Consider the following 110407-nt stretch of genomic DNA (forward strand, 5'->3'; position numbering starts at 1 on the left):
ACCTCATTTAACCGTGTCAGGGAATGGGCTAGCCGGTTTTCACTCAAGGGGGTGTTTTAACGCCTGCCTATTAACGAACTGATAGCCCGTTCGATTAAAGAAAAGAAAGAGATTCGAATCTATGGTAATCAAATTTTGAACACTTAGAAAGTACACACTTCTTTCTATTACACATACTAGTAGTATGGTCAGATTGAGGGTATTAGTGTTTGGAGCAGGAGTGGCTTTGTAAAAGAGGCGTGTTCCACAAAGTAATGTAGGCTACCTTCAACTGCCTTCATGTGTAATCCCGCCCATGACTTCACGGGCAAAGTGAGCTCGTGGAGTGAAGCCCACTGCAGTTTTCTATACTTAGACCCCTTTTTACATTATGCATGTTCGCCAGGGATTCCGCGAACCTTTCCCGACTACGCGCACATTAGCGGCTAGGAACCCACCTACCGAAAGTAGGGGATAATCGATTTGAATGAAGCTGCCGCGCGCTTGAAAATTGATAGAGTATCAGTGTTGGCTTATTACATTCAGGCGTGCAACTTTCTACCTAACTTGGACAAACATGCATGTGCTCTTTCGGGCTGCTGGTTTTCTATTACTCCCAATCTTATTGAATGTAGCAGCATCAACAGGGAGACTGCGATTAGGATCAAGAAAAGGTAAGACAAACGTTTTTACTTTTCTTCACTTGTTTCTGTCTTTCCCTCGCATGCTCTGTTATTCGGTAACCGGAGTGCAGAGAATGAATGACTTTTTCGAGGATCAGGGGAGCACATGATTATCAATATATTTTTGAGAGGGGACAGGACCAGTAACTTTAATATTTTGATCTACCTAGTTTTTCAAGGGTCATCGTGACATGATACAGAATCTGATATTCTTCTTCTTCCTCTTCTTCTTCTTCTTCTTATTTTCATTATTATTATTACTATGTATTATATGTGTCATGTTGTTGTGATTGCTGTTTCTGATTCTGTCCTCAGCCAAACTGCCTGAACAGCTTGGTGCTTATGAGATTGTAACTCCGTCAAGAGTGAATGAAGCCGGTGACAAACTGCCGACGAGCGTGCACTTCAAAAGGAAAAAACGGAGTATTGATGCAGCCGGCAACGTTTCCGATCACTGGGCCTCGGAGCGCATTCATTATAGAATATATGCCTTTGGGCAGCTCTATCACCTTAACCTCACGCTCGAGTCGGGATTTATAGCGCCACTTTACACTGTCACGATACTTGGAGTACCCAACAGAGGTAATCTAACGGATTTTTCACAAGAGGGGGAGGAGGAAGATACAGACTACCAGCACTGCTTCTATAAAGGACATGTGAATGCTAAAACGGAGCACACAGCAGTCATCAGCCTTTGCTCCGGTTTGGTGAGTTTGTGCATATTTCAATAAAATGATTTATAACGCGACAAGTTTGACAAGTCGTGTTTGACTTTGAAAAACACAGTTCAAACAGCATCCTTTATTTACGTATGATTTTGTAATATTAGATTTGCCGAAATGCGAAAGGCAACTCTAAAAATCACTGATATAATCTCGATTTATGAAACTATCGCTTTCTGATAGATAGAATAAACTACTGTAGGGTCTAAAAGTGCTTCTCCTTGTCACTTGTTCCCTCATTATTTAGAATGCTGAGCTTGTAGAAAACAAATGGGATTTTGTGCGTGTTCATGAATCAGTAGCAGAAAATTAATCCATGGTGACTTGCAATTCCCAATCATTCAAATTTACATTTCGATAGTGATCTTAGTGACGTCCTACGCACATCAGTGCTGAGGTAGCTCTAGCCGTGGTGACGTAAACGTCATTCCATATTTGGAGGCTTAACGTACTCCATTGACAAGTAAATAATAACTCACAAAAAAGGGGACATTCTCACGGTGACACATTGCAGATTCAAAAAAAAAAAAAAGATAAAGAAGAAAAAAAGCCTTTACATGTTTGTTGCTCTAACTATTTACGCATATTAAAAATACGTGACACTAATCGAACCAAGTTATCTTTGTAAACGTTTCATGCAAGTATAGGCTAATGTTATAGATGAGAGTCACACTACTGTCGTGTGAAGTCGCTGTGAAGGAGCATGATTGCTCTTCACTGACTTCTCTGGTAAATGTATAAATTATGTATGTTCTGATTCCTTACTGTATCTGCACGAGTGTTTACTTTAAGTCTGCGTTGGGATTCCAATGCTTAGGCGTCTCCCATCTCTCAGGTAAATGGTATCACCTCTCCACTTTTTTTGGCAGCCTAAGACCCTTAGGACTAGTAATCACACCTATGGGTGGAGTCATAGTGTTTACTGTGATAGATACTGGATGTTTTATGAATCAGTCGCATGAACATGCAGGACGTTTTAGATCATAGACTATGCTTCAAGAATTATTGGTCACTGAATGCAGGAAGCCTCAGAGACTGTGACTTTCCGTTGGGGGCCACATTTAGTGGATTAATGGATTATACATTCCAGTCAGGATGTCTTGTGTATTGTGCAGATCTTTGATTATCAGAAACATGAGGAACAATGTGCTGTTTTGTTTAATTGAACTAAAATCAAAGCACGTGTTAGAGCCACAATACGGACTGCTTCCAGTTGTTTTTCTGTTACTATGAGATCAGAGCCAAGGCTCTTTTTTTTTCAATGAATGCTGACCCTACATCTCTTAATGTGTGGCTTTTAACACTGTATTACACAACTAAATCAAACCTCTGCACGGTATTATTGGCTGATAAACATCTTTGGCATGAGTCTCTTTCCTCTCGAAGTCAGTAAATGCACTAGTAAGCATGCAAACACATGTTTATATCACCATATCATTATCAATCAAGCAAGGATCTGAGCCTGAATGTGTCTATCTATCTTAAAACCACACTCTGTTTCAACTTGAAAGCTTCTTAATAATTTTTTTTTTTTTTGTTCTGTTTTTTGGGGGGGGTTCTTCAGCTTGGCACTTTCAGGTCACCAGAGGGGGAATATTTTGTGGAGCCCCTGCACAGCTACAATGGTGAGCATTATGAAGAAGAACACAACAAACCTCATATTGTCTACAAAAAGGACACCCTAAAGAAGGCTGAGGGAGAGCAGACATCATGTGACACTTCAGGTAAAAGAATAAAATGCTTTCTAAACATCACCTTCACAGAGGCTGCAAAGCACAGCTATGTCTGATTCTGAATTGATGCAAACATTCCTTCATCTTAGTATCATGAGTAGGATGGAGCCAATTGGAATACTGTTGCAAGATATGACACCTTGTTCTGAAAATCAACTTGACTCCTCAGTGTTACTGCTAGAGCTGAAGAATGGAGGTTTTTTTTTCAGAATGAGGCAGTGCGTAGAATAAAATTGTCACCATTTCTTCAGATAAAGTCTTCCATCATTTATGAATTGTCAGAAGAGGGCATCATGCACTATGCCTTTTTAATATGAAAGTATGATGTCTTTCCATTCAAAGTTCATGAGTTGGTGAGTCACATCCAATAGCGTCAAGATACAGGAAAGTTTTAGTGTGTCACTTACTTTTGCTGTCTTCATACTGATGGGTAAAAAGATGATAAGCAACAATGGATGGAAAGGCTGAACCTGTAGAATTTATGTAACATTTATATGGCGTAAAATTTAAGAAGGAAACTATAAGGCCATATATACATGTATAGCCTTATGGAATATATGTGCTAAGTTTACAATAACTGCCCAAAAGAAAATCAAATCAGGTAAAGTAAGTGAAACTGCTGAAAAATTGTTTCGGTTCTTAGAGTCGTGTGGTGATTCAAAAAAAAGGGATGAACAAGCAAATAGAGACCCCATATACGCCCCTGATTCTTTGGGTTTCAACGTTGCAATCTCACAATTAACCACAAGGTGAAAGTAAAGCAATTAGATCAATTCTAAACTAAATTTACCATTAATTCTGTCATCCTGCAGAAAGATTTTCTTAATGAGTATGAGAGGACTGAATCCTCTTTTATGTCTCCATTTAACAGGGTCAAGATTAAGTTTGCACTTTCTTTTTTTGAGGAAGAAAATGAATGAATGAATAGTTTCATATTTCTATTTTTATCATAGTTTAAGCTCTAGTATCTGCTATTTTCAGGAATTTTCATGTATGTCAGTCAGGGGGAAAAGGCATTTTGTGCAGCAGAACAGGAAGAGCATTTTAAAACTCCTGCTTTGATATCTCAGCATCTTAGTTTATTGCCACAAAATCCTGTTGACTCTTGCACTTCCTGTACCCTCTAGATAAGGAAATGTGATAGGACCAGTACCATGAAGACATGCTGCAATTCGCATTGTGGCGAAGTGATGCCAAGTTCAAACATTTAGAAATTCATGACCATGAAAATAAATTTGGATCGTGTTAACATAACGTAAAAAGACTCATGTCACTGTTTATGCATGAAGCTCAACAGTGTCTTTGTGTTCCTCACTATATTTCTGATATCATAATGTGTAAAGGAAATATCTACCCCCCCCCCCCTCAAAAATGCCCCAGGCAAGGAAGACTGTGGGATATCTTATAAAAGGGCTTTTTGTAATCTTCTGTAAAAGTAGGGGAATAGGTTTCATCACAATTGCCATCACATGCAGTCAGCACAGTATCGTTTTCTTACTCAGACTGTTTTTTATTGTGAAGATAGTGTTGTTTTTACAGTGATTTGTAGAGTTTTAGTCTTTCTTGACTTAGTGATACAATTATGTTGCATCTGGGTTATCAACCCATAATCGAGATCATGCAATAGGCGTCTTGCCTTTTTTTGGAGTGCTTGAGTGTGTTAGCGTTAAGTCCCGAGATGTGAGGAGTTTGCTCCATCTTTGGTTAATGGTAAAATGCCAAGCTTACCTAACTTGAACCCCTCTTAACCCAACCCCCCTCCCTGTGGACCCGATGCTACTCACAGAGAGAGAGAGGCCTGCAACAATTCATTTTTCGACTCATTCCAGTAACAATAATAAACATTTGCGGTTCTATGGTCCATTGTTTGCCCTCAAAATAATTCTCTGGTTGTCATTGCAACATGATACTTTGCAGCGTTGGAGAGGATAGATTATGCTATCTTTGATTTTTTTTTTTTTTTTTTAATCCTGCGTCTCTGGCATATTAGGTCGTTGACAACTTAATTAATCACAATAGGCAAAGTTGAATTGTCTGCGTGTGATCGTGCATGTGCGCAGCATTAATCTGTGGTTCTCTCTCTAGGACATAATCAGAGACACGGGAGACACAGGGACAAGGCGAAGCAGAAGGCGTCTGCCGGCATGCTGGCTGACCTGGAAACTCTGAGCAGAGGGATCTCTGCAAATCTCTCCCCTTCCACAGAAAACAAGCATGCAGCTAATGACAGCAGCGGTGACTCAGGACCTCACAGGAGATCAAAGCGCTTCCTTTCCTATCCCCGCTTTGTAGAAGTCATGGTTGTTGCAGACAGCAAAATGGTGGAACATCACGGGAACAATCTCCAGCACTACATTCTCACGTTGATGTCCATTGTAAGTTCTGCCCAGTTAACCTCGGGCCTCTTTCATGGTTCTCGGTGCTTTTGGCCAACACAAGCTTAGCTTTGAACGAACAGGAATTTCAATCCTTCAGGATAATGACAGCATGAGGTAGACTTTCCTGACAGTTTTGATGAATGTGAAAAAATAACATCGGGTATGTCGCATAAATGGCATACCGAAGACATTTGTGTTTGGCCATGTGGGGAGGGCAGATGACCTATATTTTGGTCCTGGCAAAGGTTACGTTCTCTGCAGGAACTGGAACCATAATCAACTCCTCGACAGCCAAGGAACATTTTGGAGCAGCTGAAGCTAACTCCATTATAAATAGTCCAGCTGTGAGGGACTGTCTTAATAAGCCCTGCTTGACAAGATTACAGTGTTTGCTGTTGTCTGTGCACTTAAAACTCTCAGGTTGAGGAAATGATATATTATGTATGAGGTGTAATATAACTACGCCTCAGATAGAATCTCATTCATTTTCACACTGATTATATGAAACATCTGTGGACTTGCTTATACTAGCAGCATGTTTGGTTTATGTGCTGATTTGATTTTTGTGTAATTATCGTGTAAAAGATACCCATCCAAAGTTGTTTTTTTTTTAATTTCGAGATCCAAATGATTTAATGTACTTTACTTTTCTTTTAGGTTTCCTCCATCTACAAAGATCCCAGCATTGGCAACCTTATAAATATCGTCATTGTGAAATTAGTCATGATAAGTAATGAGCTGGTAAGTCTGCATTGCTCCAGCTTTATCCAAGAAGGGTTAAGTCAAGGGCAACTGGACTTGGTTGTAGATTCTTGAAGACGTTTCACCTCTCATCCAAGAGGCTTGCTGCCCTCGACTTAACCCTTCTTGGACAACTATGACCTGGATAACTGAGAATCTTCACGGACATTGCTCCAGCTTCTTTATAATTTACTTGTGAATAAAAGTTACACAGTTGTAATGACCCAGTTCTGTATTCTTACCACTCCACAGGATGGTCCCGCAATCTCTTTCAATGCACAGGCCACTTTAAAGAACTTTTGCATTTGGCAGCAGGGTCAGAATCATCCAGATGACAACCACCACTCCCACCATGACACGGCTATCCTTATCACCAGGTGAGAGCAGGCACTGGAGATCTCTATGTCATCCGGCATCCTTATTCATATTTGCGGAGACCCAATAGTGGGATGCTAATGATGGTTCCGCCAGCACATTGTCTTTTTCCAAACCCACAGGTAACGATTTAGGAATTGAATGTGCCTTTTGTATGAATAATATACATTTGTGTCTCTTTTCTAGGCAGGACATCTGTCGAGCACGGGACAAGTGCGACACGTTAGGTGAGTTTGCATCAAACAGTGTGTGCATGGACGGATTTAACCTCTAAGTGGTTGAATAGACTTAGTCATTAAGACAAACAGGCAATTCACAATAATGTGAAAGTGGAGGATGTTTTTTAAAACTGATTGTATTCGTAGGACTTGCTGAGCTGGGTACAGTGTGTGACCCGTACAGAAGCTGTAGCATCAGTGAAGACAATGGGCTCAGCACCGCGTTCACCATCGCCCACGAGCTTGGTCACGTGTGAGTGTTTCCTACCCTCGCTTTTTTCATGTACTCTGCCATTTTCTGCCAAAAGTGCGTTTGTTTATTTTAATTTTTTTTTTCTGAGAAATCGCGTGTTGGAACCACTTTATTATTTTAGTGTTAGTCTGTAAATGATGCAAAATATCACACTCAGTATCTCACTGAACTGCACTGTGCTTTTATCTGAGAGCAATAAACTCTGTCATGGCCCACTGTTCTGGATTTCCTGTACACAGTGTGACACACACAAGCACACACACACACACACACACACACACACACACACACACACACAACTACATGATAATTCGCTCACTGTGGTCTTTCCAAGGTCTCCTTGTCCTCAAATTATGTCCTGCAATGCACCTTATCTACTAATTTTTGTTTAAAAATCTAAATGTATTAGTCTCTGTGAAGCTTTAGTCTGTGCAGATGTTACGGTTAGACGGTACATCCTCTGTAATATGATAAGACATTTAAACTTTGTCTGTCTTTACTTTAGAAGAACGAGTTTAATGTCTAACTGTAGCTTTTGCTGAGGTGAACCACGTGCACCCCAAGGAGTAGAAGGAGCAGTCAGCTGTTGGCTGTGGTTGGTGCAGTGGGTTATTAAGATTAATCGTCTGGGCTGTGTGTTGAAGTGAATGGTCCGAGAGAATTCCGTTGGACCAGCTGATAAAGAACGGTCCAATCACAGCCAGACTTCCCCGCATTATTCCCGCTCCTAATGTCAGTGTGAAAGACTAAGAGGCTATAAGCCAGTTTCTGCGTGTACAGGCAGCTTTTCCATAGAATCCACAATCTCTGCACGGTACAGGGTGGTTGCCAGGCATGGTGCTCTGCAAAATCGGTCTGTTAAACAAATTCTCTTTTTTTTTTTTTTTTTGTGCCATATACACAAAATGGGATTTTTGAATTCCGCTCTTATCCGTGTTAATAGGTGACATCACTGCCACGGTCTTCTAAGTATTTGAGCCGCCGTGAAATACAGTGCAATGCTGTGCATACCTCACCTCTCTACCAGTGTCAGCCTCTACTCTGATCCATTCTGGTTCTCTTATTCCTGAGCAGTCTACTGGGTCACTCTTTAACACAGTACAATACACACACACACACACGCATGCACACACACACGCATGCACACACACACACACACACACATGTTGGCCCCTTTTAAGCGATGAGAAATTAGCAGAGTGATAGCATCAGGTTTGAATGAACTTGGCTGATCTTTTCTGTGGATTTGTTTGTTTGTTTGTTTTTTAGGTTCAACATGCCACATGATGACAGTAACAAATGCAAAGAGGATGGTGTTAAAAATCAACAGCACGTGATGGCCCCCACCCTGAATTACTACACCAACCCTTGGATGTGGTCCAAATGTAGCCGGAAATACATCACAGAGTTTCTCGAGTACGCAGCAACTGTTTTCCTTATAAAAATGCAGTGAACGATTGTATGGGTTTGTGTTGCAGTAGCATTGTTTAGGTTTTGGTAGGTAACTGATTGGGAGTTCTGTTGCTCCACACTTAAATTCCTCATACTGAAGGTGTTTTTATTGTCTTGTTTGTCTTTGTTTTTTTGTTTTTTCTTTAAGTCATTTTTTTTATTATTTCTTATTAGCACAGGGTATGGTGAATGTTTACTCGATGAGCCAGTATCTAGACCATACAGTCTATCTCAGCAGCTGCCCGGAAGGATATACAATGTCAATAAACAGTGTGAATTAATATTTGGGCCTGGAACACAGGTGTGCCCATATATGGTAAGGAAACACTCTACACGGAATCAAACGGTTAAGCTTTCATGTTGCTCTGTCAAAAACAAGTAATCCCTCACTCGTATAGAGAGCTCAGTATGAAGTCTAACATTCATTATGAACTCTTTTTTTTCCCCCCTCAAAAACTTGAAAGTTATCTATTTAAGTTGCAAAGATGAGTTTTCGTTACGTAACGTTCTTGAGTTTTGTGTAGCATACCTTTCGCAGCTGCTCTCTAAGTATTCAAAGGTTTTGTTTGAAAGACATGTCTTGTGAAGTACTGATGAGTGTGTATTGCTTGCTTGGAGAGTTTCAGAGAGTAACAGTGTGTTTGTGGATGATTTCCAGACGCAGTGTCGGAGGCTGTGGTGTACCAGCCCAGAAGGCGCCCAGAGAGGCTGTCGGACCCAGCACATGCCGTGGGCGGATGGAACCGAGTGCTCTCCTGGAAAGGTAAGTCCAGCAGATGCACACTAAAGTCCTTTCACACAAAGACATGCATAGACTCCTTCACTTATATAAACAGGCACTCCAGCCATCCGAGCATGAAGGCCAAGAGGATAACTTTCTCGTGACAGAAAAACTGTAGCTTTGAACTCTTGTTTGTTCAGCAGTAATCTGCAGAATGGCATTGAACAAACATGATAAACAGCTTTTCAAAACCAATTGCAACGCTGCCTGAAAAAGAAAATATTCATCCAAGAATCCGTAATATAACCCAAATGATGCATATGGCATGCTGTGCAAATCCCTTCATTTTTAAAGACAGATTTTGAATGATTTGAAGGAGAGACTGGTTTGTTCCAAGGCCTGTATTATTATGAAGCAATAATAGGCTTAAGCAGAGCTGTGAATGGAGACTTGCAGAGATTTCCCTATCCATTACTGGTTTAGTGTAGCTTTTAATTAGCCTAGCTTCCACTTCCTGCTCACTTGTCTGACTTAAAAGGGGGGGTTGGAGGTATACCGGCTTCGGAGGTCTCAGGGCACACATGCTGAAGCTTCACGTTGTTTACAAATTGTTTTAGTGCACCAAAACACTATGGTCTTACATGGGGAGCATCAGTCCAGTTATTTAAAAAAATGTCTTCACTGAACATGACAGCAGCCCCTTTGCTATATACCTGGAACGCATCTTGCCTGTTTTTTCCAGTCGAGTCACTTCCTCTTAGAAAGACACGTTTGCAATTAATGTGGGTTTTTTTTTTACTCACTCAGTCTGAAAGAAAGCCTCTGAGACTGGCTTCAAAAAAGGCTTGACTCAGACTTGGCTTGACAATAGATATATTCTCATCCTTTGACATTTTTGTTCCTGATTCTCCTCTCAATAGCATTGCAAACACGGCGTGTGCATTACCAAAGAGAATGACGCTGTACCAGAAGAGGGGGCCTGGGGTGTGTGGAGTCCGTTTGGGACATGCTCACGAAGCTGTGGGGGGGGCATCAAGATTGCCGTCCGCGAGTGCAACCGACCTGTGTAAGCCAAGGCTTTGCATTTCAACTTTTTCGGACTTCCTGTGAAATACACCCAGAGTGTCGCTGTTCTTTCGCAAAAAACCCAAACTGTCCTCAAAATACACCCACCTCATCCCCGCTTGGTTCGTGCATTGGACGTAGTTGGTCACGCATTGTAGTGTTGTACAGTAGTAGTCGGGTTGGCCGCAGAGAGCGGACAAAAATCATGACGGGTAGTATCACAACCCAGCGGTGATATTGTGTCTCTCTCTTTGTCCCCCAAGGCCCAAAAACGGGGGGAGATACTGTGTGGGACGCAGGATGAAATTTCGTTCCTGCAATTCCGAGCCATGCTCCAAGCAGAAGAAGGATTTCAGGGAGGAGCAGTGCGCCTCCTTCGACGGCCGCCACTTCAACATCAACGGTCTACCTCCAAACGTGCGCTGGGTACCAAAGTACAGTGGAAGTAAGTCACCACGCCTCCCTGCTAAAACAGCAAAAACACACGTCCCGACCATTACATACGATACCTTACTCGTCTGACTCAGCCTCATGTATTTGTTAATCTAGTCCGACTGAGATATGAAGATACAAAATCAAATTGTGAGATTTTGATAAAGTGTGATAGGACAGTGTTAGTTAACTGTGTGTTTTGTTTTTTTTCCCCCGGTCTGTTTTGTTCCGTAGTTCTGATGAAGGATCGCTGCAAACTCTTTTGTAGAGTTGCAGGCAGCACAGCCTACTATCAGCTCAGGGACAGAGTGATCGACGGCACGCCGTGTGGGCCAGACACCAATGACATTTGCGTGCAAGGCCTCTGCAGGGTGAGCGTTGGTGTTAAATCACTCCACCTCTACCGCACGTTTAGATAAACCTCTTGCAAACAGTAACAACGTTTTTGTATGTCCTCCAAGGGCTTTCTGCCCCTCAGTTCAACACAGTAAAGTCTACTGCTCTTGAGGTTTTCTCTTTTTTCTTTTTTTCTTCTTCTTCTTCTTTTTTTTTTTTTTTTTGATGCTGCGGCAGCTCTCCAGCTGGAATGTCTCTTACTTAGAAAGTTACCGCCTGAAGTAAAAAAAAAAAAAAAATGTTTCACCAATAAGCCATTGCCTGGAAATAGATTTTCTCAGACTACTATGAACACTGTGTTAGAGGCCATTTTGTCTTGGTGACAGTGAATTACTATGGCATTATTCTGTTATTTCCATTCTAAGTCTGAGTGTATAGCCAAAAATAGATCACATTAACTAGCCTTACTTCTTCTGTAAGTATGTCTACAATACACCATCTAATTACTGGAATCTCAGGATTATGCATGATGATCCTATTGATGGGTGGGATTTCTTGTGCATAGCATCTTTCTTTTAGCATACATAAAACATAAAAAGTTAGTGCAATCAAACAAGGGTCCAGTTTAAACATATACCGTGTGATATCTGAACCTCAGTATGCTCTTTCACAGGTTAAGTGAGTGTCATTCAGATGTTAAACAGAAACCAAAAAGCACTCTGTCGTACTCAGCTATTTTTTTTATGTTGTTTTGTGTGCAGCAAGCGGGATGTGATCATGTGTTGAACTCCAAAGCAAGGAGAGACAAGTGTGGGGTGTGTGGAGGTGACAACTCCTCCTGTAAGACCATGGCAGGCACTTTCAACACCGTACACTACGGTAGGTCGCTGAAAGCCTGTTCTGACGGCTTCTCTAGCAGTCCACGTTTTACAGGAAAGCTATGTCAGCAGCATACTGTGCCGGGTCAAGGTATAAGGTGCAACTTTCATTTGAATGGCTTTATTTCGTTTTGGTATTCATTAATGTGCATTGTGGTTGATGAATGATTTTTTTTTTTTTTTTTACACGCCGGTTGCCAGGATACAACGTGGTGGTGAGAATCCCCAGTGGTGCTACAAACATTGACGTCCGACAACACAGCTACTCAGGGAAACCAGAGGATGATAACTACCTCGGTAAGAGAGTTTAAACTCTCAGCTTGTCTTTTTTTCTTCTTTCTCCTTATGCAACATCTCATTTGTCCCTATGATCAATAGGACATAAATATTTATGTTACAGTGTATTCAGAAATACACTTTGACTGATAGACTGATGTGATTGATATGTCATGACTGATAAAAATCTGGACTGATTGATGGTGTATTCATTTCACACTTTTACAACTGAAAGGCACACGTTTTGTATTTTTCGGTCGCAATTCAAAGTCATAGCAAAGTGTTAATGTTATGAATATTAATTTCTTTGAGTCTGAAGGTTGGTCTGTCATATTTGAGTGTACAGACTAAAGAATAGTGAACTCTGTAGTTCTGATATCTTTGAAAAACTGTGTTTAAATAGTAGTTCTGTAGTCAGTGAGAGAGAGCAGAGATTTGTGTGTTACCATTTTGAGTCTAAAGACTGGAACACACATGCTAACGTGTTAATGATCCAGAACTTGGACAGCCTTCGGGAACAGTTCCTGTCCTCAGTTTGGTGCTATGGTAGGTCATTATGCCCCGGAGATACTGCTGAAACTGCGTATGTGTGTGCATATGTATATGTGTGTGTGTGTGTGTGTGTGTGTGTGGTTTGGTGCTTTGGTAGGTCATTATGCCCTTGAGATAGCGCTGTGCATGTGTGTGAGAAAGCCAGTGTGTTTTGGGGCTGTTTAGCGGTAGGTATGTGTGCTTGAGGTCTATATGGAAAACAGGCTTGGTTCTGCAGCTACATTACCCTGATGTGTGAGATGGTGAGGAAAGTAACTCAGGAAATTAGCTACATAATCGCATTAATGTGAATTGGGCTGCAGACTGAATGCATTACAGGAAGATTCAGCCTTTTGGTGGAATGTGGGATTATTTTACCCCAATTAGATTCATTTCTCTTCTTTATTACTAAATCTTACAGTGAATGAAAACACAAACTTTTTTCCTGTCTGTGCTTTTAAACATCTGTTGAAAAAAGAGATTTGAGGTTGTACATTTGGAGTTGGCAAAAGAGGTACAGAACTGGTGAGAAGTACCACAAATGGGTACTTTGGCAACATATTGTATACTTTTTCATTTTTATAACTGCTTTATTTCTCCTGTGTATATGAATATGTGAAAGAGTTTTATTTAATAGTGTTACACTGAAAGCCTTTGGTTGCTTTGCTTTTCAGCTGTGTCGAACAGTCGCGGGGAGTATTTGCTTAACGGAGACTTTGTGGTCAGCATGTTTAAAAGGGAAATCAAAGTTGGGAACGCTATCATTGAGTACAGTGGTTCCGACCACGTGATCGAGAGACTCAACTGCACTGATCGCATTGAGGAAGAAATCGTTGTCCAGGTACTCCGTAATTTCGAGTTCGTTATCAGCTTCATTTTTGGATTGCTGTTAGTTAAATTCTAAACACTCAAACTTTGCCCAACGTGTGTCTTTTCTTTGGTCTTAGGTGCTATCTGTAGGTAACCTCTATAACCCTGACGTCAGGTACTCCTATAATATCCCTATAGAGGACAAACCTCAGCAGTTCTTCTGGGATGCTTATGGTCCATGGCAGGACTGCAGCAGACTGTGCCAAGGTAAGTTAGCAAGTTCTATGGAGCAAACATTAGGGTCACCGAGGGCATCTGAGCACATCTGCAGCTGAGTTGCTGTGGCGAGGCATTTGCAGTTTCCAACAGAATGTTGGAAGACAAGATTTCCAAAATTTGTTTATGGACCATTTCATGTTCCTCTTCTTGTTTAATAACAGATTCAATAATTACACATGAAAGGAAACAGATTACATTGCTGTTTCTTTTTTTAGACTATCCTTTGTTGGGTTTTTTTTTTTATGGTTTGGTGTGTTTTCCATCATGTCCTGATTAGGAGAGCGAAAGAGGAAGATTTTGTGTAATCGTGAGTCAGACCGCGTGGTGGTGTCCGACCAGCGGTGTCACGGCTCCCCCAGACCAGCTGTTATCACCGAGCCATGTAATATGGAGTGTGAGCTAAGGTAGTTTCAATGAGCACATCTCCACTTCTCTGCATTATTTACCACCATGTCCAGTCACTTTCCATTTCTGTGGCCATTTTTCTAATTCTCTCCCAATACTGAGTCCTTAACATTGCTCGGAAGGTTGCTGGTAGTTTTACAATCTCGGTGTGGTATTTTTGAGTGATGTCTTGCTTTTCTTTTTTTTTTTTGGTTACGAAATAGGTGGCACATCGCTCGTAAGAGTGAGTGCACTGCCACATGTGGGCTTGGCTACCGTACTCTGGAAATTTACTGTGCCAAGCACAGCCGGGTCGATGGCAAGACCCAAAAGGTAGACGACCGTTACTGCAGCAACCAGCGCAAACCAGATGACAAGGAGAGTTGCCATGGCGACTGTAATCCTGGTGGCTGGGAGTACTCCCCATGGTCAGAGGTAAGGCAAAAAAAAAAAAAAAAAATTCACGTGTAATGTTTTGATGTAGTGTCGATTCCCTTCTGTCAGTTCGTACCTTAAGCACCGCAAAAGCAGAAAGGATAGCTATCCCTCGAACTTTGCTGATAAAAGCGGGTAGATTGGTTTCTAAAATGCTGTGTGTTTTGTCTGGGATTTCGCAGTGCTCCAAAAGCTGTGGAGGGGGCACACGTCGCAGGGGGGCAGTGTGTGGGAAATCATCTGAGGCCAGCATTGATGACAGCAAGTGCAATCAGAGAGACAAGCTCACCGTTGAGTCCTGCAACGATTTCCTGTGTCCACAGTGGAAGACTGGGGAGTGGTCTGAAGTAAGGGGGTTTGCCTTTGGTTCTCTCAAACACCGCCGTTTGTGTTGTCGCCTTCGTACGCTATTCAAAGAAAGCGGGAACTCAATCACCTCTGCTTTTTGAAGGATTCCTGATCTTTGTTTTGCTCAGAGTGTAGGAATGCTTGTTAGACAGTTACATTGAATGTCTTGGCATTCGAGCAACACTGTGTTTACTTGGCCGTGGAACCATAGTCCAGAGGGAAACATAACACCAACTTAAATGGTCTGTGAAATGTATCAGATGTTCAACTGTGACATTTACAAGTGCCCCTGGATCCAGCGCATTAAATAGCACGAGCCCCGTTAAATGTATTACATTTTACTCTGAGGGGAGTCAATGATTTGACTTTTTGTACAATGAGATACTTGTAATGCTTGTGTACCTTCTCTGACCAGAATGATCTATTTTGCTTTCTTCAGTGCTTAGTGACTTGTGGTAAAGGTTACAAACATCGTCAGACCTGGTGCCAATTTGGAGAAGACAGACTGGATGATAGATTCTGTGACTCGTCAAAGCCGGAGTCTGTCCAAACCTGCCAACAACAGGAGTGTGCCTCTTGGCAAGTAGGCCCCTGGGGACAGGTGAGTCTTTACACGCAAAGGTAGAGATAGGACATAGCAAAAAGACAACCCTGAGCTGAACTGACAGAGCTGTCATGAGGCTGTAGCCTCTCAGAAGTCAATACAGCTGTGACATCTTTTTTCTCCAACACCCCCCCCCCCCCCCCCAAAAAACCCACTGCTGACTTTTAGCAATGTTTCTGAGCGTGCATTTTACACGCCTAAATTGCAAGAAAGTAGGAGATGATAGCAAACTGATACTTCAATCCAGTTCTGATTTATCAACAAAATTTTACCTAAGTTGTTCTGATGTCAGCCTTATATTGTATTTAGTGCTGATTTGTGGATTTGCCAGCATTGTTCAGTAAGTATGCAATTGTACTTACCTTCATGGGCAGCCTCACTTTCCTAAGGGAGTTTTTTTGTTGAGGAAATGCCATTGAATCTGGGTCATGTACAGTACTAAGTCCTGAATCATGTAGTAAGATAGAGGGACATAAACTATTATTGTAATGTTGGGGGAAAGTGTATTTTTTGTGGTTAAGTGATGGATTTAACTGTCAGATATGTTGATGCATCATTAGAGGGAAGTCGTTGTGCAAATACAGCTGGATGCCCAAAATAACATTTACATTATTTAGGAAATCCTGACATGTTATGAAATATTTATACATGTTTCAAAGGAGGGTCAGAGAAAGTGTGAGACAGATTTACAGTGGTCTTTGACTTCTCAGTGACAATTAGATAAGCAGTAAATATCATCCCAAACGTAATACTTTTAACTTTCATATTTCACAAATCAAATCTTTCTGTGTGCGCGGTTTGTCTGATTATGCTGGTGTAACTCCTATTTCCTCCAATCAAGTCACAGTTTAGAGGCACAAGGAACCTTGCCAACATAAGCATAAACACACACTGTATATCTGAGCCCAGCTCTGTGGTGTGTTACCATTTTCTATACATAAGCAGTTTTTTATCGGTTAGGAAAAAAAAAACAAAAAGAAAACAGAGGTCAGTTGCGCAAAAGTTTACTGGAACCAAAAAGTGGAACACTACTATCAAAATGAACACTGGGTATTATTACACCATTTGTGTGTGCAAACTCCTTGTAAGTACAAAAGTGTGATAGAGATTAGACGCTCCTATAGCGTAGAATAGGTAATCATGTTAAATATATATTTGAAGGCATTAAATGAAGCATGTGGAATTCGAGCTAGAAAGCTGCCACACAAGTTTGACCTCTTTTCATTCAAGTCAGTGAGGTAGAAAAGAGCCTGTGTGTTCTTAACCGAAAACTGAGTGGAAAAAATGCTACGGAGGGGAGATGAATGACTTGCGCTGGCCGCTCTGTAGGGCACTTACTGCTTATCGCCGTGTCCTGGACCGAGGCCATTCAGGGTACTGGGAATGAACTCGCGGACATCGTGTTATTCATTTGATGAGGATTGCTGTGTTAGTTGAGGTGAAATTTTGACTGTCCCTAACCCACCTCTCTCTCTCTCTCTCTCTCTCTATCTCTCTCTCTTTCTCTCTCTCCCCCTCTCTCTGTATATCTCTCTCTCTTTCTCTTTCAACTACTTTGTGTGTGTGCGTGCGCGTGTGTGTGTGTGTGTGTAAAAATGCAGTGCACTACCACATGTGGTCCTGGCTATCAGATGAGGGCAGTGAAATGTGTGGTGGGGTCATACGGGTCCGTCATGGACGACACTGAATGTAACGCGGCCACGCGGCCAACTGACACTCAGGTAAGAGCCCAACTCCTTCAAACACGGAAAAATTCACTTTTAAGAAACACGCTTCACAGACAAGACATTTATTGTCAATACAGAGTCTCAAGATGGTCTTGTAAACATATGGAGAGACTCTAAACACATCCTCACTGGCTCTTTCTGGGCTGACTGACATACTGCCTCGCTGAACAGTTGTTAAGGGTTCAGGTACAAATCCAAATGTGCTTTGGCTTAGAGCCATCTGGTTCAGTGGTAACAGTGAGCGCTGAGATACTGTGAACACAATGGAAGAGAGAGGGAGAGAGAGAGAGAGAAAGACTCAGGTACTCTCAGTGTGAGGCAGGAAGGAAGTCTCCATCTCCCACCCTGCCTTGTGGCCACCTGCACTCAATAAGGTTTTGTTGTCTGGACGGGGAAGTCCTGTGTGGGCTGGTTTAACCCAAAGACTGGGCCACATTACTCTAACTTCCATCTACAAAGACACATTCACACACACACTCGCGCACATACACAACCACACACACATACACACACAATTAGGGACCCCTTAAGTGAGGGGCCATCCTCGGCAGGGGGCGCACAAACGCCCCTCTCAGGAACTCAGTGAGTTTGTCAGCGTGAAGTAACGGTGACATTAGAGGCGCGCTTATGTAACACTCTGACAAAGCAATGTGGAGTAACATAACATGACTAAACTTCTAATCTGTCTGTCCATCAGTGTGGCATTCAGAATGTGTAACAGTAGCTTCTAATGACAAATGGTATCACTGTTACCTTTAATAATATTGTAATATCTGCTATTGGGCTAATAGCATTTTCTCATCTCATCATGCCATGTTCAGTAATACAGTAACACAGTCTTCCCTGTTCACGTCTGGTCAGAAGACCCTCGCGGGGAGCACAGCGAAATGACACGTTAACCTACCAGACACGGTAGTAGGATGGGTCAGTACTGGGCTTTGTCAGTCGGTTGGTCATTGTGTCCCGTGAAATTCCTTTAAAACTGTCGTTTGCCGCTCGACATTTTTCGTGCGGCTTGGGGGTTGGGAAGGTGGAGCAGCGGCGTTTCCCGTCTGCGCCGTCCCTGCAATAACAACGCTAAGAGATGGAGTGTAGGATGAGAGGCCTGAGAGTAAGGCCAGAGGGAGGCCCCCTGGTTTTAATTCCCAACTCAGCCGTGAGAGCCGTTGACCCTGAACAAGTCACTTCACCTTCGTGTGATTCCAGTCAGCCATCCGTGAAGCCGGGTGCAGGCCCGCCCGCCGTAAATGATTCCGGAGCTGGAAGAGTAGAAGAATGGAACTTATGTTTCAGTGTGTTGCAGAGAAACCCCCCTCACCTGATCCAAACGAGGGAGAAAGAGAGAGACAGAGAGAGAGAGAGAGGGAAAGAAAAAAAAACATCTAGACCTCTGTTATCAGTTTATTGAACTGCCTAGTTTTTTCCTTTTTCCTCCCTCCCTCTCTCTCTCTCCCTCTCTCTCTCTCTCTCTCTCTGTCTCTGAGACATTTTATTACATGCTTTACCACCTGTATGATGCTGTCCTCCCCTCTCAGGGGGATATGAGTTTCTCCTCTCTGAAAGGCTGAGTGTGGAATGCGCAGCATGCTGAAAGCCTTGACACCAGCACTGATTTAAACATCTCAAATCAGAGGGCACTGTTGGTACAGAAGCTACACTCTAAGGGGAGGCCTGCCATTGCTCCAGATCCAGGGCTGGCGTTGAACTCTTTGTCCTCATTTTCTCGCTCTCGACAGGACTGTGAACTGTCTCCCTGCCCTATGACCCATCCTGCATCTCCAGAGACCAAAGTTGCGCCCCATCCGAGCCACAAAACCCAGTGGCGTTTTGGATCCTGGACTCAGGTATATGTTTTTTCCTGCTACAGAATCAGACTTTTGCCCGTAGTTGTACGACACTGCACATACTGAGCCATGCGCACTGATATTTGTCACTGTTTGATATCTGATATTCGTCAGTGTAAGGCTTTAAAGGTCTTAAGTTTGAATGTCATTTCACACTGTCCCCTCTTAAAATCTGTCTATTACAGTGTAGTGCCACCTGTGGTAAAGGCACACGCATGCGTTACGTGAGTTGCCGTGACAACCAGGGTGGTGTGGCAGAAGAATCAGCTTGCGCCCACCTGCCCAAGCCACCAGCGCGAGAAGTATGCTCGGTGGTGGCCTGCGGCCAGTGGAAAGTTCTGGAATGGACACAGGTAAGCCCCGACAATCGCATAATAACATCTTTCTGCCACCATAACCTGCTATAACCTACTATTAACATACCGTTTATTAACAAAATCACGCTGGCCCTTTTTTTTTTTTTTTTTTAAACACAAAAATACTTCGTTTTGAAGCAGCCGTTTTAATCTACGACTAGCCCTTTTGTTAGCGGTGAGCAGCTGTTTCACCGCCCCTGTAGTGCTTTCTCTGTGAAATCTGAATGCCATTTCACTCTCCAAAACATGGTTTATTAACTCTCATTTTGCGCAGGAATGTGAGGGCAATTGCATATTTCACATGGAGGTTTATTTTGCTTAGGTTGGCTCTCAGCAGGTCGTATTTAATAGTCATTTTCCTTCATTAAAGATCTCTGTGGGACTGAGAAACTGATGAGCATTTGGGTGTTGTGGGAGAGGGGGGTGTTGGGGGTGTGTTGAGAGATACAGTCATGGGTTTTTTTAAGTCTTGTTTACAGATGTTTTCCATCAGAAAGAGAGCACCGTTGATACTCCCAGCTTGCTTATCACACCCATTCTCACAGACTGTGGGAGGGCCCCCCCGGGCCCCCCCCCCCCCCCCCCCCCCCACCCCACCCCACCCCACCCCACCCCACATTATTTATGTCAAAGTTACTTAGTGAACTCAAAGCAGGAAGACATTCATTCCAAGGCCACAGTATTACCTCAGACACTGGATGCCCTGTTTTTAGTGTGTGCTCTAAAATGCCCAGTTAAGTGTACGTAGTGCTCAGGAAACAGCTCTGGGGAACCTCTAACACAGTGACTACCGTGGTCATTGTTAAGAGGGACCTGAATCCTGTGATTAAAAGCCCCTTTTTTAAAGTCAAGTGGCTGATGATTTTGTGTTTTTCTGATTGAAGGGCACACTTGATTATAAATATACTTATTTCCATTCATCTGAAAGTCTTCATTCATCACCTTCATTTGAACTCGTTTGTTTGTTTGTGTGTTTGTGCGTGTGCGTGTGTGCGCGCGTCTCATGTGTCCGCGTGTGTTTTCGTGTGTGTGCGCAGTGCTCTGTGTCTTGCGGTCAAGGGAAAACCACGCGGCAGGTGGTCTGCGTAAACTTCAGTGATCAGCTGGTGGACGAGAGTGAATGCGATCCCGACGATCGACCCACCACCGAGCAGGAGTGTGCCATGCCTCAGTGCCCAAGTCGCTCCACCGATCACGGGGGCTTCCCGTCCAATCCCGATGCCCGCAAGAAGATTCTGCCCCCCGGACGTAGCGATCGCAACAGAGGGGCCCATGGCCAGCCTCACCAGTGGAGGACAGGACCGTGGGGAGCGGTTAGTGTCCAATTATAACCACTACTGATAGTGACTTCGGTTGGTTTTAAAGCTTAGCTCTTTATATATCACACCACATCCTTCATGCATCTTGATAATAATGTGTATTCATGGATTAACCTTTTAGAGCGCATTGTATATGAAGAAAATATCTTGTTCTACTTTTGGGACATCTTCCTTTTTTATCCGTGAGGATATGTGCCTAAAAATAGAACGTTATCTCTCCGATTTCCCACCGTTTTTTGTTTTTTCTTTTTAACCAACTTTGAAAGGATGTTCTTTTTTTTATGTACGTACGCATGTCTTAAGCCTTCGGCGTCGCGTTTTAGGGCGTGTGTAAGTTGTTGTTTTGGGGTTTTTTTTGTCGTTTCTCTTTTCGGATACAATGGGCCGGAGTTTCTTGTCGCGTGTTTTGTTTGTGAGGGTTAGATCTCAACATCCTGTGTGTTTTTCCTCTCGCTGATCTCAGTGCTCCAGTACGTGCGCTGGGGGCTTCCAGCGACGCGTGGTGGTGTGTCAGGATGAGAACGGCTACCCGGCTAACAGCTGTGACGAAAGCCTACAGCCCATAGAACAGCGTTCCTGTGAATCTGGACCGTGTCCTCAGTGGGTCTACGGCAGCTGGGGAGAGGTACGGGAGACGCACCCTTTACACTGCGTTAGCGTCACAGCAGTGCTAACCTACAGTATACTCTCCCATTCACCGCCACCGCTTGATAATATATCTCTGAGACTGATATTAACTTAGTCGTGGCACTTATACAACAGACAGCTCCCTATGGCCATGTGCTTGGTTTTTTATTCTGCCCATCTTGGAAGTCTTTTTGAATAAAAGCATCTGCTGAATGAATAAATATCATGTAAATAAATATCAGTCAGCTTCCGTAGTTTCAGTACCTAGACTCTATAACTTAATTTCAACATGCCCTCACGCTTCCTCTTTGGCTGCAGTTATGCCATCTGTTTTATGTCCAGTTTGTGCTAATTCTATACCGTGTGTGTGATAGTGTATGGCTTAGGGCCTGGACAATGGTAGACTAAGGAGAATAGGAATAGGTGGGGTTACAGTATTCACTATTTGTCTGGTGCTTGCCCTCACACTAGCTTTTCTCTCTTGTTTGCAGTGTACGAAGTCCTGTGGAGGAGGAATAAAGACGCGGCTGGTTGCATGTCAGCGACCCAACGGGGAACGTTTTAACGATCTGAGCTGTGAGATTCTTGACAAACCGCCCGACCGAGAGCAGTGCAATACTCATTCATGCTCTTCTAACCCCCACTGGAGCGCAGACCCATGGAGCTCGGTACGCTCATAAATATTTGTTGTTGTTGTTGTTGTCGTTGTCATCGTCGTCGTCGTTGTTGTTGTTGTTGTTGTTGTCGTCGTTGTTGTCGTTGTGTTTTTTGTTTGTTTGTTTGTTTGTTTGTTTTTTTTAAGTTAATGAAGCCTGAGGGGGTTGCTCTTCCAGGAGAGCACTGCTGCTCCCCCCATTACCCCACACCATACACCTGTGACTGGTCAAAGCTGTAGAGACTATCAAAGAATTGTATTACTGGTGCACTTAATGAAATACCAAACATACAAACAGATGAAAAGCTCCAAAGGGCATAAGGTACAATATAAACTTTGACTCGCAAGCAGACATTTTGTCCTAGTTAATCATTCAGGATCAGTGTAGTGTCTTAGATGTAAATCTAGTATGTAAAGTATTGGGTTTTTTTTTTTTCAGATAATTTATTATATAATGGGTTTTTTTTTTCTTTTCGTATGTGTATAGCATCATCTTTTTTGTTTCCATATTTCTTTATAACAGTAGCTGTGTGTGCTCAGTGCATCCATCAACAAATGCAAATGCTGCCTGATGTTTATTTTTGTTTTGTATATGTGGTGTTTTAAAAAGGTCTGCCTCCTTTTGGTGACATTTAGCAGTTCCGTCTTCTTGAAGTGTTGGCGTGTCGGGAAAAAAAAAAAAAAAAACCCAAACAACACCACCACACTAGTAACTAATGGAATGGTGCCAGCAATATGAAGATTGTAAAGATTTTTGTTTGTCCTTACTGAAGATGTATACATCTCTTAGCTTTTATATGTGTATTTGATTTTTTTATATATATATATATATATATATATATATATATATATATATATAAATATATATATATTTTACTTCATTTCTAAATTCTTTTATCAGTACAGTTCAGCTGAGAGAGAGGGGTCTTGCTAGGCATCTCTGAGCCTACCACTGCAGTACTTTGGATATTTACCAACTATGTTTCTTGCAGCTTAGGCATTCTTATACTGTAGATCGAAGGCACATTGCTTCAGAAATGGTGCTTCATATATTGATATTTTGGATAATATGTCCTGGGTTGACCACCGTAACTCAATACGGGTGAGAATATGTTACAATCAACCCTACCTCACATGAACAGTCAGACTATAATTCAGCTAGCCATTAACCTATAATACTTGTCATGGTGCTTCTTCAATACAAGGGAGATATGAAATCTGAACATTGGAGTAGTTGCTCTAATTTTGTATATTCAAGGTTAAATGTGACTGTTTTGATGTAACGTATTTTATTTTTGTGTGCAATTGTTACTAATTGCATTGTAGATCAACTGTAGTTGCAATAGTTTATGATGTTTTGTTTCATATGCTTAGAATTTATTGTCAAGCCGTTTTACAGGTTTTTTTTTTTTTTTTAGTCCCTGTCAATATTAATTCAAACTGTATTTAATTTGATACCTGTTCACTAGGTTTTGTGTGAAATTGTCCCTTTGTCACAGTTTGGGGCACCCACCAAACTTTCCAGTCCATGGAAGGTCATTTAGTTTTATTTCACTAGAAATCATTCTTTTGGCCAGTCACTTGTGTCTACCTCATTCACAATTCAAATTGCCCATTTTCCATTTTCCCACTTGGAGGGACATTTGATTGGTTAAAATTGATCATGTGGTCACCTGACCACTAAGAAAAAGATTCACCACAAGCTCCTGATCGTTAATATCAGTGGCACGTTAATATCAGTGGAGTTCTATTTTTTTTTTGTAGTAGTAGTAGTAGTAGTTACTGCATTGAAACGATTTAGAAATAATTATAAATTCCATTTATGAAGTCTTTTTTCCAGTAAGTGAAGTCCAAAGATAATTCATCGAAGGCGCTCACACATAAGTTACATTTAATTAAAAAAATTAAGAGGTTCCTTTTCAGCCAACTGCGATGATCACAAAACAAATATTCGTGACCTCGAACGTAATACTGAATGAAGCGTGACTCAAACAAAATGGCAGTATTAGTGAAGGTATGGCAGTGATATGGATGTCTGTGTATATTTATGTAATTATTTGTATTTATTTCTGCCTAAGCATAGTATAATGTCCATATGTAATTTCTATATGCATTTGCTTAATGTTGCATTACTTTACGTGAGGAAACAAAACTGAAGAAAAAAAAGACAATATAATTGCAATTTCCTTTCTTGGCAATCAATGCAAATGTGCAAGTAATTAATTGAATATACCTCATAGAAGCAAAATTGTGTATTGCGACCATATACCCAGTGCCTTTGTATGGTCTTTTAAACTCCTGTGTTAAGCTGTAAGATCAGGTATTCGTATGCAGATTTAACTTGACCACATGTTTCTAAGTGATAAATTCAAATTGTAAAAGTAGAACAAAAGTTTACACTCTAGTGTGAATCTTAGTGTGCTGTCATTGGTGATTGGTCCGTTATTAACACCATGTTTCGTTAAATGGGAAAATCTGGGGTTATACGAGTGCTCAATCTTTAAAAATATGCCCTACCACTTTGAAAAATAGTTATTAAAAATAGCTATTGAAACAGTCAGGTTTTGCCTTACTATTATTCTGCCTTTCAGATATATTTGGCTGTTATATATTTACTTAAGGCGAAAGACAGCCTATTTCATCCTCCCAAATAGCCCTCAATGAATTATGAATTCATCATTGAACATCATCTGTGTGTTTCTTTATGAGGTTTGGATGCCCTGTAATTATCGTTTTGATTTTTAGCCTCCTTTTCTCTCCACTCCTTTTTTTCCCCCCTTTCTGAGGATGTATTATCGGACAGTAAGTTCTTAATAGAGGCATGTTGAATTTCTCTTAAGAGGGTTTGGCTATGTAGGCCTCTCTGTAGTGCCCCTTCCTCTGGCTTAGTGCAGGATGCTAACATGGATTGATAGTGGTGTGACGGTGACTGTCACCCCAATGAATAGCTGTCACAATAACAATGAAGGCCGACACTGGAGGTCAGGGTGTTCCCTTTCATCTGTGGGGTGCCTCTTTCCCGCACATCTAATCAGCATGGACGCACTTCTCTGAAAAATGCTTTAATCCCTGGGTGAAAAAGAAAAAAAAAATCCCCCCCCTAAAGCCCCTGTGTCCGCACTGGCCTCAGTGACTTGGATGTCTCTGTTATTTTGATTTGAGGGGCTCGCGTTGTTTGAAGTGGAATGTAGTGTAGCACAAACTTTGTCTCTTTTTATCCTGGACTGTTTGTTTCACACACCAGAGGAGAAAAATGACGAAAAAAAAAAAAAAAGGGATTATGAATTTACGGATTTTATTTGATTTAGTTTAAGAGGGTGATTTTTTGTTTTGTTTTTGTTTGTTTGTTTTGTTTTGTTTTGTTTTTTTTAGTTAGAATCAAATAAACTTCACGCTGATGCTAAAAATTTCATTTGCCTACTCTGAGTTATGTTCAAATGCCATTCATGTGTCTGTGTTCAATAACCTGCCTGTTTTTGCTTTTCATTTCATTATACACTGTGATGTAATTTATAAACTTTAGTACATTATATCATTTGATATTTATTTGAACTATTTGTTACATAAGGATCACAGGGAATGTAGGGCAAACCTGTGAGCCCCACTTTTGATTACTAACGGCTGGTTTGTGGACTCGGAGAATTGTAAGGTAATTGACTTTGACCTAACATTGAGATAATTCTTTGGTTAATAGCCCATAATACAAACAGGGTGCAATGTGCTGGCAAACTCATTAATAAGCTACATAATGGCTTCAACACTTCTCTGATACCTGAAGTCTGGCAAATTATTATTATTATTATTACGATTATTATAATTATTATTATTATTCACAGTTTTTAACTGTATTCTGTGTTGTATGCTGTATGTAAGTCTGTCTTACTCCATTTAACTGTTGGTTCTGTTTCATAATGTGATCTGTACTATAATAATTACATAAGCAGTCCCCTCAGTATTACATAAATACACTATGGCACATTGAAAACTTGCTCAGCTGTGATGGCTGTGATTTGAGTCGGAGAGGCCTGAAGGAGAGAGAGAGGCGTAATGGCCCCGGCTCCTCAGCACTGTCTCTGTTAGTGTAAATCAAACACGCAGACTGGAGCACACATCTCCACAGACTCACTGCATGTGGGGAGCATCTGGGAGACATGTCAAAATCTTATGGGGCTCCCAGAAGGCGCTGTGGCTCATCTCACAAGCTTACTCTCACCCTCTCTTTTTCTCTCTCTCTCTCACACACACACACACACACACACAGTTTGGTATGGGAAATAACAACGATGCCAGCGAGCAAATGTGTTCGTTTATTGAGACACATGTGAAAATCGTTTAGGATTTTTATAACTACGATTTACTGAGATGGAATAATGAAGCTGATGTGAATATTGGGTCATAGTATAGCGGCTGAATTTTTTTTTTTCCATAACTGTGTGTTTTGAATTGTATTTTGTAAGATACTGTGTATAAAATGTAATGCTTATTTGTGTGTAATGGTTTGTGTTTTTGTCCATGCTGTGTATTTTATTATGAACATCGTTATTATGTTTGTGATATGGGCATTAATATGTTCATAAAATAAATAGTGACATTTTGCTAATATGAACTAACACATTAAAAAAAAATCCAAAAACAATAATGTCAGAATTGTATGTATTATTCAAATAAGTATGATTCAAAATGGCATTTCCTAAACTGAAGATAACTTTAAAGCTAGACTCATATGCTGCATTTGACTGTGTATCTCCCTGTAGAGATGGACAGTTACACATACAGTAGGACAGAAGAATTTACAGGACAGAAGACTCAGGAACCCAAGCTTCATAAAGAGGTGAAAGGTCACTCGGTTCCTGCCTGTAGTGCTTTCTGACTGCGGAGGGACCTGCTGAGCTGTGCACTCATTCAACCCAAGACCTGTCGCATCGGATCCATCCCATTACCGCGTGGCTCTTTGATTACCCGTCTTCAGCTGGAGGCCCCCGAAATCCCCCACCCTGCCCCCCTCTCCTCCAGAACAGCACTGCACTGGGCGTGCCTGTCACTGAGGGTTAAGCCTCTCTGAGCTCAGTGAACCCGGAGCTTAGGGAAGCTCCCGCTTCCAACCACATGCCCCACCTCCATTTCGGTTACTGTACCTGAACGTTAAGCAGTGCTCGCTGCAACCCCTTCTCCAAGACTCCCGGTCATGGTCCGTGACGGAAACAAGACTAAAGATGTCATAATGCGCGCGAACGCACAGTTTTATATGTCAAATGTCAAAACGATGTGAAAACGTTACGCGAAAGCTTCACTGTGATTTTAGATGTACGTGAATCCGTGCTTTCTTCTTCTGTACAAATGCGTGTGATTGTTTAGCGCATTTTCTTGTACACGTGTTTTGTTTGGCATTCCTGTGATGCACCTTTTGGAAACTCCATATGTCAGTTACAGCCAGTAATAAATAAGTTGAAAAAAAAAACAAAAAACCCCACGATATCAGTGATGAATCACCTGATTTCAAATGTAAACCGATGTCTCACACGTCTCCTAACTGAAATTCCTTACCTAGCTGAGTTCATGACTGAATGTCTGTCCGTCAATGAACAACGCGCTGCGGATTTCCTGCGAGACAGGTGTATCACTCTTCGTTCTTTCTCCCGTAGTGTTCAGCCTCCTGTGGAAGAGGATACAAATACCGTAACGTGACTTGCGTGAGCCGCTCGGGTCGTCCCATTCCCGAGGAGAACTGTCTGCACCTGGTCCGGCCGAGCAAACAGAGGCGCTGTCGAGGGGGCCGTTGTCCAAAGTGGAAGACTAGCGACTGGGGAGAGGTAAACTTTCCATTCACAATAAACCAGTTCCTTCCCATTACTACTTTTGTATTTCTGATGCGTGCATCGCTATTATGTTTTAAGCATCTGGTCAGAGTGTGTGTGTGTGTGTGTGTGTGTGTGCATGCGCATGTGTTTATGCATTCAAACAAGCATGAAACTTAGCTGGCTCGATATTGCAAACATGCATAATGTCTTATGTTAAAAGACATTTTCACGTGCACGTCACATAGGTTTTCATCTACATTGACTCAATAAAGAGGCAACTCTTTGCTCTGTCTTATTCCCTCTGGGGCTTGGGTGAGTCCCACGTCAGGAGGCTTTCTGGAGCACTGAGATGTTTTTTTTTTTTTCTTTCTTTCTTTTTTTTTTTTTTCTTTCATCTGGGCCTCTCTGAGGTTAACTCCAGTCAGCGTGAAGTATCCTCCCTGCCTCCTGTCAAAATGGGAAACATATGTCAGCCCCTTCTGTATGGCCAGCCCAAGACAGTTATATACTCACCATAGCTGGCTAGACACATTCCCCAGTACACACAGAGCCGGACATCTGCTGGGCCTGGCAGGCACCTCTGGGTCCTGGGGCCCAGAGAACAGCCACACACACACATCTGTATCCCATACTTAAATGATGTGCCATCCCAGATAGGCAGTTTGAAGCACTAGTTTTCCTCATCAGACTGTAACTTACAGCAGAAGAAGGGCCAGACCGCCAATGCAGCCCAGCAGATGTTCTGGACAAGGCTCCTATTAAGGAGTCAGTTGGGTGCACATAGAATAGCTTTAGTGCTGGCCAGATCCAAAGTGACTGCTTAGGATGTGCACCTACTGAGCAGACTTGACTTAGATGAAAGCATCGTAGACAGAAACTAGGTACAGCTGTGCCTATATATATATATAAAAACCTGGGCAGGAGTGTAGAGCTTAATATACAAAGTCACTGGGGTAGAGGCAAAGAATCATGAACCCAAATATTTGAAATTTTCAGAATGCTTTATAAAATGGCAGATTTTGTGATTCTGCTTATGTCTTGTTCTCTTGTGGAGCTTAACTTTACAAATCTTACCTCTCTTTTTCTTTCTTATTTGTGGTTTACCAGGCTCTTAATAAAGTGAATAAAATACGTCCACAACAATAACATATAGATTACAAAGACTTAGAAAGTTTTGTGTTGCCTTCCCAAGTTTGTATACAAAGGTAAGTCTGTAGATAGTGTATAAAAATGATTATGTTTCACAGTGTTGTACATTAAAATGTGTTTTGCATGTAAATAACTAGAAATACAAACATATGAATGCAGTTCCTCCATTTTCATTGAAAAAACAACAAAAAAAAAAAGAATCTTTTTCAACTAAGCCTATGAATAATGTTTCTTCATATGTTCGCTGTCTTTATAAACCAGAAAGACAAATTCACAACACACTGGAAATATTATTCAATTATGACTAATTCTAGTTTATATTTCAGCAAAACCACAAACGTGTACATATGTGTTATTATCAGATTTCTGCCCCTCACATAGCAGTTTGAGTGTGGAGCTGTGTACTGGCTTACCTCACAGGTTCCTCCGGTCCTAGATGACTGGCATTACTGCATGCGTGCGGTTAAGTTTTGTACTTTAAACACATGGCAAACAAGTTTGTGCGATAAACATGCAAACCAACTGGAAATATTTCCCTGACCAAACTGAACACAGTTTCAAAGAAATTAAAATAAAATCCTAACAAGTTGTGGGATGGGATAATAAACAGTTCTGTTATAGATCATTTTTTTTCACATGCAGTACCAGTCCTGCGATCAATAGAGACATTCCAACTGAGAGATCAAGATGCAAGATAGGCTCTTGGGTCTTTTCTCATCAACATTTGATACCATTGGTATATGAGCAATGCATCAAAATGATTCATCATATTTTTATCATTCTAAATGTTTAATAATATTTGGTTCATAAATCAGTCAGCGACTTGAGTGCAGTTCTGAAAATTCCAAGAATAATATAGTAATGTGAACTCAGAAATGATTTTCGAGTAACCTCTTGATATGAGCACATTTAATCTTGCGGTGATGAAATTGGTCACAGATGAAGAGTATCCCCTCATGTAGTTTTCACAAATGACGGCTAGTTCAGGAACTTCCTCTATCATTTGTGAAAACTAAAGTATTGTATTGTGTATGTGCAACAGAAACAAAAATTAATATACAAATTAATACACAGGTAATTGCCAAACTAAAGAAAACACCTAGGTGCATATGTTAATATACTGAAACAAGGTGCTTGCCCTCATGCTGAAAGCCCTGTATAAAAAAGCTGGTTAGTCGCCAATTATTTCAGTTACTAATTGTAGAGGGACAGATCTCAGAGACTGTGAAAGAGGGGTAACTCTGAGACAAATTTGACTGGAGGATGTTTCATGGGAACAATAGCTGAGGTGTTAAAGACATAGAGGACTAAGGGAGAGGCTTCATTGGCTAGGGTTAAGCATGGCTGTGCATTGGTTCGAGATGCAAGCCAAAAGAGACTAAGGTCTAAATCAGTTGACCACACATATCATTACAGGGCGTGAGCAGACAATTTAATCTAGAACAGTCAGTCACAGAGAGAGATGCTGTTGTCGGGCTGTACTGCGTACCTCTTATTTACACGTACAAATGCATGTTTGGACATAACGTGTGTGTAAAGAACACAGGCAGTAATCTACTGTGTAGACAAAAAAAAAGTCTCCTGGTCAAAAGATTCAACCCTCACCCTGTTCTAAACAAGTGGACGAATTCACGTGTGCCACCGTCCAAAAGAAATGTATACGCCCGGAGCACTTGTTTCGAAGTGAAGTTTTGTTGGCTCTTTTACGGCGCTGGATGTTTCCTGGCATGGTTTAAGTCCATTCAGCCCCTCAGAAAGCAAGGCAAACACCACTAAATACAAAGCTATTCTGAGTCAATAAGCATGAATAAGCACTCCTATGCTGATGACAATGGACTCTTCCAGGCTGACACTGACAATACCCCCCAATGCACGGCATACAAGTGCTCACCGAATGGTCTGATGAGTATGAAAACAATGCAGACCATATGCCACGGCCATCCCAATCAACACTGTTGGACACTGAGGAGAGACTCCCATATTTTGTTTTGTTTTTTTTTTGTAGATTGCCAGTTACTTGTACATTGCTTTCACTATAAATCAGGAGTCATCAGAAAAGGAAAGTATAATTAAATGAAAATGCCAGAGACAAGAGCAGTTGCATCAGAGAAATTTCCTCACGACCACTACTGTCCATCCAAAAATGTAAAAAAAACCCAAACAAACAGGGAGAAAAAATACAAAGTGTTTCATACGTGTACCCAAACAATGTTTCAGATATGACAAGTCAGTAAAAATAAAATATTAAAGGTTACCCCATCCTCTTGAGTTTTTTCGGTGGTCTCTGCTGAAATCTGTTCTTTATTAGTCTGGAGGGCTGAGTGCACACGTCTATGGAGAGTTCCGTTCCTCCGAGCTTTTAAATGTGGTTAAACAGAGTAAAACAGAACACCCCCAGGGACTTTCTCTTGCACACTGGACTCATTTTCCTTATGTTCTTCTTGACATTTCTGTCAGTATGTTTTGATTCATACCTAAAAGGCCTTTCAGAGGAACAGAGTCTAGGGCTTTGCAAATATGAATCCTTCTGTGAATTGATGAACTCACTTTTTACATCCACTGATTCTAGTTCCCTCTATTTACGGTACAAAGAAATTGATGCATAGACAATAATTAAAACGTATTTAAAAAGTATCACATCAGTATATCTGTCTATCTATCTATCTATCTATCTATCTATCTATCTATCTATCTATTTATCTGTCTATCTATCTGTCTATCTGTCTGTCTATCCAAATGTCTGTCTGTTTACTTGTACAGCACTTGATGCTGCCGGATCAAAACCTGTTGTCAACAATCAGTATTGTTTCATTAATATACAATAGCAATAGTTTGATACATTTCAGTAAGTGTTGTGTAAACTGTCCTATAACATGGCTGAAAACAGCTTGATTTTAATATATCTTTCTGCTTTATATGTCTTAATAAGTCAGTATTAGCAGTTCACAGACTGCTGGAAATCATCCTAAATATTCACACAAGTGCAACATACCATGATACCATGCACGCATGAAATAGTTGCAGCACCGATATTACCTGTTGAATATTTAAAGTTGCTCTGCAAATGACGTGGTATTGCCACATCTATTAGACATTTATTTCTTGCTATAAATTGCAGATTAATGTTTACTCAAAATTAAATATTATTAGAATAATACAATAAACCTCACTGCAGAAAATGTGCATTTTCCCTTTACTAGAATCCATCCCCATTCTTACTTGAATACAGGCTCAGCAGATTTTAGTAGAAATTTTAGTAGGCTAGTTCTTTTCATATTCTTTGTATTAAGCTTCACGGGGTTGAATGGCGAGGCTCTGTCGTACTTACCCTGTCTATCTCCGCAGTGTTCCTCAACTTGTGGCAGCGGAATACAACACCGAGAGGTTTTTTGTGTAATTGGAGATCGGCGCCGTGCACAAGTGTCCGAATGCGAGGGAGCCGAGCGTCCACCGTCCAGTCAGAATTGCCGGATCGCAGACTGTCCCTCGACTTACAGGTGGAGCGCGGGAGACTGGCAAGCGGTGAGTAGCTCAACGCCTGAGGCTCCCCCATAAAAAAAAAAAAGCGCTTCTTCAAACAAGTACGATTCGTGCGCAGTGGGGTGATGGAAGGAGATGTTTGCTGCTGGGCAAATGAGGTGTAAGCTGCTGTTTCTTGGAACGGTCTTTTCCCGCATTTCAGAGCCCGGTGCCAAAGAGGCTCCAGAATAGCAGCGTCTTTTCGAAGGGGAGGGAGGGAAGGGCAGTCTGTCTCTGATTAAAGTCAGATGCTTCTCCTTTCTCTTACGAATACAATTGTAGCAAATGAATGTTTAGACATTTTTATTTTAAGCAGAATGCTTGCAATGTGTTATCTCCATAGCTTCAGTTAAGAGAAGACATTGCACATATTGTGGGCTGCACATTTCAAGCACTGTTGTGTTTAAATCTAAATGACCTAAAATGTTGATTGTCATTTAGCAAGGCTAAAACAAACCCGCCAAAGCAGCATTAGAAACATTCACAAACTGCACATGCTTTTTTGGCTACCATAACCGAGAGGGCTACAACATTAAATTCAAGCTATGGGCATCATTAGAAACTTTCCCTGTTTATAAATAAAGAATAGATGAGGTCACAATGCCATGTGATGCCAAAACACCTCATTTAATTCCCTTTGAAATGTTAGTGTCAGTGCTTATATTCTCTCTGTAAGCCATTGCTTACAACTTCTTTATAATGAGCACGTTCGCTAATGACCAGCGTGTAACATAGCATTTGTAAACTTAGCTTAGGAGAGAGACTCATCTCCTGAGTTCTAAAAGAGAAAGCTGTTATGAGATGCACTCGTTGGTACCTCACGGAAAGTATTTATTAAAATACTTCTACAAGGGAAAAAAATGAACACGAGGCCATGAATCTAGGTCAACTAACAGCATGAAATCATAGTCCTCTGGAAAAAAAAAAAGTCTAATTAGTTGAGTGCAATGCTTAGAAAATACCTTTTCAGCACCCCTGTTGTGGCAGCCATGGGCAGCTGTAGGCAATTAGAGAGCAGCTTGCTCAGTTGTTGGATGCTGGAGGGGTCAAGTTGCCTCACAGAGGAGCTGTTGGAGCTCCTCGTGCTCCTCATGAATTTACTGCATGTGACAGGGTTCTTAGAATCAGGTACTTCTCCCTATTGCAATTAACCCCTATCAGAGGAGAAGTCGATTTTTATTCAGACAGAATAGGGGTTTAGTGATTTATGTTATGTTATGAGCGTTAAGTTTCTGTTTTGTTCCACAAAATGTTCTTAGAATAGGGGGAAAGCGCTCAAGAGCGATTATGGTGTCTTGTTGTATGTCATGTGAAGGTTTTTTTTTTTGTGTGTGTGTATTTTGCGTCATTTATCGTCTTCTACGTCAAGTGAGCGTAACAAGAAACCACTGATATATATGTTTTACAGTTCAGTTGTAAGAGTGTTGTGCAATTCTCTTTGGCTCAGGAATACCCTGTTCATCGGAACAATCCTAGGCATTTATGCCATTTGTTGAAGTGAATTGAATGTTCGGTCGGATAAGGACCAGCTGGAATTGTGTTAGTAATAGCTGCAGCTGTTTACAGTATGAGTGACGCAAGCCCTCTCCAGGACTCCTAAACTTGGCCAAGTTAACCAGCCCTGTGCAGTTGCTCTGTGGATTCTCAGCACTCAAAGAGAAGTTAACACCTCCAGTGCAGTGTTTTTGGTTTTCACATGGGGTCACGTGATATTTTGTTTTCATCCTTCCCTCTTCTTCTTCCCATGCTTTACATTAACGCTGCACTTGACAGCGGGTTACCTAAACAGATCCACTGTGTTTTAAATGACGTAAAAAGAAATAAAAACAGAGTGTACCATAATTACAGTGTGATTTTCAGCTAAGGCTCTAATAACACAAACAACACGGTAATGCATGTGTGTTTTCTCTCTGCTATCACAGCCACGATGACATCATCCTCAGATCTTTTGTGAGTGCCCTGAGATAACCTGGATAATGTTCCATAAACATTAGTGTATTGTAACCTTTTTTACCATTGCAGTGCAGTCAAACATGTGGCTCAGGACTCAGACGCAGAACGGTGGCGTGTCTGGATCCCAGTGGGGAGGAGGTGCACGAGATGTACTGCGTGGGCCAGAGGAAACCGACCGAATCTGAGCCCTGTAACACCCAGCCATGTGAATTCATCTGGATAACAGGAGAGTGGACAGAGGTGAGAGAAAACTCAGAAACACAGAGCAAAACAAACCGCTCTCACCACTTAAACGACTCGTAGGTTTTTAATGGGCGCAGTAAAGTCCTGGTGTCAGAAGCTTTTAGGGGCCCTTTGTTTATGGTGACTGTCAAATTCCAAAGGCTTAGTACCATGGTAGTGTTGATGTAACCCAGTCCTCTGGGGTTCTTTCCAAAAATAATTTCAGCATACAGTCTCTACAGAAAAATAATCTAGTTCTGTCAATAGTTTGAGTGATATATTTGACTTAAGTAAACCACTGACAAAAATAATAAATGCCGTAACAAAATCGTGTAAAATATGGAGCTCGAGACATTCGTTATTTAGCTGAAAGATATCTGCCGTTGGATTCTATGTGATGGTCTACGATTGCGAGTTCATGCAACTTGTCTGATTTTGCAGTGCTCAGTCACCTGTGGGCAGGGCTATCAGAGAAGATTGGTGTCCTGCAGTGAGGTGCATGCTGGGAATGATAATTATGAATATGGACATCAGTCCTTGTCAAACTGCCCTGGCAACCCGCCTGAGAGTTTCATGGTGTGCAACCTCACCCCCTGCCCTTCTTCTCAGATCTGGAGGGTTGGAATCTGGGGGCCGGTGAGTACCCTTTAACCATTGGCGATACCTTTGACTTCATACCATGAGTTTGATATTGGATTGAAGGCCTTGTGTGTTTATCGTTTCGCCTTATGTTTATGCCTCTCCAACTTCTGTGGTGAACTGATGTTATGTTAGCTAAAATCATCTGGCACTTGGATGTATCTCTCGTGCAATGTAGACGGCTTTTGAACCGACAATGATCGGCACTTGCTGGTGTATCCATTATTGGCGTATGACCTCTACAGGCTGTCTCACAGTAGTCTGGTGTTTCCTCAGTGCTCCGCAAGGTGTGGTGATGGGTGGACCGAGAGAACAGTGCAGTGTGTAAATGCTGATGGTGAAATCAGTGAAAACTGTCCCTCCTCTACCAAACCCACAGGACGGAAAGCCTGCTCAAATCATGACTGTGAGTGTGCTCTCTCTCTCTCTCTCTCTCTCTCTCTCTCTCTCTCCGTTTTACCACAGTTCATCAGTGTGGCTTACTCAACTCCTGAGTAAGATAATAAGCCTTTGTTCTTTTTCTCTCTCTCCTGTAGGCCATTTGCCCAGTAGCTGCAGGGACGTTCAGCTCCAGAATCATTTCCTGTCTGATGGTGAACAGATACTGAATATACAAGGAAAAGCACTTAAAGTAAGACTGTCCTATCATGTTTCACATTGTTGACTCAACGGTCTCCGTTTTACTTAGCGTTTTGCTTTCTTTTTTCATTTTCTTTTTTTTTATGCGGATAGTGAAACAAAGCAACGTTTGAATTCTGCTCTGGGGTGTGTTTCTTACAGTGAAAATAGGACAGTTGAAGCAGGGCCTCGTTGGCCTGTTGTCTGAGTTCGCTTTGTTGAGAGAGACCACGGTTAAGAGGAATCTTTTTCAGATGCACTCAAGTGTGCCACTTAGATTTGTCTTTGAACCTCTTGCGTTTTTGTGTTTTTTTTCTCTCCGTCCCCCACAGATTTACTGTTCAGAAATGGATACAGACAATCCGAAAGAGTACATCACACTCATGACTGGCGAAAGAGAGAATTTCTCTGAAGTTTTTGGCTTTAGGTAACATCAGATAAAATGACTTTGCTTAGACTTGGACCATAAAGGAACATATCTGACAGCGTCCAAGAGTCTTCTTTTTTTTTTTTTTTTTTTTTTGTTTGGAGTGAAAAACAGGTTGTTTATTAAAACTTTCATATTTTCAGGCTCATGGACCCCACACAGTGTCCCTCAAACCTGACCAGGAGAGAAGATTGTCACTGTAGGAGGGACTACACTGCTGCTGGACTGTCAACCTTCACTAAAGTCCGACTGGACCTGAGAAAGATGCACATTATCAGTGAGTTGTGCTTTTCTTTTTTATTAAACGCCAGCTGGAGAGCTTTTGGGGTTTTTTTTCAGAGCTGTTGTCTTAAATGTGTCTTATTACCCCGATACCAAGCCAGTTTTATGTTATTGATTATCATTGCTACAAGCCAATCAGAGCAAGGCCAATCCTTAAAGGTTTTAGCCAACACTGTCAGGCTAAGTATACAGTTAGATTGAAAGTTTGGCTCGGGTCATGTAAATGGCCTTGATATGTGTTCTGTTTATAAACTAGCATTTGCTTTGTACCGCCTATGAAAAGGGTCTTTTTCTTAGTTTAAAACAGTAAGGGTAAATCATACACAAAATGTAATACAAGTATAGCAATGCCGTATTGGCGTTTGCTGAAGGGTGAGAGAGTGTGCTGTAACCAGCACTCTCACTCCTTTAACTCAGACCCATGTGTCTGTCCTACCTGTGCACTCTCCCACACTGGAAAACAGTCCATCTCTTCCCCTCTGTGTTAACAGAGGAACACACTGGCCTCTGTGTTTGCATAGCCTTTCTTACCTGTGTGAATCTGAAACAGTTTAGTCACACACGAATACCACTCCTGCGCGTTCCGCCAGCCGGGATGCAGTCCTTTCTCATCCCCGACGGATAAAGAGATTGTCCTCTCGTAGTATAGGTCGGCAGTTAACATGCGTCGCTAAAACCAGTGTGCTCGCGTGCATGACAGTTTAGCTTTTATGATGTTAAATGAGTCTGAACTAACCTCCTTCCCCTTGGTATCAGATGATTGTGTTTGGAACGGAGCAAAATCAAAACATATGGGTGCCTTTACCAATGGCGCATGTTCCAAAACTAACAGGAAATAACAGAGATTACTTTAAAAGTGGTCAAAATTCCAACACTGCTAGGCACAGACATAGTTTTCATTCTGACAAGAAGCACGTAACATGCTATGGAGTAACACACAATCTCAGACAGTGGTTAAAGTACATGTAAAGGATTAATACGTGTCTCTGTCGGATAGCCAGAGGCCCTTGACTCACTGTGAGGCTCTTTAAGGTCAAGACGGTATGAGGAAAGAAGTCGAGGAGATTAATGACCCCCTTTCCGTCGTACGCTGAAACGAGGGGAGTCCACAGGGAAAGCCAGGTTGCTGAACCCCAGTAAAAGCTAACATTAGTGTTAATTACAGCACTGTTAAATGTCAGTGCTCTGGCTAAACACGGTCAGAGGATGAAGCATGTTGTCTTTACCCATGATGCTCATTGGGGTTTTGCTGCCATTTAATTAAGTCTAACTCTGAAGGGGTTAATGGTTTCAAGATGTATTTTTATGGCTGTAGGAAAAAAAAAAAAACACGCGATGAAAGGACAAGAGCAGATTAGCTGGAATTACCCTTAAATTTTGACACTCATTTCTGTGTTTTTACATATTTGTTAACCTCTAAATGTAAGAAGGAATATATTGGGATGTGAAAGTATATTCATTATGGAGGAAGCATGTTTATGGGCTGTCTCAGATGTTCCACACTCTTTCCTGAAGACGTTTACGGCGCTAGGGCCTTATCTGGTAATGTTAACATTGGTTAAAAATCATTGTGCATCTCTCTCATCCAGCCACAGACTGGAAGTTCGCTTTCACTCGGGAGGGTCACAAAGTTCCTTTCGCCACGGCAGGAGATTGCTACAGCGCCGCCCGCTGTCCACAGGTGAGTACTACATGTTGAAAAATGTAGAGCGGGGGAAAAAATGCATTATGGTCTTATGCTAGAGCAGATTAGGACATGGATACAATCCAAATTCTGTATCTTTAGAAAGAAGTGCTGAGATGAAACATGAACACTAATCTTTAGAGGTCAAAGGAAAACCGTGGAGTGTCTAAGAGCTGTGGAATGAATGTGAGAGAGCTGTATGGGAACAGCAGCAGTAGACAAACTACCACACATGTACTTGGCCTGGGTTGGCCTAAGCCTGCATCTGGCCAGGCTCCATAGCTTAGTCTCTATAGATCTTCTTCGTCTGAGAGAGGACGGCCAAGGAACAAGCAACCCCTGACCCCCCCTGTAGACAAGGATCTTCTCTCTCTCTCTTTTTCTATCTATCTCTTCCTCCCCCCCCCCCCCCTCTCTTTCTCTTTCTATCAGTCCGTCTCTCGCCCCAGTTATGCAACGTCTGCTTCTCCTTAGGGTTCAGACGCAAGGGAGTGTGTGTGTGCGAGGGCGGTTCCGTGCCGCCTGCTCTCCCAGCGCGACCCTGCTGGAAATATGTGGCCCATGTGAAAGGGGTCTGAGGCATGTCGCAGACAGCAGCTAACCACAAGTGAAAGCCAATAAATAAATCTCCTCTACCCATTTCATCTTTTCTTTTTTTTTTCTTTTTTTCTTTCCTTCCCAAGTCATATGAGGAGAACTGAAAGTTGCACATAGTGAACATGTTTTTCAGATGCTGTATTTTATTTCAGATGCACTCCATAGTAATGTCCACGTCCATTAGTGTGCTCTTGAGATCATTTTGTAATTCAAAATATAACGCTGAAAAGACTGGGTTTTTTGTTTTTGGTTTTTTTTGTGGAATAGCCCTGTAGCTAATTGGTTGTGCATTCTTTTGTGTTCTGCTGAGTATGTTTATAAACTCTGCTGATTCATCTGGATATGATTTTTTTTTTTTAAATAAATCTCACTAGCCTAGTGTTTGTTATTGCCACGCTAAAGAAGCTGAGACCCTGCATTTGATAGTTCTCATCCTGCCCTCTCTTGATTCAGCTCACAAGTTAGTAATTAAAGTCTTGATTAGTTAAATCCCGTGTCAGAGAGGCACCGCATTAGCTCAACAGAACACACTGAGCGTGATGATTTAATGCCTGTTCTTCTCGCCCTCTGCTGTTTGACTGAATGTGTCCTGCCACACTGAGCGTGTTGCGTTTTTCTCATGCGTCCTCACAGGGCCGGTTCAGCGTCAATTTGTCTGGGACGGGCTTTCAGGTGGCTGACAGCACCAAGTGGATATCCCAAGGCAACTACGCCGTGTCAGACATACACAAATCACAGGTAAAGCGCCGTTCCTTTACCTGAGCTCCTCTGACCGAACAGCTTTACCGAGAACCGAGTGACCGTTTATCGCTGCAGCAAGTCCTGCTGTGATTCAGGACACTCGTCTGTGACCCTCTTCCCTTCTGTGGTCTAAACCCCCCCCCCCACCCCCCACCCCAAACTTCTCTGCTACTTCTTCTTCTTCTTGGCCTGCAGTGAGGCTGCCGGGCAGTTGCCCAACTGTCTGGTTGTCCCAGGCTTCTCTGATAAGTTAAGTGTTCAGAGAGAGAGAAACAGTATTGAACAGTTGGCAAGGAAAACGAACTCTCCCCAGCTTTCTGATGGAAATGAGCAGAGGGACACTTTTTTGGCAGGAGCTGAAAAGCTTTGAGCTCAAAGTGATCCACACTCGAGAAGCTAGTTAACAGAAAATTGGTTGTTTCAGGTCAAGTGCTGTGGAGTGTGCTTTTGATGAGATCATACTTGCCTCAGAGACTTGAGACCACTCATTTGTTCTGGGTGCATGATATATATATATATATATATATACATACATGATTTTTATTCTGAATGCAACTCTTTCCCAGACTTTGTGTCTTATCAGTGTTTATTTTTGTTCAATAGAAAAAAGAGATTATATCATTAATCTTTCTTTTCAGTACAATTTTGTGTTCTTCTTTTCGCGGGGCTTTCCAGATTGTCCGAGGGGATTTGTTACTATCTGCTATACAACCAAACACTTGACGCTTGAAAGGCTTATGTATGATTATAATTCTGATATTGTTCCTTTTGCAGCAGAAGCTAACTGTTTCTCATTAGTATTACAAATGAATAGTTTCTCTGTGCTGTTCCTCTTATGTCCACAGGATGGCAGCAGAGTGACAGGAATGTGTGGCGGTTACTGTGGAAAATGCACGCCCTCAGCCAGCACTGGTCTTCTCATTCAAGTCGCATAATCAACTTACGACCTTGAGGTATGTTTTCGGAATTGTTGAATCTGACAAATATCTTTCAGCTATTCCCCGGGAATTTAGCATCTGACAATGTTAACAGAGACAGCATTCACAAATATCAATGCAACAACCTTAAACTACTCTTTTTTGCCCTAAAACTATGTTATATGCTGAAAATTTTATGAAATTGCTATTTCTATTTCTGTAAACACTGCTAGTAGAACAGTTTGGTTTTGTTGGCTGCCTTATGATTATGTATGGGCTAATATTTCTGTTTGGTCAATTTTGTTAGGTGTTCATCCAGATGAGAATGAACGGTGGTGCTACAGCAAATGAAGAAATCTCCTCATTAAAAAAAAACAACAAAATGTATATATGTAAATGACATGCCTGTATGTATTGTACATAACAATTTGAATTATTTATTATACTCTACATTTATTTTTATATTGTAAAGAATATTTAAGTGTTCATTTTACAACACTTTGTTTCCTCACTTTCCATTTGTCATATTATGAATTGTGCAGTAATCAGCAACACGTTTTACTGATATTAATGATACCTGCATGCAGCGTGTTAATGAGCCATCCGTCATTATCTCTCTCCACGCTGAAGATCTGCCAATAATCGGCTCTCTCTCTGGTCTAATTAAGCACAGACCTATTAAACAATAATGAATATGGGTTTGACGGTGAATGAAATGGAATTAGCCTGGCTTTTGGCCTGGGTCTGTGGCGGGGGGGGGGGGAGGGGGGGGGGGGGGGTACAGGAGGGTTGGTTTTGGCAGGTTTAGACTCGGGCGTGGTTTGCTCAGGCGCTCTGTGGAAGTGGATGTAGGAGGACCGGCTTTGGGAGGCGTCGCAGCTGAGACAGCTGGGCTCCTCACAGGTGTCAGGCCAGCGGAGACATGACCTCAAGGTGTTCCAGATGCTTAGAACATGTGGCTACCTTCCGGTCACAGGAGAAAGCGGACAGGGTCACTCGCGGGACACTTCACAGTGGGAGGTCAAAGGTCATGGAGAGAGGAGGAAAGCTGAAGGGGACAGGATGAGTTGAGGAGAAAACAAACAGGTTTTTTTTTTTTTTTAAGTTTGAGAGGAGTATAAAATTGAAGGTGTGAAAGGGGATAGTAGAAGAGGTTGCTGAGATTGCTGTTAAGAGGGAGATGGACTTGTGCAGTTTTATCATGTAGGAACACAATTTGGTTTTGTGTGCGTGTGCATGTGTGTGTGTGTGTGTGTGTGATTTGTTTTGCTTTTCTGAAGAAAATATTCAAAATGTAATTTCTGATGAAATGGGTTTCTGTTACTTCTGTTTAGAAATTATAGTGGTCTCACAGCAGCCATTCAGAAAAGTAGGTTACGTCCAAGTCTTCCCGGTCAAAATAGTGATACGTGTTTTTTTTTTGGTTTGTTTTTTTTTTTTTTTTCAACAAATGTCGTTTTAGCTGATATTGATAGCACTTCTGTGCTCTGAACCTTAGTGACCAATCACATGAGTGAGGTGCAGCCAGTGGAAAGAGTTAGAAAGCAAGGCAAAGGATAATCTGGAAAACGGGATGACAGCTCACAGTAAAAATGAGCCTTGCATGCCTGTTTTTGGCCTCAGACTGTGTGGATTTTAGCATTGCTCAGTCTCGCTTGTAGAAAGAAGCAGTGAAATTTCCCCTGTCTGTCCTCATGGGGACCAGAGAGAACATCTCTGCTTCTCACTCAGCTAAACATTCAACTCAGATGAGTTCACTCAAGGTGAAGAAGTTGATACTTTAAAGTCTCCAGATAGAGACCTCATAAAGCCACATGCCCCTGAAACAAAACAAAAAACGCAGCAGACTTTTATTTCTAAACATTGTCCTCAATTGCACAATACCTCAACCTTTAATGTTGTCTTTTGTCTGTTTCTGAAGGTAGTTTCTACTGCAGTTTTAACGTCCAGGTTTCTACTCCTTTTTCCGGTTATTTTGCTTTTACTAAGGACGTTTAAGTCAGTGTTTCTAATTCTTTGCTCATTTATTTAAAGTAATCAGGGTACTTGGCATTTGTATATATTTTATTTGATAGGTATGTCTACTTGTGGTGATTATTAACCTGAGACTGAATGACTTTTCTGAGTAGCAAGATACATTTAAAAAAAAAAAAAAAAAAAAAGATGAATCCACAGGTAATTCCGGAGTTTTCTGTTTTAAGTGGCAGAACATGTAGCTTACATACACTGTGACCAATCAAACAGTACACTTGGAAATCCAATCACCACACTTGTGGATATTCACATACTGTATTGTGTATGCATCAGATAATTGTTTCCAGACTTTTCTCTTTGATGCCCAACACTGATTTATGCACTGGGAGAGATATCAGCCAATCAGAGAGGTGGATGGCAGTTGTAGGGATGAAAAGCCATTCAACTGTTATTGTTTTTTTTGTTTTTGTTTTTGTTTTTTTTTTGGGGGGGGGGGGCGTGAAGGACGTAAGCCATATTTTCTGTGTTATGAAATGGTGCTATGTGTTAGACTGATTAGTATTTGATTGGATGCGTTCATACTGTGTACCTCTAAGTTTAGCTCACCATTGTAAAGGGAATTCTACACTTTTGTAAGCAGTATAGCAATCATATAGATGACCGTATATTCTGTATGTTTTTTGGGGGTTTTTTCACGCAGTGCCTTAAAAACTGTTACCGTAGTTGTAAATTTCAGTTAGTCGAAACCGCAAATTGCTCAGGTTCTTTTAAACTTATAAAAAGAATAAACAAATTTCTATTTTTTAACATTATTTCATAGTCACAAACATCTGTTCTCATTCACTGTTAAAAATAACAGAATTTTTGAACTATTAACCATTCATTAGTTTCATAAATGTGACTAAACATAAGCATTTTGGCAGTGCAAGTATTTGTTACATCCACAGATGTCCGTGCATTTTAAAAGGACATTCTGTAAATGTCCTGAAATGTGTGTCCTTTTGCTCTATTTTTGACAACTCGCAGAACGATTTTACAGTAAGCAAATATTTATTTATGTATGTGTTGCGTCTTACTTTTCAGGCAGTCAATGTACTGGTGCAGTTTAAAATGTATGATTTATGTATGAAATCAGATAAGGGAACAGTCTATTGAAATAAAATGGCCATGACATGATCTGCGTCCCCACAGTTGTCTTTTTTTTTATACATTGAGAATTTTCCTCCTGTGTGGTCTCCTGACATTAGTAGATAGACGTGAGCTGATCTGAATGTACATGAGACCCATTAAAGTGCTGTATTTGTGCGTTGATTCACCTGGTCTCCTAAATGGTTAATGTCATATATCTGCTTACTGCAGCTGTTGTTATCTTATTGTTACATTATTTCCACTTGTTTTCCATACAGATGGTTTTTATTTGATTGTTTTATGCCATATTTATCTTTATGTTATTACTGTATATGTGGCGCATAAAACTCGTTCATCACTGTTTGAAAAAAAGAAATTGACGGTTGATTCAGACAAGTACTGATAAAAGGGTGTGGTATTTGGCATCTTTTAGAATAACTTACCTTAGGTAACCCTTACAACCCTATTTTTTTTTAATTGTCAGTGTTTTATGTTTCTCAGTGTTGCCTGCCACTTGTATAATCAGATAACAGATGTTAGTATATCTTTTCCACAAGGCAATCTGAGACTAGTCCACTCCTGGGCTCCTGTTTTATGTCATAGCTAAATCATATGGAAGAGGTTTGGGGAGACTAAATTAATGTTATGACTTTCTGGCAATATGAATATTATGAGATTATGCAGCAAGCTTTGGAGCAGGCCTGTCAGAACAGGCTTTATTCTTCATAATGTATGTCTCTTGTATATTCCAGTTTTACGAGAAAAAGTTAATTAGTTTGTTTGCAGTGTCATACAGAGTCTGTATGTCGGGTTTAACCGTTCAGAGTAAAGTAGCTTTGATAGTATATCATAGCAAAATATGGACGAGGATAGGAACTTCTATGGGAGGTTTGGAGCTGTATTTGCAAAAGCAAAATCAGAACTCATTCTTTAAAGCTGTTCTCAGATACACCATGGCAGACTTGCCGCTAATCATGAAATGACACCCACTAACACACTGACCCTAATCGATCAGTCTAAGTCACAATGTCAGCAGACAATTTTTTGATCAAACTCAAGGTCAATGTCATGTAACAGTGAGGCGAATAATCGTTTGAAAGTGCGTGTTTGTCACTGAATTGTCCGTTTTACAGATAAGATCAAAGCTCGCAGATTTTCCATTCATAATGCAAAGGAATTCCCTAGAAACCTTGATTCATTCAATCCAATGGCTGAGAGATATGTGTTCCACTGCACAGAGCTGGCGCTGAGCTATTTGTCATGCTCACTGCCTGACAGTTTGTTCAAAGACCTTCCACTGTCTGATAGTTTATTCGAAGATCTTCTGTTTCTATAAATATTGTTTATGCAGTACACATATATGTGATCAACTCACTCACTCAACACTCTTCTTGCTTGATGGTATGACTGTATCATAGTTGGTATTATGGTGTGTGTGTGTGTGAGTGTTGTGTATGCTCTTCTTATCATGTCTTTGTTTTCAGTGCGTCTGATTCTTTCCGGTTGTTGTAAGTGAAATGTCACACAACAAGAACATCACAAAACAGCTGCCGTATGCCATCTCAGTCACCATAGCTCCCGTACTCAGGTCTGTTCTGTCTTAACAAGGTCTAGAAAACACCTGAAGGCTCCTGGATCGATGCAACGAAGTTGTGACATTTTATAAGATGCGTCATAAGATATGTAGCAAACGCAGTATCATGTCCTAGATTAGAACAGCTACAACAATAGCGATAATTATTTCTGAGGCACGTCATCAAATCATGTTCGGAAACGATCTGCAAGTTGAAGCAGGTTAGCATTGTTCTCTCTCTTCCTTTTATTGGGGTAATTCAGGTGAACTGTTGCCAGAGGTGAGTTTACAGAGGAAAGCGTGTCACAGCTGTACTCATCACATTCCGGAATATCTCCCATCCCTGCAGTTACTCTCTCTCACTCAAACTAACGTTATACTACACCAGTGTAGAATTTCAGTGTCTATCCCATACTCATTTTGTTTGCATGTCTTTTTCATAAGATAAACAGACACACATTTTGAGATGCAGTTTGTACGTATTAGTTTGGGCCGAACGAGTTTCCAGTACTGGCTAAACCTATGAGCTATCAAATGAGCTCAAACTAGGGTTTTACACTTATTTAATGTCTGGGAAGTTATAAAGAGTTCAGTCATTAATATTATTGGTGACTTGATTGATAAGGTGGCGTCACGAATGAAGGATTTTTGAATATGTGTATTTCTGTCTGTGTGTCCATCTATGAGCGTGTAAAATAGACATCACTCTAACCGCGCTCACACACACACACACACACACACACACACACACACACACACAACAGCTAGAGAGAGCTGCACAGATCTGAAGGGGCTTACACTGAGTGTACCCCTGATGATTCTCAAACACATTCCCAGACCTTCCCACAAAGATTAAAGTGATGACTTCAGCTTACACAGTGCTCCTGAATAGCTTTCGGATCTCATCAGGATTTTCCTCATGAGTCTCCCTCACTCTAAATGAACACAATTTATAAATTATTTTCCTTTGAAAACTTGAAAAAGTGAGTAATATGTTCATAACATCTAACGACGGATACATGTAGCCTACTATCTCACCAAGCACTCCCCTTGTTTTTAAACGAGACACACGTTGTTTAAGCTGACCATTCAAATTTAAAGATAAATCTCATTCCTCTCCTTAGATTACATGAGAATTGGTTGGAAGTTGAGTCAAAGATAATGTTCCCGTGACAGTCTGTGCATAGTTCTTACTGAGACTTTGATTCCAGTGGGTAATTAAGATAGGCTTTGAACTGGGTTTGATTTGCCTTTAAGTGCGGTATGGGCACACAAACAAGCAGCAAGTCAAGCAAGTCTCTCTCTCTCTCTCTCTCTCTCTCTCTCTCTCCCTCTGTTTCTCTCTCTCTCTCTCTCTCTCTCTCTCTCCTTTCTGGTGAAGTGGTATGGTGGTTGATGGAACAGCAGTTCAAAGCTCACAGTCAGATACTGTGAAGCAAATGGATTATGAAAGAGCAGAGATGTTTCTCCTTGTGTTCTGTTTCAGGAGAACTGTTACTACCCAGGAGTAAAATTAAACTCTTTACTCTTTACATAGTACAAGTATAGGCAAACGTATTGGATGGGGAAGAAATTACATGGGGAGATAGGAGAAGAGAAATAATCCATTATAACATCTGCCACATTTCTAAAAAAAAAAAATGTTGTGTGATTCACAATGCCTGCTGCATTGTAAAAAGAAATGACTGAGTAGCGGGTATTCTTCAAAGTATTTTCCTTGGAGACACACAAACAGTTGTATGAACATGGATCTCAGTTATAAAGCTGTCTCCTAAGATTACCCAGTATATGTTTGATAATTACTCCAGACCTTGGAGTAGCTATTCTCTATTTTGTTTTATGTGAAGAGTGTTCAAACTTGAAAATTTCAAGCCCACTCTAGACTCTGTAGAGTCTGCTCTGGTCGTCCTGAGAAATCTTTTCTCCTGTGATAAATAGCAAGTGCTCATTGGAGAGGCAATCCTGCATTACCTCACGGGAAATTGAATTCAGAGGAATCTCGACGGGGCATCAAAGCCAGGGGCACCATTAAACGGATGAAGGGTAAGCCCAGAATTAATCAGGAAAGTAAAGTTTATGCGCTATGAGTTACCTCACGGAGAACAGTAAATCAAAATATGTATATATTGAGAGTGGCCTAAATGTATTCAAATTAAGAGATTTAAGTAAAGTTAGCTCCATAAAACAGTTTTTGTTATTGGGCTACATGTTACAGACATACTCATGCTGAGTATATTGGAATTAGTTGCAAACTCTCATAAAACGAATGGTTTAGGGATTCACCGGTCCATCTCCATTCAAGCTTAACCAACTATACCAAGTTTCCAGTTGTCCAGGGCAAGGAATGTCATTGGCTATGTTGAGACAGAGTGGAGTTGGCGTATCCGGAAATAGACCGCTTTCATTCAGCACTGTAACGGGACAATTTACATCTGTGTTGATTCAAGCGCCGCGGTGAGGATTTGGCTACGAATGTGCAAACATATTCTCCAGGTGCACGTTATCGTTTATGGTCTCAGGTCGAACTGCTGAATCTGTCATGTTCAACCGCAGCGCCAAAAAGAGACAGTCCAGCCGGTCGGTGAGTACACGGAGAAGCGGCGTTTTTAACGGCTACCTGAATGCAGTTCATACAAACTGCTTTACACTTATACGGGGCACTAATTTCTCTAGAAAACAAATAATTTTACCACTCGTCGCTGCAGCGTCTAACTACGAATGCGATGTTTTGGCATTACGTGCCGAGCGTGCAAAGTTATCAAATATTCTTACTGCAACTTAATCAGAGCACTGTGAGCGCTCATTAACCTGAAGTTCAAGAAGAATGCGTCACTTAAATGTTAAATAAACTATTGATCCAGATATTCCAGCGCATGTGAGATATGCCTTTCAACTGTTTATGAATCTTGGGAGGAAATGTTAATTTATCATTTATTATCAGGGTATGCCATTAATTCTGCATGAAATGATGATACCCGTTCCTTGAGTTAGCCTAATTCAAGATTTTGTTGCTGAGTGAGCAATGTAATACACAGTAGTTTTCACATCTAATGCTACGGGGTTTTTTTCTACTATTGCGTCCACAAACTCTGGTGTGTACAGCTGGCCATCTATTTAGTACTAATGGAGTAAGATAAACCTCTTAAAGCTTTTAGACGTTATGTACATGTTTGGTCACATGACCTCCTGTAACATGTGTTTATTACAGTATTTCTGTTTCATAATTTCAAAGTTTTAAAGAGTATCAGTCACACAACGATTTAATAAGAGAATTACAGAAGTGAGACTACCAAAACGGTAATTACTGTCGTATTCTGCGTCATTCACATGCTCTGTATTTTAAAACACACGTAACATGCTGTCATGCTTTCCCTTCAGAATTTCCACAACTTATACAAAACATGGACTTTTATTTAACAGTAATCAACAGTGATTTTAGGTGAGATTTTAAAAACCTTCAGCCTTCTTTTTGTGTTTCTGCTCCCTCCAGCTCACTGCGCTAGATGACCCAGAAAGAGGACAGCCTTGCAATGTATGTGGTGAGCAGTGTCCCGGCTTCATTCTGCACAAATGGAGGTAAATCCGTTTTCCCCTCATTAAGAGTCTGTAGGTGCCTTTGCGTATATGCACTTTTGTGTAGACATTTGATAAAGAAACAGACAGGCTATGTGTTGGTAAGGAGGACTCCTGGTAAGATTACTAAAGCTATTGTGATAGAGTTCTTTCAGAGGATTCAGCAGGGCATGTCTGAGCTGTGCTGGCATTGTGCTGGACCAGTGTGCTCAAAGATAACAGTTTACATTGAACAAGCTATTCAAGCTATTCTGGAGATTCAAGCTACATTCTTGCTCCAGTAATTTCAAGGCCTGTCCACATTCTGATGTGGAGTTGATTTAGCAGAATGAGGGTTGCCCGGTGAGATGTGCCGAGATGCCCTGTAAAGGAGATGAGATTGTTTGTTTAGAACATTCTAGAGTGCTATACATTTAACTTGCTGAGGGTTTTAGTTCATCTCTCTGTACTAATAATACTGCAGTACCTTTCTGAACTTAAATCAGATTGTGCCCAAGATATTCCCATGTGAAAACCACGGCCCCTCAAGAAAACTTTTTGAGGTAACTTGAGCTTGAACTCATCTTATAGGCTTTAGGTTGTGGCTGTCAAATGTCTAAATTTCTTTTTACTGTGTTACACAGAGAAAAGAAAACTCTATGAATAATCTTACGCAGTGAGAGATGGCCACATGCCTTGGAGGCTATAGAAGCTTTATTGGAAGTGTGTTGACTTTACAAGGAAACCAATGGATGGTTCACAATAAAGAGGGGAAGGGAGGGCGGGGGGGGTGAAGACTCATCAACCCTCCCATCGCTGTAAACTATTACAGGGCAACAGTCAGCCCAGGAATGCGCCCTTAATTGCCCATCTTTGCAGCACCACAATAAAAGTCGAACTTTTTCCCCTGCAAACTTACAGCAGACATTTCTTCTCAGAGCCATGGAGACTTGTCTTTGTGTGTGGAGTGCCATGAGGTGGTTTTATGGTGACGTTAAATGTAACAGAAAAAAAAAAGAATTTAGCTGGACAGGGAACGGGACGTTCTTCTCATGCGGAGTGGTTGAGATTTTACCTGCCTGGTGATACGTATTAGTTTAATGAAAGTTACGAAGTGACCCCAGACACAGGGAGATAAGGAAAACTAGGCACGCAGGTGTGTACATATGACATCACCTAAATGTTTATGAGGGAATGACAGTTACAAAGCAAACAAAGGAAAACTCAGGCAGACGTAACAAGGTGAAGATGGTTTGATTTTCCTAGTGCTGTTCTTTGCCTTTTTTCCCCCATTCATTTAGATGTATTGTTGCAGGTCTTAACATTCATCTTTGTCCATCTAATCACCTGGGATCTAGACTAAAGCTCTTAAGTGCAGTGTAGGCTATATGGTGTGTGATTGTCAACTCACTCGCTGTTAGGTGTACCAGAGAGTTTGCATATTTGAGAAAGCTGACCCTCTTTAAAATGCGCTTGCCTTGAGAGTGGGCTAAAAGCTGAGGAATGCGTAGTCCTCCTAGAGCAAAGGAGAACACTCTGAGAATGAATAAGTAAAGGTGAAAGAGTCATGTCTGACCCCCACTCAACACACACATAAGATCAGCACGGCTCTGAAACCCCTGAAATATTCATGTTTTCCTAAATATTCAAGACACGTCAAGCCAGAAGTTGAGTCCGATCTCACTCCCCTCTCCCTCTCTTTCCCCTCTCCCTCTCTCTCCTTCTCTCTCTCCCTCTCTCTCTCTCTCTCTCTCTCTGTCTCAGTCAGTCACTCTCTTTTTTCAGTGTTTCCACTCTTCTGCCTTTATATAAAGAGGCTTCCTGCTAAGCTGATGTCCTGGGGTTTATATTTTCTCTTGTACACAGGTTATATTGTTTACTGTGCTCCCGTTCCAGCCCAACACAAGACCTCAATTCAAAAACGTATTTAACGTTTTGCTTTGAGACTTGAACTTTGAAACTGTGCTGATGTAACAACCACAGTTTTTTCTGCATTTTTACAATTTATTTTCACTGAAAGTGCAAATGATAAAAAAAAAATCCTGCTTAGTTAAGTCAGTTTCTTTCCAGACATCTCTCAAATTTGGATTTATTTTTCCTGACACTGAAGGTGTCTCAGTCTATAATTAAAATGCTTTTAAGAGTCAATCAGCATGTCACATTAATTAAAGTAAATAGAAAAGAGAAATGTTGAGCTCAAAATAAATGTTTAAACTTCTGTCTGGTAAAGAAACCCATAAATAGAGTCAGAAAACTCAGTGTGAAGGTAACCTGAGTAGAGGGTTTTAACTTGCGCAACACGCTGTGGTGAATTATTTATGCTTGCCTTTGGCTTGATTGATTTTCTTTGCGCTAATGAGGCTCATTAGCGACCCTATTAACATCAGCATAGCAAGTGTTAGCTATCTGATCAGTGTGTAATCGCATGACCCACTTACACACTTCTCTTGTACCGAGACGCTGATCTTCACATGGCGGCGTAGCACTGTGAGGGCCACAGATAATACAGCTGCAAATAATAAGCATACACAAATCTTAACACTTAACTTCTGTTCCACTCAAACTCAAACACCACCACCCTAACCGAAGTTAATGGATTTAAAGAAGAAAAAAAAAACTTAGTCTCTAACCCTCATTATATATTAGACATGTGCCATACACCACACTATAGTCCTTGAAGAGTGATGTTTTTGCCAGTGGGGCCTAGACAAAGCTCTCTCTTGTCTGTGCAGACCTGAACTGAAACACTAGCTGTAGTAAAAGCAAAAATAAGGGGATGAGGGTGGTTGGAGGAGGGGAGGAGGAGAGAGAGAGAGAGAGAGAGAGAGAGTTAAGCGTAAACCCTAGCTTGAATGTGCTGAGGAGCCACCGACGTGTGCCCTCCCCGTAACCCGATCGGATCTGCATAACACAAGCCAGCTTTGCCTTTCAGTGTGTGTTAACAAGCAGGCCGGCCAAATCAATTCGTCAGAATGCTTTGGCATATGAATGGACCCTAAAGAAGTGGCCCTTTTTTTTTTTTTTTTTTTGCATGGTGTGGAGGAGGCCTCAGAAGAATGACTGAGGGCAACCTTGGTGGCCAGACCCACATAAAGAGACCAGGCCGTTACAGCTGGCTCCCCTTCTCTCTTTATTAGCATACACTTGCAAAGCCACAACCGGTAAAGAAAGTCATCGTTAATGGCTAAGAGTCACTGTCTGTACCCCCAATGTCTTTGATGTGGAACCCAGTCTTATTTGCAATGCCTGCAAACATCCATTTAGGCCGACAGATAAATGAGCTTAATTGGCCTCGTTTGCATGTTTTTGATGATTTTGGCCGTATCTGTATATTCGTTGTCTGGAATGGTGTAAACAGATACGATGGCTTCTAACCTCAGAAATATATATCAGAGCTTGTCTCGTCTGATCATTCGACAGATTCCTTCTGCGACGCTGAATTACTTTAGGCCCTGTCCCTCCCCTCCCCACCCCACCCCTTTGCTTTGGGCAGTACCCCATTGGCACTAAAGGTAAAGCCTCTGTTAACAGTCATTGGCTGTAATGAGGGACTGTTATTAGTGATGGTGGTCACGGAAACATGGAGTCTGGTCACATGAATGCAGGAAACACTCTGGGACAAATGGATGTCTGGTGAATTCCAATGGAGTAGAGTATTAGAAATCAACATGTATCCAGGTCAGATGACTCATTGGCTCTCTCTGAGGCCAATTTGGGTCCTTGTGAAAGAGCACTTTTTTTTTCTAAAGCCTACCTTAGTGTTGGGTGTTATTCATCGCCTGGCAAGACCATGGGTTTCTATTTGAACAGCTTGCTTTTTGGAGCGATATTTCCAAAATGATCTTAAGGGAGGAAATAATCTCTTTTTGTCTGGATTGTATCCAAATCTTCATGACTTGTTTAACACCTTTTTGACACAGCAGATGTTTATCAGTGCATATGCTGGTGTAAAAGGAGTGTGCGTTTTACCATCCAGAGCTGTAGAGTTAATAATTCCAGAAGAAGAGTGTGCGTGTGTTTGTCTGTGCATGTGTGCGTGCACGTGTGTGTGTGTGTGTGTGTGTGTGTGTGTGTGTGTGCGTGCGCGCATGTGCATGAACGTAAATGTTTGTGTTTTTTAACTAGCTATGCCATATTGGGCTGCTAGCTCCATTGTTGCTACATGACTGTGGTCTGTGTAAGGTGAGAAGCTAAAGAGCAGACAGAGAGGCAGTGAGACACATAACGGCTGTCGTTCAGCTCATAGGGTGCTAACAGCTCTTTCATCTGTCCCTTCTCACACACATCATCTCTCAGTAGTTACACACTCTCCATGCCCTTCTTTCTCACTCCTCTCGTGTTTTCACAATCTTAGAGTGCTGTTGAGTCACATCTGAATGAGCTTAACGAAAGGATATGAGTTTTTTGCATTGACATTAAATTCTTATTTTCCACACAAAAAGCTATAGGGATTATAACAAAGACCTTCATTTTCCCTGAGGGCAGAAGTCACTATGTATTTTACCTTACATATCTAGAAGGTTCTATGTAATTTATTGTGGGGTGGCAACAGTATGTGCATTGTGAATTGTTGCATTTGAGGCTCAAGGGAAACAGGCAATGAGACCGAACATTGTCCAGAATGCAGTCAAAAGTGTCTGGAATGCGCTCCATAACAGCTTCTTTAAAACAGGGCGTTTATTATGCTCCTTATGCCAGGAAAATTGATCTCACAACTTTCTAAGAATGACCAAGTTTAAGTGTAGTCTTAATTAAGCAAACTGCTTTTTTTTTTTTTTTTTAGACAGGGTTAACAGTCTGTCAGCAAGACAAACAGCCTCTTTTCCCAAAAAGGAAACCTCTTTGAAATGCACACATCTTCACGCTCTTCCCGCAGTCAGACACTTCAATGCGGAAAGCGCCGGCATGAAAAAAAGGTCGACTGCGGGCCTGTCTGCGATGGAGAGAGCACTCGGAAAAAGTGCTGGCAGGAAACCACACAATTGACATAGGAAGTCTAGGGATATGACTTAACGGCTCACCTGCCAAGAACTCGACCTGTTCTTTCTCGGTCGCCGCTGTAGGGCGAATCAAACCGCACGCCTAGCGTATCAGCGACAACTCTCGACTATACGTACGGGGACAGTTCTTACGGGCACATTTAAAGGGCATAGCGTTAAAGGACAGCTATGAGTCACATTATACATGTTATGGTTCGGATCTCCCGCTAAGTGGTTAACCTTGGGATCTTGGCCCCTGCGAAGCCTTTGAGTTGTTTTCTCAGTGATGGTTAAACCCACAGACACAATCAACGGCAGGTGGTGAGGCTTGGTGACAATGTGACATTGTTCAAAATGACATTGTCATTTATCTCAGAACATAACCATTTAAAAAAAAGCTTTTGAACTGTCAGCCGTATTACTCACATTTTGTCTTTGCGGACACACGTTACTTAAACGATAAAATCACTTCCTACTGAGAATGAAAATGGAGAGTTGTTATTGGCCGTAGGCTCTGATTAATGTGATGCTGATTTCCGTCTTAGGTCGATATGTTTGTGACGGTGTAATGGGTCAATATGGTTATGACAAAGAGTGAAGAACAGCTGGGTCCCTTTCTGATGGAGGCCTGGCCTGTCTCTTTGAATTCAGCCTTGTCCCTTTGAACTGACTTAAGCATGAGAGTCCTATTGCCTTAGCTAAACAGTAGTTGTGTTTTCTTTAGATATGCTCTTTTTTACCGCCAGCAGGTGCTAAAGCCTTTTGATTAGGGTGCAGGATCTGATTGCTATCACAAAATCCCCTTTAGTGTTTTTTCTTTTTCATATCTGATTAGAAAGGATGATACAAATCCATTGAGTTAGCGAACTAGCGTGTAGTAACCGTAAGTTAGTGCAGCTACTGTGGTTCCCTTGTCGACAGGAGCGGCTTAGCCGTCTAAAGTTAGCCGGTTTGACAGTGTTGTGTTTACATCATAGGCTGGGGCAGTATAGAGATCAGCAGGCTCTGTCACTGTGTTTTCTCAGCTATGAAATGGAAGTGGACAGGAGGAGAACTCCCAGCATCACCTGCTGCTCTCCTCAATACATGATGAGCTCTCCCCAGTGGTTACAGGGACAGATAGAGTTACCTCAGTGCATCATTTATTTATACACACACACACGCGCGCGCGCGCGCGCACACACACACACACACACACACACACACACACACACACACACACACACACACAACAGAGCTGTGTAGTATTACTGGCGAGCTGTCTTGTATGCTTTGGTCGTCGTGTTAGTGCGGACATAAAGGATATATGTATCAAAATGATTCATGGTTGTATGACTCGTTTTCTTTCTAAGTGACACAGTCCACTATTAATGTCTGAGCATGGCTCCCTCTCTCTCTCTCTTTCTTGCTGGAAGGAGTTTGTGTCTTGGGAATAGAGAGTTCAGCTGGAGTTTATACATGCAAGAGAGTGAAGAGAAGAGAGAAAGGGAGAGAGAGAGAGACAGAGGGAGAGAGAGAGAGAGAAAGAATCTCATGCCTGGAAAGAACGCTTTCCACTGGTGCGTTAAGTTAGAGGTAAAGGCATAACATCCTGTTGCATTGGACATACTTAACACAAATTAACACGCTTGCTGATACATTTTGTATGCGCTAAATCCACTGCGTAAACCGTAAATTGATACAGTAAGGTAAGATATGAGATTTTATGTCGATGGAATGTTTCATATGCCTGAACTCGATCAGGAAAATATGCATAGTTTTAGTCTCCCCCCCCCCTTCTTTTGGTTGCTATATTTTTATATTCTTTTCTCCTGCACACTTATCTGCGCTCATCTAATCAGCAGTGTCAGGCGACGTCTATGATCCGATTCAGTGATATTTCTGTCTTTCGTATCTCATTTGTCATCACTTAATCCCAGGTCTTTTACCTGGTTCTCTTCAGCTTGTTTTTCAGACCTGGCTTTGTGTTTGTTTCCAGCTGAAACGATGCCTAGACCTAGCCTTTTAACTCACATCCCATTCATATGTGTATTTATGTAACTAATTCACAGTGAGGTTTCCCCATGGCTGATCCCTGCTTTAATGAAGGCTTATACTAAAACCGCCTTTGAGCAGTCATATGGAATAAAGAGCTATATTATCTGTGTCTGAATACTCTCACATATCACTGTACCATTCCAGCACCCAAGCACCACTTAACGCAGTTAGTGTGATCTGGCTACTCACATACTATAAGAGTCAAAAACCCAAAGTAGGAGAGGGAGGGACTATCGTACTAATGCATACCCATCCATCCAATCATGCTGAAAGCTTAGGAGAAACTCCGTGCCTGTCTCTGCTTTATAATGTCACCAGCCCAGTTGGTGGAAATGACAGATTAACAGGAGGGAAACAGAGCGGGTGTCTTAGTGTATCCCTGAACCAGGGGGCAGACAACAGGAGGATCAGAAGTGGGCACTGGAAACCCTATACCGGCCACAGCTGCTTTCGGCCCTGATCGGGTCTTTGGCACCTCATCCAATTACAGACAGGATGTCAAGCGCATTAGACTTGACAACCAAACCCCTGTTGGAGCAATTGCGTCTCTGCCGTAGTTAGCGAACGGATAAATGTGCTATGCAATGTGGCTGTCACAAGCGCCTCATTTTCAAACAAACAAGCAATTGCTATATGTGTCTGGCTTCCTTACTGCTAACAAACATCTGACGCCAAGCCACTCGCTGATCATTGTCTGAGAGCTTTCTTTAATGTCTATTTTTGTCCTGCCCTCGAATGACCTTGAATTCCCACGAATCGCAGATATCCAACTTAACTGTCATGTTGCATTCATTGTTGAGCCGTTAGATGTCTGAACATTGTAGACTTGTTTTTTTTTTTGTTTTTTGTTTTTTTTTTTGTGGTGGATTAGCCTCTCCTCTACAGAGAACTGTCTGCAGAACCCCTGGCCCATGGGGCCGAGGGGCTTGGGGCGATGTGTGTATGGCGTGCGGTGTGTTAGCTCCCGGTAGTGGCGCGTCGAGGTTTTGAAGTGGATGGTGCAGTCTTTTTGACTGTGATGATTAAGCAGCAGACCCACCCTCCTCCTCTCTCGCTCTCTCTCGCTCTCTCTCTCTCGCTCTCTCTCTCTCTCTCTCTCTCTCTCTCTCTCTCTGCTCGACCTGAGGCGTCAGACGTGCCTTGGCCGTCGGCAGGAAGAACGTTCAGAGGTGCACTCTGCTGCCGTAACAGCTCTCTCCTGTTCTCTGAGCACTGCTGAAACACTCCCTCGCTGAGAGCCAGGGGAGCGGGAGGAGAAATCTGCTCCCCTACACCACTTCAAAACGGCCTTTGATTTCTCCTCTCTTTCTCCCAGTCTCTCCAAGCCACCTGTTTCTGACCAGACAACAATGCCTACAGAACTCCAGTATTCCCAGTGTTGTTCGCTGCTTACATGCATATATGAAGCCCCTGCTGAGATGTAGGCATTTGCAGGAAATTGCACCAGAAAGTGCTGTTGATTTGCCTTAGTTAATTTGCTTTGTTTTTCTGCTAACCTCGTTTTTTTTGACGGAAATGTAATGAGAAGATTAAAATGAACCTCTGGTTCATTAAAATGCTGATTTTAACAACTGAACGCCTACTTCATTTGAACAGCTTTCTCTCCAAAAAGACTTGAAGAATTCGTTCTCTGTGCCTGTTCAATGTCAGACTCTGGAAAGCTAATATTGTTGCTCTCTTCAATACCCTTTAAGTTCTTACTGACTCAGTTACTGTTTATCCTTTTGAGATGTTTTGTTTTGCACCATGCCTTTCTTGTTGATATGTAAGAAATTCATAATGAAATATGTAATTCATTACCATTTTGTGCATAAACCAGATATTTCAAGTCAAAGGTTAATTCTAAAAATGGTCAATGTGACATGTACATGTTTTACCAGTAGAGGTCACTGCTGCAAGCGGTTGGCGCCGTGACAAGCAGGTTTTTAACAGCCTATGAAAACTCTTACCTAGTAATCAACCAGCTGTGCCTTTCATATTACCCACAGGCATCAGCAACATCGTTCAAGCATTCGTTAAATGGACGCGGCTACGCATGTTACATGCTCATAAATATTGTTTGAGATGAGAACCCATCTGTATATCAGACCGTTTTGGTTTAGGGCTCACAGGAATGTCTTAGGGTGTTGTTTGCAGTTTGACCTCTAACAGGGGTCAGAGAGATGAGGTATGCAGTAATGAAAGGCAGGCTCATCTACACTGCTTGTTTGCTTTTGATATCAGACTGAATTCTTTCACTTCACCGGAGCCCAGTGTGTTTCCATCATGTGAGAGGGGTAAGCGAAGTGAAATGTTATTTTTGTCTTGCTCACTTCCACTGCTCCTGATGAGTCAAAGCTCCCTGAGAAATCCATTAGGTGCTTGCTACGACCATGGCCAAACCTCTCAGCTCACTCACTAAACAGGGAAAGAGTTATACAGGACAAATTGACAGATTGTTTTATGCTTTTTACAGACTATGTCAATGTTAATGCAAAACACTGAACACACTGTATTAAAGAACGTTGCCTAGGCTTGTGTGTGTGTGTGTGTGTGTGTGTAAATGAATGACTGTGAGGTTGGAATGCTCAGGGTTTCATGGATGAAAGGAAAGCAGCTCTGCCCTTCTTGGTCCTGCCTATCAATCCATCTGAAAGGAGAGGGCAGGAAATGGTTCTTTAATAGGAATGCTGAAGTAGGTCCAACTTCCTGTGATCAGAGACCCAGTCTGAGCACGGCATGCAGAAATGCACACGCGCCACACACGCACGCGCACACACACACACACACACACACACACACACACACACACACACACTCACTCCCAATCTAACGCCAAGCCCTGACCACCTCTTACCTCTGAGCCGTGAAAGATGGTTTTGTGGAACGCACTTAGGTTTTTTCATTTAGAATACTCCTGGGCACTGTAAGGGCTTTACACCTGAAACTTGAGCGAGAATTAAACCTTTTAAAGGAATGTTCCTTAACTTGAGCTTCTTGTTTTATTAGTCCTGCGGCACCGTGGTCTTTTTGTTTCAAAGTTCTTTTCTCTCGTGAACCGGTTTACAGTCAATTTTGAAAATGTAAAAGTTGGTTTTAAAGGTCAGAAATTTTCGAGAGGACATGGAAAAGGTTCCGGGCCGCCGGCTTAAAAGAAAGAGTCGTTCATGACACTAGGTGGTGCTAATATTCAAGTCTCATTCACTGAAAGTCACAAGGCAAAACAACCCTACTTACATTCAGCAGTGAAAATGTAAGGTCCTAATATATAACCATGAAGTATAATTGCTTTGAAAAGTACATATTTTTTCTCTGAGTACAAAAAAAAAAACGTCCATAAGGAGTCAATGAATAAAGGAGACACAGCTCAACATGAGCATAGTTATTATTATAACAGTTGGTTAGAGAAGTATGTTTTTGTAAATGCACTCGTTTCCAAGGCGATGGCACTTCTCACACTTCTCCAGTGCCTTGACAACTGGCCTGAGAAGCTGACGAATCAATGGTCAAAAATCAAACGAGAAATTCCATAGAGCGCAACCAGACAAACAAAAACAGGTAGGAAGTCATGGCTATGCAGTTGGCTGTTTTTTTTTGGGCGTTCCCTCTCAGGTGATAAAGCCAGTCTATGGCTCCATTTCAGTGGGTAATAAAGGGGTTAAGAAGAAGCCACCGCTGAATGATAGGATTGCGATTTCACACCCAAATCATACCGTGCATTTTCCGAGGGGCTTGGGAACCTTTTTTCCTTTTTTTTTTTTTTTTTTTAAATCCTGAGTATTGGTGTCATTGAAGACTCGCATATCTTTTCCATGTTAATTTAAGAACATTCTCACATTGCTCGGCCACGGAGAGCAAAACCCAAATTCCTTTGAATCTGAAACTGTTGACATTAGTTTTAACGTCTCCACCCAAACATACAGCAAGCCACGGAAAAAAAAAAAAGACGTGAAATCAAAACCAGATACCGGCTCTGGCCCCCGCCAAAGGTTTGATAGATTATCATTAACATAAACATAATTACTTGTGTTTCTCATGCAGCGCTCTCTTCAAAGCGTTTGCAGTGATATAAAAGACATAGAATCCCTCGGCTGCTCAAGGTGAGTCTGACTTTTCACAGATCTGAGAGCTTTTAGCGGGTGAAATAAGAAACTATAGTTACTCTGATATGAGGTTCTGTTTCACCTAAAGACCAAAAAGTTATTTATCTCTCAATTTGATACTCTTGTAGTTTGTGGAGGGCTGCTTAGTATTCTGAATAATTTTTTGGAACTTGAGGATGTATAAATTGGCTTTGACTGCTTGTTTGATATGTAACACTCACAAAATGCTTGTCTGTTACATCAGAGGTCACTCCGGTGTCAACCCTTTTCGCAAGAGACATAAATGCGTTTCAGAGAAATATTCTATTCCAGATCAGACATAGCTGAAATGACGTCGCAAAGTTCTATTTATTACTGACTATTCGAAAAAGATATAAAATATTTTAGATGAGCAAATTGGTCAGTATCCCTGTTGATGTTTTCTGGAAATTTTTTTTTTCCTCCTAGTTTAGGAAGAGATCAGATTAAAACGGGAGACAGATTGTAATTCAATCAAGACGGTTAATAGCGAACAAATCAGATTTTAAGCACAAGCCCCCCGCCTCTCTCCGTAATCCCAATCTGCGTTAGTCCCTACAAACGGGAGAGTAGAGAGAACGTATTTTCTCTCAGTCGACCTTAGCCCAGATTGGAGGACTTGGCTCTTCCTTCGTCCTCTGGCCAGGCTAACACACCTGCGGTGATGAGTTACTCTCTGCATATTTCCCCTGGAGCTGTTTAATGTTGAGCTCGAGCCCTGACTCATGCCTGGGGTTTGGATATGCTGGTTAAACTCCCCTGTGTTTGGCAAGATCCGGTTCTAGTCATCAATAAACCCAGTGCAGGGGGTGGCCAACGCAGCACACATTCCTGATCTGCTGACAGAGTCTCATTCATTTGCCTCTAAGATCAAAGCGACTGTGTATTTGTCTACGCTCTGTGTGTGCAATTTGTTTTGCATTTCTCTCTAATGAGGGCATGCTTTGTGTTGGCTTATTTATTTATATATATATCCTCCTCTTTGACGTGATTGCCGTCACTTTTTTTTTTTTTTCCCCCGTAGACCTCTTCCAAATTAAACCGAATTTAACAACCGCTGTATACAAGCATCATGAGTGAAATGTAAATTGTTTGGGAAGATAGAGGAAACTTAAAGAGTATAAAGAGCAGCATGGGAAATGTGGGTTCTAGTAAGGGGGAAAAAAAAAACTCAGCGTAACGTATGGATGTGATAGGACGCGATGACTTCATCTGGTTTGCCTGTATAGTTTTTATTACGTTTGACTCTTTATAGCGAAGACAAAAAACATGACTACCCCAGCATCTGTCTTTAATTCCTCTCTTTTGCTGTTAGTTCGTCTTGTGATTTTATGTTTTATCTGGCAAGTCAAGTGTTTTTTTGGGTTTTTTTTACCGAAGCTAGATGACCAAATCTCTCGAGCACTCTGTAGTTTGTAGCATCTGTCCTCGAATTGGATGTGTTGTGGAAGTGGAGCTCTGTGCGACGTGGTTTGGCCAAAGACATCTTCTGCCTTTCCACTGATATGAAAGAGCTTTGTAATGAGCTTTGATTCATTGTTCTATCTGATGTAAGAGAAAGGAAGAGAGAGAGAGGGGGACAGAGAGAAAGAGAGAGGGAGGGGGAGAGAGAGAGAGAGAGAGAGAGTCAGGGAGGTGTAAGCAATGGCCTGCTGTGGTCCATGCTCCTCTGCTCCTACTGCTCCTACCTCAGATAGGGTTTCTCCTCTCTGTATCTCTACACAGGTGGGAAACACACACACACACACATGTGTGTGACTGTGTGGATATGTCACGGGCTAGATTTAGCAGATGCTCAATGTCCATGAACCACACACCTCAAAACAGAGGATGATACAAAGCATGAAGCTCATGCGCACCATCTGTACGTGCGTGCATGTGTGTGTTTGTGTGTGTGTGTGTGTGTGTGTGTGTGTGTGTGTGTATTTCTCCATGCAGGGAGGGAGGGGCGGAGGGGGTGTTCGTTATGTAGAGAAAGTGTGAAAGCACAACACCAGAGCTAGAATAGTGAGAAAGGAAACTTCTGTCACTTCTGTTCCACAGATCACGTGATCGCATGCTACGGCGCCCAGTCTGATCGACGGCTTAATAGAGCCGGACAGTAATACAGCCTGTTAATTTCAATGGTGTGTAAATGAGGTTTTATTCCATTCTCGGAAAATCTATCTCGGTGGACGACTGGGCTCGTTCCAAACGGAGCCGAGTTAATCCTGAGGGCATCTTTTTGTCCGGCTGTCACTCACTTTTCCCATCATCCCCCTCTGTGAAAACCTGCTCGCGAGGGAACGTAACTGATCCTGCTGATAAAAGTCTCAGTCTAAAGAGAAGCGTTTTATACTGTTTTAGCGTTCTGTTTAGGTTTGCCGGGCCATCAAAGCTATTTTAATAAGTGAGCTCTCTCCCTCTCTCTTTCTCTCTGCCTCTCGACAGGAGGGGCAGCGCAGACAGCAACCTTTTCCCTGACAACAGGCGCTGCCTCCTTCTTGTTTGAATTGTAAATGTTCAAACACTGGCAAGCTGTGCACCTTTAGTATGAATAATGAATCTGGGATACAAGGAGGATGTTTGAAGTTGCTAGCGCGTGCGTGTGCTGAAAGGCAATACTATAGCAGGTGTAAATAGTCGGCTGTTTTTTGGATTTTTGTTTTTTGTTTTTTTTCCTTGGAAAGGCCAAGAGAACTTTAGGTCAGTGTGCCTCCAAATGAATTATTGAAGATTTCCTCGATTTCCAAATTGAGGAAATCTTTGACCGCATGTCCAAATTCCATCCCTTTTTGTGAAGCCCTAGTGCGCGTGATAGAGCTAAATGTCTGTATCACAAAGCCCAGATGGACATTAAAGTTCAGTGCTGAATTGACACCGTAACTATTGCCAATAAATGAACCCGTCGGAAGGTCTGCTAATCAGACGTCTAGACAAACAACATAGAGATAAAATACAAAAGCATGTATCCCCGGTCCATAGCTAGGGATACGCAATTGTGTTACTACGGACAGGCAAACGGTGAGTTGACTTGAGCTTTTGGCCGCTGGCTCGGTCTGTCTGGTCGTGCTGGGGTAATAGGGTTTCATTGAATTAGCTGTGGGGAGCCAACACATGTATTAGCTAGAGGCGATTGACTGTCGGCTGTGATTAATGACGTGAGACAATTGACTGTAGAGCTGATGAGCTTCCTGCTCAAACACAAAGGACTTGTGGAGCGAAAAAGGCACAAAGAGCCTTGGCCACAGACCATCAGAGGGAGACTCTGTGCGTCTTGGAATTAGATTTCTGGAGCCTAGCACCTGTGAAAAAGGGGCCATGAGGAGAGGAGAGACGGCCCGCTCGTGAAAATCAGTTTTTATAGAGAACGCTATCGAGATATCCATGTACAGATGTTCTGTGCAGCATGCTTGAGTGAAAATTATAGACAGCTGTGGATTCCCTGATGGATTTGCTCTTTGGCTCTGCAGAGGGTGTACACATCTTTTTGAGTCATGAGTGTATTATAATAGCAGCCATTACATACAACAGTCATGAAGTGCTAATGCTAGACTGAGAAGTTTGCTGACTTGTTGATTGCGTCTCAGACTTTCATTAGCATATGAATCACTTGTTTTTTTTATGTTATATTAGATGATTATTATCAGTCTGTTTTTTATTTTTGCTTTGGCTTTGTAACCGGGGGGAACAGAGTGTTTATGACAAACCTGAATCATTTCTTTTTTTTCTTAACTCGCTACGACAGGCGGTGAAAATAAATACAAGTATGCACTCTTTGTGATGATTAGAGTCGGTGGGGACCGTGTTTTTTGTAAGGTTTGTCCTGGATATGGAGGAAACGATGACTTTCTGAAGAGTCGGAGCCTCAGAGCTGTGGATCTTTAAGATCAGACAGCATCTCTGTCTGACGCTTAATCAGCTAGCTATTTTCAGACAGCCATTTGCTCCTCAAAGGCTGTTCAAAGCCTTGCAGCTTCTGATGCCTCCCAACTGATTCAGCTCACAAAAAAGAAAAAAAAAATTGTAATCTTCATAAAAAGCTGCAAATAGATTTTCTTTTTTTAAGTCTTTGGCCAATAATCCAGGATTTGGTTGCGTAATAAGGGGATTGGTGACATTAAGAATCTGATACTGTTTTATGTTTATGACATGGGGTAAAATGGGAGTGATTTTGTAATACTAAGCCAGTTTGTATGCTCCTTCTGTTCGACACTCGAGATTTCTTATTGGCTTATTCTCTCACAAAAGAGTTGCAAATGTTTCTCTAAGGGTGTGCGGTAGTGTCATAAACAAACACATCTGCAGCTTGCATGGTAAATGACAGACAAACACATTGCATCCTCGGCTGAAGCTCAGTTGCGAGACTGCATAATGCATGAGTAACTTTGTAATGGCAGCAAGCCTCGCTCGACTTAAACTGGAGTGTGACAGAGTTCGGAATAATCCTTGGTTGCCATCTGTTGTTTGACCTGCTCCTGCGCACAGAGAGCAAACGAACAACGTGCTTGCGACCATACGACCAGCTTGTTTGGACCTGCCAATCAGCTCGGGGTAGGTTAAGTATCATTAGTGAGTTTCAGCAAAGGGCCTTGTCTCAGGTTAATAAGGTCAAGAGCCAGACAAAGGTCTGCATGTGGAACATATTTTGGCTAAGGTTCTGCCCAAGCCCTGTTAGGGCATCAGTCATTCTTTGGTTTCAACGCAGTGACGGTGAACGAGGAGGGGGGTGGGGGGGGGGGTTGTTTCAGAATGTTTTTGAATATGTTACAAATGTTTTCGAGAGTTCTGAGAAGATTGCCGGGTTGTTTCATAACAGTACTCCACCAAAACAAATTACTCGGACGTTTGTTGAACTTCTCTATGTCTGTTCTTCGTTCAGGGTCACCTACAAATGTCATCTTACTCTTACACAGTGCTCTATGAAAGAGCATCAGTCGTGGACACAGTTTTGTTTAACTTTTAAAATTCATTGGTGTTTGTTCAGAGAAAAATGGATGCAAGCCACTAGTATCTGGATACATACACATTAATGACTTATTTTATGAGTGTTCAGTGTATTATAAATTGAGTTTACAATGTGCACAAGACACAGCACAAGGAGAAAAGTCACGTCGCTCTGTCCACCATGTGATTTTTCTTTTGTTACTATGGCAGTGTAGCAAAACCAACAAACAAAGGTCAGCAGAAATGAACAAAGGTGCTGGGTGCCCCAATTAAGCTAACAGTCTACTTTAAGATGAACAACTTCAGCAGTCTTGATTGGCTCTTCATTATAATCAGCCTCACTGAAAATACTACTCTAGTCTGACACGCTGACAGCCCTTAGCCTCGACTGTTTTCCCATGGTCTAGACACATTTCAGTCATCCATTTCTTTGATATATGAAAGGAAAATATCGAGGAAGACTTGAATATTCTTTTTATACTCAGGATAAATGCCTGTAAAAGAGGCGTTTGTGACTCTTGTTTGACGTTTACCTTTCAACTGAGAATGATTGAGAAAGTAGAACTTGTTTGAATGGTGCTATTTTTGTGACTGGCTGGCTCTCAACTCTCTAAATAGTGAAAATCACTATTCAAGCTTATTTTCAAAGTTTTAAAATGGTGAATATAACCAAACTCTTAAATGGACATGGTGCCTTGGACCCTGAAGCCAAACTGACTTTATCTTGGCTGGCTTTTCCACTCCAACCGGCCAAGTTCTCATAGAAATAATAATGAATAGACGGCCTTATGAGTCTATCGCTAACATGTTTCAGAAATCTAATTAGGGCACGGAGCATGGTCCCCTGAGTGCTGGAGTTCTTTTTCTTTAGAGTCAGCATTGTTCAAATCCCCAAGTTGAGGAGCATCCAAGAACTCTGCTGTACGGAACCCAAACGCTTTCTGATTTGTGTTGCAACTAATGCATGTCCCATATGGTGTTCAAGGCCATGCCAGACACGCTGCAAAGCCGAAAAGGTACATATATTCATTCCATTATGTAGTACTTTACTTGCCAAAACACTAATAAAACGGCTTTCGCTACGTAATGCGAACCTGAAAAATGACTTGTAACATGTTGGCTTTAATGATAGTCGGTCTTGAAATCTTTTTTTTTTTTTTTTTTCTGTCTTTGACCACAGATTTGGTCCACATTCGAGTTGAGACAGCTTGTTGTCTTTGTCAAGCCTGCAACTGTTTGGGATCTGGTCTGGAGGCAGATGGCATTAGACCCCGGCTCCATGCCTCATGCCAAGTGGATTGTATTTGCTTTATGAAACGTCACGTCTAATTAGACCACCTCGGTGCGTTTGTGTTCTGTCCAGTGTGTTTTTAGCGAGGATGACTTTGAAGTGGTGTATCTACACTTTTTCCCTCTCAGTGGATCCAAGGGAGGTTTGAGCATCATGCTGAATGAGTTGGGAAGGCTGGTGGTCTGGAAATTGGGAATTTCATTACTTTAACACAAGCCACTTCCCCTGAGGTTTTTTGTGTGTGTGTCTGTGTGTGTGTGTGTGTACACATGTGTCTGTGTGTCTATGTCTATGTCTGTGTGAGCCCTTGCTCCAAGTAGTGTGAATTAGCTGGTTAATTGCTGAGGTTCAGGCCAGGAGCCATGGGAGGTAGATTTGGAGATGACCTGTTGCATAAACACCAGAAGGAATGATTATCCTCACAGACACACACTTTGAAGATTTTTTTTCTCTTTTTCTCTCTTATGTTTATTTCTTTTTTGCATTTATTTGCATCTGCAAGATTTCAACCTTTGTAGTGCAAAACCAAACCACGCCGTACTTGAAATTAATGAACCTCAGTCTTTTCTGCAATAAATATGTTTTTTGGGTTTTTTTTTTTTAAGAATGAGCTTAACCCCTCTCAGGTGAAATTTGCAATGCATGCTTGTACGTTTACAATCTTTAACTTTGTTTCCATTTGATCCTTCACTCAAAGTCCTCTGAGCAACATAGTTTTGCTTTTAGCATGCCTGTGATTTTAATCAGTGTCCAGCCAGAGGTCTTGAATAGATGAATTGATTTGCTGCCTTCCTTGTTCTATTTGAGTAATACAGCACGGCACCTTTGTAATGCCAGGAGCCTAATTGAAGTGTTTTATAAAAAGAAAGCGACAGATCCAGGACTGGAGTGTAGGTTACACGTAGAGGAGAAGAGAAATGGAAATGTTTCAGTAAATGATCTAAAACAGACAAAACCCAGAAAATGGCTGATGGACCTCTCTCTCTCTCTCTCTCTCTCTCTCTCTCTCTCTCTCTTTCTGTGCAGTCTACTGAGTCACACCTGACCTGATTCAAGGTGGGCTTGTCATTGCCCGTTAACCTCCAGTTTCTTTCTGCACCTCTTGATTCCATTCTCATTTTTCCTCTTGTGATTTGACGAACACAACCTGTACGAAACTCCTCACTTACAATCATAATACAGCTGTTTGAATTCTGTAAGCTCATTTTTGTGTTGTATTTGGTTCGTAAGGGTCGGTCTAGCAGCTCAGTCAATCTCGTCTTGTCAGACGCTGTGCTGACAGAGCACTCTTACACCCCAAACTGCTCTCTGAAAAACAGAAGTGCACAGTAATGTGAAATATGTTTTTTTGTATGCACATCTGTTTAGCACATTTGGAGATTAGTGTTGAGTCTCGTGTCTCTCCGTTTGGAAAGGGGGGGGGGGGGCGCCGAGGTTACTCCTCTGTGCTCTTAACGGCTACGGTCCCTTTTCTCTGGGTCTGTCTTAGATTGCACGATCTGTTGTTTGACTTTCGTCATGGTAACGTTCGGTAGGAAAAGACTGTTTGTTCACAGTTAGACGTGTGTCACTTAGCAGATTAGTTATGTCCTCCCTCTACACAAGGGCTATTGATAAAACAGGTGTGTGGGGGTCGGAACAAAGCACAGAGGAAGAGAGAGATGGGAGCACAAGGTGAAATCTCAAACCTTTGCATATACCCCAGCCCACATCTCTCTCTCCCTCTCTCTCTCTCTCTCTGTCTGTCTCTTTCTCTCCCACTTTCTCTCTCTCTGTCACTCCCTCTCTCTTTCTATCTCTCTCTCTCCCTCTTTCTCTCTCTCTCTCTCTCTCTCTCTCTCTCTCTCTCTCCAGGTATTTTGAAAGTCCAATTTTCATCTCTGCTAATCAAACATCTGCCACATCACACTCGAAGCATTAAACTGATATCAAGAATGTAAAATGACTGATTATAAATGATGATTATTTTCTGGGGCTTTGGCGTGGTTTCTGTTTGTATTGAGTGTGACCTCCACTGGTGCTTGGACACTGATGGTAGATGATCCTTTGTAATGAGATTTTTTTTTTTCGTCTGTGGGTATTGCACCCACCAGGGAATCTGTGACTCATCTCGGAGAGTGGAGAGCCCCTGAACCATGAAGGCCGAGGGAATGGCGAGAGATAGGAAATGAAATATAATCACAATGCATTCGCTTCTTGGAGAACCACTGTGCTCCTTTACATGTCAAGTGCTGGCAAGACCTGCTTCAAGGCTGAGATGTTCATTAGAGATTTTATGGGATGTGACATGGATGCGTCCATTTAAAATGCAGGATATGGGAATGAAAAGAGAGAACCGCGCTTTCAGAGGCTTAGAACCGTGGTTATAGCGCAGTTATTTTTCCATACTAAAAGGTATTGATTAATGTTTCAAAAAACGACTGAATTCATCCACGTCATTGATTGGAAATGCACATTCATCTGTCATTTTTTTGCGAGTTTCAAAGAGTTTGACAATGTTTCTCAGACAGTCAGACTTAATAATGTAGTTTGCTTTTGAAATTATCATGAAAAGCCCTTGTAGCAACCAATCAAAACAGCTTGTCTGACAGCCTCTCATTGTGGCCTGTTCTATAAATACTCCAGCAGCAAAAGAGCCCCTGAATAGCCTTTCAATGGAGAAGTGATTGAATTCACTGCAAATTGCCTTCCCCATTGTTTTGCATAAGGAGAGGGTGGGGGATGTGGCTACTGTTAACAGTCATTGTTTAGGGGACTAAAAGAAAGAGAGAGAGAGAGAAATCGGACTCGGCTCTCAGCCTGACGTGTGTTTGCGCGCGTGTTTGCACGCGTGTGTTTGCACGCGTGTGTTTTGTGCGCGGCGGTGGTGGTGTGGGGGGGGGGGGGGGGTGAAGCTGTCGTGTCAGAGGTCATATTTCAGGGCTGTTGCCTTTCCGTGCTGTTTCTCATGATTAAATAATTCTCCTCGGTTTCCTTCACAAATACCTGGCACATGGAATATCTGAGGCCTTATGACACCAAGCCACGCTTCAAAAAGAAAATCTGGTGATGTGCGTCTGTCTTCTGACGCCCCTTTGTTCTTCTCTCCAAAGACACTTGGTGGGGGTGGATCGCCTCACTAAGCTCCCTCTTTTCAGATGAACCTGCCTCTCAGCCTCTGATATATGACATCTGTTTGAGCCGAATTGGATTTCAGGAAGTCCCCAGTGACAAGTGCTGATGCATCTTCTTTTTTGTTATTGTTGTTGTTGTTATTGTTGTTGTTGTTATCAGATGGGTGTGCCCGTGTGGATAGGCAGAGCATGACGGGAAAATACGAGAGAGGGGCGCCTCTCTCTCCTTTCTCGGAGAGATAAAACCCGCTCGCGCGGAACCGACAGACGAGCTGACGCAGGCCCCGTGAAGTTTACGCGTGGCCGTTAAGGAGCGAATTGGCTGTTTCTATGCGGCAGATAGTAGTCCATAAAAATTGGGCTCATTCCCCATGGGTCTCTGTAGCCAGTCTGTTTCCTGTCTGTCTCCAGGTCCTGCTGATGATCCTCCCTGAATTTTCAGCTGCTGGAGATTCTCTGTGTCTGACACGCTGAGGGTTAACTGTAGAACTGCTCTTCACTGTACTTACTCATTTTACTGATGACATATTGGATGACTAAACATTTTTTCCACATGTGCTTTTTTTTCCTTTCTTTCTTTCTTTCTTTTTTTATTACGTCTTTTTTTTTTTTTTTTAAACTTACTTTAACTGCATTTTGCATAGTGTGGCCTGCCATTGTCCCTGAGAGTCAAATATTCATGGGCTTCTGCAGTAGCAGAGGGACCCATTTGTGATGTCCGATCATATTGGCCGACAGAATCAATAGGGTGTGTGTGGGTCTAGAGTGTGTTTGTTAAGAGGGTTAAGGAATTGGGGGTAAGCAGCCAAACTGTGATATCTGCTGAGGCCTGTCAGCGGAGGTAATATATGCCTATTAATTTTGTCAGAGTATCTGTTTGTGTGTGTGTGTGTGTGTGTGTGTGTGTGTGTGTGTGTGTGTGTTTGAAGAGAAGAGGGGCTCAGCTGCTGCCTGACTGGAGCACATGTGATCTGGGATCGAATGAACTCACGCGGGTTAACCATGACTCCTATAACAAGGTTGTAATTTTGAAAGAGAATTTCCCTATTTTCTTCAATTTTTATGGTCGGGGACTGCTTGACATGCCTATTGTTTGGGGCTACTTTTGAAAGCAATAGCCTCTGAATGGGGGCTGGCGGCATGTGTTTTGCATCAGTGCTTTAGCAGCGCACTGTTTGGCAGTTGGAGATGAGTAAGTTGATGAGCAGGAAGAGATTTGTGTATGTTTATGTCACCAAGCCTTACAGTGTTTTAAAATGAGAAGAGGAAAAAATCCTGGTGGCTTCTGGCTAGTCAGCAGTATTAGACATAGATCCGTCCACTCCACTCTCAGTGCAAAAAAAAAAAAAATAAACCCAAAAAACAACTTGTAGTTATTGTTACTCTATTCTTTATTATTTGTTGATTGTTTGTTGAATTGTGCTCTTTATCCCATCACTTTTGCTCCTTGTTTTGAAGATTCTCCATAATATCCTAAGCTCTGTTATTAAATTTTGAGACATTCTCCATGTCTGTGTAAATGTTACCAATCCCGTGGCCGTATTAATACCGGGTTACTGCTTTTTTTTCTGCACAACTGGATCTAAACGTTAGAGGGGTTTTTTTTTTGGGTGAGAATGAAACTTAACAGACCTTCAGGACAGTCAGGGACCTCTCCCATCCAGAGGGATGGAACGTCATTTCAGCCGAAAGATCTGAACTTCCCCGGAAAGCTATCTCTCCTTTAAAATCAAAAAGCTTTTATTGTTCTTTTTGGGAATACACTACAAACAGGGTATCTATGACCGCAATAAATCTCTCAGATAGTGCTTATCCTACAAAGCTGTAATCACTTACAGAGGGATATTCCTCAAGACTGATTCAACAATCAGCTAAGCTGTGTAAGCTGGATATCGCTATTCAGTGATCACGCATATGCTGCTTGATGCAACACTTCTTAGAAAAGGCTTTGAGTCGTGGCCACGGTGACCTTCCCTTGTGCTCTTAGCTGGAGAACTCGGAACGTTCTTGTGCTCTTATGTGGAAACCTTTCCATCTGTTTACTCAGAGTTCAAGCTCATCACCCTGTGTGTTGCAAGTACAGAGAGAAGAGATGAAGACACGGCGTACTGTATTTTTTTCTCATTCGATTTCTGAGAATGTGATCAATTTCCAGTCACGCTAACTGTCTCAGACGTCTTCCAGATCTCAGTGCTCAAGCATACATTCCCTCCAGAGAAGCACAGTAGATTTTTCATCCACAAGCCGTCCTCAGAACCGGCAAACGTTATTATTTCGGATTAAACGAGTGTGTGTCCTTCGTTGAGAAAAAGACTCCCGGTCTATTTAGCGCGATTGGCAGCCTGAGGAGACGCACCATAAAGCTTCATGTCCATTTTGGGGCATTTTGGGACTGTGGAAGTTCATGAAGATTCGGTGACAAGACCTGGTGAAAGAAAGGGAGGGGGGGGGGGGGGTCATCTCTATTTGTGCACCACAACTTTAGTTGATTCTGCCAGTGCTTCCATCCTAACCTGGTTTTCTGTGAGGGGGGGGGGGGGGGGGGAGAGACTGTGTGGAGACAGTAGGGAGAGGAGAAAGGAAGACTCTGGGTCTGGATCAGGGCTGGAGGAAGACTGAAGCTGGGTCCGCCGCTGCCGAGATTTTGATACCGACTCTGATCCGTGTCCCTGGTGCCTGTTTCTCCTTCCAGCCTCAAAACCACAAGGCTTGTGCTGGAATTTTCATGGAGTTCTCCAGGGGGAAACAGCTGGGCATTGTGAAACTAAATACATCCTTAAAGTGGAAGGAGTAGCACTGAAATCTACAGTGGATACTAACCCTTTTCGTACTCTATCAATTAAACAGTTTCAGCACACAGCTGAACTTAGTTACGGCGCTAAGAGTAGAATCTTTTATGAATTACGCAGCGTCTCATATTAACATGAAAATGTTTTGCTGAATGAGTTAGTGAGTTAGACAACTTAGTTGTTCAAATGCTTTTATACTTTCATTGTGTAAGTAAAGAGGGAGCAAGGAGTTAAATAGATTTGAATGGATGAGCAACACTGCAGGCTAACAGTGTATTTCTCTAGAACAGTGAGCATACGATTTTCCACTGAGTGGGGTCTTCAGTACTCGTCTCTCTGAAGTCCTGAGAGTAAACAGATCGGAACCAGCTGTCTGGGAGGCGTCCTCATCATCTTCGCATGGACATGGCCAGGACTGCTGTGTCGTGCTCGATCAGAGACAGTTTTGCTCAGAATCCTCGCCTGAGTCTTCACGTTGTTATAGAATACACTGAGCTTTCAGAACTCTTTTCAATCTTTCCTTCTCTATATGGGAATATTTCAACCCTGTTTTTTTGTTACTGTGCCTAGTGTTGCAACTCCCCTCCCCCCAAGTGACATACACACTCTCTCTCTCTCTCTCTCTCTCTCACACACACACACATACACACACACACACACACACACACACACAGAGTGGATACCACAGGCTGTGCCAAGGGCTTGAAGCCAGCAGGGTCTGGAGCAGAGGGGAGCAGTTTTTCCTGTCTTGGCTCATGGTCAGATTGTGGTTAAAATCAGGCTGTAGTTTTGCTCTCTGAAAAAGGGAAGCCTGGGCAGTTATAAGGCCATGAAACGACAACCAAACACAGAGATGATCTGTATATTAGGATGGATCGAAAGCTGTCTTTCGCCAAAACCTTGTTGTGGTTTGGAATGCTCTTTTCCTTTGGACTATATCAAGTTCAGATATCACACAGTCTCTGTCTAGACTAGAATTTCTTCTTCTTTTTGTCATTTTTCTACTTTTGGGAAGAAAGAATATCTCAAACAGCCCTTCAGTCGATGCCTCTCACTAAACAAATGGAAGGGGCATGTTTTCCTTCCTCTGCTTAGCCAACCGTTCGTGTAATGACTCTGGAATTCCATAGGATGGAGAATTTTCTAAAAGGGACTCTTGGATTGATCACAATGACATTCTATTATGCGCAAAACCTGTTAGCTCTAATTTTCAGCCTAACGGAACAGTCTTATGGAAGAGAAATGACGTTAACAGCTGAAATAGTCATTTTGTGCTGGGGGTTTTTTTTCCTTCCCCATTTCCCCCTCTTTTGCAAGTGAAACGAAATGAAATTGATTTTAATACTTGGGATTCACACCATTTTACTAGATTTCTCTATCAAAAGGCACACTTTGATTATATATTTTTTTTCTATTTCTTCACTCCTGTTTCATTATCTGTCTTCTACTAAGTTTTCATACGCTATAGCCTTCTCTCATCTCCTAGAAAATGTGAAATCGAAATCTAAGATGGGCTTTTCTCGTGTGTGACAAATTAGGCTCGTTTCCCAAAGTAGATCGAATTTATTTAAGTCGGTGACTTTGTCCAGCTCATTCACTAAGTACAGCGGCAGTTTTTTTTTGTTGTTTTTTTTGTGCTGTCCCCTGCTTCTGTCTCACCAGGGGACTTGTGATTGATTGATCACTTCAATTAGTGATGAAGTGGGACGAGATGAGTGAAATGGTAGGTGGGTGGAAAAGAGAAGGCATTTCTCTCCTTATTCACGGCACTCTCCTGCGACTGAATTTGCACTTTTTGAAACTTACCTAAGGCGCTTTCAACACTGTTCCATGAAAGCACATCGCAGTGCAGTCTAATGGGAGCGTCTTAGCCCGAACACTTCAAAGAGCCAGACTTCCCCACCAACACCCCCACCCCGCCAAAAAAAATAAAATAAATAAAATCAGACCAATCTCAGGCAGAAGACCACTACTCTGTGTATCCAGTGTGCATGAATTAGTTCAGGTCATTAAAGTTACATTCACTACTGTTGGATTATTATGTAACGTATTAATGATCATTATTTTCGTGTTATTTACCAAGTGTTTTGACCATCTCTGATACCATTATCGAACCTTCACAGAATGCACAGTTGAGGAACTCTTGGAGTTGTCCATGTTTCGTTACCGGGGAGCTAGGCTCCTATACGGTCACGTTTAGAGTCGTGCAGGCGTCTGTGGAATTTTTACTGCGGTTGAAGTTGGCGTGTTTGCTCTTAAAGGGGACGGCATGGGGAGATTGCGGTTCAGTGGAACACTGTCACATGGTTGGGGACACATTTCTCTATCGTTTCCATTCATCGAAGCCCTCTGTGGATTTATTATTGCGAGACTAGACGACAGGCTCCTAAACAGTAGGTGTATAGTGCAGGCAAGGCTGTAAAATGGATCACGTTATGGCCGCTGCACATAGCTGGATTGTTTTGGGGTGGGGTGGGGTGGGGTAAGATGGGGTTGGGGGGGGGGGGGCACAACACTGTGATATTCTGGTGATGAATGACTCTGTCTCTGCTGGCACCCACATACACAGGGATTGAGTTTCATTCTTCATTCAAGCTCTCGTTGGCAGACCGAGTGAGCGGTGCTACGTTTTGTTTTGGTGGTGATGGTTACCACCAGGACCTCAGTCACTCAAAGTTTACGACGTCTCAAGAGTTAAAGGGAGCTACTTTATATTTAGTTAGTTTTTTGATTTATTTTTGGATTCTTGATGATGTTTATTTTTGGAGGAGCCTGTAATTAAACGCAGACTTTTTTTTTTTTTTTTTTTCCCCTAACATGCCACTTTTTTTCTCCAAAGACTGTTTCTCTCAGATGGTGTCTGCAACGCTTTTGGGTCGTTATGGGCTTTTTCTCTCTTAGTGTGGTTGATTTTAATCAGACACTACTGCTGTGCTCTGATTGGCAGAGGGCCTTTGACTCATGACAGTACATGAGGCGGGGGGGGGGGGGGGGGGGGGAGTTGGGGAGGAGGGTGAGGCTAGGAGGTCATTTTTGGCAGAAGAGGCTGTCTGCTTAGCACTCAGCACTCTGATCAACTGTAGGCTGTATGCATTCCTCTAGAGTGTGTCTGCCTTCTCTTTCCCTCTCTCTCACTCCCTAGTTCTATTCCTTCATCAGCTCTGGCTCCTAATGGCTCTGAAGCCCGTTGCACACTGAAAGAGCAGAATACTCTGCAACTCTCAAAGCTCTTCGCTCTACATCCTCTATGTTTTTCTCTCTCTCTCTATTTCTTTCTCTCTCTCTCTCTCTCTCTGTTTTTTTTTTCTGCTCTTCAGTGCGCTGCAGATTTTTTCAATTACGGAGGCATTGAAAGTTTTTACCTCGGGCTATCACTCTGCAATGATTATCCCATGAACGCGTCTGTCTTCTGAGTCCTGCTCGGAAAACTCAGCTCAGTCACAGGGGCAGTGGTGAGTAACTTTCACACACCCGTACAGTTTTGTTTGGAGACACTGCTGGTACCTACACTAAAAGCTCTCTCTCACACACACGCACACACACACACACACCTTTTATTTTGTTAGTTTCTGTTAACAAAGCATTTTTTGGCACTTTTGTAGATTTTGTGCAATGCTTCCTAATTCCTTACTCCCAGTGTTCGTGAGTAACTGCTGCACTGACTGTTGTTTTTGCAATATTATGCTACAAAACGTAATTTTTCTCTGGTGAGGAGCGAGTCCCATTTCGTGCTAAATTGTAATTAGTCTTTGTTGAAACCTTTTTAGTTTTTGTAGGTGAGTCAGAGTCTCTGTCTACATGTGGTATGGGACAGGAAGTCCAGTTAGGATTTCTGCCCCCTTTTCTGAATCCTGTCCAGTCAGCGTGTCATAACCTGCCTTAGCATGTTGCTGGAGTAGTAATAGACAGACATTTTATCACAAAGAGATAGAGAGAGAGAGAGAGAGAGAGACATGGACAGAGAGAGAGAGAGAGAGAGAGAGAGAGACATGGACAGAGAGAGAGAGAGAGAGAGAGAGAAGGAAAAGCAAAGGAGCAGCAGCCTCCTGTCATCTCAGCTGTTGTGATTTAAGTAGACTGACAGCACACAAATCTTAAAGTATCTCACAGCTGTGCGACATGCCTTCTCTTTTATTTTTAACTTGCTATGGCTTTATTAGTCTACAGTGAGGACGGCACGACCAGTCTATTGTTCTGAGCTGAGTCAAAAAAAGAAAAAAAAGTAGCATCACGGTATGCGTTCATGTATCTGTGTGTCCACGGAAAGGTGTCTGCTCCTAAAACCAATGAAGGTTTAAATCACACAGACCGAGATAAGATGAACAGCGTATATTTCTTCAAGGTACAGAGCAGGGAGGCTTATCTCCATTGTCCATCTGGGTTAGTTCGTAAATCAGCGAAGCGCATTCCACACGCGCACGCTGTTGTCTTTGTTTATCACACCCTCGCGTGAACGGTCGGCAGCTAGCCTAGCAGGGAGGACATATCTGAACAGCTCAGCCTTTGGCATCCTGCACACACACACACACAAACACACACACACACACCCCTTTCCTGTCACACTGACCACAGCAGTCACCCTGCACCTGGACGCTTGCATTCCCATTGCCCCAGCCCTCTGTGACCTCCCTCTCACACTCTGGGAAGAGGTAGAACAGGGAGCCAACAGAATTGGAAAAAATAATCTGTGAGATTAGGCTCCCTGTGTGCTGTCCTCTGAAGACATTAAAACGGTCGGAGGGTCGTCCGGTGAACGGTCAGAGAACACAGGTCAGAGGTAAAAGTGATGAAAGAGGGGAGGTAGAGAAGGATAGATAGAGATTAATCCGTCCATGCTCCCTCTGTTTTTACTCTATCACACAGTCACTCTTAGCAGGATCAGCAGGCAGTGAATGTGGCCATTGATTTTTGGCGAGCGTGTGGGCGTCCCCCCCCCCGTGAATCTCCCCTGCTGCTTCCTCTATTTCCTGCTCTCACTGGCACAGCCAATCGATTCGGAGCATTGGTGTTGCTAAGAGCCTCAGCCACAGAGAGGGATCATTTACCATACAATTTTTTTTTTTTCCCAAAACGATGATTCACAACTTTTTCTTTCAATGTGTGATTGTTGCAGCTTTGTTCCATGCTGTGACAAGTCACACATCAGCTGTACTACATAGAAAGTACTGTACAGCATTTGGACATCTGACAAAAATCAATGCAAATGACGCAAGAAGTAAAGAAACTAGCATCCATGGCACTAAACCTTCTGCCCCTTCAAACTGTTCCATTCAGAGACTGTTCCGACACTTGAAAGTGTTGACTAAGTTTATCTTCCGTGTGTCTTGGGTGTAGTGTAGGGATCTGAACCTCATTCGAGAAGCTACGTCAAGCTATTTTTCATAAGGCATTTTATTAAATCAAAGAAATGTTTAATTACATTTGGCTTCCATTATATAGGTGTCAACAGTGTCAGATTGCTGTGCGCTCAGACACCTTCCCCCATCCTACTGTTCCCCCCGTGAGAATGCCAAAGAGGCGAGAGGACAGCCAAACAAACCAAGCTGCCACTCAACACTCAACTAGCCTTCTGCCTGATAGCACAGGCCATGGGAATAGCTATTCTGAGGACCTGTCTGTCAAAGCCAAGTGTTCTCATCCACTGCTCTATCACTCTAGAGATGGAGAAAGAGAAGAAAGGAGGGGGAAGCACAGTAGAAGAGGGGCCAAAAGGGAACAAGTTAGAGTCGATGGTATGCTTAAAAGAGATAAGTATGGAGGGATGAGAGTATAGGAAGTGATGAATGAGGTAAAAGGAGGCAGAGGGAGAGGCATTAGAGACGTCCTTGACTGACAGCCAAAGCACTCGGTGTGGTTTTTTTTTTTGGGCTTAATGTCCCAGTTTGTGTCAGTAAACCAAGAAACATTACTCTCAATCATCTACACCTCCCTCAAATCAGTCCAGCTAAAAGCACTCCCCAATAGTTTCTCTGATACTTGCAGAAAAGAACAAATACCAAAAGCATGTCACACATTTCCCATGCAAATTATAACAGTGACAAGCTAATATGATTTATTAACAAGTGTGTACTCCCATTGGTTACTGTGGTAATGTTACCCACATTTTCAGAGGCCGACAACGACGGAAATTAAATTAGGCAGCTCTGGGTTTCCCGAAGCATACACTCAATTAGATTCTTCCAGAGGTATTTGAATACCATATTACAACATTTGCATAGACTGAGGCGATGCAGAGCTGTTTTGAATGTAATTCATCTTCAAAGAGAAGACACAGATGTCACATTGTGTGGAAAGAGGTTTGCCAACATTAATTTTGGTGAGCCTGGCCGCCCATGTATGGATTCATAAAACATGAAAAGCTGTTTTTGAGTTTCATTGGAGGATTAGAGGCTTCAGATCTCCATAGTTAAGTTAATTAAAAGGTGACATGCACAGTTGAGTTATAGCATTAGCCCTGTTAATTGGCTTTTACTTGAGTCTGTTATTGCTTTGAGGTCCTTGATGTTCAAATTGGGACAGACTTTAGGGAACTTGGAAGATTTTTTTTTAACACAAGTTTTCCACGTCCTATGGAAACTTTTGAGGTTGAGGTCAACGCAGCCTCCATCTTCTACTAGAACATATCACCCAAAAAAAGGCACTTGGCAGACTTTGTCGTCATAATTACTCATGTTCTTGAGTGTGTGATTACGGATGGTTAAGGGTTGATCGAGATCATAGATCATCTCTGAGACACTGACAGGACCAGTGAAGCTGACCGCTTCGAGGCAGTTCTGCAGAGGTCATATGTTAATGCTTCCATGTCATACGTCATATGTCAGCGCAAAGTGAACAAATCCCAAAAGCATGTCTTCTGTCTGCAAGAGTCTGTGCTTCAGTCCCATCAGCACGTTGAATGGAGGCCAGTGGGGATGCACATTCTGACATTCTTACTTTTGACAGGGTCAGCTTAGTCTCAGATTCGTTGAGAAATGCCAGGATTTTAGCTATCATTTTTAGAGGGTTTGTGTGTGTGTGTTTGACACGAACAGACATTGTTATTAGCAGTCCTTTAAAATGGCTGGGAATGTGAGTGCCAAAGAGGCCAAGGTTAGCTTGGTGCTGAGGAGTGGAACAACATGCCCTGGATTTAGAACCATGTGAATTGCAGCCAAGCTCTGAGAGACTGGGACATGTAGAGAGAACAAATAAATGTCTAGCTAACTAAGTCACGCAGAGAGAGAACTTTCCACCGGCCCAGAGGGAGCCTTCATTTCCCCCCAGTGTCACTTTGAGGAACGGTGTCAGAGAACAACCATCTTCCTGCTTTGCTCATTTCAAAGTTTATAATGTTGAGTTGCTTTAAATACAGCCAAGGTTTGATTGGGATTGTAGATCATCCCATAAGCACTAGCTGTTCAGCGTCAGAGAAGACCTTAATGAGATACAGCAAAGCAGAGCAAAGCTTATGTGGGAACTAGCTGTGCTATCTATCACTGTAGTTATGGATTATCTTGTCTCGACGGGTAATAGTTTTGGGCACACTGGCTCTCTCTGCTGATTACAACATTGGTCAAACCAGTCACAGACCCTCACAGTGTGTGTCATAGAGAATTTTTTTTGACGCCTGAGGGTTTGGAGCTCACAAAGGCGTGAATGTCAAAGCGCCACCCTGCCGCTACCTGCGTCTGCCTCAGGGCCCCACAGTGCCCTCTCACTGTGAACAGGTGAGGTGAGCTCCTCTCTGGGGCGGTCCTGCTGACGAGGGGTAAAAAGGGAGGAGAAATGCACTGCAACAGAGCTTTGCATCAGCGCTGTCGTCAGTAACTGGATCAGTGCTCTTGCTGCAATGTTAGCTATGTGTGGCGAGTAGGACCTCCTTATGAGTACTTGAAAAGAGAGGAGGAGAGAGAGAGAGAGAGAGAGGAGGAGGAGAGAGAGAGAGACGGTTAGAGAGGGCAGACTGCCAACCTGTCCCAGGGGTGATGAATGAGGCCATAATGAAGTTTGTGTCCTCCTCTCCCTCTGACGGCAGAAAACCACAACCTTGGCAGCCAAGCACGTCACTTCTGTCACACCATAGGAGCGGAGCAGAACTCTTCTCCCTCTTCCTGTGCTGTTATCCATATAGCACAAGATGGCTCTAGCACTGAAAAGGAATTTTCATCAGTCATTCTTCAGAGTGACAGCACAGAATGTGTGGTCTGTTGTGAGACCTCTCCAACATGTATGCTTTTTTGTTACACCGGACCTGTGTGTTGGACTCGCAACAAAGCAAAACGCCTTTCTTAGCACCTTCGAATTATGAACAAGTGCAAGATTTTTAACAGTGTGGCGACCGCAGCCGCTGAAGCGTGGCCTCAGCCCGTACCTGAAGCAACAGCCTTGTGTGGATCTGTGAGGTACTGAAGGCTCTGGACAGTCAAAGCTGTCCTGTGAATTCCATAGCGGAGTGTAAATGAGGGAAGTTTGGCTGGAAGATTGTGCGAGGATGAGATGTTTCTCTTCCTGGAGCTCTGGTTATGTTGCGAACAGAAAGCCGTTGTTCTAGAGATGGCTCGCGGCATGTTCTGGAAGACCGTTGGCTGATGTTCAACCAGAGCTTCCTGCTCATATGTTAGCCGAGAGTCACAAAACAACACTTTGGTCTTGAGAGGGTTTTTTTTTTTTCCCTGTTGTTTTTATTTGATTTATTTTCCAGCCTCCCCCCCCCCCCCCCCCCCCCCCCCCCAGATCCTCAAACCGTTATTTGGGCTATATCTGTCCTAACAAAATGCTAAAATTTTTCAGAAAGACATTTTGTAGTGCACTAGAACGCTAGGTTATGATAAAGGGCAAGGGCATATTATTTTTCATATGCCCATGCGAGCCAGTCTCTGTATGGACTATGGTTTTCTTAGTTTCTAAATATTCCTGAACCCCTTGGAGATTCTTACGCTGTCATGCATCAGAGATTGGATAAAAGAACGTAGCAAAAAGTAGGACACCTTTTCAGAAAGAGAAAGGGAAAGAATTTCACACATAGACACGTGCGCGTATGCGGGGGCACACACACACACACACACACACACGCACGCACACACACACAGTGTGTCAGCACGGTCACAGTAAGGAGTCTGATGTAAAATGGAAGATGCTGATGTAAAGGCCATATGGATGTGTAGCTAAAGACTAGCCTTCTCACCGCTGACCATCTGGCCTAGTTCCAAGTACACACACACACACACACACACACACGTACACATACATCCATGCATACACACATATGTGTAGTGAGTTCCACAGATCCGGGTCTTTTTAAGCTGTACCCCCTCAAGCATAAATCTGACCACAACTTTACTGCACTGCAGTCGCAACTACAGTGTGGTTGATCCGGAATGCACTCTGCCAAGCTTTAGCTTTTTTTCCGCTGCATATTTGACGTCCACATTTGGAGAAACCATCTGTATTTTTGTTCCGTGTTGTTCTGTGGTGGCAGATTCATTGTTAGTGGCTTTGCTTTGGAAAATGAGTGGTGGCAAAGGCCTCATCGTACAGAGCTAGTGAGGGCATGACTGCTCCGCGACCTCCCTTATCCCTATGAGACCCGTACTTTGTGTCCCATCCCATTGCATTGATACGCACTATGAAGATACAAGTTCAAGCCTGGCCCAGTTTCATCCTGCCAGACAATCTGCCTAAGAAATCAGTTGGCTTTTGTTTTTGCATTTCTCTCTCTCTCTCTCTCTCTCTTCCTCTCTCTCTCTTTCTCTGTCTCTCTCTGTCTTTATCTATCTACCTCTTTCTCTCTTTCCTCTGTCTCAGGGACAGAAAATCATTTAGGAGCCATTTCCAAACAGGCTGAGGTCCGTAATTCCATCTAATTATTTTCCCAAATCCAGTGAGAGAGGCTCTCTGTGTCTGAGCAGCGGAGCAGAGTCAAGACTCTGTAGTCCTGTTAAACACTAAACCTCTCTTTCTGTGACATGACAAGCCTGTCCTCAGAGGAGAGAGTTTTGCCTCAGTCTCTCACCATCCGTCTTCACCACAGGGAATAAAGAGAAAAGACAATTCTAAGCTCTGTGGCTTTCACTAAAATATAACGTATGTTCATGTGTCACACTAGAGTCCGTTCTTTCTGAGGAGAACATTTGTGTGTGTGTGTGTGTGGGGGGGGGGGGGGGGGGGGTGGCATGTGTGTGGGGAAGGTGTGTGTATGTGTATGTGTATGTGTATGTGTTAGTGTGTGTGGGGATGGTGTGTGTGTGTGTGTGGGGACAGTGTGTATGTGTGTATGGGGACCGTGTGTGTGTGTGTGTGTGTGAGAGAGAGAGAGAACTCTGTGGGTGCTCTGAAAAGGTCACAGTGAGGCAGTGCTAAGAGCTGGTGCGTCTGTGGCTAATTATACTGTTTCTTTCAGCCTCTGTGCTCACCAGACTTCCTCACTGCTGTTTGAGAAACCTGGCTGTCTGTCAAATGGGAGAGGGCTCAGTTGGAATTAGAACCAGGGGTACCTTTAAGCCCCCCAAATCCCTCATTCACTGTACGTGAACATACACTCACACAAACAAATTCCTGCTGTCCTGGTAGTATTTTTATCACAACTAAGAACAAGGTACCACCAACAACTGCGACACTGGTATGACTAATTCATTTTTTTTTTTTTATCAACTTCTTCTCCTCTGACAGACTTGGCTCTGTGGTTTGGAGCACTGATGTAAGCACGAATACCCGGTTCTAGAATATTCACTAAGAATAGAATTATTAAATGCCTATTAGTTGTGGGGATAGTGCTGAATGTATGGTTTTACAAGCTTTTCTGCTGTGAAATTGAGGCTTCTCCCATCCCAATGGTATTGTTTTGCAGGTCTTGCTAAGCATTTATGAGCTAATTAAGGCTGGCCAAGGCTGCAACGATACTGATAAGGCTAGTCTTTGGCTCTGTTATTAATGTTATACGCTTGGCTGGGTCTCCACAAGGGCTCTGCAGCTCCATAGGTTTAATTGGAAGGATGGGGTCTGTTTTTTCCAGACCAGCAGTGTGTGTTTGTTTGTATGAGAGAGAGAGAGAGAGAGAGAGTTAGCCGTGGAAGTATGTTTTTCTGTTTTTCTTGGTGTATTGTCTAGAGTTTTGTATCGTGTATCGTTGTGTTTTGTTCACCTCTGTGCACGTTTCTGTGTGTTCCTTGGATCTGAGCGCTGTCGTTTATGTTCTTTTGTGCGTGTGTAAACGGATCCAAAGCTGTGCACGTGTGTAACTCCAGAAGCCTAGCCTGAACCTGACCCTTATCCCAGCCCAAAAGCCCCCTCGTTTCTGCGCTTCCAGCGTTTAAGCGGAGAAAATCGCCCGGACCACCTCGAAAACCTCCCGCAGTCACAACCACTTTCCATGACAACTAAGTCTGTTTCCGTGCCAGAGCGAAGCCTCTGGCGTTTATAAGCTTTTACTGCAGAGAACTTGAGCAAGATGAAAGTAATTACTCTTCTCTCGCTAATTATCTTAGTGTGCTTTGTCGTGTAGTTAATCTCGGCGTAATGTTTTTCACCACATTGAGTGAGGATTTGCTAAAGATGAATAGGATTTTCTCAGTTGTTTCCCTTTCTTTTCCTCTGCCTTTTTTTTAATTTTTTTTTTTGGTCTTGTTATTTTTTACTATAATGATGGTGCGATTATAGCGAACTGGCACTGTATATACATACAGCCCATTAGCTGTGTGGAATTCTCCGGCCAGTCTGCAGTCTGTGTTATTCCATTGTGTTTGTCGTGCCTCATCAGCTCTATTGAGAAATGTGAGTTGTCAGAGCCCTGTGAAATGGGTCTTGCTTTTACCAAGAAGGCATGAAAAAGACAGCTGTTTGTTCTGTCAGTGTGAAAGTGAGAGGAGAAAGTTTATTTGTTCTCTTTGCCCCCTCTCTCTCTCTCTTTCTCTCTCTCTCTCTCTCTCTCTCTCTCTGCTTTCTTGCCTCATCTCGTTACTTATCAGCTCCTGAAATCCACAGTGTCTGACTGCATCTGTTTAATAAAAGTAGGCAAATACAAAAAAGGGGGCACTCTGTTTGAAGCTGGACAACGACCTCAGACTTGTTGACTTTTAAATGTGTGGCTAGCCCTTTTTGTTAGCCTGAGAGAGTCCAGTGTGAGGGACTTCCTGAAGGAGGAGGAGGGGTCTGTTTGGGCGTTTTTTTTTTTTTTTTTTGGTTTTTTTTTTTAGACCTGTGGGGGTCCAGTGGGATAGTGAGGGGGAATGGGTGTTAATAGCTAAATTTCCTTCCTGTCTCTCTGCTGATGTCATCGAAATGACTCTTATCCCCCACATGGCACCGCATGTGGTTGAAAGTGTTCTGCCCACAAAACCACACGTTCATAATGGAAAACACGTTCTGCTGATTAATTGATTGCCTGTTTGGGCGCTGCTGCCTTTGCTTTTGTTTCAGACACTTTTTGTGCCCACTAACCTACGTCCATCACGCTAGCTTCTATTCACGCTTATCCCATCCTCTCTGCTAATCTCTATTTAGAAAACAGTAGGCAATAAATGACAAGAAGACTATAGCTTTATGAGATGAGACAGAAAATGGATCCCATACATGTTAAATTGGTCATGCTTCAGTGTGTAAACTTCAGGGCCAATACATTTCACAATCCCCTACTGTGTGTGTTTGGCACTGAATCGATTTGTTGAACTTTTTATTCGCATGGCTTATGTGGTCCCATGGCTTTTGTTTCCTCTCACCAAAATAAATGCTTTCCATTTGAAAACAATTACGTTCCTCCCCAAGCCCACGGTTTGCCCCTCAGCGTTCAGGGAAGGAACCCCTTCACTCAAAATGAGAGACATCAGGCTGAGGCCACGATGGCTCTCCTCTTCAAAATGATCCCGTAGTCTTTGTCATCCACGTAATCATCTGTTCAGTTTATACACACACACACACACACACACACACACACACACTCCCCTCCTACTGTCTCGCACACAGACAGTCGCGCGCTTGTAAAAACACAGCCACATAACCCCCTTCATATGTCTCACCTAACCCAAATCTGTCATATTTCTCATTAAAACAGAGACTTTGGCTGATATTAGATAATCATATTCTGTTCCCTTACCTATGATAACAAGCCTCGTCTTGGTCCTCAGATTGTCAGTGATGGAACTTCAGTATATTCTCGTGAGTGAAATGATCTGTCTGTTGGGTATTTAATAATCTGTTTGTACGTGAGTTTTTTTTCATATGCTGTGAGTTTTTTTTCATATGCTGTTTGTCAGAGGGCCGCTGTCGTTGCAAGCCGTTTTAATTTGACGAGTGATGGACTCATGGAATGAGTCATTCCTAGGTGCTGTTAACGTCATGTCTTGGCAATTAGCTGACTCTCTGTTATACTGGCACAGACAATATAAAGGACATGAAAATGAATCATAATATAATTGCTTTCCCTGTACAGGCCTATTTTTATAATATGAACATTTGTTATACTGAAGTTTTTTGATTATCAGCAATGCACGTAGCTTTGAATGTATCATTTGCGCTGTCTCCTTCTCTGGATTAGTAATAACTCGTGTGTGTGTGTGTGTCTCAAATGTAGTTAGAATATTTTGTATAGGAAATGTCATTGAAAACACGTAGGCCTACATTTATGTGGAATTGTTCATACAAACCATTGGTTTAACGCCTTAAAAACTGCCCGTTTCAGATGGCTTTTTTTTTCTTTTCCCTGAGCTAGTATCTGCTTCATTTGAAGAAAATGTGCAGTGAAATTACCGATGGATTTGACTCGAGTTTGGCGTGGCTCCCTCTCCCACACATCAGTAATGTAATCTCAACTCGGTAATCCATTTCTGTTTGGCACCCAGTAGAACTGGGTCCCTGGCCTCCGCCTGCCAAGTAGCTTTAACTCCATGTGCGAACACCAAGTGTGGTTTCAAGTGGGCTTTCCCCAAGTTGAAGAGCCGTCGTTTGTCGGGCCAACACAGGATCTCCAAAGTTTGCCCAGCCCGCCGGTCAGGGACGTGGCGAATTTCACTCCTGAGTTCTAAAATGGTAACGTACGGAGCCGAGGACCGCGGGTGTGAAGCGGATTGTCATCATCTCTCTGCTTTTTTTTTTTTTTTTTTTTGTTCCCGTTGGCAGACACCCACTGCTGCTCGCCGTGCATCTTTAGTCCACTGACAGATGAAAAATGATTTCCAAAAGGAAGGAAAGAATGAGATTCAGATGAGAGATGAACATGCTATCTGAAAAATAACTTCTTTGCAAAGGTCTACGGATTATAAAATGTACCATATGGGAGGTTTTGTGCATTGTTCAAGTCTTTTGCAACGTGCATAGTCTTGCAGCGTTGCAAAAAAAAAAAAAAAAAAAGCTGCTTACTTGTGTTATTTCAACAGAGAGAGATATTGGGGTGGAGATGGGGGGTGGAATGGGGGGGGGGGGGTGATCTGTTTCCTTTATTACCTCTGCTACCTGTGATATCCAGATTTCCACTGTAGCTGTGGAGGGACTGTGCACCATGGCTAAAAACTCACATCATAGTATGATTTGAAATTCACATGATCACAGTATGGAGTTTTTTGTAAAATAAATTAAAAGTATTTTGATTTGCTCACCTCACTCTCCTAACCCTCCGTTCCCCCATGCCTTTTAGCACAGGAGGAATTTAAAGCCTAAAGGTTTTGTACTGTCACAGTTATTCCCCCTTTGTTCTTATTGTATACAATCATCCACCTCTTTTATTCTTAAAGGCAACTGGGGTTCAGTGACTTACATTTGTAATGGCTTACATTTATAAACATGAAATCATTTTACTTTCATGCAAATAAACACAAAACCGGTATAAACGGTGGAGTAAAAGTCCCCGCAGTGGAGTGAATCTCTCTCCCTGTATGGTGTTGAACTGTTCCACCACCCAGCCCTAAGGCTACACAGACAAAAAGCCAGAGACAGCCTGCTCTAGTTCAGGAACACTAATCTTTCTATTATGTCCAAACAGCACTGCCATGTTGAGATGCTCCTGGTCTCGTCCTCTGTGGTTTTTTAGCGGCCGTGTTTATTATGAGATTAAACACTGGAATGACGTAACCGTTGGATTCAGAAACAGAAGCTCCGAGAACCACGGCTAAAACGTAAAGGGATCGGATCAATACGTGGCTCAGTGCCAGGTGTGTGACTCTCTAGGGGGTAGAACCAGAAGAGGGTTCTGAGACCTCCCCGAAACTGTATGTTGATTGAGTGAGAGGTGAGCTGAGTGAGAGGTGATTTAACGAAGGCCGGGGGCCGTGTCCGTTTTGGGAGCTCTTTCGGCCGTCTCGCCGCGGCCCTGCTCGTCTCAGTGACCCATCCTCTCAGTGCGGCGGCTGTCAGCGCGCCCGATGGATTGGCCGTGTGAAAAGTGCAGGCTCTTTGGCAGCTGGACCGCTGACCTCTACTTTCTCCTTGAGGCTGACTTCGCCTGCTGAGAGTGATGCATCTAGACTCTGTGTTCTTTTTTTCCTGGCACGCACGATCTCTGAGAACCACGCTAGCCCGCGTGCTAACGCTCACTTTTAGCCTCTATGTCCCCTTACAGTAACAAAGTTATTATTTAAAAATATTTTGACGTTTTTGTTTAGTTTGAGAAGAGAGTAGACCTTTAAAGTCTAACAGAAATGCTTTATTGATATGGGTGATATGTGTTCGAATTTAATACGTATTCTTAATGGAGCAGCTGGCTTTGTACGCGGTGGAGTACCGCACAGGGACAGCAGATGCAGAGAATCTTAACATTCGGTCTCTGTGCACTAGATGTGAATGGTAATGTGCAGTGATTAAACACTCCACCGGTAAGCCAATTCAACCTTTTCATCATGAATTAACGTCAACTCCTGTGTCAGTAGCCTTCAGGAAAAAAAAAAAAAAATACCCAAACGGGATCCAAGTCATGATTGTAGAAAATGGTACCACTGTGTATTTGCCTAATGCTTTTTCCATTCGAATTTTTTAGCTTGGCGGCTAGATTGTTACAATAACGCTGATCGTCGTAGTCAAATAAATCATTTAAATACGTTTGAGGCACACCTCAAAGTGAATAATATGTTTTAATTTCAGCCATAATTGACAGTATGTTTTTTTTTTCTCCTGTGAAAGCATCTCTCTCCCGCTATTTCTGTCTGTACGACGCCCACATGGTAGGGGGTAAAAAAATAGCACTGATCTGTCACTGCAGAATTACAGCATACCACTCCCTCATACACGTCTATACAGACAAATGAATGTTATTTCGGTTTTCAGCAACAACCCCCCCCCCCCCCCCCCCAGCAATTAGCAACAACAGAAAATAAAAAAGAAGCAGGTGTGTCTGTGTGTGCGCGTCCGTATGTTGTATGTCTTCGGGTCATTGTCTCACACAGATATTTGAACGCTGGAAATCTAGGCTTGTGGTTCATAACATATTGCCCTGGAGGTACTGTATTAAAACGATAGGGGTTATTGCGGACATACTCGCTGACTGTTCTCTGTGAGCCTCCAGCACCAGTATCGTTTCACACACACACACACACACACAAACACTGTTTGAACAAAGTCTCCCACAATCTCAGGGGCTGCTTTGAATAATCTCCATATATAATCACTAGCTTTGTGCGATGGGAGGAGATGACTGGAGCCGCTCCAGACGGTGGCACGATGAGAGCCTGGTTCCCATATGTGGGTCAGAGGCTGTGTGTGCGCGCGCGTCTCCGCCGTTAGCCGGGGTTCGGGTACCGGTCTGTTCTCTCCGTGCGAGCTCTGTTCTTTCTGGCAGGTTACACAGAGGAGAGTCTGTGCGCCGAGAGCCGCAGGAGCGGCGGGCGCCGGCTGGAGATAAACGTGCTGTGAAAAGCGTGCTAAGAGCACGGAAACGTGTGAAAGAGGCACGGCCCGGGATTTCTTCTCTCCTCCTCGCCCACCCCAATCTCTCACAGTTCAAATAAACATCTGAGAATGAGAGGCATGCATGCTACTAACAGCCCTGTGCCTGGCCCATTAATTGCTTTCATGGTGTCACACTAAGAGATTTCTTATGGCTTGAGTTATAAATAAACTGAAACAACTGAAGAGATTTAAGAGCCATAGTCTCCAAAGTGTGCGGAGAGATTTATGGAGATGCAGGAGTCTGCAGGATACATGTGTTAGACTGATGTGTGGTGATCTGAATGCCACAAGAGCTATACTGCGTCCTCTCCTCCATTCAGTCATCCAGCACAAGGTTATACCGCCAGAAAGGCTTACATGAGTCAGCTTACACTCCCACCCTATTTCTCTCTCTCTCTCTCTCTCTCTCTCTCCCTCTCTCCCCCCCCCCCTCTCTGTCTCTCTCTCTCTCTTTCTCTCTCTCTCTCTGCCCCCCCTCTCTCTTTCTCTCTCGCTCGCTCATATTCTCTATTTGTATTTAAAAACTTGGATATGAGTCAGAAGTGGAGAGCAGAGATGTGTGTATAAGAGAGTGCAATTTCCTTACAGCAGTCACTCTGTAGTCAGCTCTATCCAGAATACCTGGGGTCATGAATCTCAATACACTATCCATAAAAGCATTGGGGTCGTGTTCTTTGTCAGAGAAGAAAACAAGTAACCTGTTCAGAATCTCCTTGAAATGTCAGTCCCCCTCCTGATAGAAATCCATAAATCATCCAGAGCCTTTGGCAGCATCGCCATGGAACCGTGGAACTTGCATTGACATTTCGGGGCGTCATCTGCTGATCATCAGTTGCGGTTTGTTGGGGGAAGTTTCAACATTGAAGTGAGCAAGTGAAGAAATATCGTTTTGGAAGAGAATTTCATTTCTCTTCGAGAGGAAACGCTGTTGATCGATGAAGCTGCCTCTTCCCATGCTCTTCGTCGTGGGGGGTAATCCTTTCTTTTTATATGTGGCCATTTATCTGAATAAGGGTGCACAGTGATCAATACGTCTTATGGTCAGATTGGAATTGAATCCCTCTTTTCTGTTTTCTGTACTGTTCCAACTTTGTATCTTCACCTCTCTCAACTGCATTGTGATTTACCATAGGCTATATTTAGTTCCCTTTGGGCAAAGGAAAATGTATTCCCATGCAGTTTTTCTTGTCTTTTATTCTGCCACCATCAATAATTAAATCCATTATTGTTCTATCGTGAAATGTAAAATTGAAAGCACATTTTCCTGCCTGATGGTTATAAACAAAAACATAATCGTAGTAATCGTATTAAGGTTCTTCTCATCTTTTTTAACCTGTAACTGAATAGTTTTATATTATTAGTTGATGCGTGTGTCACAGATTACATACAGACTTTATTTCAACGTTCTGTCTTTTTAAGGAGGAAAGGTCTTTCATGTGTGGGAGTTATATCTGATCAACTTGTTGGCAACAGCTCAACGAGTAGACTCCTTCCGAAGAACTCATTTGAGATCCTCCCAGCTAACCTGAGGCTATCATGGCTGATTACCCTCTTGTCCGATTTTCTGATATTTGCTGTTATAAATCAAACAGTGGTATTTAAAGCCCGGTCCAGAGGTAATATTTCCCTGAAGATGAATGAAAATATGTCTAGGCTTTGTCTGTCCTGCAGCAGGAAGCCTCTGCAGTTCATTGTGGGCTGGGGTCACACCCTCCCTGATAATGCATTTAGCAGACTACAGGACCTTGCTAAAGACAAAACTGCTTTCTCTTTTTCTCTCTCTCTCTCTCTCTGTCTCTCTCTCTGCACGTATGTATGCATCTGCATAGATGTGTTTGTATTTAAAAAAGAGACTTGTTAAGATTTGTGGTTGTGTTATTCCCGAAAGGACCATCCTTCAAAACAGTTCTTTCAGTGTTCCTTCAGTTCTTTCAGTACCGTTACCAAGATTACTGTGGGCTGCTCTAAAATGGTACTGGTTCAATTTTTGGTTCGGATTTGTAAATCTGAAACGTAGCAGCATAAGCAGAGCACTGTGTCCATCAGTAAACCCTGCAGTATACTGGTCAGAGCTATGTCAGGCCTTGCACTGTTTGAATGAACACTCTTTGGTTGGTGCAGGCTTCCCAAACTAAATATTTAAACAGGGCATACTTGAGCGAGAGTTTATTTAACTTAAACGTCGGATTGCAGGTTTTAAACCATTACAAGTTGCTTTGGAGAATCTAGAGCACCACCCAGGTGATTTTCCTTAAGAGAGAGGATAATCAGAGACATCGTTTCTGTTTGTTTCATTTGGACGCTGTTTCTTTTTTTTTTTTTAAATTAAAAGTCTAGATAATCACACGCATTTTTGTTGTAATGTTATAGTAATGAATAAGCAGTGCTCCGGTTATTGAAAAGTCACTTATCTTAATCTGCGTTTCATATTTTGTTTTTATATTTCGTGTCACTGTACGCTGATTGTTAAGACGTATAAAATTGGCATTTGCTCATCTGCCTCCTTTTAACCTTTATTATATTCGCATTTATTGATTGCTCTTGTCATTATGAACTGTATGAGTAATAAAGTAATGACATTTTTTCTAGCAGAGGACTATGTACCATCAATGCTAGCCATTGCTCTGTGGATTGTGTTCTTGGCTAAGAATGAATGGTACACTAACTCAGTCAGTAAATGGCCACCGGATGTCTGGTGTGGGAGGTTTGGCGAGCTACGGTTCATTGAACAAGCCCACTCAGATATTTCTGCTTGAGAGACCAGGTTTATATGTGTGCTGGTGCTCTGTGTAAGAGAGAGAAAGGCTTCTTAAAATAGATGCTTTGAATCGATGATTCACCAACGCAGTGTTACTGAGCGATCAGCACAGTCGCATTGACCGTTCTGTCTAAATTTAGAGCTAATGTATTGTTCTCTCTGTAAATACCCGTGCTCTTTACGAAATATCAAAAATAATTGCTCGGAATGGAAATGGTCTGTTATGACATCAGTCGTTCGTTTCGTCAGTACCTGGAATGTCATCTTTCATGGTTATTTAGGATCCTCTCCCTATCTGTCATACTGTCACATCCAAGCAAATGTGACCCACTTCCGTTTAGAATCAGAACTTTCACGCGGGTCCACACTCATTCTGGATAATGAGGGAGTCCTGCATAGCGTGATTGTCAGCCCCAGAGACGTGGCAGATCTGCTTTAAATGGATACTCTGATAGATGTGGGCTAGCAGCATGGTTTTTTTTTTTCCCAGAGTGAAGAGAACTTGTCTAAGTGGGCCAGGAGGGGCAGAAATAGCCTGCCCCCCCCCCCCCCCTAAAAAGTACCGTTCCACAAGGTCATCCCAAAGCCCTCCACACCACAAACAGAAACAGCAGGACCTTAATGAATTACACAGTGCTCACATAGTTAGGCAGGCTGACAGAAAATAGTTAACTGACGAGCAAATTCCATTTCCAGCTAGTCTGTCTCATTATACTGCCGCTCCTTAAAAAAAAAAAAATGCAATTTCACCCCTCAAATCATATAGTTAATCCACTTAATTTTGGGCATAGAGTGAAAAAAATGAGCATTTTCATATTATTACATGCGGATTCTCAGCAGAATGGCTGCGCATTTGCTTACCACTTTAAAAAAAAGAATCTTCTGGAAAGGTTTGATAATGACATGGCAATTTTTTTTTCCAGATTTTTTTTCTTCCCTTTACACGAGCGCTCTCATATAGAAAATCAACCTGGAGGGAAGGGAAGTTGATTCCGATATTTTAATTTGAGCCCTACCCTGTCTCAAAGAGGAATTTGGTTATCTCGTCTTGAGGTCAGACCAGAAAAGGAATTCTCCTCAGCAGGCAGCTGTTCAGTAGGGACACAGATGCCCTGGTGTTGACTTAGAACGATAGCCATCAGCGTTTTCCCACTTGAAAGCGGAGGTGGGGCTGATTATAAAGCATAAAAATATAAAAATGCAACTGTAAGGCATTTTTAATCCATCTCATGATAATCACAGAATACTGTATGGTGGAAGAAAAAGAGAAATGTGCTCTTTTTTTGTTGGTGATTTTCTCAACATTACTTAGTCTCTTGTGCCTTTCATCTTTGAAGTTAGTACCATATTAGGCAATGCTCTCAAATGTGCAACATTGCCCCCCCCCCCCCCACCCCGTATCACTGAATCAAAATTGCCATATCTTGAACAAATGTTTATTTCATAATCAATTTATGTATTTACAGAAGGGTGAAATCCCATGTATGTAAACGTCTAGTAAACCCATATTTTAAAGTATGTTCTTTTTTTTTTTAAGTCACCAAGCCACTCTTTCATATTGAAACCCAATAAATGTAATCCCCAGAAAAAATTCCTCTGAAAGGGAACCTAAAAGTGTGTATGATTTTCAGGGCTGATGCCGGTTTGGCATGTAAAGTAACGCAGGCCTCTGCCGAGTGCCCACATTCTGTGGCTGTGAGGCGTGGGGAGCTGTCACTTGCTGTTACTCTGTAAGGCCCTAAGCACGGGGCCAAGGGTAATGGATACTCTTGTGTTTTGAAGAGGTTTGGACCATTCAGTCATGTTAAATGAGAAGTGTGTGTGTGTGTGTGTGTGAGAGAGAGAGAGAGAGAGTGAGTGGGGGTGTGTGTGAGAGAGAGAGAGTGAGTGTGGGTCGGGGGGGGGGGGGGGGGGGTGTGGAGGAGACACACCCCCATTCCTGACTCCTGATCCACATAACTGATATCATTCTGTTGTCATGGGACCCGTTAGGATTTTAAGATTTATAATTCGTGTTAATAGGCAATATTGCGCGGACCGCGAAGGTTTTTTTTTTTTTTTTTGGCCTCTTTGCAACCTAGGGTAAAAGCAGGCTTTTGATGTGAATAAACGCAAGTATTGATTTACTCGCCCACTCCTTCCACTCTACTGCCACATGCGGTTTCCCTTTGCTATCAACCATAAATCACTCAGAGCCTTTTCATTTGTAATACATTCACACTAAGATGTTCAGACATATTTCCTTGGTTCTTGTTAAGTAACCAAATTAGCTGGTACTTAAAGCAGCTTTAGACACATTTGACGTTAATTCCGGACACAAGCTCAAGTGGCATTATAAGCTTAATGCTATCCAAGTGTTTTCAACATTAGAGACAATCTAAAATAGTTCTGAGAAAATAATCGACAGAGGGAGAGCAATTCAGTCCTTAAATTTGCGAGTTAGTCTGGAGTGCGAGATTGTTTTTACATATATAAATTGTTCAAACCTGAGCTTGTGTATCCTCACATAATGAACCTGAAATGTTGGAATCCGTGAAGTAAAACAAAATTCTTCGGGGGTTCGTTGACATAAGACTAGATCGATAAGGATGTATGACTGTAGAGATTTTTCTTCTTGTGCCTGTCTTTTTGTAAATTACTTCCAATTAGGCAATGAAACGTTTCTACGCGTTATATGACTGTGAGCATTCTAGAGGAGATCTAAGAGGAGAGGAGAGGAAGTGCATTTCTCATCAGATAAGACTCCTAAAGAAAACACTGTAAACAGATTTGAAGTGAGGTGTCGGTGTACAGACTGAATGAAGTGACCTATATTCATGAGCTGTATCCGGGCAGCTCGAGTTCTCTCTCGTATCACTATTTGTTAAGGAGGACGAAGCAGCAGCAACCAGCGACGCCAACGCTATTCTGTTTGTATTGTGTTTGATTTCAAATTGTATTCTGTGTAGCTGTGCAGCTTAGTTGGAATTGCTGAATTTATTTAATAGACAGTGACTTTAAGTTTTGCGTTTGTATTAAAGTTTTCAGAGGATTCTGTTTGAAATCTCTACAACAGTTTTCACAGTTTATGCCTTGCCCCGCTGCTCCCTCTGTTTTTGTCCCGCTGTATTGCGCGCATGACTCCGGGGCAATATAATGCAGGGAAATTGACTGACTTGCATCTAAATGATTCCAAAACACCAGCCATTCAAGAAGCTAATTGGACCAATGTTAGGACGCTGACTTGCTGACATCATGGACTTACCGTCCCTACGGCTGTGCGGGCAGTATTCACAGTCTTCGCTACCCATCCGATAGAAAGCCACTGCGTCCTTACCTTAAGAAGGGATCGGAGGCAGTACAGTTTGAGTAAACTAGATGCAAAGCTGTTTCGTGTAATGGCTTTTATTCTGCCACGAGAACTATTGTGGAGGCAGCACTCGAACACTGCAACGATGACGTCCAAAAACAGCAAAAGTTGAGACTGACTTTTGACTATTTCCTTCCAAGAATCCGGGTGGTCTGTGAATTTGTTTGCGCAGGGGGTGTACAAAGACGTGCGGATTGGGTTGTAGAGCTGCCGTTTGAAGTGTCACTCGGACGGAGAAAAGTGAGAGTAAGAAGAATACAAATATTTCTGTGGACTGAAAGTGGCTTGAAAGACTGGAAATGTGGAAAGCGTTTATGAAAATCTGTCAGTATGTGGAGAAACGTCAAGCTCTCTGAACCACATTCTTGGTAAAAGGTAAGGATACGTGTCTATTTAATCATTCTGTAGCCTACTTAAAGACGTTTTCGCGAGTTAATAACATACTTTTCAAGTTGGCGAGTTCTTATTTTCTTGCTCCACAGTTGTGGTTCAGGACCACGATAATTCACTGTACAAGTGAATGCAAAAGTGCACGTCGGATGGATAAATGATTTGTTGTTACATTGTACGTATGTGAAACGTGTCATGGAGTGGCTGACTTCAATACAACAAGAAAAGGAAAAGAGCTTAATTTGCACCGTTTTACTTATTTGCCACATAGCAATAACAAGCGGGTCTGTCATGCAGGTCTTCTTTTCATTGTCATTTGTGTGTTTTTATTGGTATGAGCTTCGTTTTCTGCCATTACCCCACGGAACCACGGCTTCTCTTGAGAAAAATCCAGAGATAGGTATCGGTTCTTTATTCGAGGTTACTTTTTCAAGCCACGCTTTATTTAGCCTGATATAATTTTTTATGCTGCTTTGACATGGTCCTTTTGACCTGCAACTGCTAGCTAGATTAGTCTTTGTTTTGCTGCGTTGCCGCGCTGGTCTAACAGACCCTAGGATTGATCGAGTCAGGACCGGTCACTTTGGATTAACATATGAACGGACTAACTGGAGAATAATGCGACTTCAGCAGCTGGCCGTAAACCCGCAGGGTGACCGGGATACGTTTCTGCCGCGTCGACATAGACATCATCCCGAAAAAACTTGAATTGCCCACGTTATCGAGCCTCTTAAGATATTACGTCGGTCATAATCAGTCTCCTTCTAACATAGAGTTAATTAAATCAATATTGTTCTTATTCCCTGCATCTTTTCATTTACTGTTTTTTTAACAATTGATTTATTTACCAGTCATAGTCCATACATCATTACATTAGACCTTCAATCTTTCCACAGTTGCAGTTGCAGAGTAGCTAGTGTCTTTCTCAGTATCACTGAGCTTTCTGATGATTTGTACAGATGGGAAATTTAGATCCCCTAAGCTTTCTTTTAAGTTTTTTCTCTCCCCATGAATGCACTGAAAAAAAATGAAACCCTGTTTCACTCTTTTCATGGGGTGGTGTAAATTCTTCACTGCCACAAAACATATCGTGGAAGATAAGCAAACACTTCGGCCTATGAATATGTAATATGATCATCACAGCAGGAAAGCACATTTAGTGGAAAAGCATCTTCACCAGCAAAATGTTACGTAAATCCAAAGTGTTTTCTCTTTCTCTCTCTCTCTCTCTCTCTCTCTCTCTCTCTCTCTCTCTCTCTCTCCCTCTCTCCTGCCCACACAGAACCTGCTCTATTCAGACAAGATTGTAGGTGAAAGGCATGATTTTCTTTATATGCTTGGTGAGACTAAATGCCCCTCAGCCTAATTCTGCTATGATGAATTAAGTGCTTGATCTTTGCTGGTGGTGCATATGCTGTATCTGGGCACAGGTGCTGGGGGAAGAAAATATTGGAGGATTATGATTTATGGAAGCAGGTGGGCAAAGGCCAGATGTCCTCCCGTCAAGACATATTTGATTGGTTTACCATAATTCCTTGCTATTAACAAGCCCATTTGCAGTCTTGATACAAGACAAGATTTAATTCAATCCCATTTAGCAGTAATTACCATCTTAATGGCACCGTTTCTAACCTTACCAACGCATCACAACACACTGTTTCACCGTGTAGTCTGCTCCATTTCAAAAATCAGAAATTTAATAACGCCGACTTTTAAAGGTTCAACGATAGCTTCAAAAACAATAGTTGATGCCCCCTTCCACTCCTTTTGGAAAACATACAGGGGAAAACAAAAGCCAAAAAAAAAAGAACAGAAAAATTGGCTGCTGCCTGCACCCAGCTGTTCAGAGTTCCTCCCCTCAGAACTGCCCTTTAAGGATGTTGTTTAATCCATCCGGAATGATGCCATGGAAAAGCCAGAGCAGGTCTGTGAGCCTACTTGTAGAGGACAGGCTGGTACTAAGGAATGCTCTTGAAAACCACATCAAACCCAATTTTCACGGCCCTGGAATACATGGCACTAGAATGTTAGATGACAATGCTTCATGTGTCACGCTTTGGGCTAGTATTAAAGGCTTTGGCACGGATAAAACTGTCGAAGGACAGCTTGTTTTCAGACGCCGTGTTTCTCTCTCTCAGGCTAGTCGCAACTTCACATCTGCTGTTGTTAGGATGATTTGGAGATGCAATCATTAACCCTGTCTGGTAAATAATTAGCTGCTGGAATCATGGATCAGTAGGATTCCTGTCCAGTCAGATACCTCTTAATCACAAGAGGCTTCCCTAGCAACGCTGACAGTAAGATTCCTGCTTTGAAGTTGCCATAATGAAAAATGAAGTCATATTTAAAGGGTTAAAGTGGTTGTCTCCCTGTTCTCTTGAATATTCTTGGTCCTTAAAAAGAAATTAGTAATGAACACAGCGCTTTCAGTTTTTCTTAATAGAAAGCATGTTGGATAGATTATGACCAGAATATGATGTGGTATTGTAGTGGGAAATCCCACTCATATGCGAAGTACTGTAAATCACTTTGGAGAGGTTGGGGGTGGGGGGGTGGGGGGTTCATAGAATTCCGCCTTTCCAAATCCAACCTGGCCCAGAGAGAGGAGCCTTCTTGGAAGTGAATTTCCTCGTTAACTCTTATCTAGTCTATACATCTGGACAGTTTCGAAACACTTCTAAGATCCCCCAAAAGCACTGCCTTCTGTCACTCAAAAGGAGAAACACGAAGGTAAGCGTAAAGGTTTTACAGTTCCCTGAACTTTCTCATAACGTTCCTAGTGGATTCAGATAAAAAAAAAAAAAATGCTTTTCACAGTAAGTGTTCTCAAGGTTATTTTTAACCTTTGTCTCCAAGCTTATTTTCTGTCTGAGAGGAGATGAAGTCGAATCACAGGGTTGAGATGAAATGTAACTTTTTTGGCTGAATATTTTATTTGCCCTCTGAATCATCTCTCTGTTTGAACAGCATGTCGCGCCTGTAATAGACGGGGCGTCTTGTCCTGTTAACCATGCATACATTAGTAATTATGGTGAGCAACAGTGTGTTGATGAGAGGACATTCTTCCCCCAGGCTATGCTGTCATGCCACGATGATGTGATTATTTTTTATGCTCTTCTTTGCTGTCTGGTTTAAAAGGCCTGTCAGAAAGTTGCTAACTTTGTCCACAGTATTCAATATTCATGAATGCCTTATCGTAGGGTTTCAGTATGTACAACTCCTTTAATATTAATGCACATAACTCGTGAGCCTCATCCTCAAATACTACAGGTAGATCGTCTTGGCTCAAGGTTGTGTTTTGCAGTTTTAGAGTAAACCGTTTTGCGTCTTGCACAATTAGGTCTTCTTCCCCAACTATCTTTCACCAGATTAACACCATGCATAAGATCCTGACTCAGTGGGTCAATCCGTTAACACCTTACGTGACAACCTGCTTCTCACAGTCAACTATTATCGTGGTTGTAATTTTTTAAGGTCTCGATACTTTATGGGATGTATGCCACAATGAGGCCCTGTATGTGCCTTAGTTTTGCGTAATTTAGTGGGGAATGCCAAAATATATACACACATGAAAATTGTTTACAAAGCAACAGTTTGGAAAAATGGAGGGATGTGGTTTTTTGATTGATGCTTCAAAGCTGATTTGTGGTTTTTACACATCGAGGGATGAGCTGCTCTGGCAAATGGCTTGTATAGGATTGACCGAACTTTAACTGTGTGTCCAGCGAAAAAGAGCGCGGTTTGTCAGTCAAAGTTCCAGTCCCGGGCTTTGATACACCACAGCCTGTCAGGCATCTCAGGCGGTAATGGGATTTGCCGTAAGCGGGCGGTTTGTTTTCTCTGCCTTTGGGGCAAGAGAGGTTAGTAAATCTGACCAACTGGCTCTGTACTTTCAGGATGAGGTTTGGCAAAAGGGGTTCTGGCTCTGTCTGCTCGGTTGGATACTAACCAGACACAAGTTGACTCAATATATGACTGCTGAGTTTGTTTTCTGATGTCATCAATCACAGGATGTGTTAGGTTATGCTGGAATCTGGAGCCCCTCCACTTCATAACCAAATGTGGCCATGCTGACTTGTCCACTAACAATGAGATAGAGGGAGTGTGGGGGGGTGCAGAAAACCCAGGGAGAAGCAGAGGGGAGGGAGAGCTATAAAGATTTGCTATAACTGGAGACATACTTGTTTTCCTCCTGTGGGCTTGTTAGTTTTCTCTATGGTACCAAATTGTCCCATTCTCATTAGTTTTAGTATATCAAGTTCATCGTGCTCTGGACTTATAAAACTCTCCGAAATGATCTATTAAAGGACTCATGAAGTTTAGAACGGTGTTCTGTATTTCCCATAAATGTGCCCAGCAGCGGTTAGCCAGTAGTATATCTTCTGCACTGAGGCGTGACGTGACTGATCTCTCATTGGCTCCGTTGATCATTATGTCCTCAGTCTCATTACACTGAGGACCTGAGGGACAGAATATCACTAACATTCATTCGCTAACTGAGACCCATCGAGAGGAAAGAAGGCAGTGACCTTTATCCCCTAAACGTGCATTTTTTCCCCCTTCACATGCCACATACGCTCTCTCTCTTTTTTTTTTTTTTCATGAGGTGAAGTTCAAAACAAAGGTAAACATTACGGCCTGATTCTCGTCTCTTCCCAAAACGTTCTGACTCTGAAACACTGCCTGTGCGTAGGCATCAGAGCACCTCCTACTGGTTAACTTTAATGCTCCGTCATTTTCCTTTAGCAAATATATGATTATCAGTGATGAAGTTCGTGATATCATTGATGAGAGGTTATGTCTTTTAGAGGATCTAGATCACTGAGGTTTCTGTGTGTCTTTAACAGGAAGATCTGCCTCCACTGTAAGTGTCCACGAGAGGAGCATGTTGTGACCGCCATGCCTCTAGAGATGGAGAAGACCGTCACCAAGCTCATGTATGACTTCCAGAGGAACTCCACGTCTGATGATGACTCTGGCTGTGCCCTGGAGGAGTATGCCTGGGTTCCCCCTGGCCTCAAACCTGAACAGGTACCCACTTGTTTTCCCGAGGCTCCGAGAGACGCCCACAGTGTGCTCACACCCAATTCTATTTTTTTTTTTTTTTTTTGAAGATTCGTTGTTCTTGTTCAAACACAGTGTAGAGGTTTGGTGAGATTGGGTGGTGTACAGTTTTTTAAAAGTAAACCTTTTTAAATTGCCCATTCTTTTAAAATGATGGTCCTTTTTTAATATCTCCCACCTTCTGCCAGTCTTTGTTACAGTGAACATGCTTGGCCTGTGTCTGTAAGCCTATCAGCTTTACAAGGATCCTGTGTGTGTGTGTATGAGGCCCTTTATTGGGTAGTGAAATCATTTATAGATGCGAGTTTCATTTTCTTGATTAACTCAAGGCTAGCCTTATTACCAGTGCAGTGAGCCGGTCAATAACCAATAAACCCATCTAACATCCTCAGCCATTCTCTATCCCCAGAGGTCACATGATCCAGCCTTGAGTCAATTACTGTTTAACTGTGCAGCTACAAAGGCAGCACCTGCCTGCCACATTTAAAGTAATGCAGAATATCCCCAACTAAAAGCAATGCAGTGTTTTTGTCATTGGCTGTGTGCAGCAATGTGGGGATCGGTGTGAATGCACTTCATCAGTGGGCTTATTTTCTGTATCTTTGATGTTGCCTAATAAGCGCATAGAAAACATAGAAGTCTCTGCAGGTCTCCTGTCACATTGAGACAAAGTGTTTTGTTTTTTTTTTCTGGCTGCCGCTAATATCATTTTTCCTGAAGATCCACTTTTTAAAGAGTTGGCAACACAATCCTTATTATAAAGTTTAGGGCTGTTGCTATTGGTTGAAAGCAACAAACACACCCTCTTGATGTGCAGGCTGATGAATGACAGAAGGTTGCCGGGATACGCAAAACTCGAGTCCATGCATGCTATTGAGCAACCATTAATTATTCTTTCTTCTTCTTGCTGTGAGAGGCAGAGTCTGCTGTTTCACCCAGAGACAGTTATTGCCTCAAGACATGAGAAATGATACTCGTTCTCCTCAAGAACGGGAATGCACTGCATCTTTTGACTCATGATTTCAGAGAAAAAGGAAAGGTGCTTCTGCCCTGTTACTAACTCGGGGCCTGCCGTGTCTCTCCTTCTCTCGATTTGCAATGCTTATATGGAGTAACGCATGATCACATCTCACCAGATTAGCATTAGTTAAATGATCCAATTGGGTTGGTTAAGTTGCCAGATGGCCCGTATACCCAGAGGTACAAAATCCAGTCCACTGACAAGAGTGATGAGGAGAAGAACAAACCCACTCGACGTCAAACGCTAGGAGTGCTGTCAGTGTTTCATTTGAAATTTTGTAAGATAAAATGTCTCCTTGGTTTTTTTTCACTGTGGGGGGAAAAAAAAAAACATCTTAAAAAGCAGCATTGTTGCAAAGTCCCTCTAAAAGAGCAAATCTAATCATGCGGGTTAAAATGAAATATCCATTCATGAAATAAGACCGCTGAGCTTTTTAACGATACACCAAGACGACTGCTAAATGCGAGGAATGCTTCTGGAATTCTTCTCGACGCGTCAGACCGGGGCATGTGTGCCAGAGCAGCTCAGCATGGTCTTTCCCAGCTGAGGCCAGCTTCACGTTCTTCTCCCATTGTCATTTGTTTCATTGTGTCTTTTTAGGCTGTCAATATGACCATTGACTTAATGCAAAACATCTGTGTAGACTCTCGTTAGTTTATGTTAAGAGTCAGAACCCTGTCATTTTCTTCACCATTCACCATGCTTTCCTCTTTTGTGTGATTTTAAAGGCGGTTTCCAGATCACATGCCCTGATTACAGTTATTTTCCCAAGCCGTTTCGCTCGCAGCGGTATTGGGGTGTCTGGGCTTCTTTTGTCAGATCTCTACAACACAGCAGTGCAGTGGGATTTGGCCAAGGGGAGCGTCTTCCTATTGTGCTTGGACGCGTGTTCGGTAATTTATTGGGGTTTGACTACAGTTGGTGTTTCGTGAAATTTTTCGGCGATCTCTCAACAGCTCCTGCTCCGCTCGGTTACAAACCCTCACGGACTCTTATCAGAGCCAAAACAAGCAACTGATGAGCCATCAGCTCACATTTGAAGACATACCCTCTTGTAAAGGGAATCCATTAAGCTCTGGACGTGGCTAAGCGTCTGGAAATAATCTCCCAATTCACAGAATGTCCTGATGGTTTTCTTTCCAAGCATCTCGAATGCCTCACAGCTGTCATAAAACACATTTTATGTGTGATTCAGAGAACCCTTAATTTGCATCTATTTATTTTTTTCACACGCATAGACTGCCTTGAGACGTCGAGAAGAAAAAAATAATTACTAATAAGCGAAATGCTAATTTGTTCCATGACATTCGCTGTGTTTTACAATGCAAAGTATAGCTCAGATGGAACACGACCATCATAAAACATGCTTTTGATTACGGCTTTTTTTTTCTTTTGTTTTTCCACGATTTATATTGTACCTGAGCCGAAAGCAGATGGGACCCTGGTCTAGTATCAGATTAAATCATTATCCAGTCAAGCTTTTCTAATTGGCTTGCTTGTGCTGTCTGAGACCCCAGATAACAGCCCATCCCGAATACCTTCACCTCAGCATGGTTTTCTCTCAGTCTGCTCTCTCTTTAGAGCATCTCCCCCCACTCTTCCTCACTCTGGCTCTAAATGAGCTACTTATCATATTCACAACGTGTCCAATTAAGAGAAAGATGGTGGTAACAATGCTGTTTTTTTTCCAGTATGTACTGGAGGATTAGTGCAAAGCCCCTATCTGACCCCCTCCCAGTGATTTAATGAGTATAATCTGAAATTGGGCTTTGCGTTGCACATTTATACTGGGTCCCGATAAAGCACCTCCATGTCAGCAGGACAGGAGAGAGTGAAAGGGCACCTTCCATTAACTCCACATTGGTCATCCATAAATCAAACTGACTGTTATAGTTCTGTGTCTGTGTGTGTGTGTGTGTCTGCGCGTGCACAGATGGAGAGACAAGGACATGATGTGTGTGGGGGCTGAGACTAGAAGGACTTGGGAAATAAAGATCACACCCATGTATTTGCGACTGTCTCACCCCACTGCTACAGCCATCTAAGTGTTTGGTTAATAAACAAGCATTTCAGAGAGTTACTCTGTGAAAGCAGTTCCAGTTGTAAAGCATCACAGGAAGGACATTTCAGCATAAAGGACATCGCAGCAACTGGGTTCATTTCGTGATGGTTTTTGCATGATACTGGTGGTTTTAAACAGTGGTGTTTTCTCCTGCTGCCCTTCAGGTGCACCAGTATTACAGTTCCCTGCCTGAGGACAAAGTGCCCTATGTGAACAGCCCTGGAGAGAAATACCGAATCAAACAGCTTCTACACCAACTGCCCCCTCACGACAATGAGGTGAGACCACCGCAGGGCATTTTAAAGGTCATTTAAAGGCATTTGTGTCTGTCTGTCTGTGTGTGTGTGTGTGATCACTGATCCACTCTCCTCCGTGCACAGGTGCGTTACTGTAACTCTCTGGACGATGAGGAGAAGCGCGAGCTTAAGCTCTTCAGTAACCAGCGGAAGCGAGAGAATCTGGGCCGTGGGAACGTGAGACCATTTCCTGTGACGATGACCGGAGCGATCTGTGAACAGGTAAACCACGCAGCAGTCACACAGACACCTGCGCCCACACATACCGTTTCTACCCAACTGTAAACTAACATTCACAAAGAAGCAGAGGAGAAGTTCTCACCAAAATGCCTGTTATTCCGCATAACGGATAAGTCAGCAACTCCGGCAAAGACAGTTATAGGGATTTTCCTTTCCTTGTTTTGCCAGCCCATCAACACATTGGTGTCACAGAGTCAGAAGGACAGTAAATTAGAGAGCTTTGTAAGCTGGATTAAGGTTTCTAGCTGCCTTACTGTATACCCCTTCTGTTGCTACAGTGGAACAGATGTCACGCTGATACAGTCCGGATTTTTAAAAGCACAGAGTTTTGTCTACAAAGTGTTGGGAATTGTACAAGTAGTAGTTGTCAGGCCATGAGGTTATTGTAACAGACTCTTGTGTGGTGTGTGTGTGTGTTGGCTGTATTTCTCCCACTTTTCTCTGCTTTCTCTCTCACTCTCACTCTCTCTCTCTCTGTCTTCCCTCTCTCTCTTTCACTCTCTCTCTCTCTCTCTCTCTCCCTCTTTGTCTCATCTGTCGTACTCTCTCTAATACTCTTTTTCTCCGTCTGCATTTGTTGACCTGCATTTGTTTGTGTGCGTGCGTGCATGTGTGTGTGTGTGTGCGCGTGTGTGTGTGCGTGTATATGTGTGTGTTTATGTGGGACTCATCAAATATTCAGCCATGGGACTGTGAGTGTGAGTCAAGAGAATGGAAAATGCTGAATGGGATTTTCATTAAAGAAAACTCTGCGCTGACATCAGCCTTGCTCTTCCTCCAGCGAGAGCCACAGAGCCAGGCCTTGGCCTGTTCTGTTAGGCTCATCTGGAGTCTGTTCGCATGCTTATATCCTCTCACTTATACTGCACAGTGCATTATCAGAGAGGCATTAAGAGCAGACTGTCCTTTACAGCTAATATTGATTTCAACTCCGTCCCCTCCAGCTGACCTCTGAGTGTCACGGAGGTCATGTGCTCTTCAGATAACCTATGTACGCTTTCTCTCTCTCTCTCTCTCTCTCTCTCTCTCAGTGTGGGGGACAGATAAACGGTGGAGACATAGCAGTGTTTGCGTCACGGGCAGGTCACGGAGTGTGTTGGCACCCACGATGCTTTGTGTGCAGCATGTGCGATGAGCTGCTGGTGGATCTCATCTACTTCTACCAAGACGGCAAGATCTACTGCGGCCGGCACCATGCCGAACGGCTCAAACCTCGCTGCTCTGCCTGTGATGAGGTCAGCCCAGACATCTCCCACGCTCTGAATATTAATAGAGTTAGAGATGAGAGCACACTGTGGCTGACCGAGAGCTAACAGTGAATCCTGATAGATTCTAAACTGATGGACCGTAGTCTTAAAAGGTTTTAGTTAATTTCCAGTGATCTCTAGAATCACCTCAGGACCTGCTTACCTCTAGGACATCACCTTCACTAGGTAGCTTATTAGCTCGGACAATTTATAATGAATGTATTATATGCTGCATGTAATCGACATTAACCAGTTTATCTACTGTGAGGGTAATATAATGACAGAAATGATATGTTTCATATGCTCAGGGGTCTAGGATTGAAAATGGACAAATATTAGTCTTTCTACCCACTGCTTTTTCAGTATGTGCTACAGGAGGGTAACACATTAGAGGCTGAGTCTCTCCTGCTTGAAGTCTTTTCTTGTCACTCTGTGTAATTGGGGGAACCCTTCTCCTCGGAGTCTGAACAGTTTGATTAATGATGGGACCCCCTTCTCTCTTTCTCTTCTGTCCTCAGATCATTTTTGCGGATGAGTGCACGGAGGCGGAGGGCAGGCATTGGCACATGAAGCACTTCTGCTGTTTTGAATGTGAAACGGTGCTAGGGGGACAGCGTTATATTATGAAAGAGGGTCGACCCTACTGCTGTCACTGTTTCGAGTCCCTGTACGCAGAATACTGCGACTCCTGCGGGGAACACATAGGTAAGAGCTCATCCGTCAGTGCCAACGCAAAGTCCTCGCCGCGTAGCAGCAAGGCCGGCTGCCTCACCACCCCACCCCCCCCACCCCACCCCCTCGCCAAAGCAAGACAAATCTCTCTCATTCCAGCCTTCTACACAAAGAGCTACAGTTACTGCCACAAGAGAACTGGCCTGGTTTTAGCTACGGGTGAAACATCAGGCATGGATATGAAATGCTGTCTGAGACTGATATCGCAAGCTTTGCAATGGAGTCATAGGTTCAAAGTCAGTAGAAATAAGGATGTCCCTAAAATGGTCTTTACTCCATAGCGCAGTCTCTGTTCATTGCGACGCTGACATTCACTTTAATGCTCATATCCAGCTGTGTTATGGCTCTTCACTCAGGAGAAATTTAGTCTGTAATTATTTGCTGTACAGGATACAGAAAGTATTTGAGTTAAAGTGATTATAAATTGAAACCATCGGAAAGCATTCTGAAACCAGATGTTACCCATTAGAGCCTGGGCCATTTTTCCTTTGCAACTGGAGCCGTAATTAAAATGCAATGTATTTGTGTAGCACATGGCAAACTGCGTAATCAGTTTACCCTAAACACATCTAAACTTCAAGAGAATGACCCTAACCCTAACTATTTATAATATCTTATTAGCATTTCCTTTATTTGACCAAGAAAAAAAAAAGCTATTGCAGATGAAACATCCAGGCCTTTATCAAAGGAATACCGTGTCTCCGCTTTAAGAACAAGATAACGTTAAATCAGTACTTCTCTTATCCACGTGCGATCAAAAACAGTATATCTTGTTTCATATTTATCAGCATGCTTTGCAGTGTTATGCTTCCTATATAATACAGCTATTCTGTAATCAAACATGAGTTGTTTTTTTTCCCCATTTTTTCTTGTTGTGGTTTGTTTATGTTGGCGTAGCTGTATGGCTAAGCTGAATCTGATGTGATTGCAGGTATAGACCAAGGTCAGATGACGTATGACGGTCAGCACTGGCATGCCACCGAGGCCTGTTTCTGCTGTGCCCGCTGTAAGAAGTCTCTATTGGGTCGTCCCTTCTTGCCCAAGCAGGGCCAGATCTTTTGCTCGCGGGCCTGTAGCGTGGGCGAGGATCCGAACGGTTCCGATTCCTCCGATTCTGCCTTCCAAAGCGCCCGTTCGAGAGAGGCTCGCCGTAGCAGCTCAAAATCCAACAAGAGCAGCAACACGCAGGCCGGGAACAACCGCTACTCCTCTGACGTGGACCCGTTGTCCCTGCAGATGGATCTTCTGAGTCTGTCCAGTCAGACACCCAGCCTGACCCGAGATCCCCCATCCTGGAAGAGCCAGGTCGAATCCTATGGCTACGAAGGCCGATCGGAGAGCTCTGCAAGTCCCATGCAGCTCCTTAGCCAGTGTAACATCAGGACTACCTACAACCCCAGCCAAGTCCCTACTAACCCTCCAGACCAGAGAGCTAAGGAACCTTCGGGCACCAAGCGACCCCCCGTTTCGGCCCTTAAAGGACATTCACTCAATGACAACTGGTTCCAGCAGGCTCCCGAGGACTATTACCCCTCTAAACTGAAAAGTCAGGCCAGTTTTAATGAGGTTCCCCATAATGGTTTCATGGATAAGAGATCGGTCAGCCTGCACGTGTTCCAGAGGGAGAGGGAAGTGAGGCCTCAGGTGGGCCGCAGCAGAGACCCCATCAGTGCACTTAGCTTTACTGAACAGCTTACTCCACTGGAGCAAACACCCAGAGGCTCTATGGAGTCATTGGCTCTGTCTAACGCAACAGGTAGATATGCACTGCTCATTCAAAGCTCTTAAAATTGTGATGTTATTTTAATGTATTGGTTTTACGGGAACTGCATATGAATGATCATTTTGATGAGCCATTTTGTTATCCTTATATTGACTGTTTGCTTTATAAGGAAGATTTAGACCTGTCCTCTCGGAGCGTTTGTTGATGCTCGTCTCTGTTTTAAATGCAGGTAATTCGGCAGATGGAGGAAGTAAACGCCAAGAGCACTTGTCTCGTTTCTCCATGCCAGACCTGAGCAAAGACTCTGGGATGAACGTGTCGGAGAAGAGCAACATGGGCACGCTGAACTCTTCCATTCAGTGCCGTAGCTCCGAGTCCCTACGCAGTCTCACGTCTGTGCAGCCTTATATGGATCTGGATCCTTCTGTGCAGGCCCAGTACCCCTTACAGTACCATGAGGCCCCAAGCCACGGTGCACTACCCCCGGGCTTTGCTTATCAGGAGGAAGATCGCGTGAGTTTGGTAAGCGAGGCCAATAACGCTCGGCTGCCCCCTATGAGCGAGAGGACCCGTCGCCGTGGGGTAGACCCGGAGGAACCTCGCCGAAGACACCACCATCACCACCGATCCCGTCGATCGCGGCGATCCCGCTCGGACAACGCCCTGCACCTGGCTGCGGAACGTCGACCCCCCGCTCAGGAGAGACCTCAGCTTCGTGTGCGGGAGGACTACGACCAGTTCCCCCTGCCCCGTGGGGCACGGGACCCCTTCAGCGGCGGGAGGTTAAGACAGCAGCCGTTCAGACAGTGTCCCCGGACCACCTCCGACCTAACGCTTCAGAACCCCACTCCTCTCCGCCAGCAGGGCCGCTACGGTTGGGATGAGTACGGATACGACGATGACTGGTGTTCCACCTGCTCCTCTTCCTCGGACTCGGACGAAGAGGGCTACTTCCTTGGCGAGCCGATTCCTCGCCCGGTCCAACTACGATACTTGACCGGGGAGGAGCTCCTACATAAGTACAGCTCCGCCGGCTTGGGCGGTCCAGCTCAGCTCTCCGGCCGCGGACAGCTGCACACTCGCAAACGCAGGAAAAGCAAGAACTGCATTATATCCTAACATCATTAGTCTCAGTCCTCCTGACTCTTGCACAATAAGATTTCATTGTCTTAGAAGTTGCCACAGCTTGGAATTTCCTTTTTTTCTTTTTTTTTTTTTCTTTTTTTTTTTGCAATATCGTAAGGTTCCTCAGTGAGTGACAAGCATTAGGGTAATCTGTTGACATCACAAATGCTTTGCATGTTTTCCCATTAGATATTCCAATAATAATCCTGAATATTATACTGCTAAGGGGCTTAGACTGTGCTCAGCAGTTTTGTCCACAGTGTTTATCAGAGCCAAGTGTGCAATTGCTCTCTGTGTTGCCCATTCAACTGTTCACCGTGCCGTTTGGTCAGGTTCTGTTTATACATATAGTGTGGTTGTATGAAAAATACTATTTTAGTCAATACCTGGATGTATATAAGTATAAATGAATAAAAAGATTCGCTAAATTAAAAGATGTAATGTAAATAAAAAAAAATGTAAATGAGGAACCACATATTTTTATATTTTGTATCAATAGAATCATTTATGTATTAAGTCTAAATTAGAGGTAGAAACGCATGCACATTCATTTGGCTGCTTTTGGTCCTGCATTGGAATTAAAAAAGTATTTCAGTGAAAGGCTGCCAATTGTTGGATGGTTCTCTCATCAGGGTGAGATGTGTGACTCAGAGCAGACACGCATGCCATCTGCTCAATGCATAAATGCATAAGAACACAAAGCCAGTGGGATTTCAAACTGCAGTCCTCTGTAATTGACACACCTCACTGGTAACGACAGCAGTTATGAAAATGCAGTGATTATCGAACCTTTACATCAACGCTTGCTGACGTACAAGCCATCGACCGGATTTTACACAAACCTTAAGGAAGTGTTCGCTTTGCTAGCTCGTTTAAAATCGGTGACTTGACCAAATCAGTCTGTGTCACTTCTATTGAATTTGCACCAATTATAAGCTGTTACTTGCACTAAAAAAAAAAAAAGCAGCACGTCTTTTGGTGTGTGTTTTTCTTATTGGGAACACTAAGGCTGTCTGGGTGACGTTCTGTGCTGCAGTTACATAGCACAGGAGACTGAACTATACTGAATGACAATTAATGCACATGTGGTTATGAAGTATTGAGCTGTAATCTGAGTGTTCCACATCCCTATGTTTAAAGCTCTGAGAATGACCTGTTTAAGAAAGTGGATCTTAACTACAGGCTTGATTAAAAGTGTGGGACTACAAACGTTACTGACACACCAGAAACATTAGCGGTTTTGGGCCAGTCCCTGCACAATTCATGTTTTCAAATCCACATGTATACTTAGCGGTCGTCAGAGAAACCTGGAAGAAAAAGAGGTTCTTGTTTGCTTGGCTGTGTTATGATAAAAAAAAAAAAAAAACGGTTGCATAAACATAATAC

General features: G+C 42.6%; 2 protein-coding genes across 2 annotated transcripts; both read left to right on the forward strand.

Annotated features, from left to right (window-relative positions):
• The first annotated feature begins 556 nt into the window (after positions 1-556).
• On the forward strand, positions 557-41091 carry adamts9 (ADAM metallopeptidase with thrombospondin type 1 motif, 9). Its single transcript, XM_030776744.1, has 40 exons — positions 557-653; positions 978-1369; positions 2949-3108; positions 5203-5492; positions 6153-6236; positions 6489-6613; positions 6798-6838; positions 6977-7082; positions 8352-8498; positions 8709-8850; positions 9193-9297; positions 10176-10321; positions 10584-10765; positions 10987-11123; positions 11850-11967; positions 12168-12263; positions 13448-13614; positions 13721-13850; positions 14140-14266; positions 14471-14681; positions 14864-15028; positions 15469-15630; positions 17235-17354; positions 19097-19204; positions 19390-19557; positions 20598-20873; positions 21343-21504; positions 21998-22174; positions 27804-27971; positions 32454-32630; positions 34650-34820; positions 35244-35438; positions 35718-35847; positions 35978-36072; positions 36392-36486; positions 36630-36763; positions 38358-38449; positions 39683-39787; positions 40636-40743; positions 41015-41091. The coding sequence occupies exons 1-39, from the start codon at positions 557-559 to the stop codon at positions 40723-40725; spliced, it is 5793 nt and encodes a 1930-aa protein (XP_030632604.1). The 3' UTR covers positions 40726-40743; positions 41015-41091.
• Positions 41092-47921: 6830 nt separating this feature from the next.
• On the forward strand, positions 47922-109015 carry prickle2b (prickle homolog 2b). The gene is made up of 9 exons (XM_030777747.1): positions 47922-47963; positions 48873-48958; positions 100359-100542; positions 103823-103936; positions 104039-104176; positions 105226-105429; positions 105960-106146; positions 107105-107929; positions 108126-109015. The coding sequence occupies exons 1-9, from the start codon at positions 47922-47924 to the stop codon at positions 109013-109015; spliced, it is 2670 nt and encodes an 889-aa protein (XP_030633607.1).
• Positions 109016-110407: the final 1392 nt, after the last annotated feature.

The sequence above is a fragment of the Chanos chanos genome, chromosome 6, assembly GCF_902362185.1.
Source record: "Chanos chanos chromosome 6, fChaCha1.1, whole genome shotgun sequence".
In the NCBI taxonomy this organism is placed as follows: Eukaryota; Metazoa; Chordata; class Actinopteri; order Gonorynchiformes; family Chanidae; genus Chanos; species Chanos chanos.

What these genes read in the sequence shown, in the direction of transcription:
- adamts9 (XM_030776744.1), top strand. Translation starts at nt 557, where the DNA reads ATGCATGTGCTCTTTCGGGCTGCTGGTTTTCTATTACTCCCAATCTTA. An exon ending in TTCTCACGTTGATGTCCATT is followed by an intron (nt 5,493 to 6,152) that starts GTAAGTTCTGCC and finishes CTTTTCTTTTAG; the next exon opens with GTTTCCTCCATCTACAAAGA. An exon ending in CGCGGCCAACTGACACTCAG is followed by an intron (nt 17,355 to 19,096) that starts GTAAGAGCCCAA and finishes CGCTCTCGACAG; the next exon opens with GACTGTGAACTGTCTCCCTG.
- prickle2b (XM_030777747.1), top strand. Translation starts at nt 47,922, where the DNA reads ATGTTCAACCGCAGCGCCAAAAAGAGACAGTCCAGCCGGTCG. An exon ending in TGCCCCCTCACGACAATGAG is followed by an intron (nt 103,937 to 104,038) that starts GTGAGACCACCG and finishes CTCCGTGCACAG; the next exon opens with GTGCGTTACTGTAACTCTCT. An exon ending in GCTGCTCTGCCTGTGATGAG is followed by an intron (nt 105,430 to 105,959) that starts GTCAGCCCAGAC and finishes TTCTGTCCTCAG; the next exon opens with ATCATTTTTGCGGATGAGTG.